The sequence below is a fragment of the Idiotropiscis lumnitzeri genome, chromosome 10 (assembly GCF_059441095.1).
Source record: "Idiotropiscis lumnitzeri isolate Australia: NSW breed Sydney's pygmy pipehorse chromosome 10, RoL_Ilum_1.0, whole genome shotgun sequence".
Classification (NCBI taxonomy): domain Eukaryota; kingdom Metazoa; phylum Chordata; class Actinopteri; order Syngnathiformes; family Syngnathidae; genus Idiotropiscis; species Idiotropiscis lumnitzeri.
Genome location: NC_142400.1, coordinates 10,385,118 through 10,516,663, shown reverse-complemented (window position 1 = coordinate 10,516,663; position 131,546 = coordinate 10,385,118). Strand labels below are relative to the sequence as shown.

Here is a 131,546-nt window from a genome sequence, read left to right as displayed (position 1 = left end):
GGCCCTAATGCTCATCTCTTACTGATGTTACAGCCTTTAATGAAAATCCATTATAATATAACATGTAAATATGCTGACTATAGCGTAACAGTACAACAGCTTGATAGCACATTGCAACCAAATAAATTCCAGCGTCACTTAATGCGCTAACAGAAGTATACGTTATTGTATTTACATAGTCGCCACCATTGGCATCAGTTCCAAGTTCGAACATAAAACGTGCATAAAAACACACACACAAAAAAAAAATCTGGTTTAAAGGTCCAGTCATCCTTAATGGATAATTCCCCCATCAGATGTAATGTGAATCGGAAGCCTCTCCTTGATTTGCAAATGACTTTCCTTTCAGCCCGTTTGAGGTCGTTGGGCTTGCTGCGCCGCCTTCGCCTTCAAAGCATCCTGCTTTAGTGTTGGCTGAATGGAGAGAAAAACATGCAGCCCAACCACTAGAGAGTTGAGCTGGATTGAGTCAATGGTAGCTGGAGCAGCCATTGTTTCTACAAGTGTTTAACGCTGTCTTTTACTAGCACAGCCTTTGACTGGAGAGGCACAGAATTGAAAGTGTTTTGTTTGACACAAACTATGAGTGCGCCCCTCATGTAATTACGTCCCCTTTTACCATCACAGGAATAGATTTACAGCCAATTGAATGCCATTTCCTGAAACACATTAACGCATTTATGTTACTGGATTCTCTCTTTAAGCAGCAAAGACTCATTGTCTCTGCAAGGCACGCTCAATATGCATTACTTGGACAAAATGTCCATCCGACCATTTATCTGTAGCGCTTATGCTAATGGGTCACTGGTGAGCTCAAGTTTATCCCAGCTGACTTTGGGTGAGAAGCAAGATACACACAAGGGTCTACAACGTACGGCTCCAGAGCCTCATGTGGCTCTCTCATCTTTCTGTTGTGGCTCTCTGTGGCATTGGATAATAATGAGTATTTCCTTGAAATTTAAATGACAGTAGTTTGTTAGTTAAATGCATTTCTAAATATGAAGATTATGGTGCTGAAACCGTTTTCGATATTTTTTGTTGATGAAAATATTTATCTCAAGCGTCAAGGTTTCAGCTGCTTTTGGTTGATAAATCATCAATCCAAGAAAAGACTGAAGAAAACACAATGCTTAATGCTTATGCTCCATGAACGACATTTAAAAAAAAAAACATCGCTGCTGGCACCATAGGCTGAGGTTCAGGCGCAAATATCACATTAACCAAAATAGTCTTTAATTCAATTGGACAGCTGATAGCACAATCCACCTTTAATAAAATGATGACAAATGAGATAGAAATTTGGGTTTTCATTTTTGGGTGGGTGTGGGTGAATTATGTAATCTAATTTCATGAATAAATGGATTATTTAAATCGACAGTTTTGCTCATTTATTTTTAATTTGCAGTGTGATCGTCACTTAAAAAACAATTACATTGTCTTTTTTTTATTTGTTTATTTTTTTTGGGAAAGCCTCTTTTAGTATTAAAGATTGCCGATCCCTGCTCAAGGCAATCTCCATAAAAGGCGTGTTTGGATGAGTTTGGTATCTCCAGAACATCTTCACAGAAGAGTAGAAGCTGTTTGTTCCGATGTCCAGCTGCTTGTTCCAGTGCCCAGGTGCTCATCATTAGTAGTGAACAGGGGTGTTTCGCCCCAGTTCATCCCTCCTAGCATTTTAATTGATATTCTAAAAATTCTACTTCTTATTTTCTCAGCTTCCTTTTGTATCAGTCAAGACCCCCTTTAGCCTCAGGAGAGAAAAAGAAATCCTGGATCTGCTCTTAAAGCCACGAGACAGCATCAAAAAAGCACCCCGTGCAAAATCTTTGCAACATGTTGTTACAGTGCATTGTTTTATCACTGATATGGATGCCTCTCGGGGGCTCCTTGAGCTATGGGGAAATTGCATGAAATTGTCTACAAAGTCGCGGAGTCTCTAGCAGCGAGGGAAGCTGTCATCTAAGATACTTACACTTTAGTATGTACTACGCAGAAGGGGTTTTTAAATGTAGTGTCATAAAACATCTAAATCATCCGGTGATGATTGGTCAAGGCTGCGCTGTTGTCATTTGCACTTCTGGTCTCCATCATTGAAACATTTAACAAGTTGTCCGTGACTAAATTGGATGAGCAGAGCTCTGCGTCTTTTGGATCAATGTACTGTACTGCGAAACGAGCCCATCACCGCAGAGTGTTTACACTGAGTTCTGCTTCTCTCCCAATAAGGCACGGACGTCTCCAAACACACTTTAAAGCTGACACTCAACAATGTAGCATGTAATACTGTGCTGAAGTGGAGAGAAACTTGGAAAAGTTACAAAAACCTTTTGCTGTCCGGCCTGTAGTGCATTTTGAATGTGTCTGAACACGGCAACTTTGTACAGCTAGGTGGAAAATAAAAAGCAACAGGGACACTCATCTCACAAGTGGAGAGAGAGATGTTCTAATGCTGACATGGTGGCCACATTTAGATGCAATTGAGCACCTGACATCATTTCAGATTTGGGAGGTTTCCAAATCTAACCGATATTAAGCAGATGGTGCTGTGGGGAAAAGAAAAGCTTGTGCCAAAAAAAAAATCAAGATTTTTTTTTTTTAAATTGGTCTAAATGGCACAAATCACTGCAATTGATGAGCTCACCCACAATCCCAGTGAGGATAAGCATTACAGAAAATGAGTGGATGGATGACAACTATTATTAATATTGTTTCACCCAACAGATATTGCCTAGCAACCAGTGACAGCTCAGACCGAAGCGTTTTTTTTCCCGCTACTAAGTTTTTAATCACCGACACCATTTGTTTTTCTGCCAGAGTTAATCCATTTTCATTGGAATTGCTAAAAATAATTAACAGATGAGAGCTTTTCAAGTGTCAAATCTTTTTTCTTTTTTCTTGGGTGAAAGTAAATTTGTTTGAGTTGAAACAATGTTCACAAAATAAAGTTGTCAGGATGATTCAGCAATAACCCCCATTTGTAAAGTAACGTTTTTTTTTTTACTGCTTTATAAGTGATCCCATTGAGGTGATGTAGAATTTGGTGTATTTTTTACTGACTAAGAAGACACACTTGGTTTGTTCTCATAAAGCTATATTGGACTAAAATTAAATTGTATCGTTATTTATTTTTTTGTAGGTACATATTTAATTTTTTTAAGTTTCTGTGTTCAGGTTTCAGGCATTCTTAAACACCTGCTGAAACTGGGAATGTCGCCCCGGCCACTCCCCTTGAATTTGTCACTCATCTTCATGTACATTTGTATCCACCAGTTTAGAATCTACAGGCACACATTGGCATTTTTTTCAGCATCCTGAAAGAAAAGCATTGAGTCCCTTCACGAGGTATCCTTCACGTAAAGCCTTCGGCACCAGCTTGAAATGCAACTGCCAGTGGTGGAACAAATGCCAACATTCACATTCCTGTGGTGGAGAACTGTGTGACTTCGGTCTGGAGGTCATCCTGGATCGCCGTACTGTCCACGCCTAGTCACGCGGGCGGTCGGCCTCTGGTGGCGGGGGCACAAACGGACACGGGCTCCCTGGTGCTGTTGCGGCCTTGGGAGAAGCTGTGCTGCTCAGTACGTGTGCGATAGGGCAAGCAGAAATCTCTGAAGCACCTCTTGAAGTTCTCATCCAGGAAGGCGTAAAGGACCGGGTTGAGGCTGCTGTTGGTGTAACCCAGGGCGATGCACAGATGCCAGCTCGCCATCACCAGCAGGTTCTTGTGGTCGATTTTCACCATGGTTTTGATGATGATGAAGATGTGTATGGGTGTCCAGCAAATGATGAATGCTGCCACCACCACCAGGACCATCCGGGTGATCCGCCTCAGGTTCCTGTCCTTCTCTTTGGATCCGGAGAGGAGACGGACACTCTTTAGCCGCAGGATCATCAGACCGTAGCAGACAGTGATGACGAGCACAGGCACCAGGAAGGCGAAGATGAACACACAGATTTTTGTCACCGTGTCCCAATACCACTCTGGTTTGGGAAATATGATTCTGCAATCGACGCTGCCTGGGGAGAAAAATGACGGCAGTTCAATGGAGGCTCATGTGGATAGGCTAATTTAAGTTTAATAACCCAGCTCAAATGTGTTTTCTTCTACAGCCTCATTACTCCCTCGATTCAACACAATCACCCGCCACTGAAACTGCTGTAAAAAGAAGCCATTTTGTCCAGCTAAGCGGACTATACCTCAAGGTGGTAAAAGATCCTGATCACGTGATCGCAAATCGGACCTGATCACTATTGTAATCGGATGGAAAAGATATGTTTTTATCATATCAAAATTTTTTTTCCCATTTTTTATTAATATGGGCTATGAGGTATACTTATTTCCAAAAGAACAATCATATTTACTTATATATATATATATATATATATATATAGATGTGTATATATATATATATATTTAGTGCTGTCAAGTGATTCATTTATTTTAACTGATTAATCACAAAAAAATTTCATGATTAATCACATTTTTCAACTACTATTTGTAGAAGATATTTACTTGAATAATATCTTGGAATTGATGCAAAATCCCCAAATATGAAGTATATTTAATTCAAAGACTGTTCTAATAGCTTTAATTTCTCCTAATAATATCTTTTTCATCATATGCACCAATTGTCCGGAGCAAAGTTAAAGGCACCTGGAATCATTCCCACCACTCAGTATTTTTAAATATATTTCAAAATCAGCTATGGTGGAATAACAAAACCGTTTTTAATCTGATGCCTTTTTTAAAAATGTTTTGCCAGTTGCGTTCATGCCACTCCCACTGCGTTGAGCTTTTGCTGTGCTGCACACTCACGGTACATTTAAAAAAAAAAAATCAAATCACCAGTAAGCAATTTATTTTCAAGGGAAATTTTGCGAGAGGCATTTGAAATGATATATTTTGGGATTGCAGCTTGTGATATATTTAATCTTTAACTACTGTACTAAAAAGGCACTTTTTATGTGTTAAGTTTCAAACCGCCTTGGTTCAGTTACTAGCAGTCTAACTATTTGCGCAATTGGAACAAAAAATGCATTGTTAAAGATGCCTGGCAGGATACATTGTTTCATCTACAACAAGGCATCTGCAGCTCCTCACCTTTGTCTGTCACCTTGGTAACGGCCATGATCATTACAGGTACTGCAATAGCTGAAGAGAGAATCCAGATGCAGATGTTGATAATCTTGGCCTTGGCTGGCGTGCGGAAATCCAAGGCCTTCACAGGATGACAGACGGCCACGTAGCGGTCCACGCTCATCATGGTGAGTGTGAAGATGCTCGTGAACATGTTGTAGTAGTCGATGGCGACGACCAATTTGCACAGCAGCTGCCCGAACGGCCACGTGCTCATGAGGTAATTGGCGCTCTGGAAGGGCAAGGTACTGGTGGCCAGGGCGTCCGCCAGGGCCAGGTTGAAGATGTAGATGTTGGTGGCCGTCTTCATCTTGGTGTACCTGGTGAGGAGTAAAGAAGCACCGTGAGCCCGCTGAGTCGCGAAATCGACATGGTTTGTCTGCTGTGGTCGACTCCTGACTGCCATTAAAACGTAACGAGGTTAGAAACCAAACTACTGTATAGATTTTAGCCTCATTTCCTCCCTCAACCCAATGATACACAGTTTTCCCTGGGATAATAAAAGCTTTTTAGCTGCACAAAGCTGTGATGGTGTTACGGCTGCATGAGAGCCTCTGTTCTGCCACAATGACTCCAACCTCCATTAAACAGCACTTGTATAAAACGACTTCTGCACAGAAACACTTCAATTCACCTCTCTCATGAGCCGTTTGGAGCGTGATTGCGTCTGCCTCTTTGTGGCATGTATTACTGGTATCCTTTCTTCATGACATGTTTAATCAAATTGCTTCATGCATATGCGCAGCAAAGATTGACCAAATCAAATTGCTTCATGCATATGCGCAGCAAAGATTGACCAAACAAATCAATACTATCCACAGCCTTCGGAATGATTGATCACGCTGTGTTAGACGTACAAATAAACACATTGATTTGACAAAAACATTCCTTATGAGGAAAAAAATTAAGTGCCAAGAAAAGGAGGTTTTAGTGCAAGGCTCAGCTCCCTCCCTGCCCTCTGGTGAATATTAACGGTATGTGGTTGTGTTAGTGTGACACTAATTCCACATAAGCATGAACAAAAGAAAGAAAAAACATAGTAGTTCTGTTATTATCAGTTTGTTTTGTCTGCAAATGGTCTTTGAGTGTTGAGAAAAAGGCTTTATAAATGATGAAATAATAATCTAATTCATAAACTAGGACTGGTAATATTTTCTATATGAATTAGTATTTGCAGTAGTTCTTTGCCATATGATTAGTACAGGTGACTATAGCATTGCAAAAACAATAATAAAATTAAATTGAAAAATATTTTTTAAAAAAATCAAAATTAGCATCACTATACGATTTGAATAAATTGAAAGTCCCAGCCACAGCATCATAATGACAACAGCAGTGATATTAATAAGAATGAAAAAATGTTAACACCCAAATGGTAAAAAAAAAAATGGTATATACATATATATATATATATATATATATATATATATATATTACTAATAAATAATACAATATTATTTTGGATGCCCTTTAGCTGTCATAACTTGACAGCTATACTCCTTATATCCTTTCTGTAATTCACTTTCGTAACACAATATTACATCATATTATTCCCACAACACGAACTTCCACATTGTGGTACAAATTGTTCCCTTTCCACCACTTCTTACCTGACCACGCCGTACATGACGAGGACGTTGCCCAACAGTCCCACCACGCAGATAAGCGAGTAGAGAGCGGTTATGCACACGGCGATGACGACCCTCGCCGTGTCGCGACCCACGGACACGCTGGTACTGTTGGTCCCATAGGTCCCATAGGTCCCATTGGTCCCATTGGTCCAGTTGGTCCCGACGCTTCTCGGCGGTCCGAGCAGGAGCGTGTCGGGGAGGGTGGCGTTGAAGGGAGTTAACGACACATGCATGTCACCCGGAGAGAAAGTGGGAAACTCCATCACAAAAAAAACCCAACAACAACAAAAAAACAATTATATTCTTATTGTCGTTGTTATTTTAAGGAAAGTGGAGATTAGAGTTTTTTTTTTTTTTGTGCACGATGCGTGAATGGTAGGCTACTGAGACTGCGAATGATTTTGTCACAGCTCTTGGTTTTCGCTCTCTCTCTCTCTCTCTCTCTCTCTCTCTCTCTCTCTCTCTATTTCTCTCTCTCTCTCTTTCTCTCGCCCCTATCTCTTCCTTCACTCCCTCACGATACTGTCTAGAGTCTAGAGCAGAGGTATTCAATTAAAAGTCACAGAGGTCCACGACGAAAATTTCTTCCAATTAAAAGGTCCGAACCAAAGTCCAACCTCCCGAAATGTCTAGCCTATGTTCACATTTTTATATAGTTTCAATATTTAGTCATTTTCAACAGAGCGCACTTATATACTAAATATTTAGCAATGTTTCCATTAAACACCTTTGCCAGTCAAACAAATATAAGGCGTTTATTTCACATTCAAGAAAATGTGGCTCCAGGAATTTAAGGGTGCCACTTCCAGAAAAAAAAACTGTAAAATATCTCCTGCAGAAATATATCAAGTGCTAAGCATTGAGTTAACATCTTTTACCTTTTTTTAAATCAAAGAGTTATCAGCCTAAAAAAAACGGAAAGCCTAATTATCCAAGTAAACCAGATCAACATGTTCAGTACACAATCAATAAAAATGGCTGTCCTCATGAAAAACTAATTCAAAATGAGCGTTGACACCACTTTTTCTTTTGAATATTTTTTTAACTTCTCTTAATGAGAAAAATGAATTTGTGTCTGCCCTGTCAGTGACTTAAATCTGGGTTGGAACGGAGTCAGGGCCATTGGGATTTGGTAAATTATTTCACACATCTGGTCTTTGTGTTTTCCTTTAAATAATGTTTGTGCAACCACATTTAAGCACTCCTTCACAACTTCCCCATCACTTGAACGTTTTTTTTATGTTTCCCCAAAATCCATGATACTTTTACTGAATATTCGTTTGCTGATTATAATGTAGAGTGTGTGTCTTAAGAATTTATTTACACAGCTATTCATATTTTTTGTGTGTAAATGTTTCTAAGCGATTTCAAGTCCTATTAGCTCGTTGTCTTGGTAATCGAGGAATTTACGGTGATTTTTTTTTGTTGACGGCGCGTGAACGGTAGACGACTGAAACTGCGAGTGAAATTGTCACAACGCTTGGTTTTCTCTCTCTCGCTCTCTCTCTCTGTCTCTGTCTTCCTTCACTCCCCCAGGATTCTGTCTTGACTATAAAGTATACAGTATCATTTACACTGTTTTAATGCAGAGTTTGTCTTAAAAATTCAGTGATTTTATATAATTTATAGTCGTGCTTTCTCTTGGCAATCTAGGAATTTGCAGTGCTTTGCTTTTTCTACGTTTTGCTAGGTTATTTGAAAATTAATTATATTTTCTTCCTCAAAATGTTACACACAACACCATATAAAACTACTGCAAAAAATGGATAAAAGATCTCGCTTTAGTCTCTGCCCCCTCACCAACCTTGTTCCGGCTTTTGTACTGTGTGTACATGGAAATAAAGATTCATCTCCTTCATGTCAAAGCACAGATCTCTGAAAGGATACAGTAAAATTTTCCAGTGAGCACAGTGGGCCTCTGTTATCTGCGAATTTAGAACCACCAGGACTCTTCCTAAATCTGGACACCTGTCTAAACTGGATAACGGAACAAAAAGGCCTGAGTTAGGGCAATAACAAAAAAACTTGATGATCCTCTGTGGAAAGAGAAGAATCTTCCAGGAAGGAAAATCATCTCTGCAGCAATTCGCCAATCAAGCCTGTATTGTAGAATGTTCAGGCGGAGAGGCACGTGGCCCACCTGGTGTTTGAGTGACACTTCTCTGGTCTGATGAGACAAAGATTGACCTCATTAGCATGAATACCAGATGTCATCCTAAAGTGGCAGCATCGTGCTGTGGGGAGGTTTGTCAGTGGCAGGAAAACATTTGAAGGAAAGATGACTGCCACAATCTACAGAGACAGTGTACAGTCTTGACCTCAGACTGTTCAACTTTCAACTGGGCACTCAGCCCAGCTATCGATTAAGGCGGGGCGTCAGGAGCAGCCAGATCCCAGATGTGAACATCTCTGGAGAGATCTGAAAAAGGTTGCGCGTCGACACTTTCAAAATGATGGTGCTCGAGAAATGTTGCAAAGAGGGCAAAAAGACCTGAGAGTGGAATTGCTGCCAAAGGTGTAATAACAAAGTATTGTGCAAAGGCTTTGAATACTGATGTGCAAGGTGACATCTTTGTTTTGACGAAGAAATAAATCCTAAAAGTAATTTATTCTATTTTGGAATAAGCCTGGAAATACCAATGTGGAAAATATGAAGCACTGCGAATACACTTTGTATTCGCGCAATGTTTTTTGATAGCTTGTTATTATTGTTGCTTCTGCTTGATTGTATAACTTTTTAACAAAGACACATTTGCTTGGAATGAAAATCATTTTAATCTATTAGTCTATTGTTATTCAGCCTTTGAATATTCTTTTGATTTAAATATCAAAAGAATAGCCTAAAACAGAGACTTGCTGCTCATCCAACACGTTTTATCCTTCACCATTTGCAATTTTATCAGACTAAGTTGCCGTGACTGGCAGATTTCGGGAAATAACCATAACAACATGAAATACAATTTAGTTTTATTTTGTTTCTCCATGTATTTATCTATTTCAATTAGAGTTACTAAATACTTTGACGTGACGTCTTTTTAGCGATGACATCACGAAAATCGACCAAACACGTGTGGATGTAAACACAAATCAATAAGCTATAAATCAGATAACGACAATCACGCAATCTGTGCCTCGATCACGCCAACGTCAAATCTTGAAAACCATCAAAACGTGAAATTTGAATAAATAAATCAACTTCAAACCCACTCGATGATGAGTTATCTTCTTTAGTTTGGCTTCCAGTTGTTGCACTCGGCCGACATGACTGTGCTGGGAGTTAAGTGGCAGTTATCGGGATTGCAATGCTCACTTTCTTGGTTTGAAGGCCACTCACTGATATTGAGTCGAAGCTCACGCTCAGGATTTTTTTTCTTTTGTTATAAAGTCATCAGTGCTTGTGCTTTACTTTGTGACTGAATGTCTTCATTGACGTGCAGCCAACGCACTGCTGGTAAAAGCTCAAAGGTCTCTGTGTCCATATCATTTGTAATATCGTTTGTCAAACTTATACGTAAATGCAGCGCTAACATTTACGTTTCATGCCCGTTTGTTTCTGCACTTTTCTATCGAGGCGTTCCTCGCTGGCTGTGCGTGGCGTTGGTGCACACAGAGTCACTTGGCAGTCACCTCCATGAAATTACCTGACTAACCCAGAGGAGTAATGAAATTACCTGCCACAGGCCGGGCTGATGAAATATTTAACAAGGTTTTCAAAGCCAATAATAGAGCAGCAATGATCATGGTGGATTCTGATTTGAAGCCTGTGAAACATTGTGTTGTTGTTTTTTTTTTTTCCTGAGCGCTACCTTGCGCATGCATGTGAGTTATTAGCTTGGCATCAAATACATTTGTGTGCGTGCACAAAGACCACAGAGGCTCCTAATGGCCCATATTAGTCAATATTTAATCAATGCTGCAATTGTTCAGCCACAATAAACACTGGCTCATAATTGATCAACTAATTCGACAGCGGCATTTACAATCTCTCGGCAATTACCTTTTTTTAAGTTCAAGATTACACTAGTTGTGTCTTAAGATGAGAGGTAATACTTTGCAGAGTACCACAGTTGCAGTGTTTTTTAAAAAAAAATTTTTATTTGAGCAGAAAGAAAATGAATCCCCAAATGTTCAGTAGGTGTGCATCTCCATGTGACGTGACCATAAAAATCCACAGTGAGGTGATCACTGGCAGAAGAATGGTCCCAACTAAGAGAACAGAAAGCCCAATATGTCTTTTTGCGATTGTTCCAGTTAAAGAGAGATCCTTTGTGTTTTCGTACAATGAAGAGCCACAATTGGGCCACATTTGGCATCTTGGGAGAAAGTATAAATTATTGCTGCTACGCTGTACAAAAATGTAAACACAGCACTTTGTTTCTTTTGCTCCCATTTTGTATGAGCTGAACTTAAAGATTTAGTACTTTCTTTGTACACAAAAGGCCTACTTCTCTCAACTATTACTGGTCAACAGAAACATTAATCAGAGATGGCTTTATGTGTGAATAAACATGTTTTGGACACTGATTTAACTAATATCTTTATTATTTTTTTCTTTTCAAGCACATCAGGTTTCTGAGACATTTTCATTTTTTCATTTTCTAGTTTGACCAATAGAAGCTTGCGCAGCACCAATTTTACCATCTTGCAATTTATAGCTATGACTTTTCAGGGACACCTAACCCTTAATTCATAAATATTACTAAACATATTATTATCATTATTATAATTATTATTATAATAATAATAAATAAATATAATAATAATCATTATTATTATATTTTATAATTATTATATCAATTATTATAGCGATTATTGTAATAATAATAATAATACTTATTATTATTATTATTATTATTATTATGAAAACCTGATGTGCTAGAGAAAAAACTAGGGCAGATTATGAATTAGTGCAAATAAAGTAATTAAGAAACTTGCATCTTGGTCCTTACCACGATAACCCATCTCACAGGTGTGGCATATTAAGATCATATATATTATCCATGCATTCTCTACATGTGTCATTAACATTCAGAACACTATCATGTTGTAACATGTTACCAAACATGCAAAGAAAGTACAGTATGTGCACAATGATTCTGGTTAAGGTGTGCATCTGTTCTGCAGAAAAACGGATGAATTGTCTACAGACAGAGTTGACAGTATTTAGGATTTCGGTTAGCCTCCCAGTTTATTTTGTAGTTGTATCTGGCCCCCTCCCTGCCGTGTTCACACAGCTTGCTGTCGTATAGCCGCAATTGGCTCCCCACCCGCTATCATATCCTCACACCTTTGTTGTGTCCTTCGGTTAGTTTCTTTCTCTTACTATGCCACTCGCTGCTCTGTTCAAGTTTTGTTTAGTCATTCTGGCTTTATCATGCAAGCTTTTCAATTGTAATTATTAGCTTGTCAGCTTTTCTAGAATGAGAATAATGGCTTACATTTGATCACTCTTGCAGGAAAGAACCAAAATCGGTCAATTGGAGATGTGAACATTGCGACTGAGGATCAAGAAGCAAGAGTCCCCGCGGTTTTTAATCGGATGCTCGACAAGGACGAAGGTAACTCGTGCAGGCGGCTGGGTCAGCGGGGTTATCAAACAGCCATGTCTCTTGAATTGAGCCTCTAACATCTCCGGCGTGCTTGGCGCTACATTATGGGCCTGACAGTTAAACCCACACGCTGGCACAGGACTGATCAAAACACTCAATCTCAGCAACAATAGTCCAAATGGGACAGCTCACATGAAACGAGCTGCGCTGCAGCACAGAAATGAGCTAACGTTAATTTCCGATACCAGGTGGGGAGTTCTCGCTTCTTACTGGGGTTATATTTCTCGTTAGTCCTCAAATGAAACACTGGAGAGGATAAGCCGCCCTGATAAAAGCTTGTGAACCACTTCCCTCTCTGTTTATACCTTTTAAACACACTCACTGCCTTTTTCAAAATGGAAAAATAGGAGTAGATTACAGTAGGCTACACAAGCAAATTGTTGTTAGTTGTGTTATGACTACTTTCTGCGCTCGGTCTCCCCTTTGGGGAAAATCACTCTTGATTAGTTCTTATAGGCAGTAAGATTACACACATCACTCCTCAGCCCAAAGGAAACCTTGTGAATCATTTTCAATGCCTCGCTGAAAGGGAGGAAAATTTAAAAAAGACGTGAGATATTTTTCAACATTAAAACCAGTTCTCAAGTGTCTTATTAGAAGGTATAGAACATTGGTGACATCAATCAAAATACACAAAGGAGAAAAACTTACTGAAGACAACGCACAACTTGAGTTCAGCAGTAAAATCCACCCATTTGTAGCCATCTCAGGGGGCGGCCATTTTGTCACTTCTGTCGACTGAAAATGACATCACCTGCTCAGGGCTTGGGTAACGACCAATTGCAGCTCAGCTGTGCTTGAGTCATCATTGGTCATTATCTGAGCTGAGCTTATCTGAATGAAAGCACATAGAACATATTATTGTTCCATTCGGTGGACTTCCCCTTTAAGAAGATGTTTGTCAGCGTCGGCTTCACCAGTTCATGCACCAAGACTAAAGCGGCTCGAGCCTGAGTGTTGGTAAAGTGGGGTTCCGCCTCAACCACAAATGGTATCCATCTTTTGAGGCAAAATGATATTTTTATCAGCGTCAGTTCAATTGACTTGTTCTCCAGCATCAGATATTATCCATACGATTTTTTTTCTTACATTAAGACGTCCTTAAGGAATGCGCGCTCATGAAGCAACGAAGATGTGATGTTATGCTGCCATCAGTTCACAACCATCACACTTTCAGAATCAGAAATCCCTTTATTGTCATTGTACTCAAGTGTGCAACGAGATTAGAGAGCGCCCCTCTCCAGTGCAATACAACAATAATTCAGATAAATATATAAATTAGATAAAAAAGAGAATAGTTAGTGCAATGGAAAATAATACTGAATAGGATATATAAAACCACATCACGTTGCTGTTCTGCAAGGTAAGGGTGGTCGTGTGTGTGTGTGAGAGTTTAGAATGGAGATGGCTCTTGGAAAGAAACTGTTTCTCAGTCTATTGGTCCTTGATTTGATGCACCTGTAGCGCCTGCCAGAGGGCAACAGGTCGAACAGGTGTGAGTTTGGGTGGGTATTGTCTTTGACGATGTTGAGAGCCCTTCTGAGGCACCGGGCGGTGTAGATGTCCGACAGTGAGGGGAGAGGGCAGCCAATAATCCTTTGTCCGCTGTTTTGACTGTCCTCTGGAGCCTCACTCTGTCCGCCTCAGTGCAGCCGCTGTACCAGGTGGAGACACAGTACGTCAGCAGGCTCTCGATGGACGAGTGGTAGAAGGCCAGCAGCAGCTTCCTGTCCAGGTTGAATTTCCTGAGGACTCTCAGGAAGTGCAGACGCTGGTGGACCTTCTTTACCACTGCTGTGGTGTTGTGTGTCCAAGAAAGGTCATCGGAGATCTGTACTCCCAGGAACTTGAACGTGTGGACCCTCTCCACACACACGCCTTCGATGCAGAGGGGGGGCGGCACCGTCTTGTTCCTCCTGAAGTCGATGACGATCTCCTTTGTTTTTGCAATGTTGAGTTGCAGTCTGTTGTCCTCGCACCAAGCCGTCAACCTCTTTACCTCCTCTCTGTAGGCTGTCTCGTCACCTTCCGAGATCAGACCGACCACTGTCGTGTCGTCAGCAAACTTGACGATGGTGTTGTTGCCGTGGGCCGGGCTGCAGTCGTAGGTGTAGAGGGCGTATAGGAGAGGGCTCAGCACGCATCCTTGAGGGGAACCGGTGCTCAGCGTACGGGTGGAGGACGTGTGGGGGCCGAGCAACACAGTCTGGGGTCTGTTGGTCAGAAAGTCCTTAATCCAGATGCGTGTGAGGGCAGGGAGGCCGAGAATGTCCAGTTTGGCGACGAGGATGTCCGGATGATCGTGTTGAATGCCGAGCTGTAGTCCACAAAGAGCATCCTTGCATAGCTCTGCTGTTGTTCCAGGTGGCCCAGCACAACATGCAGAGCAGTGTCGATGGCGTCCTCAGTGGATCTGTTAGCCCGGTATGCAAACTTCCCGCAATTTCCCGCTACTACTTGATTTTAGTTTCACTTCAAAGTAGTTTCCTACGAGGTATGACAGTATAAAAATATTAAACAATAATATTTCGTGTAAAGTTAATGAAGATTTTATCGTGGCAACAAATTAATTTTCATAAATCTGAACCACTTGGAAGTCAACCAGCATCGCAGACTGTTTGTGTTGGACTAGACGCTCCATTTTTCCCTTTGCGTTCAGTCTTAATTGATCTTGAATAATGCAATAGCCTACTTTCCCCGGGCTCGAATGCTTGTCATATTTCATTTGATGGTTTCTGCTATTACTGTTAAAGCGATGTGTTTTTTTTTCTATCTGCGATGAGCAGCCGGTGTCTGCCTTGATCTTTTAAACGCTTCGAATATGAAAAAGGTCAAAGAGAGGCCGCGCATATCTTGACATTTTCTTTTCTATGTTGTCAGTATCTGAACCCTGCAAGAGGGAGCTTTTTCTTACATTTCCCACGTATTTTTCTGGTGGGGCAGTCACGCGGGACAAATGGTCTGTTCAACCTTTAGGTGTGATGTGTGTCATCATTCTTTACCTCATAGACGGGCTATTAATTACAATTGACCACGACTGTGACAGCACGGTCGTATTTAACCCGAGTGAAATATTGTGTCGTGAGTGTGATTCTTCACTAATTCTCCCCTGGTTGACACTAAAGGTACTAAACAGGCCAGCTCACCCTAGTGGGGTCTTTCTGGGATGCTCTTTAAAAGTTTATTCTTAATTCCCGCGAAGGGCCAGCTTGGTTTATTCCATATGGACGGATCATAAGGCACTAATGGCCACATACGGAGCCCATATGGGAATTTATCACTCATTTGTAGTGTCTGGATGTCTTATTCGGGTTACAAGTTATGTTTAGATGACACAAACGCAGATGAAGACCGCCTCTAAATTCAGGGTGCTAAAAGAGATCAAAACTCCGTTGCTAATTTATTGAAACTTAAGCCGTGCACCGATCTCCTTTCGCTCAACTACTCGTATCATTTATTCATGTCCCTCGTGAATGCAAGATGCGTGGTTATGCCTGATCGATATTTGCCACTGGTAGACTAAATGGAAAGAAGAAAAAAAAGTCGTCACTCGTAGACAAAAAATACAGACTCCTTCCTGTTTCCTGGGAGAGATTGCACGGCTCAAAACGTGATTCATTTTGGAAGTCAGGCATGTGTCGAGCTGAACGGGCTTTGCTGTGTGTGGGTGGACGTGTGTGTGGGAGTGGACAGTGTCAACAAGGCAGAGCCATTAACTGCAATTGTGGTGTCAGGAACTCACTGAGATAAACACCAGCATAGGCTTTCAAATACTCTGTTGCTCACTTTACCCTTTTTTATGAAAACACTTGCGAGGTTTTTTTCCCCTTGCAATCCACAAAATAATATGGAGACACAGTATGACTGAAATATCTGAGGCTCCTGCTGTTTAGTGTGGTTGAGCGCACAACAAAGTGGAACATGCTGTGTCCTGCTCACACGATATCGGCGGGCAAAGAAAGCGGGGAAAAGAACTTTAAAGAACAGGACTCGCGTTAAAGATATTTAACTGGGTCATGTGCCAGAGGTTTTTAGGTGGCATGGTTATGTACACATTTGCATTTTAAGGATGCACAGCACACCCACAGGGATAACTCATACACTCCGTGGTGCTGTATTTACAATATGAAGAATATTTTATATTGAATACAGAGTAGGGACTCGGTTGCAGACTGTATACAAATTTCTCTTCGAGAAGTTTCTTTAGCGCGTGTTTAATTTCTATTAGCTCAGTTTACGTGAGAATACAGTTTGCACAAGTTTTGAAACTTGAAAAAATGTCATGAATAGTCTGAGTCTGAGTCTGATGTGTGCTGACTTGGAGGTGCACTCAAAGACAGATATTTTGTTGTAATGCTTCTGTTGATTTTCACGTTTTTTACTATATATGTATTTTTTTCTTCAATGAGGTGAGGTTACCAAAACACCCCATCCATCAGCTCCTTGTCCGGCCCCTCAATCAAATTTTAGAACCCATTGTGGCTCCCCAATCAAAAAATATGTGCCCACCCTAGTATACAGGCGGGGCGTTTTCCATGGCCTCACCGAACTCAGAGGCACACAGACATAATAATCTTGACAAGACTCCGACAGTTTGATGGATTATAGAATTGGAGTGTAATATACTGAGTGGTGTTTCTAATGTTTTAAAGCTTTAATTGGGCTAAACGAAGCAACCCAAATCATATAAACAACTCTCAACACCGTAATTTTCATTGTAAGTGTTTAATGAGTGTTCCAAGCCATTGATCAATAGTGATCAGGCGTGCTGACAACCCCGAAGCACTGGGCAATCACTTAGAGGAAATTAGAACCTTGTAATTTGTGTGACCATGCTGCAGCATTTCTGTTTCAGTCTTTTATTTGGCCATAAACAGCAGATGAATGGACTTGATAGATCTCCACACACACACACACACTCAAATGAAAATACCTCATGAAATCAAAAAATGTCATCACTTTAATTAGAGCATTCTTTAGTGACAGTTGGTTTATGCAAAAAAAAAAAATCAATTAGTCACACGCATAGTTCATCACCCAAACAACATGGCAGCACCTCTGATTGCAAAGTCACTGACGCTTGCCAAGGTAAAACCAAAAAACATTGCAGTGCTCATCATTTTCAAACAGGCGACATCCCGCAGGTATCAACGTTGTGACTGACAGATTTTTATTTACTGTAGCGAACAAATGGCAGACTCACATGTCGCTTTCAAGATGTTGTTTTCATCCGCGAGTCGCTTTTTTTTTGTTTCTTTCTCAGCAGTGTTCAGCATTATCGGGCACAGGTTCAGCATCCTCAATGGACAATTAGTCACGCAAGAGTTATTTGTCTGGGCCCGGGACTTGATTAGCTACTGTGATTTTACGGCTGGCTGGAGGAAGCCAGCAAAAATGTCACCAGAGACGCCGTTACCACATAAAAAGGAAATATGAGTGGAGATCAAAGTCAGTCACCGAAAAGAATTTTTAAACGCGACGTGTTTGTTATTCAAGGTGAGTAAAAGAAGTTTCTCAAGGATTTTCACTCACATCCAATTCTGTGACTTAAAAACAGTCGGGAGTTGTCTTATGATGGAGATTGAGTTTGACAAAAACATTGAATATCTCTTCAGTGTGTTTACCGTAGTTGTGCTGATGCGACAACTCAAACATCCGTTCTCTCAAAGTGATTCTGAGGCTTTAATTACATTTGGCGGAATTGGGCAAAAATGCCCCAAAATAAACAACATGCTTTTGCACCAGATGACACACGCTACAACAAACCCACGCATCCACCAATTGCCGTGGCTATTCATTAATTCACGCAAACGAAAAAGAACTTTGAGTTCACACAATCAGTACAGTACATTTGTGAGTTAGTTCAATGAGATGACACTGTTATTATTTCAGTATAGAGGTGTTCGACCTTTGTGCTAAAAATAGTAACATATCCCACAATATGACGTGTTCGACCGTGTGTACGGTATATACAAGTCTGTTCACAATATTCTTCGGGAGAAGTGGTCCCAAGTCAGTTTTCGAGTGTTACTGCTCTGTAGGAGGCAAATGAACGCCACGTGCATCCATCCATATTCTGTACCGCTTCTCCTCACTCGGGTTGTGGGGGGTGCTGGAGCCTCTCCCAACTGTCTTCAAGGCAATCGGCGGGGGACACCCTGAACTGGTTGTCAGCCAATCGCAGGACACATTTAGACGAACAACCATCCGCGCTCACACTCACACCAAGGGGCTTTTTAGAGTGTCCAATCAACCTGCCGTGCATGTTTTTGGAATGTGGGAAGAAACCGGAGTACCCGGAGGAAACCCACGCAGGCACGGGGAGAACATGCAAACTCCACAAAGGAAGGCCGGAACCGGAATGGATCCCACGACGAATGCACTGTGAGGCCATCCCACCGTGCTAACCAGTCTTTCACCGTGCCGCCTGAACGTCACGTGTTCTCATCTAAAGTACATTCAAGACTGTCTGTTTCGGTAGGGAACTTCACTACCACTTCCACAAAAGTAATTCCTTCAAGTTGTTTTTTTGTCACTGCAAGTTGTTGTTCCATACAAAACTGGCATGTAAAACAATTGATTACACAACAAGCATCCTGCTCTCATAAAGTAGAAAGCAGCTAATCGAAATTAGCACCGGTGTTACGGTAAATTATAAACCTTCAAACAAGACACAGGGAGCAGTCCAGAGTGTTGAATACTTATCTTCTTGTCTCATAACTATTAACAAAGACACTTGTAACAACAGCATGCCCGCATTGATGTGAAGCTCTCTTCAAATTGCTCACCGACAGCGATGTTTGTGGCCCGTAACCATAGCAACAACATAGCTCCCGGTGATTGATCGCTTTTCTTTCAGGTGGGCGACTTACGGGAGTCCAAAAAAAACCCTTTTCACCTCTTTCGCTCCCGACAATGACAGCCAACAATGACACATTTACAATGCGTGATGAATGGTAAATGACGCTTTGCTCATGGGGCTAGTCTTTCAATATGTCCGCTGGCAATGCATTATGGGAGATGCAGAAAAGGCCGAACCTGTCTAAATGTTGGTGGTTCTGAGTTAACACCAACCTGCCAAATGCGCGTTAAAATTCATTTTGGCAGGTGCTGTTTGAAAACCGTTGGCCGGTGACGCATGAGGCAATCGTGTCAGAGAGATATGAGGTGTCTGCAATGCTTTTGTCTGTCTCCACAGCTGGTTAGCCCATGAGCGGGAGTTCAGAGGATCATTTACGTGTGTGTGTGAATTTATTTTCATGAGTTTTTCAAAAACAAAGCTTTAGTGAAAATGGAAAATGAATACCTGATAAATTCAAGCTCACAGAATTGATATTAATACTGGAAGAAACGCTTTTGAAACAAATAAATCACATTTAGGTCAATTAAATGTGAAAAAATAATGGAAATAAAATAACAGGTCAACATATACATACAGCATATTTAAGTTTCCAAACTTACTTATTTTAAATACTTTTAAATACTTATTTTGTGTATATATATATATATCACTAGGTGAGGGGAAAAATCACCGGTACTAAAGCAAAACAATGATTTTCAATATTTCAGTATGGTGTTTCGTTGAAAACCAGAAGGTAAGAGTTGGGAATAAATTTCTTCTGTTCTCCTGCTTTGCTACTCTGTCTAGAAGGTAATTTCATGTTGTGGTAAAAATAATAGATTTATTCAGTCTCCCCAAGGTCAGAATAAAACAACAACAAAAAACACAGGGGGAAAATATGCCTCCACAGAGCAAGTGTATTATAATTCTGAGAATGTGGGAAGAAAAAAAGGAATACTCCTTGAAAATGTCATAAATAAAACAAACCTGCATTCAAAGCCTTTGTTTTTCATAGTGACTGGTTAATCTTTATGTTTTTATGAGAGTTAATGTTACGTTGCTTGCATGATATTGTATGATTGCTAGAGGACAACAACAAGATCATTTAGATTTTTTTTACATTGTCTCAGGTTTACTTTCCTTTCATCGAGCCAGTCATTAATGTTGCTCGTTGTTTGTTTTTCAGGTTCTCTGGACATTGTGCACTAAAATCGTATTGACATGCTCGCCGTCACGACGGATGTGAAATGAGTTGGAAGTTACAAAGGAGTGTAAAAGAGAGATATTACCTGAACAAACTCAAATGTTTCTCACATGAGGGGGCAAGGCTGCGCACGGGAAAATATCACATAAATTATGCACACACTGTCGGATAAAAACAAATGTAATTGTGAAAATAGCTTTGATGGGGAGGAAAAAGAAATATCACCCTGGTGCAAGTGGCTTTAATGTTGAGAAGCTTTTTATTTTTCTTTAACTTGTTGACTAACTTTAAGGTAAATGCATGCAAAAAAAAAAAGTCCTTGCATGGCAATAGGCTAGCAGCAGAGGTTTCATAATTCATAAAGATTATTTTAAGATCATTAGCTGGTTAATTTTCTATTCATATCCACTTGCCGTAATTTGTGAACTACAACACACCCTGATTAAAAGCCACAAGCTAAATTTTGCCATAAAAATAGTCACACTCTCAGTATTTAATGTGTTTTGAGTGCCATTTGTAAAACTTAATGATGTCACGTTTGTAAGTCAAGCACGTCTGCCGAGGAGCTTTGACTCGTTTCACCTTGATCATTTTCCGCTCTTTATTTACTTTCTTAACGTCTTAACGAGCCTCACTCATGGTGCTGGAAACTTTTTGATTTTGATCTCTCCGGATGGCATCACACCTCCCTCTTTCAAATCACATGCATATGAAGAAAAAAAAAAAGAAATGGAGCTACCACTGCTGAGATTGACTGGAAGCAAGATAATGAGCTGAAGTTATCCAACGGGTCTTCATCAGTCAAGAAGGTGAGCGATGCGGAGAAATCGACAGAAAACGAAAGTCAAATGCTAATGAAGAAGGAAGAGGGCGGCTGCGAAAGTCAGTTTGGTGAGAATAAAATGTCTTTCCTACCAAATCCCATCCAGGTGTTCGAGCAGCTGAATAATGAAGTTCTCCCAATTAAGATTAAGCAGAGGTCACACATGGCGTGCTCAACGTGAAACCACGAAAGAGTAAATGTTGTCAGGTATTGCGGCATATGTTTAATTTCGTTGGAGTTCAGCACTTGGAGGTAATGGTGATGAACTGTGAAGAGCAGCCCTGGTCACGTGACTCTCAGTTCAAGGATTATGAAGCTCTGTGAAGGTTGATATGTCATGGAACATTTACTCAGGAGACATGAGGGGATTATCTGATAACCGTAACACCCATCCTCTATGCTCCCTTTCGGGCTTGAAATGATATCTTCCAGGATGTGCTCAACTATCGTATAGGGCATGCAAAAAAAAATACATAAATAAAATTATGAAAGAAAAATGCTCGGCTACTTCCGTAGATTGACAGTGGACTCATTTTTATACGAGCGTAAGGTTTGTTTGCCTATTTGGGAGACTAGTCTCTGAACTGCAAAAAGCCCACTAGAAATTTTAAGAAAAAAGAAAAATAATACTTAAGCTAAATTATTTGCCAACAGAAAAATACATTTTTATTAGACCAGCTTTTTCAAAATAAGAAAATAATACCAGACCCATATCAACCGCAGCAGTCTTGAAATTAGTATTTTTTTTAACAAAAAAACTTTCAAGCTGTAATATTTAGAACTATTTTTTTAAATAAATGTTATTTTTTTATATATTTTTAACAAAAAAAATTAATCCATTTTTTAAAATATTCATTATATTTGGTTAACTTTGTGACTGTAAATTGTAAAAATGAGCTTTGTAAACAGTAAAACAAAATATGACATCTAAATAAAGAGCTAAACCTTTCATACTTGTATTTTTCCTTTATCTTATTACAAGATTATGCAATGCACTAAAATAAGAAATTTGACTTATGAAGCCCCATTTCCGGTCCTTTGATTGTTGGTCAGTCATCTTAAAATCTTGAAAGTCTTTGTTTTAAGCCTCACAATATTTAAAATTAGCTTTTAATACTTAATGCTAAGAATGTTAATTCAAATAAGACAATTAAGTGTCTTTTAAAAAGCAGAATAAACTTGTTTGACCGTTTTAGGTTAAGCAAAAATAACAAAATAAGCACATTTGGGTTACATTTATATTTACATTTTTCCTTAAGATTTCAGTTTTTGCATTGCGCCACGGATGGCCGTGGTGGCACAAGAGTGTCAGTGGAGATGCGCCTGGAAGAGAGACAACTTGGTGTCTTGTGACATATTAAATTATTTGAATGTATTTGCGGTAGTACTAACTTATCTATTTTATATACGACATGTTTATTTTTGTGAAAGCAGAAAGGAATTTCTTAGGAATTTGAGTTATGGTATATTTTTTATTGCATTGATTTTTCAGTGCAGCCATTTTTCATTGAAATATTTTCACTATCCGGAGCAAACAAAGTCGATGCCTGCCTGTGAAGAAAAACACCACCCCATAAATCATGCATGGGTAAAATAAAATCAACTTAGAAGGTCGTCAAACATGTGCATGTTATATTCCACGGCCAGAATACTCGCCGTGGTGAAGGGCAATCGGAGCTTTGTGTGCGTGCTAAAACTCAACTAGATTGTCAATTACATTGTTTGCACCAAAAAGGACATAACAATAAGGTCAAAGCGGCCCAGCGTGGTCACCTATTCCTGCGCGCTGCCAGACTTGGTTATTTATTCACATGCCACAAGGCTCGCAATGTCCTCCGAATGGATAAAAGCTTCCTTGGATCGATACAGGCGGCCTGCTCATCTGATTCCGCGGATGGCATTGTAAAAGAGAAAACGGCTCCTGAAAAAGTGCCGACTTCAACATTATCGGTCATCTCAATCAGTGTTGTAAAGCGACGACTATTGTTCAAATGGTGTGATATAAGCATTCGCTCAAACTTGCGCTGACAGAAACTTTCTCATCATCTCAACACATACCTGACATGATGTTTTCAACAGTCGTCATTTTTTAAAATTCAGTAGCGTTACGATAGTGTAATAATTCAAACGAATACAAAATGACGCACTAACAGCGATTAAAATTAGTCCTTGTATGTTGACTACCTTTTTGAAGGACACAAATAAGCCTCCGAGTGCCCACATCTTTTTCCAGGTATGACCAAGGCTGCCTCGCAAGCCTGCAAAGGCTCACTGAGTCATTTCATTGGAAAAAAAAGAAAAAAAAACATTATGGAGATTACCATAACAATGGCGAAAGGCGCTGATGAGGACTATTTGAAATGAGCGTGACATTTTAAGTACCATTGCGGAGCACTTACATATTCATGGGAAGTTTGTTTCAATAACATTTGAAAATCAAACGGTTGAACCTGAGAACGATGCTTTCATAGCTCCTACTTTTAAAGTAGGAATGTAACAATAAAAAAGTGGTCACAACTGGGTGCTATTCGGAAAATTACAGGAACGCTGCTGCCAACAAATCGCTTAGGCGGCGAGGAGCAATGTGATTTAATCGACCATCGTCCCAACGTTCAAATTGTCTTGTCACCCAAAAGATATTTAGCGCAGATATTCCTTTTCATTCTCTCAGCTCTGAAATCAATTCCAGCCAAGTTGAACTAAATTTTCTCAAAAGGAGTCCCACAGTTTGTCTTTTATGCCCTTCCAATATGTCGACCACTGTGCCGCTGTCTAGTCCAAGTCATCCAACCCAGGAATACTCAACCATGCATATTATATCTGCTGGTATCCGAGTCCAGCTGCCCTGAATCTTAACAAAAACATTCACTCCAAACATACAAGCATGCCAAAAATGCTTGATTCGGACTGGGGGGGGGGGCAACTCTGGCAGCAGACTTTTGAGAGTGATGAATCTGAACGGATCAAACTATCAGGCGAACTCGCCTACTCAAAGACAATTCCGCTAGCTTTTGTTGCAGATTGAACCGTGCGGGCATCTGTTAATAGACAGCTGCGATAGCCAATCAGATCACGAGTTGGTCACAGTAAGTTTTCTCTTGTGAGAGGTCAGCGCTAGTTGGAAATCGACACTCGACAGTCTCTCCCAGCGACTGTTCGAAAACGTTAAGTATATTCTTGCTTTTTTAACCCACAATGGATGAAAGAGAGAAAAATGTGGATTTAATTGCACATACACTTGCAAGGCCATTTTCAAGACGGACCTTTCAAGAGTAGCTCGCTCTTGTGAGGCAAACTGGTCCAACACTCAATAGTGCATAAGTGTGTGTCTGTGTATTATTTCTCCAGCTGCGGTGTCATAAATGTTTTTATCAGTGGATTTAATCAAGTAAGTCGGACTTCACTGAAGGCCTACGTGTGAAATGCACGGCCTGCCAATGATTCCTTTTAATTCCCATAACATCCTGTTACTTTGCAGCCTTACATGAAGATATTCTCCGTGACACTTGAGTGAGTCCCTGGAAATGATTGTGAGGTCATCGGTCTTTTCTAGTTCATTAGCTCCAGGTGTCAAGTTCTGCTGCATCAAACTAATCCTGCATCTTGCTTTGTGCAGTGGAAAATAAAAAGGATCTTACTCAAGCGTGCAATGGTCCAAAAATGTTTTCATAAATTTAAGATTCAGCGAGCCCTGATGGGGTATAGACCAACCCGATATTGAGGCGTGATAATAAGACGCCGAAATCTGAACGCAAATAAGAATTTAAAGTTCCAGAACATCCATTTTACACTTTGTCCTCACTCAAAGTTTTCAGCCGCTGTGCTATTAGCTATCATGTGATTCGATACAATTTAGTTGTGGGGTATTGCACATGATTTCAGCAGACTATCATATTACAGAAAAGAGAGGATAATAATTTTGTAGTGGTAATATAACTCCAGGCAGGATGCAAATGCTGCACAAATTTTGATTGGGAAAGTCTCGTAGAGTGAAGACGCTCCTACATGCAAGTTTGGTTTCATCCAAATAACAGTGGAAGAAGACCATGAGCACATCCATCCAAAAATACCTTCATGAAGCATAAGTTGTATTATATTATTTTATCTTTTGATTTTGGCTAGCTGCTTTTACGATCATAATTCTCAAAAGCACTCTGAACTGTTTGTGGTCTACAAAAGAATCCTTTGACATGAGCAGTAATTTCCCACGCATGAGTGACTCCACCTTACCCGTTTGGCTTGCCACAGCTTAACATGCCATTGAGAAAAGATGACCAACTTGCTAGCTATTTTTTTTTTTATACCTGGTCAGCGGGGAGAACAAATAGTGCTAGAGCCATAAAATGTGACGTAATCCAATGTTGGCACCTTATTGGTCAAACTGCTTCATGAACTTTAAGGGGACATGTCTAAAATTGACACGAATAAACAAGCGCATGCTAATGTTAGCATACATTTTTGCTGCGCTTTTGCTTTGGAAACCGCAGTAAGCAATTAATTATAGCTTTCACTTTGTTGCATCGGTCCATTTTCTTGCTTCCTTTAGTCTTCTTACCACTACATGTTAAATATTAAATACAGGATAGTCTTGTTCTCCAATTTTGTCGTTTGTTAGCATGTTTTGTTCTGACCACTAGCTTGAACGTAATATACTTTAGGCAGTTTCCTGCAACTATACATCACAAGTAACATTTTGAAGTGGAAAATCTTCCGCCCCAAACTGAGGTAGTAGAACAGTTGAGGTGCGGTCTATGTGAGTTGGGGTCACAGGTCAGAATATAATACAAGCACTACTGATTAGTAGCCGTATCTGTTCCATGATCCTGCAGCTTGTGTCCAAGAAAAAAAATCCTCCTCTCAGTGTTCACAGGAACAAAACACGAGATGTTTTGAAAGCTGTCATGTTATTGATGGTTTTTGTGATCTTAATTAGGCTTCTATTTTTGACGGCCTTTTGGCATTTGCAGAATAATATAATGAGGGCCCAAATGATACCCAGAACCTCCCAGTCATTTTGCAACCCGCAGAGCTGTCAGGAGTGTGATATTATGGTGTTCAGAGCTGTTTGGTGACAGCTGCAGCACTCAACTGATGTTAAGATGACAGTTATCCAGTTTTATGGGAGATAATAAGCAAGAAATGCTGATTTACACCTGGTCCAAAAAGCCCTTTCTTTTGTTCACTAGCACATTGGGGTCATCGCTACAAAAGAGACTATAATAATAATAAATCAGCTTGTGTGCTTGAGGTCCATTTGAAGAGAAAGGAGCAGTGTGACGCAACAACAGGAGGGCTGTGGGGTTGGAAGCGAGTAAACAGTGGCGAGTGATGGAGGCTGCACTATGGCAACAAGCTTTTAGTAAGATAAACAGACACACGATCAAAGCTGGAAGAAGCACCACATTGCTATCAAATCATTTCGACATAAAAGCGACTCGGTTTATGTCATAGAATTTTTATTATTTTTTTTAAATAATATTCGAAGGATTATTAGCATATGGCTGAATGGCGGATTATTAGTTAGCACATCCGCTTCAGTTTTGAGCTTGAATCTCTGTTCTGACCTTCCTTTTGCACGTTCTTCCCAATCTCACAAGTTCCAAATTAATGCGTGTTGAAGACTAAATTGTTACCAATGGTGCAAATGACATACTGTCCCTTAACACATAATAACGCATGGTGGATTTATTGAAGATTCGTAAATGTCTATATTTTAATATAAGTGCCAAAGGTTGTCGTCTTTATGCATCCTGTAACCTCCACGTCACCTCTTGCACAAGGTCAGCTGGAATACGCTCCAGCTCACCTGCATCCCTAATGAGGAATAGAAAATAGATGTATGGATTTTACAGGGGAGGCTAAGTTTGCTGACATCAGAACCGCAATTCGAGTTCTACTACATTTAATGACATAAGACGTGAATCCAAAGTGAATTAAGTGGCTGTTAGAAAACCGGAAGAAGCTTTGTTGACTCATCAGTGGACAATGCAGATAGTGAGGAAAAGAGTTTTGCAGAGTTCCAGTATTGGAGTTCTGGTTGAAGTGATGGGTATCTGCAGAGTCTCTTAAGGATACCCGATTCCCCCAACACACACGCACGTGTGTTCACGTGTGGATTTACACATTGCTCAATAGGTTGCATAAAAAAAGCAAAGACCAAATGAAATCTGTAGATATAGGTTGTGCAAAGATGCAGAGATTTCCCGGAAGCACCATTGTTAAAAGTGATTAAAGGATAGCGTCTGCGTCATTTTGTATTTGCCAGCAGTCACAGTGGCGCCTGCGTTTTCTTTTTAAAACTCAAGGGCCAGTTGAAGAGCACAGACGTCTTCCAAGACTGGTGTTCAAAGTATGTTGAAAAAAATATGTGCTGTCCTGTCCGGTATTCCTGGCTTCTCTCAAAGGAGCTGTTCTGCATCATCATGAGTGTCGTCATTTAGCGAAATAAAGTCAAACATGAAAAGAACTGGAGGGTGGAGAAGTGGTTTGCACATCAGCCTCACTGTTTTGAGGTTTGGGGTTCAGGGATTTGTGTAATTTACTCGCCGCTTTCACTCCCATTCCCAAAACATGCATGTGAGGTTCATTGAAGATTTTAAATCAGTGGCCCCCAAACTCTTACGTGCTTTTCCCATATCAGGCGAGATTGGTAATAAGTAATAACTCCGTAAAAAAATATTCACATGTTTCAGTGGGGTCAGCCTGATGCCACAACTTGTCTCCATGACAACGATATCCAGACATACAGGATCAGTGAGTTCACTGCTGTGAGTGCAGTTTTTAACTTTTGCTGACACTTTGAAAGCAATTTTGTGTATCGTACAAAAAACGGGATTTCAAGTTGGATGCGGAACGAAAAGTGCAGTTTGAAGGCGAATGGACTGCCAACATTTGCATTCATTCTCTCCCAACAATTCCTCTGACCCTTTTGGATTGAGTATTGGCTATTCCTCCCAATTTGGGTTGCTTTTGACCGTTTGAAACGGCATTATGACAATCTTGACAAAGAACAAAATTTTGACAAAAGAACAACTTAGAAGTCCTTTTTTTGGAGGGGGGGGACTCGGCATTAGTTGGTTAATTTTGTTTTGGGTCTCTTACATTTACTATAACCTCCCAGCAGGTCGACATTATTAAGTAAGGTTGTAGACTTCTTGGAAGACGACCGTGACACATCATGTGTGATTCACAAACACATTAGTGTGCCGAAAGAGGTCATTTGATGTGCAGCGGAAAATTATCCAATTTCCCTTAATCGGTCCGAATATTATTATTAAAGCCTTTCTTCAGTTCCAGAAGATATATCGGCTTAAAATGAGCCCAGATTTCACACTTCTAAGAGAATATGTAAGACGCCATCATTTTTTTGTTTTAGTGCACAGTAAATAATTTTTGTGACATTTTTGTTCGGTGGAGTGCCGTGGGATTTTCTGATGTAAAATATGTGCCTTAGCTCAATACATAATTGGAAACACAGACATACAGCATTTCTCAAGTCTGATCATAAATTGCCTTGCTTAGCATCGCGTGTGTGTGAGTGTGCGTGAAGGCCACAGTGTAGCAGCAATGTGATAGAGTGCCAACGATGACAAAAAACAGATTATACCACATCGTAAAGCTGTCTTATAGTTTTAAATTTTGACCAGGGAGTTTATTAACGTGGGACAAGACAGAACATGAGGGTGGAATTAAATTACAGAAGCCAGAACTGTACTAGATGACAGAGTCGAATCATTTGAGTGATTCTGAAAGAATCCCAACTTGATAGAAAACCTTTGGAAGGTAGCTTTGCTGAGTTCACTGCTGAATGTCTTCGGGTGGCATTGTTGACTATTGGGGAAAGATAAAAAAGGTTCTTGCAGGCTAAGGCCTTTGTTGGATAGGTGCCATTGAATCGGTACATGCTGATATGACTGTAAAGCAGGAAGAAGTGGGAGCGTCGTGTACACTTGACTAACAATTTGCTGACGGTGCCTTATCCGTTTTCACCGTGGCATTTAAAGAGTTAAAATGGGACAATATGGAGCATTCTGCAGGCAATGTAGAGCAAAAAACAAACAAGTAAGCCATTTTCAACACTTAGGATTGGTACAAAATTTATATTAAAAAAAAAATAATAAATTAGTAGTGATTTATGGAAAAATATGAAATTTCCCAAACCTCCTTCATGGGAGGTTTTGGGCCGATGGGAGCAATAAACAGGCTATATGAACTGCAAAATAAGTGAGTATGAAAATAATATATGATGCATTCTTAAAGTCTGGCAGGACTATTAACCTTCGCATTACATTCCATTAACTCAACTCAACTTTATTTATTGAGCGCTTTAAAAACAACCACAGGCAAAGACAAAGTGCTGTACATAAAGTCAAAACAGTTAAGTTAAGACAAAAGTGTGCTTGGTTTCACGTCTAAGACATTCTGTGAAACAGTTTTTATGTTTTAAATAAAGATTCAACAATCATTTCATTTTTAATTTCATAGGTGAACTTTGTCAATTGACTCATTTTATCATGTGGGGATTATTTTTAATACCACTCCCTCATATTATTTTTTTTAAATAATTAAAAATACAAATTATTTGAAGTTACATTTGCCACTTATCATTCCAATGTTTTTACTGATGTTTTAGTTTTTTACCAAGGCATCATTTAAGTGTTGGTTTCAGGGTACTTTTTAAAAGTCAGACTTGAAGTAGTATGACAACAATACAAGCACTCCATTTTTAAGAAAGATTGTGAATATAGTAGGAACAATTAAGTAAATTTGAATACTTTCTTTCTCAGTCAATGAGAAAGCGTGTATTGGTTGAGAATCACAGCAACACACGGTGCTCTTAAAACATGGCTATTATCTTTTGACAGTGCATTTCATACCATTTTAAAGGAATCCCAGTTTTTAAAGGGGAAGTCAAACACCAACAAAATATTTGAAATAAAATGTCACTCTAAACATGGCAATCTGATCAACATTGCTTTGTGGAATATGAGTTCAGCAGCAAAATCCCCCCAATTTGATCCATCTCAGGGGGCGGCCATTTTGTCACGTCTGTCAACTGAAAATCACAGGGGAAATTCTGTGAGGTTATTTATTTTTTTGCAGTAAAATATAATTTTGCATTTTTTTAATTAAATTCTATACGTTTAAAATTTTATAGAATTTTATTTCTTACATTTTTTTTATTAAATTTTGCAAAATGTATTTCTTTTTTTATTTATTGATTGTAGAATATCTAGCTTGCAGCATTTTCCAAATAGCTTGCCCAACACGATACACACTCATGCTCACACACTCTCACATCATTAGCATGGAAGACGTTTGGCTAGGTTTAAAAAGCTGCCGTGGCATCACATATTTTTCCTTTGTTTTTAATTCCTTTTTATCTCACTGTTGTTTACACAACCTTACAAAAAATATGTAAGGTTACCCAGCAGAGTGCGGTGGCAGGGGGCCACAGTAACTCACTTGGGGGTGGTTCCATGCCCACGAATGCTCACACTTCAACCAAAGTGGCTGTTCTGGCCACTCCAGCATGAACAGCACGAACGCGCTGGTCCCACAAGTGTTTATTCGGGTTTAGGTCAGCACTGTTGACACGCTACTCCATTAATTCTATTCCCAATCTGTGGAGTTGGTCTCTGATGAAAACCACTCGGTGGGCGTTACTGCTGTCATCACAGAGGATTGAGTTTGGAATTGAGTCCCAGACTGTGGAGATATGGGCCGGCCACTTGTTGGAGAATGTCATCATGATTTTTCGTCTCCTTTTTCCATCACATTCCGATCGGCAGCTGACTGTCAGCGCCTGGGATAAGGGATCAAAAGCAAGGGTTGAAAGCAACGATGGGAAAGGTTGAGTGACATTGGCGGACATTTTTTATCAGTTGTGTTATGTGTTATTTCCTGTTAAATGGCGTCGTATTTTGTGTATTGACTTTCTAAAGGAGCAACTCACATCCCTTTTGTATCAAAAACTGGTTTTATGGAAGTCAATATTTTTGAAGGGCTTGCGTAGATTTTTTGGTAATTATTAAAATGAAAGCTCACCATTAAACTTAATGCAGTTGTAATTTAGTGAGAGCTCTTGCTTGTTTCAGTTCAAAGGTGGCCCCATGTTGCTGGTTAATGTTGTCAACATGATTTGAGTGTCCCAGAGGGCATCTGATGTCAACTCATAGTCAATATGACATGAAAATCATTCAATTGATGTCATACTGACGTTGAATTGACATCAGATGCCCGCTGGGATTTATGCCTAGTCCTCTATGTAATTTCTTTTGGGGGTTGTTATTGTAGAAAATCCCGCTTTCATAAAACAGGACGGATGCAAGCGAAAGTAATTCAGTGCTTTTCTTTTTCTTTTTTTGTCCATCTCTGAATAGTCTGATTTGAATCGAGCAAGCTTGGTTCATGAGAATCATCGGTCGTGAATAAGACTGGCATTTTAATTAGCAGCACGGACTGTCTTTTAAATGCAGCTTTCTTTTTCTTGGAAATTGAAGGCTCTCCTGTCCCTACTGAACTTCCCGAATAAGCTTTCCACTGAACATGTTCTTCCTCTTTCCCGGCGACCATAAAGCTTAAACATGGACATAAGCCAAGTTTATCTCACCTCGTATAAACATGGAGGAAAAGTTTTTTTTTTTTTTATTACCCGAGCCACTTTGACTTCTACTCCCAGAGTGCAAAGCAGCGAATGACATCAGCAGCAGCTCAGAGCGGAGGCGGTGAAACAAATTGTGGACATTGGAGGGGTGTCACTTCCAACATAGTTATTACTATGTAATTATGCAACAGGTAATCAACATAAGCTCACACAGGCAACATCCAATGCAATCGAAATGGATGTGAAACCATACATGATAAAAGCGCAAAGGACACGTCAAAGGTAGATCAAAAAAATGTGAACGTGCCCCCTCCAGTCCCACTCCTGCGTGAAAAATTGAGAAACCAGAGTCGTGCTTGCACATCCAGGAGAGCACACCGTAGGTCATTTTACGTCAGTCGGCATGTTACTTGCTAACGATCGAACACCTAATCAGGCCTACATTGATCCGGCTCCACACAAGTGTTTGTCCTTTTATTCACCAAGTTCCTTGATGCAGCAAGCAATAAATTAACTTTGCAAATGTACAATCTTCCCCGGACCCACCAGCAAGCTTCATTAGGATGAACGAGAAGCGCAAACCAGGTGAAATCACTCCAGCATAAAATTCAACTGAATGCGCTGGTGCTGGTAGAGTGCTACTAAAAGGAATGGAGGAGAAAAGTAGAAGAAATGACTCATAAAATCCACTGCTTGCAGCACATGAGGTGCTCAAACTATATATAAGGATCATAAATGTATACAGTATATGTGAAAGAAGCTGAGGTAATCACCTTAATGGCTCCAAGCATACAAGTGGTGTATAGACGATATTGAACGACAGACGCCAGAGAGTGCCTCTGCAACACTTTCATGATATAACACTCAAGAATATAAAGAAAGTGCATTCTCTAATTATAAACATGCGAGGGCACGGAGAACATACAACCCGTACGATGACACGGTTTCGCTTCTGAATGTTCCATCGATTAGACACACTGCGCTTGCACTTTAAAAGAAAACCCGCCTTACTAAAAGAGAATGAAATAGCCTCTTAAAAGGAGGGAAGATAATTGACTCACTGGACTGGATATGCTAATAATCCTTCCCTGGTCTTTAATCAAAAGACACACAGGGTCACATGCTGCATGTTCTCCTCCGTTTTTATCATCATTTCATAGTCTTGTTGTTGCAGTAGTCCAAGATCATTTTATGGGTTTTAGTTGCATGTATATTTTTCTTGTGAGAAAGCATTTGTCTTAAACTATGAATAAATTATGCCAACATAGACAGGATTACAATCGGATCTGCTTGCTTGTGTAAGAATTCTCTATTATTTCATGGTCAGAGTCCAAAATGAAAATCAAATGCGTACTATCTGCCTGTGCATACGGAGATGATGTTTAAGGGTAATGAAGCAAAACAAGTAGTGAAATGGAGCTTCCACTCGCATTCAAACAGATCATAGATGGCATATTTTTAAAAAATACGGTTGGATGAATATGCCCCAAAATGTATCAGTGTTATATTTGGGCTCTCATCGTATTCTTCGGGTTTATAATGTTGCGTCCATCTAGTTTATGCATGAAAATGAAATGGGTTTTCACTTTACATTTCATCTTCAGCAGCATTTAGGCTCAGGATTAACAAGGCAGCCCATAATATGCAGTTGCTACCCAAAGGAGAAATCCAAAGCGGGAACTGTTGCTGCTCTAATGTTGAAAAATCGCGATGCTTTGTTGCCATCTGCTGTAAGCAAGCGGTTCCATTCATTACACACATTACCTAAGGACGGTGATGATGACAAAAGTATTAGATTTAATAAATGTGACATCGTGAAGAAGCATGTCGGTTACTGAAAGAGTTTATTGAAATTATATACAAAGTTAACAGTTTTAATGGGAACAATGGTGAATGATTATGTATAATTTCATCCTGACAGCCATCCTTTATCTAATTTAATACAAATTCTAATTACAGAGCCCTTTTATTCACAATGTGTGCGCTCATAACATTTAATGACGATAGTCATCTTTATTCATGCTCAGTCTTCAATTTCGGCGAAAGCAAACCTTCATTATTAGCATGCTTAAAACAAAATTTCAAGTGAAAATCGTAGAAATACAAAATGTTTAAAATCACCAATTATAATCATCAACTTCCCATCATTAAAAAAAAAAAATAATTGTTTCACCAGGAAGGCATCAGCAGAACTGAAAGTTGGAAAAACATCAATTATTTGAAAGCATTTTTACACCATACTGAACGTATACAGCTGAAGAGGAAGAAGAGGCTGACCTTCCAGCGGTTCCCACACTCGTTGCACAGGACAAATGTGGTCATGGGCTCGTCAGCACTGCGCGTCTGCACCTGTCAAGCACATGCACAATACACGCAAGTGAAAAGCTGTGCAAATTTGTCTAATTATCACCGTGTGTACAGTGGATCATTACATTGTTTATAAAGTCGTGCAATTCAGTTCTGCAGGACTGAGGATCCACGTCGAAACTCTGGCACACAATTAGTGTGCCATTTTTAAAGGGAACGTGATGAGCTACTTTGATTGGCCAAGTCAGCTGTGACCACGTTCACAGCAGCACAGCCCTCCCTCTCTCAGATCCGCCAGCCTATGCTGTTCTGCAAAATTACCAACAAAAGATTCCACGGAACGCGTTCATCCTCATTCGCACGGAGTTGCGCTGCGCACCATGCAGGAGCGATACGGTTCACAAAATTAGAGCCCGGTAAAATGTCCACGGTCAGTCGGCTGGTGCAGGCTCCAGCTCACAGGCGAGCGTAATAAGGATAAGCCGGATGGAAAATGATGGATGGATGGGTGGATTTGTTTGTGGACAGGGAATTGCATCCTCTTCTAAGCACAAGTGTCACCTTTTTGTTTGTGACTTACTTGATTGTATGTGCAGTTCTTCTTTTTGCACTTGCCGCACTGCAGCAGGTCGGTGGTGGTGCCTCCCGTTTTGGCCATTTGGTGCTCTCTGATGGCCTCCTGGGTGAGGACGTTCCGCAGTTGTTTCAGCTCGTCACTTGCCATTTCCTTTGTGGGGGTGTAGAGACAGACACCAATGTGTGGTGGACACATGAAGACGATAAATCGTGTGCAGAGATGCAATCCTAATGAGTACTACTGAGAAATCGAGCATGGTTGTGGTAGTTCAATTGATGTTTCGAACTTCATGATTTTTGGGCGATCGTGCGTAATTTGCATAATCTGACATTCATTCTATAAATACTTGGCGACACGTGGCACATCGGGCAATTCATTTCAGCCTAGTGGTTTGTATCCAAATGAGGCAATGGAAGATATCTAAACAGAAAGTAACTTGGAAGAAGGCGATAGACGAAGTTCATTGTAAATGTTTGACAAACGTTCACTGTCTATTTATTGCAAAATGGTAGCGAGTGAACGGAGCGGAATGAGTGTGTTTGCATTCTTGCAACTTTGGTATCTACAAAATCCTCGAGTGAGTGTCGCCACACTTCTGTCGTCACGCTGAGGCTTCGTTTACTTTGTGACATTTGGCACGTGCATTTCAACATGATGGGGGTTACCTCTGAGCCTCGTGAACTGTTACTATTTACTTTACACCATGTTTAATCTTTAGAAGAATGGTTTGCATAACCCACGGGTGGGCAACGGCGCTCCTCGGTGGCTGCTATCCTGCATGTTTTAAATGTTTGATTCAAATGATCAGATCATCAACAAGCTCTGTAGGAACCAGATTAGTGATCAATTGAATAATTTATGTTGGAGGAGGGAAACATTAAAAAAAAAAAAAAAAAAGCAAGATAGTGGCCCTCAAGGACCGCAGTTGCTTACCTCTGTTATAAAGCCATTGGAATTCATATTAATTAGGGATATCATATTTTTCATCTAAAATTTCTATTCATTGTTTCATCCATATTACCTCAGCACTCATATTGGCAATGCGTTTTAAATCAATGCTTCCTGCGAGAACGTTCCGGCGCAAACCAGGGTTCTTTGGGTCCTTTAAGTTACTGATGCGGCTTCTCACTCTGTTCTTATATTTCATGTCAGTGGCCCTGATCTCCTGGTAGATATGTGCAGCAATAAGTCAAGGAAGTGTTGCGCATGTTAAAGACAAGGTTTCAGCTTAGTTCTTGCACACATTTGACTGAAATGAAGGATATGGTCTTCAATTTCTGCTGCCATGTTGTCGCAGTTCGTTCCAAAGTCTTTGTAGTCGTCTGTGAGCAAAACAGAATATATACAGTCATCTTAAATGAGCATTTTTTTTCTTTTTACATGGAACAGAGTTGCGTTCCTAAGCGATGATAAAAACGTGCTCACTGTCCGATCGCAAGGCAGCAGCCAGCATCTCGATGCACTTGTCACGCACAGAATCTCCGGTCGTCAGGTGAGGTGGTAAAGGACCCCCAGCGGTGGCGAAGCCAGGTGACATGGGGCTGGTGGGCGTGGTCGGAGTTTTAGGGGTTTCGGCTTTGCTCTTTCTGAACAAAACAGCAGGGTTGTCATTCATTTGATCTTTTACAGATACAAATTGCAATCAATTTAGAAAGGTTTATATGTGATATCAATGTAACCCTGCATAAGTAAAACACGATAGATGCATGCATTCTGTTGAATAATTTTTGAAGTTCGGATATTCTTAAATTGAAAAAAAAAACATCAGTAAGAGAATGTCAAGCCACATGGCTTTGTAGTAAAATAGTTTGAGCAGTGGACTTGCCTGCCAGCAGTCCAGACCTGTCTCCCATTGCAAGCACAAAATACAAAAACGGAGTCTCTGGACAGTTGAGCAACTGAAGTTGTACGTCAAACAAGATTGGTAAATAATTCCACTTTCAAAGCTTAAACAGTGTCTCTGATTTCCAAATGTTTATTGTATGTTGTAGAAAAGGAAATTTGATCTAACGCTGTGATAAACAGGCACCCGTCACAACTTTTTAGACATAAAATCTATCATTTTCAACATTCAATTATCTTGGTTGTTTATTTTCCCTCTCAAAATGTATGATCGATATCATTTTATTTGATTTCAATTAAGTTGTGCGGGTTATACTTCGGTCACAATACCTTTCATTGTGGTCAGAGGATGGCTTCCTTTGCGGAGGTCCAGGCTGAGAGGCCTTTGATCCATGAGACTCTCGCCTGTCACATCAAGTCAACCTCATCACCTCTTTGCTTTTAACGCACAATAACCGATTTCTATTTAAGCGCAACAAATGCGGCATATACGTACCTTTCGGATGTTAACTTCTTTGCAGGAGGCGAAAGGCTGCTCGGCTTTGCGTCAAATTCCCGCCTAAGTGACGATGCACTTGAATGAACATGTTTCCAGGAGAAATAAATGCAAATTATTACACTGTACCGACCTGTCAGGTTGAGTCGGAGTTGTATGGTGTTTCACTGGTTGGCTTAATTTAGAGTCAAGGGAGTTCTTCCTGAAAGACAGAAAAAAAAAACAAATGTAAAAAAAAAAAGGAAGCACTTGAAAAACTTCAGTCATGCTACAAGCTTTGTGTTTTGTTGGATGGATTCCACTTCAAAAAATATCTCATGTGTAAATAAAGAGAAAAAATATTTTGCAGCATAAACATTTTGATTTCCATGTTTTCTCCCATTTTTAATTCTGGACTACTATTGTCCAGATACATTGTCCTATCAATTACATATTTTCTAGATCATAAGGCGCATCTGTATATAAGCCACATCCAATCTTGAAAAAAAAAAGATTATATACAATCCGCACCAGTTGAAAAGATTTGTTGTTTACTGTATATACAGAAAGATTTTGTACTGTGAATGCACATAAAGGTACATAAATAGATTGTTAAAACAGTTCCTTTTAACACGGCAACAACTTTGCTAATTAAAACACAACACACCCAAGAGAATTTTTATTTTATTTATTTAGCGTATTTTCTGAACTATAGAGCGCCCCTAGTGGTGAAAGAAAAATCCACAGAAAAGCTGCACCGTTGTATTAGCTACATGGTTCAAAATCTAGGAAAAAAGTAGCGGCTTAGAGTCCAGAAAATACTGTATCCATCAACGTAAAGTCAAGCCTTGTATCTGCCCTAACATTTCCACACTCCTCATGCATGTCCAACCTTTCTTTTTTAGCCTCCATTGACTTTTTTTTAGCCACTTTGCTATCCAAACTGTCTTTCCTGCAAGAAAAGAACAAAGAAAAGCTTGACGCTTGACCCTTTTTACACATTTTTGTAAAGTAAATAAATAATATAAACCCATTAAATAAATACATGTAAAATACACAACATTTAAAATGAGTCAATAATATAAAACTCTTCTGCTGCCATCCCAAATATGTCCTTTATCGGTCTTTATTTGAAGTCAAATATATCCGTCCCAGAAACTGCACATTTAGTGTCCCAGTTTCCCGACCTGTCTCTCTTCACATAATCTGACGTCTTCAGGGAAGCCATTTTAGAGTCTGAGGAGTCCTTCCTGTGGTGAAAAACATATCAAAAACTTCAAAGTATTCCATCTCCGGAGCTGTGTTCTATTACGGTCCAAATCCCACCTCTCCTTTTTCCCATCCAGCGAGGGGCGCTTTGGTGCAGGTGGGGGGTGAAGATGAAGAGGCAATGGAGGCAGAGGAGCATTTGGATCAGGGGGCTCTTTTCTAAAAGGACAAGACAGCTTGAGCAGGAGGTCAGGCGCGTCGCAGCGGGAGCTGACATCTTCAATGCACGCTGACCTTGGTGGTGGAGGATGGAGGTTAAAAGAAAGCGGAGTCCACGGAGTGCTTGGGTCTTTTGGAACTTTCCTAATGTGAACAGAACATGAGCTTCCCAAAAGGAAATTCATTCACGAAACACTCACGCGTGTGAGCACACGATGCATCCCGCCTGACCTCTGCTTCTTCGAGTCCAGTGAAGGGCGTTTAGCCTTGGGGGAGGTGAGCCCGGAAGCTTGAGATCGCCCAAGCGAGGAGTCTTTACCATCCTTCCTGAACAAATTTCACACGTGAGGAGGCCGCAACGTCAACACTTTTGCACGTGGCGACGTGCGCTTGGAGCAAACATGCTCTCGATAAAGACGCGCCTAAAGAAGCCGTGGCAGCATGCAGCATGCGCGGCATGCACATGTCCATCGTGCACTTCAGCTCAGGATGCTGACCTCTCTCTCTTGCCATCCACAGAGGGGCGCTTGATCGGGAGAGGAGGCCGAGTGGGTCGTGGAGGTGAGGGGAAGCGAGTGGGATAGAGAATGCTGCTGTCTAGAACTCCTCTCCTGAAATGAAGAGGCTCCGACTGAAATATCCACGGCCTGATGACATTTCACCTTTTCACACATCCTTTCAGCTGGCAAAAGCGGACGCATCCCCTGATGGCATCACTCCTACACAAACCCTTCCATGTTATTTAACCAAGGAAGCGTTATTGACAAAAGAATGATTACAACAAAAAAAAATCGACCTTTTATAGTGTGAAGAATAGAAAAGAATATCATTGCTTGTATGGACAATTATAGATGATTTTTTTTTTTTTTGTTACAAATTGATACTAATGGACCGACACTATGTCATCTGTAATTTTTACGCAATTTTAATCCATTTAAAGAGGTGAAAATAGCAAATACACAAATGCAAATAGAATGCAAGTGTTGCAAAGTGGCAAAAGTGTGGTTCCTCATTCTGTGGAAGCTGTGCAGTGGAATTGGCGCCTCAATTGAACATCTGGGAGGTTTTTTTATTTATTCATTTATTTATTTATTTTTTTTAGAAATCAAATGTTTTTTAAATTGATCCCTGTGTTGCTTTTGTTGCAGAACGAACATCATGTGGCACGGAGGTAAGTCTGATTTTCATCTACTTAATTGGCAATTTTTTTTTTTTGCATCACTGATGGCTTTAGACCATTAAGAAGACATTTGTGAAGATATACTAAGGCTAAGATACGCCTGGTAACTCAAACAAGTTGGCATTTGTATTTTATTTGTATTTTTTAATTTTAACTTTGATGATTTGCAAACGTAAGGTAAACTGCAAACACAATTTTTGGTATCGTTTCAACTGAGGTCAGTTCACTGGTGTTCTGCCACCCGGAAGCAATTACAGCATTTTGTTGACGGACATTTGCAATTGGCCTGTTCTCACCTTTCAAAAAACGGCTTCTGAACGCCTGCAGACTTGTCCCTGTAGATGTCGCTCTCAGATTTGTCTGAAAATGCGGCCGTTAGCCTGTCAGCTCTCCTCTCCTCTTTGGCTTTTAAGTCGTTAAACTTTTTGGGCTCCTCGCGCACTCTTATCTCTTTCAGGTGGTCTGGCTCATGCTTCTGTTTCTTCTCAAGATGGTTGTTTTCGGCTTCTCTTGGCTTTTTTTTAACTACGTCTTTTAGTCGCTTCTCATGCAGGTGCTTTTCATCACCACGCTCATCTCCGTGGCCCTTTTTACTCTTGGACTCATCGGTATGTTTTCCTTTCCTGTCGTTAATGGACTGAGTTGCATCAGGTACTGAATCATGCCTCTGTTTGACGTCCAATCCCCTGCAACCAACAACAACAACAACGAAAAGCAAAAAAAAAGTTGCATTTTTCTCAAGAGGCATTGTGTCTTGGATCCATTGACACGAGAAGATGTGGTTTGTTCACAATAAAATGGAGCTGCAAGAGAATATTATTCAGTATGAGAAAAGTAGAGGCAAAAGAATAAAAATTGTTTGTTTCGCCTTGTAAAGTCCAAGTGAAAAGTGTCCACGAATTCCACTTTGCTTTTTCTTGAAGCTACTGACTGACCTGGGTGAGCAGTTTGGCGACGCCGCTGCTTTGCTGGAGTCCAAACCGTTCTTCTCATCTGCCGCTTTCTCCGTTTGAGGATGGCTGGGGTCTGTGTGTGTGTCATCAAGCGAAATAACGTGTGTACATGATCCGCTCAACTGCTCAGTGAATACGACAGCTACAGACCACATACCCACAAGTCTTTTCCATTCCTTAATGAGGACTTTGGCCAAAGCGATGACCTCTTCGTCTTTGCAGTGCTTTCGGATGCTATTCACAGACATGCCGATCCTCGTCTCCTAAGATAAAAAGAACGAAACATTTTGAGCCTTTATTACTCACTCGCCAGATGCGAGAAAGTATTAGGACACACCTCTGTTAATTATTCCATGAGGGATTTGGTGGGTTTTAATTCATCCTTTTAGAGAGATGAATCTTGGATTATTCTATACTTCAGTTTGGGGCAGGTCTTTGCGAGTTTGGTAGGGAAAAACTTGAAAAAATTTGGGGATGAACTAGAGCAAAGATTATAATCCAAGCCCCTGCCTGAATCTTGTAATCTTCTTTTGGATAAAGAGACAATTCCCATTGACACGATCCAAAATATTTTGTTTAAAAAAAGTTGTCTCCAAAGTGTGGAAGCTGTTAGAGCCGCATGGGAGAATCAAATACATATTTTCTTCTATTTCCAATATGTCCCAATGATTTTGGTCTGTAAATTTGTCACTCTACTGCAGGACTTGCTCAAGTGTGTTACAGGAGGGGTGATGAGTGTGCATGTACGTGCGCGTTCGTGTGTTACCTGGAGGAGTTTAAGTGTCATATTGAAACTTTTGAGCTCTTTCAGCAGGTCCATGGCACCTTCCTGCAGAGGCAAAGTTGCATTTACTTCATATTCATACATGATTCCATCAAATGAAAATAAAACAGAAAGTATATTTTAAAAATGATGAAATTATTTATTCAATTTTTTTAAATTAATAAAAGGTTGGTTACCATCACGTAACACCGGTTAAGGTCTCATTTATGCTAACCTTGTCGTGAGCACGCTTTGCCTTGTCCATTTTTTGGACATATAAAAAGATCCTGCTGCCAATTTAAAATCATCCATAATTCAATTTCCTCAGTCGGCACACCTTGAGCTCTTGCCTTGGTTTCAGATTAAGTTTCAACTTCACGCGTGGTCTGAATGTACTGGGAGGTCGACTTTTGAGTCCTTGTTAATGCATCATTGAACAGAACAGACGCTGATGTTATTCAATCTGTGTGAATCTTAATAGTGTAATTTTTTTATTTATTTATTTATTGCGGGCGGTGCAGGCATAGTCAAATTGTTTTTCCAAAACCTCTTATGGAAGGAGGGCGGCACAGTGGTTGACTGGTTAGCACGATGGCCTCACAGTTCAGAGATGCAGGGTTCGATTCTGGCTCCGGCCTTCATGTGTGGAGTTTGCATGTTCTCCCCCGTGCCTGTGTGGGTTTTCTTCGGGTACTCCGGTTTCCTCCCACATTCCAAACACATGCATGGTGGGTTGATTGACATTCTGAATTGTCCCTTGGTGTGATTGTGAGTGTGAAAGGTTGTTTGTCTATGTGTGCCCTGCGATTGGCTGGCAACCAGTTCAAGGTGTACCCGGCTGGGATAGGCTCCAGCACTCTCGTGCCCCTTGTGAGGCGATTCAGTTAATAATGAATGGGTGGATCTTCTGGAAGGTCTTTCCAAAGCATAGAGGAGGATTGTCACGTTTTTTTTTTTTTTTTTAGCAATTGACTGAAATTTGTTTGAGTGGGGGAAGACTATCAAATTTAGCATAGTCCGATTAGGATTAGTGTAATCTGTTCCCTTGGTGTTGTTGTCTTGTTAAAAATTAACAGTAAAATGGCCCAATTTGACCCTGTTCTTGGAAGTAATGTAGAAGTAGTATAACATCCAAAATATTGTAATATAATTACTTTCAAATGACAGTAACTAGTAATGTATCATGTAGAACTTGATATTTTGGTCGGAATTTGCCAAACATTAAATTGCAAAGGAGGTCATCAAAATAAACATAAACATGTTCCCTAATAATAATATTAATAGTTTGGTGCATATCTATCTTTGTTTTGTTTTTTTAGTTCAGTATTTATTAAATTTTTTTGGCCATATATTAATTTACTTTGCTCGTGCAGCTATATAAGTATGAGGTTAGTTTTTAAATCACTAAAAACCCTAAAAGCCTTGGAAACACAATGTACAAGTTACAGCCGCCCAGTTGTGCACTTGCACGTGTGCTCAGCACTTGGCAAACTATAACTACTGTACTTGTTTACGTTCTGTTCAACATATGCACCACGCACGCGCACACGCAAACTCAGAAAACCAGCGGCAGCACTTGACCCACTTCAATCTGCACACCACAGCTGCTCCCAGATCAGTGTTTTGCAAACACCTGTTAATCGTATGTTACAGGCTCCCTTGACAAGTGCGCGAAACACACGCGCGCAAACACGCGCACACACAATCGACGTGCACCCCCGAGTATAGAGCTGTTACTGTAGTTTGTGAACGCTTAGTTGCAGAAACGTAACAAGGCCTGTTTGCTCAGCAGAGGAGACGCTGCCCTCCAACCGCAAACAGCACAACGCAGCGCGCCACCTGTGGGTGTCCAGCTCCACTTACCGTGTTATTTCGAGACACCATTTTTTCCAGTTTCTTGGCAATCCGGATTAGGTCTTCCTCCCGCGTCATGACTGCATCTAAATCACGCGCGAATACAAACGCTGAAATGTGTGAAAGAGAAGCCGATTAAAGTTGCACTCGACTGCAGGTCGGACTTTACGCACCGCGCGCTCCATTCAATCAGAGGGCGTGTCGGCTTCCTCCCTCCAGTTGCCCACCTCAACACATGACCGCTAAAAATAGACGTGTAGTGAACACATGGGTCAGGGCAGGCAGCAGATCAATTCACTCTTGAAATACTATTAAAACGTACTCTACAAATAATGAAAATGTGACCAGAAAGTACTTTAAAAAAAAAAAACGTGACATTTTCTTGGCACAACCCGTGTGTGAGATAATGAGTATAGTAATCCAACCATCCATGATCAAAGCCGCTCAATAAATCAAATTTTTACGACCTGTCGCAATTGAAAATAGCACAAGCACAAGTGAAGAGAAGAATAAACTGAGTTGAAATGCATACAATCGTATAAACGCTTGTTAACCCTAATTAATAATAATTAATAAACATACAATTCGTTTTTTTCTGACATAACTTAAGTATTGCCATTGTCACCTCACCTCTAGCAAAATACTGTGGTGCCTTGAGATATAAATTTAATTTGTTCCTTGACCACGCTCATAACTCGAGTACCGTAATTAGTATCGCAAATCAGCTTTCACCGTTGAAATGAAAGGAAAAGGAAACCAAAATGTAAAAAATAATTTCGTTTCAAACAAAAAAATATAATAAACTCCAATGTTGTACGTTATCAAAACGTAGAGTAATGGCATAATTAAATGAAATTAAGCAGGAATTAACAAGTTTCGGTCACACTTTGCATCTTCTGTTTTACCTGACTTGGCCACTAGAGGGCACTATATTACAGTATATACACAGTACACATTGTATTTTATAGGTATTTTAGTTTACGAGCGTTTTCTAGTTTATGATTCACAATATATCAATCAATTATTGTACGAATAAATGAATACAATTTAATTTACCAATTTCTAAGGGAAACAATTCTAAACTGCAAGAAATATGCTCAACTGGTAATGCAAATGCTTGAGTTAAAAGATGGAGGGTTCCATTCCTGTTGTTTTTTCCCGCAAATGAATAAAGTGGAATCATCAGAAAGTAATTGAGAAGCACTGGTGAACATGTATGTGTGCCCTGTGATTGACTGGCAACCACTTCAGAGTGTACCTGGTCTTTTGCCCAAAGTCAACCGGGAAATTATTATTATTATTATTAAGATAAATTATATATATATATATATATATATATATATATATATATATTTTTTTTATATATATATAAGTCTTATATAATTTAGGACGTTGCAATCTTGGCTAATAGATAATTGGTTAATTAATAGAAACATTCTAGTGTGTGCTTAAGATGTGTTTTCCACACAAAGGAGGTCAGTGTCTAATGATTAATCTTTCCACACTGAAGGCAGCCACAGGGCACAGTGCACTACTCCACACACTATCTAAACAACAGCACTAAAGTTGTTGCGTGACATACTCACTTGTCACTGTTTACTACATGTTTACCAGTCACAACCTCAAAAAGATGAGAGAGAGAAAGAGAGAAATATTTGCATAAACTTTTCCCCAAACACCAAATTATGTACTGTACATTTTTCAAATGTGTTTGAGTCACCACCACTAGACGGCGCTGTTGTGTAACAATAACACACAGCAACCTGCTCAAACCCCCTGCATAAGTGTCATGTAATGAGCTACATTTAATTTCTGCACATTGCATGGAGCAGGGATGAACTGTCATCACCATCAGAAGCGATGGACCACATTTAAAACATAAATTGTAAGATTTTTTTCCATTAAATTGTATTCATTTCATATATTTTCTATTCACGGCACCGCTTCCAGTGAGAGTGTATGTTAATGTATGTGTATGTGCTACCATAACTATAACACACTCAGAGTAAGTCGTGTTGGCCAATGTAAATCAATCTTCAACCAATCACATTTCAAATAACAGTAGCATGTTTTCATCTTCTGATTGGTTGGTCAGAGCAAAATTATTTATTTTTTTTCAAGATTGCAAAACACATGATAAAACATGTTCTGATAATTGTAAAAGTTCAGCTTTTGAGAGCATCACAGTTTTTTTTATAATGATAAAAACTCAAAATAATTGCGCCTTCTTAACACAGGGCATTGACAAAACAATGATGGAATGAAGCAATGGTAACTGTGTTAATAGCAGCCGCAGGTGAAAGTGCAGACTAAGTGCCTGTCTTGAGTAAAGAGTATTATCTCTTTGCAGCGCTCTTACGCAACCAGCCGAGCGTACGAGCTGACCCAACCTCGGCCACAAGGACGGGCCGCCTTGTCTGACAGGTAGCAGCATTGTGGGCCAAGTGGAGAAGTGGGACACTTGGCTGTGACATAAGAGAGGAAGCGGGCCGAGAGGAAGAGCCGGTGACCGAGATCAATCCCGAACATCCTTTAGCTCTGTGTATTAAAGCCTTTGGCGCAGGAACAGAGGGGAACAACCGACCTATCTGTGAACTTTGACCTATACTTCAAAACGTAACTCAGTTCACACTTTGTTTCTTCATGAATCCATACAACATTGGAAAGGAAATATTTGAAACATGTACCCTATCAAAAGTAAAAATTCAATGCTAGATAGCTCGCTAGATAGCTAAAGCTAGCAAATTAGCTAGCGAGATAGATAGCAAAATAGCTCGATATTAAAATAGCTAGCTAGCGAGCTAGCTAGATTGCAAAATAGCTAGCTCGCGAGCTAGCTAGCGCGCTAGCTAGCTAGCTAGATAGATTGATAGATAGTTCCACAGAGCCACCGCCCACGCCCCACCCCACAGTCGACATAAATGTATTACGTGCAGGTTGATCAGGGGAACAGTAATAGCTTCACGTGCATATTGAAGGGGCATCCTGCCGAAATACAGGGGAGATATACTTCGAGAGAGGTCCGTTGGTGGTTCGATCTCCAATTTGGGTGGTCACCGCCAGTGTCAAAATCGCCATCGGTTGCACATGCCCACTGCCGATAGTGAAATGAAATGCGAATGAAGCTGATGCTTAAGTTTGAAAAGCAATATTTATACTGGCAACGCATGTTAACCCCCACCACCACCCTGCCGTTAACCAAAAAAATCAATAAATAAATTAGGGGAAATAGAAACTGACATTTGCTGTGCTTCGCATGCCCTTGGCAGGCACCCAGGCAACGTGTCTGTTGGTTGCTTTGTGTTCGTACAGTGAGGTTGGGAAAAAATACTGCTAGTTAATTGGTGTCATTATTCCTTTTGTGAATATCACTAAACACTTGCATGTGTCGCTGAGGAACAATTGCTGTGTCATTGACACTGTCATTGAGTGCACAAAGAAACAAAAGTGACATCACATAAACAGGGCCTGCTTAAACATTCACACAGAAATTATACGATCAGAAATCATGTTTATTGAATTAATTATCTATGTTTACAAAAGAATTTGGTCTGGTCTGGCGCTATACAACAGAGGGTACGTCAAGGTAGGCTCGGAGATATAAACGTACAGTTGTAGATGTTATTGCTCCTGAAAGCTGCAGTGTACTTTGCAAAAGAGAAGCAGATCCCTGTTAGGCTTGTTTTTTTTCCTCGGAGAGAATAACTCCTCCGTGCAGTTGTGGTGGTTCTTGGGCTCGATGCAGTTGCATAAGTACATGTGCGTGCGTCCCCACACAAGGCAGCGAAGCACACTGAGCTTCTGCTGTTGCCTTTGAAAGTCTGTCATTACTGTCGTGAGTGCCACCACATCAAGATCAGTGTTGTCTTCGCTTGGACTGCGGTTGAAAACTGTGTGCTGATTCCAAGAGGATGAAAAAATTGGTCCAATACTCCTCATCGTGGACCCCGTCGCACATTTTGGAGATGCTAGCAGTTTGCTCGACGCTCACCTCGCTCAGTGCCGGAGTCTCTGACAGTCACAGACCAGAGACGCCAGGCCTGCGCAATTATGGCAATTTTTGGATGACATCAGACCAGAAAATGAATGATTTCATTTAGCTGCGCATTTTTTTTCTCGTTCTGGTGTGGGACGCACAACCTGTAATAGAGGCCGTCTAAACAGAGAGGGAGAATTGTTCGGTCGGTTACATCTGCACTTGGATGGAAGGTGAATCTCGTGCGGGTGAGGTTGCTTTCTCCGCTGATAATAACCACAGTTTGCCGTTGGCATGGGTAAAAAGAAAGCGAAAAGGACCACCCACAGACTTAAAGAGCTGCCTTCAGCTACAACTCAGGATACGACTCTTAACACATACACACACGCACCATGCATGCTTGGCTATCCAACACTTCTTCATATTGGGACGCACCCCGTAATTCATGGACTAATGACTCCACGGGAAATTGGTTTAGACCTTAATTCTAGACATATCGGACAAGTTGGTTCTAGAGACAGTTTGGGGAGAAAAGTCTCTTCTTGCATTGCCCGAAGGTCCATCAAGGCATGCTCTGATGAGTTTGGTGTGAAAGAACTTGGAAAGAACTTTCGCCCAAGCACATCAATATGTTTGTCCAGTGGATGAAAGATTGGATTTGTCCATTTTGGCACCACTTCTGTCGAGAATGCGCAAGTTTTTCAAAATCACTGTAATACTGTTTGTCCCGAAAATAACAAAATGATCACCCAAAGTAAATCTAAACGATGCACTGGGAAATCTGAGCCGAAGCAGGCCCCTGAACTAGCTTAGCATTATTATATGTCACTCGAATGGTGGTGGGAATGATTGAGCCTATAGCTGAACTGTGACTACTGCATAGACGCCATTAAAGGGCGCAAAAGGCTGGAAAGGGATCCGTGAAATATGTACTAGAACTTATGTGAAACCATCAATTACTCACAGACACAGAGGACAGACATTGAATCATTTGTATAGTGTGTCTGCAAAAAGATCCTGTGGTTCTTCCCAAGGCTGCGATTTCAACTTGAGGCTCTTTTCAATGGCGCTTTTACACACAAATGAGCGCAAAAGCCTTTTGGCTGGAACATCCTTTTCAAAATAAACAGCTTGCTGTGAACACAAAGAGAAATTGCCATTTCACACTCTTCCTTCATGCCCGGGATGGACTAATTGACAAAGTGGGGTTGCTCCTCTGAACAGGTGAAATTGTGTTAGTGTGCAAATCCCCGCTTACTCCCGTTTCCTTTTCAACTAATCCAATTACGGAGTTGAGGCCCCAAACGCTGAACATATTGGCTTCCTCCCTGCTTCAGTAGCTCTGGCTTGTCCCTTCAGGTGAGACCGCAGGCTCTATGAGAAACAGACTCAATGTTGAAATGATGCTACTCAGTGAAAACGTGGAAACAACACATCCATCCACACTGCTGTTTTGAGCAACAACACAGCCAAAAGGAATCACGTGCACAAGCCCAAATTGAAACCAGACTACAAACTTGGAGGCACATGTACAAAATACGAACATGCATGAAGAATTTTGTTCATTTTGTGCAAAAATGCTCCAGTCAAATAAAATGTATGTAAGTGTTGACGTGTATGCCAAGTCTCTCTCAAGACCTGTTGGGGCTCTCCTGTCTCGTCATTTTTTTTCATGGAACACCTATGAAGCTTGGAAAAATGTACCGTCTATCGTATCAAAAACCATAAGTCTAGTCCATCACTGACTTAACATGAACCCAGAACTCTGATCCAAACCCAGTCCAACCCTTAACTCAAACCCGAACACCACCATGATCCTTAACCCAAATATAACCCATTCATAACCCAAACGCCTTTTATGGTATTACCAAAACTATTCACTTGTACATCCCGAGACCTATCACGACATTAAAAGATCAATTATGAACATGTGCGCTCACAGTGTCTATAAAGGAAAACATACAAGTGTCACTCGCGAAAACTTTACAACAGAAAACCTTGGCCTTAAAATAGGACACGAACATTTCATTAGTCCATTTGAACCACAAAGAAGACCCATAAGAGAAGAGAGCATCATACGCGATGAGGGAAAGTCAGCATGTGGCTTTGTCCAAACACCTTTCAGCTGTGCCGGGTTCAACAATTGTGCCGCATTTATTACTACCACATGAGACACGAGCAGCCCAAAGGAAACGGGAATCCTGTCCAAGCACTCCCATCCCTCAGAGGTCATTCCAAGGTTGACAAAAGCAGACCTGTCAATGGCGTGGGTGATGTCACGACCTTCAGGCCTCCTGTGATGATGTTCGGCTTGTGAGAGAGTGATTGGGGAGGTCAACGAGGATTTGTGTGTGTTTCAGTTCTTTGACGACACACAGACACGCTTTGTCTTAGTCTAGGTGGGGTCCAGGAGGTAAATTAGGTCCCCAAGCAAAGCAAAGAGGAGAGGATGGGTTCCTCCTTCCGCATTTACATCCCACACAACAATTTAGTTTGATTTTTTTTTTACACGTCAAAGCACACTTATGTCATTGTGCGACACTTGTCTTATTTTATTCGCCAGTGCTAATGGTAAAACTTTGTGGTAACACGACACTGAGTGAGTCAATAAGCGACTGCACTAATTCCGTTCACTTTTCAGATTGCAAACTCATGACAAACTAATGTAAGGGGAAAATAGAAAGAAGGAATTTAATATCGGCGAGTGCAAATATATAAAACAGATTAAAATTTTAGACACACCTCATTCAACAGCGAACACCACTCCTGATATGTGAGCTTCATTGACGAATATACTTTATAGAGGTTATATTAAACAAGTCCAGGGCGTAATAAAAATTTGAATTGTTGTATGTTGGACCAAAAACTAGTGAGGAGGGCCAGCTCTGTCCTGGGCTGCTTCCTGGACTCTGTGGACTCATCAATGCTGGACAACCCAGCCCACCCACTCAATGACACTCTGAGAACACTCCACAGCTCCTTCAGCGATAGACTGTTACACCCTCGCTGTACCAAAGAGAGATTTCGCCGCTCCTTCCTGCCGACTGCTGTCAGACCTTTTTAACAAGAACATTGGGTTAGGCCTACAAACGGGAGGGCATTAGTGCAATTGTGCAGTCCTAGGATGCAATATACACGACTACTGTACTTTCAGCCAATGGTGTACTTAAATATTGACCAATGATGTATTTTGTTTACCATTACAGTATTCTTATAACAGTAATTTAATCATTGCAGTATTTCCCATCATTGCGGTACTTTTACTATTACAGTACTTTTACCATTGCAGTATATTTTATCATTGCAGTACTTTTTACCATTACAGTACTTTTATCATTGCAGTATTTTCTATCATTGCAGTACTTTTTCCATCATTTCAGTACTCTTACCATTACAGTACTTTTATCATTGCAATATTTTTATCATTGCAGTATTTTCAATCATTCAGTAGTTTTTATCATTACAGCGTTTCCCCCTCTGTATAATGGACAGGCATTAGGAGTGTTTCCTTCCACTTAGATACGTATATACTGTGTATATTTGCATGCTTTTTATGAATGTCTGAGGCTAATGTTATACATTAACGGCTACATTACGCCGCCGACTCTGTGTGATCTATATCTTTGCTGCTGTAACACCTCAAATTTCCCCATTGTGGGACTAATAAAGGACATCTTTATCTTTATCTTTATTTGATCAAAATTGTCCTCAGTGTAGGCAAGAGATTTATCACTAAAAGACACGCCTGCAGCAATGGTGGAAAATAGAGCATACACAGGGAATGGAGAAACTGACATATAAAATCAAACTAACAGAGGGGCGCTTTGAAGGGGAGTGGCCTAAGTGGTTTGCGCGCCCGTCACAACATTGACGAGAAGGCCAGTAATATTTCGACTTGAATCTCTCCTGCAGGGTTCCTGTTGTGTTGTGTTTTGGATTTTGTTTTTGCTTTGTTCTAAAATTCTTAAAAAAAAAAAAAACACAATTCATAAATCCTTTAAAAGATAATTGTATGACAAAATGGAACGACTGCTCATGAAGGATGAGGAAAATATGTTCTAAGATTGTCTTGTATTTTGTACAGAATGCAAAATAAAAGTGTTTACAAAAATGTCACATGGTTAGCAAGGGCTTACCCCAGGTACGTAAGCTCTGAATGACCAAAGTACCTCCCTCCAGTCAAAATAAAAATATCCTAATCGAAGGTGTCAAAACATATCCGTTCCTGGTTTATGTATTATTACAGGATTTTTTTTCTCTCCGGGCGCTAAAAGAGGTTTTGACCAATAAATGGTGGGGCTGAGAAAATAATCTATAAATATAATTTAGAATATCAAATAAATGATTGTTGTGCTGTGGTTTGGATTGGAAAATATTTACTAGACAAATAGGGATTATGGAAAAAGATATTCCTTCCAAACAAACAGCCACCGTACGTAACTGCAATTTCCTTTTTACACTTTATTTGTCTTTCATAATGCTGAGCTAAAGCAAATATTTCCTTTCATTTATTTGGACTCACAGCAAAGAAATTATAGAAAATGAACAGCATTAATATACAAAGTAAGTTGACTGTGACTTGACATGATGAGGCTCGCGCGTGCGTGCGTGCGTGCGTGTGTGTCTGTAAAATAGCCACATTTTCCAGATGTCCTCCTTTTTTTGATCCTAAGGAAAAATAGAGGCTTGCATCTGATGTGAGTTGACACAAGAAGGATGAGCTTTTTGCGTTACGCTCCCACACTTCCCACTGGTCAGGATAATAACAGTGGCTGGAAAATCCACTGGCCAAAGCATACAGTCAACCAACCAAAGCTAATACACCAAACTACAGAACTAAACTGTGTCACATTTTATTTGAAAAGTCCGCCTGGGTGTTAGAGGACGTTAAAGTCGTTCATACATTTTAAAAACCTTTGACAGGTCAATCAAAATTATTTTTCAGATATTACAGTAATGACTCTGGTATGACACAAAGTACATTTGTTTTCTTTTGAACAGAGCAAACCAGAACATTTTTTGAATACAATTTGTATTCAAAAAAGAACATTTTAATTTTGTCTATTTTGTTAGTGAAATATAACAAGAATTAGATTAACTGAATAATATTTAACAAACAAAACAGACTTAACCAAAAGTCATGGACATATGAAAATCATCAGCATTTTGTGCTGTTGAGTCCTACTTTCAGGGTTTTGAGTTGCACAACCATCACAATTGTGTCGTGCTTCTTCTTTTCTCAGTTTTCAGTTCTGTTTACATGTATTTGTCACATGCTCAATTAAACAGGTATATAAGCGGGAGTGAAATGATTAAGTGTGTAAAATAATACCAATGTTTCCAAGATGAAACAATATCCACAACATTGCATTACTTTAGTGAGTCGAGTTTGTCTAAAAATAACCAAGATTTTAATAACACGGCTTAAAGTTCAGACCTCTAATAGAGGAATAGTGACAGAGCACTTTAGTGAAGGCAACTTTGATGCTTTTTGATGGTTGACTTTGACACACGCAGCAGCGGGACAAGGTTTGGAGCAAAACTTGCAAAACGAACGGCTGATTTATGTGTTATGATGAGACCTCATTTTCCATCCGATGGCGGTTCCAGGGCTTGGAGAAAGGCACTTTGACAGAGATGTTGGTTTTGAGTGGGAAAGTGCCATGTTTAATAGCTCTCAAATGACCCTGGAGTAGCATGAAGACGTAGAGCATTTAATGGTTTCACTCACACTGACTGATACGACCCAAAACTGCTGGTTTGTTCTAACCACAGCGAGCTGCTCGCCAATAAGCTCAGTTCCTCACAGCAGGAGGCAGCTTGTGGCCAGACTGACGCAGAGGTGAAGAGCAGACGTGGCAAAAACGTGGGCCACCAGTAAACAAACTTTCAGCAAAGACCCGAAGCATGAAGCTTTCATTCACACACCTACTTTCCCAATTTACCCAAATGAAAGGGTGATTTGAAAAAAGAAGAAAAGTAACCAATGATAACGGTTGATGCAGCTCACTGGTCCACGGTCCATTTTTAAGAATAGCAATTACTATTGAAATAGTTTGGGAATTTTCATTTTAATTACCGTATTTTCCGTTTTTTTCCTAGATTTTGAACCATGCGACTAATACAACGGTGCGGCTTTTCTGCGGATTTTTCTTTCAACGATAAGGGGCGCTCTATAGTTCAGAAAATACGCTAAATAAATCTCAATTTTTTTTCTCTTGGGTCTGTTCTGTTTTAATTAGGAAAGTTGTTGCCGTGTTAAAAGGCACTGTTTTATCTGTTTATGTACCTTTATGTGCATTCACACGACAAAATTGTTCTGTACATGCAGTAAACAACAATTTTTTTTCAACATACAAAATTGCGGCTTACCTGGTGCGGCTTGTGTATGTTTTTTTTTTTTTTTTGTGCGAGTTGTAGCAGCTTATATGAAGGTGCGTCTTATGTTCAATTATAATTATATGAATTATATTTTTACAAAACTATTTGTTTTAGATTAGTTTTTGATTTAGTATTAAATTGAGTATTTTTTTATTAATTAATTCTTAAAATAATTTCTGTGTTTGTAAACCTCAAAGAAGTTACACTTTAGTACTATTGTGTGATAAAGGAATGTAAACTACAATTGTTTGAAGCTTATTACCAAAACAAATACATTTGGAGGGGGGAAGAAACAGAAAGCTCATGAATCCATGAAATTAATTGGCAAAGACAAAATAGAAATATAGTTAGCTTTAGTTTGGGAATTCATTCATAGTTTCATTTCGTTTCCGCACACTCACTTTTATTTTATTTTGTCAATGAAAATGTTTCTTCCAAATGTATTTCATTTTCATTGAACTTGATAGCAGCACAAAAACATTTCACTGGGTAGCTATTTTTATAACAGGCCAGCAGACACCCTGCGAGTGACCTCTGATCTATATCATGTGCACTGGGAAGGATACGTTACAATCTGGCACAAATAAGAGAGGATGAAACAGGACCAAATTAAATTTATTCGCACCAGTGTGAGACTAAGAGAGACCAATCTTCTCTCCACATTACGGTTCCTGGTTCCTGGAGTTCAGGAATGGGAATTTGGTGTAAGGCCTCATGATGGTCCCCACAAGGTGTCTAAGAGAAGGAGGTTTCCATTTCTGGAGACCATCTTATCATGCTCTTTACACTTTTGCAGATTTGATATCTAGATAAACGTTTGGACGGAGTTGGAGTGTGTGCTGTGTACTGTACATACTATATGCAGCGTGAGGACAAAATGTCACCAGAGTTCCTCCCTGCTTACACAACAACACGTTTTTTTCAGGAGAAAACGTGCACCCACAAACCCTGGAAAATGAGCACTGTGCGCTAGAAAAACAAACATCATGGACGTCATGATTTAGTCTTGGCTCTTGCCAAGTGGTTAAAGAGTCCAAAAGGCCTTGGGTTCGACCCAAATTTGGCATGATGGAAGGTGGGTAATACTGCCGATGAAGACTTTGAAATTCATCTTCTTTAATTCCGTTTTATTTATAGCGCACCAAAATGTCAATTGAAGTGATGTGAAGGAACTTCTCATAGGGAGCAGATTGAGTACCAGACCTTCACATTGCCTAAAGCCCATAAGACAGAGATCAATGTTCATAACAAAAGATCTACAAGTAAAACTAATGGCAGATTATATTGAAGCATAATAATGGAATTAGGAACAAGTCGATTGCTAGTTTTATCTCTTTTGCAAAGAGGCAGAACATTTGTAGATACTTGCAAAACAAATGAGAACCAATCGAAATAAATGACAATTTGATAGACAGCTGCAGTGGTGCCACACCTTTCGAGTCACTCATTAGCAGACGAGTGAAAAACACTTGAGAAGGGTGTTGTTCGATGAAAACAATGCTGGCTTGGAACACACAAATACAACAGCGAAGGACAACTTCTAGTTCTTTTTTTGCACTTGTGCAAATAGAAATACATCTGCACAGAGTAGAATATATATTCCCTAACTCGTCTCAATCCAGTTGAGAATTTTGTGGTTTATTTTTAATTTTAGCATAAATAGCATACTTTTTATGTTTTTCATTGAACATCAAAAATGAGCTTTTGGTTTGTTTGTTTTGTTTAATCTAATACAGAAAAGCGCATATATTCCTGCAAATTTCCATCTTGGAAATTAGTTGCTTTTGTTTGCACCTGTTTTGGATGATGTCATTTGAACTGGAAGGGTGCTAATTATTATTTTTTATATATATATATATGAATACGACAAACATGGAGTTTCCCCTTTTTTATATACAGAAGCCAACCACAGATAACGATCTAATCTATAAATAGTTTCCTTGAATGAATGAGCGCGCTATCATGATTGGCAGAGCGCTTTGCGTGTGTCGCATCATCCACCAGGCCCTCAGTTTTATTGGCCTCGTCAAAACACATAAAGAGAAACGTTAAAGAGCAACAATCTCGCTCTGCCTTCAGAGCTTCACAAGCACCATCGCTCCTTTTTTTTCATTCTCAGCTATGGCTGTCTTTCCGTGTAATGCTGTGTTTTTGACAAATATCAGAAATGACTCAGAAGAACAGTTTACGTTGAGAAAGGTAGACAACTGTTATTTTGTGCGCTTCATTTTTTTTTTATTTTTATCCGGGCTATTTCGCATTTGTGGCTTAAGTCACCTAAATTAAGAATAATATAAATATAAATGTGGCATGTTATACAATAATGACAGGTACACCTCAGACATTATAATGTTTGGACGGCGGGGCTGATCTCTGCCCCCCCCCCCCTCAGCAGCTAAACTGCACACAGTGCCGCCATTGAGTGGACTTGGCGCTCGGGATGAAGTTGGGATTGTTTGCCAGTCGGCTGTAATGCCAGGAATGCTCCGTGTTGCTCCCACCTGCGTGAGTGAGCATCTTTCACACTCTATTTTGCATCTTGAGCTGTACCCGTACGTGCCCCTTGACCTCACTAGTGAAACAGTTTATTTTGGTCCCACGTGGTATGGAATCACACCGCATGACACAAAACCAAATTCCTTGCTTCCAAGTGGCCAATTGGGCTATGGCGGTGGTCCCCAACCATTGGGACGTGGTCCGCTGGCCACTTTGGACCGGGCACAGATGAAGGGGGGAAAAAAATGCACTTACTTATTCTATGATAATATATTTTATATTATATATTATATTTTATTAATATTATATTTATTTCATTTTGAAACGGACGCCTGGTTAGCACGATGGCCTCACAGTGCAGAGGTGTAAGGTTCTATTCCGGCTCCGGCTTTCCTGTGTGGAATTAGCACGTTCTGCCTGTGCCTGCGTGGGTTTCCTCCGGTTACTCCGGTTTGTAGGTTATGTAGCTAGAATGGAAGAAAAAAAATCCCACTGGTTAATGCATGCTAATAATGTTGCAAGCAGCTAATTAGCTTCAGCCTAATCACCAGTGGAGGGTGGTGGAAGTTCCAAAGAACGCTACTGTGTTTCTTGTTTGTTGATGCGCATCTATGTAACGCAGAAACAGGTTAAGCTTGTGGATGAATGACAACCATTTTGAGTAGTCATTGAACATTGTCATGAAGTCTGTTTGTTCAAAGTGTAATTCAATAACATGATTGCACAAAATACAGAAATAAAATTTCATTTACACTTTATCATGGACTTTTTACTAAAATCTTCCAAATATGTTCCGAGTGGGAAGTTTGTAATGCGCAGAGGTGTACCAAATAAGAATACATCGATTCTTCTTCTTGTTCTGACGTCTGCCTGACAAACTAATGGGCTTTCAAAGAAATAAAATAAAAAATGTCTCATCTGGGGTGGACAACTGGTTGGCACGATGGCCTCACAGTGTAGAGGTCGTGGGTTCGGTTCCGGATTTGGCCTTCCTGTGTGGAGTTTTCATGTTCTCCCTGTGCCTGTGTGGGTTTTCTCCGGGTACTCTGGTTTCCTCCCACATTTCGAAACACAAGTATGGTAGGTTGTTAGTCTTTGTGTGCCCAGCAATTGGCTGGCAACCATTTCAGGGTGTACCCTGCCGACTGACCGAAGACAACTGGGATAGGCTCGAGCACCCCCTGCGACCGGATAATAGAACAGATAATGGATGGATGTCTAATCTGGGATGCACATTAAAAATTTCACCCTCTGACTTATAACCCGTGGTGGCGGTTAAGGCAAATATTCACATGTCATATTATGTTGTATTTTTAGCTGAGTTTTTATCCAATCGGAATTCAGCTAGCTCGTGTTGCCAGGCAGATTTCATAATACCTGAGCCTTCAAATTCTTCCCTGCGGGCGTCTGTGCTGTGTGAGTCAACGACTCTCAAAGTTGATAGTTGCGATAGCCAATCAGATCCCGAGTTAGTTACAATGAGCCATCTCACAGGCCTCGCGTTGGAGGCGCGAACCTCTCCTGTGATTCGATAATCAATTGTGAGAGGGGAGGGCCAGGGTGACCGTTTAAGGAGGAGAAGCACATTTATCTATCAAGTATATTTTCTCATTTTCTACCTGTTTGTGCAATGTCACCAGTAGAATATATATATATATCCATCATGTCAACTGTAAATGGGGCATGGATAAGTTGTATTTGTCTGCCAACCTAGAGGTTGCTGGTCCGTGCCCCATGCCGAAATAACCTAGAGACCAAATATGTAACACATTTGCATCCACCATAGTGACACTCTTTATGTGTAGGCATTGCTATTAACAGCATACACACACCCACACACACACACACACACAAACACACTCCCAGCAGCATCCTGCAGCTGAAGTTGCAGGGTCAGCTTGGTCTAATCATGAGACATGTGTTTCCCTTTTGCACCCATGAGATGATGTCACGCTCATGTGCTCCCCAAGTATAGCTTCACTTCCAAACACCCTAACTCAGCTCTGTGTGATCTGGACTGTCACTATTTAGCTGGCATTAGAAGAAACTATACAAGCGTAAAAGCGAACCATCTGTCCACAGAGGCACGCCTTGTAATGTATGAATGATGATGAGTCTTATTATTAAATGTTTGGCTTTTCTTCATTTGTAACATGGGGGGGAAATGCTATCAAACGAATGGCATGAGATAATGATTAAAATATGTGTTTTTATTTTAGATAATGAATATATATATATATATATTGTCTATGTGTGCCCTGTGATTGGCTGGCAACCAGTTCAGGGTGTATCCTGCCTACTGCCCAAAGACAGCTCGGATAGGCTCCAGCACCCTCGCGACCCTAATGAGGAGAAGCAGTTCAAATAATGGATGTAATATATATATATATATATTATGCGCATGTATCAATATTTGGTTTACTTACCCCAATGTGATTATTATTGTTTTTATTGCACATTGTGCACATTGTGAAAGGGATTGATTGGATGACCACTGACGTTCACTTGAAAACATCTCAAACTTCTGGCTTCCTTCTCGAAACACATCCAAAAATATCACGTCATGAAAACGTCAACAATTTTGCAAAACACCTGTAAGCAAAGATGAATGACAATAATTGTGACTAATTACTAGTTGTTTTTCTGATTGATTTGTTGTTCCAGAAATGAGTCTGGCTGAACATTACTAAAAAAAATCTAATATTATTTAATTCATTGTATTCCTGCACTCTAATTAAACTCTGCTGCATTATAGATTGTGCAACAAATGACAGTGAAGTTATTAAGTTACAATGAACATCAATAGTGTGTATTTATTTTCATTTTCATTTAATGCATTAGTTGAAGATTCAGTAAAATTATTATTAGCATTAGTAGTATTAGATAATTATTGTTATGATTAATATCATTATTTCCGTTTTGTGTAAAAAAATGCAGTTGTGATGATAATTGTTTTACTTCATAATTAGCTTTATAATATTGTTATTGTATTTGTAAGAGATAGAGAATTTCAATTTTATTCAACTGAGAAAAAGGAAATCTATAATATTTATCATTAAATATGATAGGGCGAGGGGCGGGAAGTGCAAGGTTCAAAAATGAAATGAGAGGTTCTGCTCTGCGGCATGGGTGGGAATACTGCCGTCCCAAGGGAAGAATGATGAAATTAGAGCTCCCGTGCCAATCCCATGTTGCTTTTGACCACACAAAATCAAAATCAGGAAAGCACACAATAAAAACTTAAGAGCGCAGTTTAATTACTGGATTCAAGCTTGTTAATTGTACTTAAGTATTCTCAGAGATATGTTCAAGGACAGTCCACATTTCAGAATCATCACATGCCGATCTGTGTTTGTAAAAAAAAAAAAAAAATGGGAAAGCAACTTCCACAATGGGCCTCTGTGCGAGCAAAGACGGGTCATCAATCAGGCCAAGAAGCTTTGGGGTGCCAAAAGCACCCACCACTCTTACTTACACTTAGAAAATCTAAACTTCTTTTTCTATAAATTCTATCGTATCAACTTTCAGTTTAAGGCGTGAGCATTCCAAGGCAATTACCCAAATGAGTAAACAAAGTAGCATCGAGACATTTCCATCGCATGGAAGTGCAAGTTGTGCAGACTTGAAAGGAATGTGGAGGTGAAATGGTTGATACTTGCCCCACAGAAATCGAGCAGGTGGGGGTCGGGGGGTGGTCTTAGTCGTCTAAGAAAATTTTGGAACATGCCTCTAGGATAGTTAATCCCAGCATGTGTGGAAGCACGTAAACTCACATTGGAAACATTAATTAATGCTTGCCCCATGCAAGGATGTGATAAAAGATTAAAGAGCTCATTTCCTACTTAACAGTATTTTCTGTTATGTTCTGGGGGCATGTGGTGCAGGGAATGACACCCTGCCGTCATATCTCCGATTAGCAAATGTAAACCAAATTTAAAGTATGTAAGCATCTCACCGCAAATATTTTTGCCCCCTTGAGGAGGTTTGTAGGTTTAGTTTGTAGATGATGTTAAATAGTTTACTGCTGAGCCCATGTTGAGCTCTGTTGCTAACCAAAACAGGAGTCAGATGTTTTAAGGTGATTATGATGTCTGCCTCGTGTTTCAGAAGTATGGGGTTTGACTCCTGTGAGGAATTACCAAGTTCTTCCGAAGCTACCAAATTCTTTTTGTCTGGCTACTCCATCTTGCATTCCAATCTCAAAAAACACAGATTAGGATCATTGACTATAAAGTAGACTCTAAAATGCCCATCGTGTAAATGTAATTAAGACGTGCCCAGTGATTCGCTGTAAGGCAGATGTACTCAACCTTTAAGCCAGGGGTAGGCAAACTGTTTGATTGGCGGGCCACAATGGGTTCTAAAATTTGACAGATGGATGGAGTGTTTTGGTAACCTCACCTCATCGGAGAGAAAAAAAAAAAAACATTTAATTTTCAATGAAAGTGAACAAAAGCATTACAACAATATATGTCTGAAAAATCACATTATTTAGAAAATAAAACATTAACAAGGTTTATTCATTTGATTTTTTTCAAGCTTGGTGGGCCGGATTAAAACGTTTAACGGGCCGCATGTGGCCCCCGGGCCGGAGTTTGCCCACGCCTGCTTTAAGCCAAAGTAAGACGTCATGATGACAAGCATGGATGGATAAAAATGACAAATATTGTTTAATTAATATCTTGAAGACCACATCTTGTAGGTCTTCACCACTTTGTTGCGTTATTGTCATCTTAATCGTACCATTTGAATGAACATTCAACATCGAGCATTCCTTTATCGCAAAATCAGGCCTGGGTGTAAATCATTTTGGATTTCAAGCTTCGTACTGTGTGGACAGTTTGTTTCAAAGATGTCAACAAAAGTCAAGAACGTCAGTCTCTCGCCATAGTATTTAATCGGGCATCTGCAGATGGACTCACTCAGCAAACAGCGAAGACGCAGCACCAACCTTATATTCATGTTACCGTCATCTTCTGGGTCCAAATAGCCTCCTGGAATCCTCGAATGCAAGCAATCCGGAGATAATACACTTAAGATAAATACTGCAAGGGGGACAGGCAATAAAAAGAGAAGAAAAAACACAGCTGTAAATCCAGCTGGTTATATAATGTGAGATTCTTCCACCACGGTACATAAATATAAGGCTCCCTCTAATCACCGGCGTACCACAATCAAATCCTCATCTTTTTTTTTTTTTCTTTTTTTTTTACAGTTAAGCAAAGACTACTGTATGAGGAAACAAAGTTGAAAAGCTCATTCCATTTGTCATCATGAGACTTTCCGTAAATGTTCTCAACCGCCTGCCAGTCCTCGTATAAAGCGAAGCATAAATGTGAGGTCAGAACCAGTTGGGTTGCAGGGTCTCCAACTCTCCACGTGATCGCTGTACTACCGTCGAGATTTCCGAGCACGACTCGGATATGGTGTCAGTCAAGCAAACAGGGTTAGCTTTCCATTAGTATCATGGGTGGGAGAACAGGCGGCCTTTGTGGAAAAAATAAATAAATAAAAAAAAGCTTTAGTATCAGAGTAGAGAGAAGCCATTGTGCTTGAGAAAAGCCTCCTTATGGTTCATGTCCTCGGATCGTAACGGATCCTCAGCCTCCCGTTGAACAAATGCAGCCGCAAGTATACATGCCGTGCACGGGAGCTGCTGACTGGAAAAGCAGTCGCCTTGATCAGATCGAGTAGACGACAAACAAGCACTCATGGTATGCTTCCGTTTAAAAAAAAAGCATCTGTTAGTTACGATATTCCGCGTGATGCTTCGCAATGTGACTCATTGATGATTTCAAAATATTAATCACTTAAATTGCATCGTGCAAAACTCAACATTGAAGAACATCCCGTTAGCATTGCAGTCCACCGTAGGGCGCAAATAACCACAACACCAAAAATGACTTTTCCTTTTTTTTTTTAATCTCACAAAAAAATGAATGCTTCTGCTTCCTTAAAGACAGAATATTCTAGAGGAGGGAAAAAAACCTGAATGCACAGTTCTCACGTTACAGACATCTCGAGAATATTTCACAGGTCATTTTAGGCACTTGGAATCATAAAACAAAGAAAAAAAAATACTTCCCTTTCTGAGCAAAAATACATCTTTGGTCCAGTATTTTACAAAAATTAAAAGCCAGAGTATGAAAATAACATCAGCTTTCACGTTTGTCTCCTAAAGATTGTATTTCTATAAAAAGCTTCACAAAGATTTTTTTTTTTTAACTTTAAATAAAACATTATCGCTACATCTTAAAAAAAATGACCAGCAATCTCATGGACGTTGCGTGTCGGCTCAATCGTACTTACAGCAGAACAGGATTTTTTTTAGGTTTGTTTCAATCGAGTCGCATTTGGCAAACTTGTACTTTTTTTGTCTGTGTGTTCAGTCCTCTTTCTGCAAGAAGATTCAAAAGCAATCCATCTTTGGGAACATCAGCCTCAGCTACAGGGAAGCCACGTCTGATAGGAAGCGGAGCACGGCGACATGTGCGGCGCCTGCACGTGTGCGATGTAGTAATTGCTGAAGTTAATGTCCTGGACGTAAGGCGCCGGCTGGTAGTAACACGTGACGTTGGTCACGGTGGGGATGGCGTTCTGCTCAGCCAGCACCTTCAGCGCCAGCATGGAGATGAGGCTGAGCGTCTGGCGCCGCTCGTGACCCATCAGACACACGGTGCTCTCGTTCACCACCTGGTGCAGCGTCATCAGGCACTCGTAGCGTTTGTGCTCCATGCCGGCAAAGTGGTTTTGGAGGTAAGCCTCCAGTTTTCTCTGCTGCTCGCCAATGTCGGAGAAGTCAATGAAGAAGCGCGAGCACATGTAGCGCTGCATCTGCTTCATGTCCGACTCGGAAGCCGCTCGGAAGCCCCGTACGAGCAGGTGGCAGTACTTCAATAAGCCGCCCCCTCGGATCTCTTCGGGGCTTCTCGTGGCTATGGTCCTCTGACACAAATGATCCATGGCCTCCTGGAAGTCGCCGTAGACGCTCTCGCCGACCACCGTGGGATGAAAGCTCTCCGACATCGGCGTCTCTGAGCAGCGGTCAAACAAGAGCAGCGAGTCGAGGCAAATCTGGAAGGAGTCCACGCTGAACTCAAACTGCCGCCTTAAAGTGTCCACAAATTTTAGCTCCACATTCTTGCCCGTGTTGTTGGACAGCGAGATGAGGCTCCAGCGGTCCGCGTCGTTACAGACTTTCACCAGTTTCTGCACGTAGGCCTCCTTGAGGGTCAGCGCTGTGATGCGCTCCCTGGACACTCCAGGGGGGAGGAAATCAAAGAGGCAGTCCAACACCACATCTTTCACCAATCGGAAGGCCTGGTCGTCCTTCAGCGACACACCGAAGATCAGGTCCAGGTCCTTATAGCCCAGCCCGGTGTCCTGGTGGAGCACGTGGCTGGCGGCCGAGCCATTCAGCCGCACGTCTTTAACGCACACTCCCTTGTCCTCCAGCCGCGCCCGCACCACCTGGAGGAGGCACACACATGCAGCAGGGCTTTAGATACGTGCATGGAAATAATCTACATGAAAATGGGCTGCCTTGTGAAGGCCGGATCAATACTCTTCTCTCAAAGTCCATTTCATCAGCATCGACGTCAGTCCGAATGAATGCAGAGGAAGCCAATCGCAGAGCAACAGACTCAAACTGTCAAATCTTATCACCCGCACAGACTGTGACACGTATATATTTGTGAGCGCCCTGCGCACTGGTGGGTAGTTGATGAGAAAAGCTTTGCTTTGTGGCTTGACTTCTCAGCTTGTGGGTCATTAAGGGTCAGCTGCGTTTGCTTTCCTCTCCGAGTGACCTGGATAATGGTTCAATGAAAGCGTTTTGCCACATACGAAGAGGATTCGCAACCTAATCCATCTATCTATTAAAAGGAGAAGCGTATGATTGAAAGACGCCCTCATCATGCGGACCTATTTATAAACTGTATACTCAACTATCTACAGCAAGGAAGAACTCATGATCCAAATCAAACCACATCGTGTGTCATCTCTCTGTGGAAAGGAACAGATTGTGATCCAATCATAATCCATCTCTCTGTAAAACTTACACGAGATTCTTCACGAGTGTTCAGTGCAGACGTACACAATTCTAATTCTCCCCCCATGGCACTGACCCATCAGATTACAGTCCGTTAACTCTCTCTTATGCTGAGCACATAAGACCTATTTAAATATCCTGGGTCATGCTACAGACAGAAAAAAAAATGAACATGTTTTTTCTAAAGTCAAGGCAACCCCTCACATAGTTCTTAACAGATCACGATGACTCAGCCCGGGAGAACGTGAACTCTGCCTGCACTGTCACATCCAGGAATGTGGACGCTCAGATTTACATTAGGCAGTGAGAGCTCCTGCAGGAGCCACATGTGTGGCTCGCAGGCAGGCAGTGGAGGTGAAATCCTAGCAGGGACGAGACGCATGTCTTTCCTTATATAGTAAGAGACCATTGATAAAAGTGACAGACGGGGCTTGCGTAACAAAAGCTGGCTCGCAATAAACTAAATAAATATTGATAAACATGTCAATATTATAAAACAATCATTCATTTCCAATCCTCTAACACTGCATAGACCTCTATAATGGAATTTCCACTCTTTTTATTGTTCTAACTTGTCATGACACGAATTGTGCTTGTAAATATTCTATGTTATTCCAAAAACATGATTAATTTAACTTTGGGGACTGCACTGAAAACGTCTCCACTTCAGGGGGCTCCAACCTACATTTAAACTTCAGGCAACACTCAATGGAGCATTTGTCTTTCCATAACCACAAGCATGAGCTCAGGGCTTCATATGCTCGCTGAGCTCATCATCAACGTGGGAATGAAGTAAGTGCAGCGTGACTATGAGGCTTGAGATGGACCATAAGTGGAATTTTGACTCATGAGAAGACACGTTGCAGATAGCCAACTGTCTGGACGCCACAAGGGGAGGAAAAATTGAATAAGTCAGCCACTGGAAATGTGGGGAGGTGGGGTGTTTAAATTGCAATTAAAGACATCTCTGTGGTTCATGTGGGAATGATATGCTCTCAAACAGACTGAGAAGAAAATTTAAACAACAGAAAGAGAAGGGAATAAGCGTGTCAGCCTTCATGGAAATATTATTCAAAAGGAGGAGGACAGGATTGGTTAGAATGTTCGGTGCAGAAAGTGAAAAACTTTGCCACTCAAATGACACCTAAAAATAGATTTTAATTTCTTTACCTGAACAATCTGTCGGGGGCTCATGGACAGCGTGGGGAAGTTTCCCCGGCCGTGGATGGGCACAGCCTCCCCCAGGATGGCATCCAAACGCTGCACCTGATCCCAGGACAAAACGCAGAAACGCCGACTCTGCTTTGAGGCATCCCCGCACTCCATGCCGATTAACAGGGCCGAGAGATACACAAAAAAATGAAGAAAAACAAATTCCTGTGGGATATTCCACCGAGTGCGTCCTGTTACTGCCGGATGGAGTTCGGGGGAGGAAGTGTTGGGTCAGCTGGTAGCCGAGAAGTCCGTCCTACGTGCTCAAGCGCCGATTCATAAGGAAGGTCTCATGTGTTTCAAAGCTCCGCCCTCATTAGCATACGGTGCCCTGATTGGTTGCCATGTTTGGTCATTGCTCAAAGGCCGAGTGGAAACACCCTCCCTGTGACGTCATTGCTCTACCGCCCCTCCCCCCCTCCCCCCTTATTCTGAAAGTCATTTCAACCCAAACCACTGTTTGTGGATGATTAAGGCGATCTGTGTCAGCTTGCTGACATTCCCGCATTGCCATGCCGAAAATTACGTATCTGAAATGACCCGTTTCACCAATCAAAGGGGCGCAGTGTGGCCCATGGTCTCCAGTTTGTAAAAAACAAGCTTCATAGTTCACACTTCACACAGTGAGATTACTTGCGTCTGACAGAAGAGGATGAACGTTGTAGGATAAGTGACTCGAGTTACCAAGTCCAAGATAGAAGATCTGCGTCCCTGACCTCTCGGAGAGTGAGCAGGAGACTATCCAAGCTATCTTTGGGCAAAATGCAGGATACACCCTGGACTGGTCATCAATCAACTGTAGACTAATCGAAATCAGAACAATCAAAAATATGTATAGTTTGCAAACATGTTATCCACATAATTAGGAAATGACATCATCACACAATGGCAGGGTCATTTATCAACCCATGCACCCGCCAGTGGCAACATCTCCGGAAAATTGTTCCGTGCCCCAATATTTTGAAGCTATTTAGTGGTCTTGCACTGCTAAATGGTGTTACAAAAAAAGCTTGCTTAGAAGTTGTTACAAAAGTACGTGAAACTTAAGTAAACTCCACGCTCAAACTTTATTGACTCAAGGGATATTTGCAGAGCATGCCGGATGTTTTTTTTTTTTTTTTAAAGTCTGCAACGCCTTGCCCCATGACCATATCTGCAGGCCTCTGGCACCACATGTAAGAGAAGGGTGTTAAAAGTGTTGCTCTGCATGGCAAACATCTTCATTCCTCCACCCTTTTTATGTAAAATCACTTCTCCACAACCAGTTGTACAAGCCCAGGATTGGATTCATAAATGTATTTATTCATGATTTTTTAGTTATCCATTTATTTATTTAATAATTTACATACCGTCCTGTGTAAATACAACGTAATAAATAATTCCATCCATTTTCTATACTGCTTATAATGGAGCCTATCCCAACTGACTTCGGGCAAGAGGCGGGGTCCACACTCCACTAACACATGGACGCACGATCAGGCGTGAAAGGCTGTCTCCAAGTATTTACTTCACAGCAGCCAACTTTACATCATGCGCAGGTGGAGATCTTGCAGTTTCTTAATTAACCTTACTTTGTGTGCGGCAATCTCCTGTATAGACTCCAGCGAGTCTGTTATGCTACCGCCATGCAGACCATGTGGCGCTCCTGCGAAAAACCTAAAGGGAATGAGGAGAGACACGTTTATTGTTTGTGAAACAAGCAGGCTGTGTTCACTCCCATTACGGCGCAAATGCCCATTTCTACCTGCATGTGTCTATGAAAACCTCACCCATGTGCACAGTTAAACTACTTTGCACTACACTTGAGCAGGGTATGAAAATAAAGCCCTCATACTTACATTCACATCTAAGGACAATTTAGAGTCTTCATTGAATTTAACATGCGTGTATTTGGAATGTGGGAGAAAACCAAGAGCACAAAGGGAGGCTGTAGCCTCGACACAAACACACAAACTCTGAAAAGTGGTGGTATTAATGTGCTTAAAGATTTGAGAAAATAAGTTTTATTATTTAATATATGTTATATATGATATTAAATAGTGAATGGATTTAAATGCGGAACCGTCTTAAAGGGGCATACAACCCCAATTTTTCTTTACAAAAACATGTTCATTAGTGGAAACACACACCCTTTGTGAAGTTTGGTTTAGTTGAAGCCAAATATGCATTTTGTCTTAAGGAGTGTCTTATTTAGTTATGTGTGCCAAACACAATGACAGCGTTTAAATGAACCAGTGAATGACCTGAAAGCATAACCAGCAACAATCAAGTTGGATAGTGACTCCAAAGTATCCATTATGAACATCAAGCGGCGATCTACCTCTTACTTTATTGCTAAGAACTTTTCTTTATTTTGACCATGTAAAACAGTAAATAGTAAGACACAGACAGCAGCAGTATAAAAAATATGGTGGCCCGACTGGTTAGCACGGTAGCCTCACAGCGCACAGGTCATGGGTTCGATTCCGGCTCCGGCTTTCCTGTGTGAAGTTCGCATGTTCTCGCCGTGCCTGCGTGGGTTTTCTCCGGGTACTCCGGTTTCCTCCCACATTCCAAAAACATGCACGGCCGGTTGATTGGACACTCTAAATAGCGCCTCGGTGTGAGTGTGAGCGCGGATGGTTGTTCATTTTTGTGAACCCTACGATTGGCTGGCAGCCAGTTCAGGGTGTACCCTGCTTACTGCCCAAAGACTGCCGGGATAGGCTTCAGCCCCCCCGCAACGAGATAATGGAAGGATGGATGCAACGTAGTTTGGCGAGGATCTGGATAAAGGTGCAGATATAAAAATTTCATGTTTTGAGCGTTGATGACGGAACCGTCAACTCCCCAGAATCATAACGGCACAAACGTTCGGTTTTGGTAGAGTCTGACTTTAGACTTGTTCACTGTACTTTACACCAAATGGCAGCACAAAAAAATCTTTCAATGAAAACAATAATTGGAAAAGTCTTAATTTGTAAGAAATGGAACAAATGATTCAGAATCTTTCCCTAAAGCTAATCTAATATGTTGCTCATTTCTTTATTCCTTTCCCTTGGCATCTTTAAGTTCCTCTCATTAGTGTTCGGTTCATCTTATTCCAACAGACAGGCACAAATTTAGGGTACATGTGAATTTGTTGCTTCTCGGTGACTAAAGCAAGATTCCGAAAACAAAATGGATGCCCGAGCAAGACGTGTACGATTATTGCTATGAGCAGATGTGGGAAGAAGTCTGAACGCAGGACAATAAAACTTGTGAAAGGTGATAGTGTGTTATTCATTGAAATCCAGAAGCTGTCTTTGTTTGCACTATGATAGGTAGCAAATCAAACTATAAAAAAATTGCTTGGCAATAATCCTCCTTTATTGGTCATAATTGCATACAGCAAGCTAACAAAAACTATCATTCCTTCGCTCATAATTGTGTAAGGGTTTATGACAAAAAGGCTCCACTGTATTGACCTTTAAGCTTCTCTTTTTCCAGATCCCCCTGTCTCACATAACACATACCTGTCCTCTTACAAGTCCAGTACTTTAAATGACATTGATTCTTGCTGGCAAGAAGCCAAGATAAAATCCAGTAATTGAAGGCAAAAGACCGCTCATGATAATTCCAACACAAAGGCAGACATTACTCACAACAGCAGACATTACTCGTTGACTGTTTTGTTTGCCAATGAGCAACGCAAGGGGTACGAGTAATTTCCTCTTTGAAAATGTCCCACATATTGAATTTGACAAAAAAACAAACACAAAAAAAATAGACATTCCTATCAGTCCACACGGTACATAAGTGCACCTGTAAAATGTTTACGAGGGGGTGAAGTTCATTTTTGGATTGACCGGTGTTAGCTTTTAGTGACGCGGCAATAAAGCAGATACACAGAAACACATGCTCTTAAGCACTTGAGCACACACGTCATAATATTTTCCTCAAACGTGCGCACATCCAGGACGACGGGACTTTTTGGTCCCCATGGAAGATTTTGCTCCTAATCCTGACAACATCATCAAATCACCATGGCAACAGCATCCGTCTGTGTCATTTGGACGGATCAGTTGCCGGTCTGACGGTCGCGGCAGGTGCCGGCGCAAGACAGCCACTGCGTCATGAGACTATAAATAACACACCATGTGGCAGCTGTGCGTCCTGGGAAGCAAAACGCACATTTCACCTGAATGTGTAACACTAGGTGAGAGCACAAAGACGCTAGATAAATATTAAGCCACTTGACATTATCAGGTTTCTTCATTGTCCCAGGGCAGTGATTCAGGCCATGTACACACCATCATGAGCGGTTTTACATTTACATTTTTTAAAGGCTATTATACAGTATATTTATTGTCCCTGTTAAAAAAAACAATAAAATTTTAATTTAAAAATGTCATTAAAATGTAAATAAACAGACACATTAAGCAGGCAGGGTTAGAACGTCCGCCTCACAGTGCAGAGGTTGTGGGTTTGATTCCGGCCCTGGACTTCGTGTATGGAGTGTGCATGTTCTTCCCGTGCCTGCACGTTTTTTTCCAGGTAGTCCGCTTTCCTCCCACATTAAAAAAATATGCATGGTAGGTTGATTGGACTGCAAATTGTGCCCAAGTATGTAAAAACTAATGTTAGCTAGAAGCTGCACGTCTGTAGCTATAAAATTATCGGTGGATAACATGTACCCACCTCCGAAGTAAAGGTCTTCGTCGTGATGATGAAAAATTGTGTTCTTCAGTCATGTTTTGGAAAATACTGCTTTTCTGTTTCAAAAAGAAATTGAAACTGGATATGGACTTGGTTAATGTCGGTGGTTTGGTTTGTACCTGTTGCAGTTCTGGCGATACGACATGCCAAATGAACTTTGCTTGAGTCGGAGAATTTCACAAATGCAATATGATAGACGATCCTATTCATAGATGAGACCCATGAAACAGTTATAGTTAAACGCTAACGCTACCTTCTTATGGTGTTATTTTTGGAGGGACTGAACTGTTCTATAACTGCTTCGTACCCACCATTGAGACATAGATCGTCGTCACATTAAGTATTTAAAATTCTCTGACTTGAAAAAAAAAAAAAAAGTGAACGCCAGAACTGTGCAGATTGTCTCTCTTCTCTCGCCTCAACTACTTAACAGCCTGGCTTGACTAGACAGGAATTGAGGGAGATATTAATATTTATAAAGTTAGTGGTAAATTAAAAACTTCATTTAAAATTAAATTTAACATAAAAAAAAAAATGAACTACCAATCCAAATCATTGAAACACTAGCATGGGGTTTACCTCATTCAGTTTGGTTCATTCATGGTCTATTGAGCTCTATTTGTTTTTTTAAAGTTAAGCCATTGCATACCGTCTGTCGGTCCCAAGGTTGGATAAATGCAGAGGGTCACATCAGGAAGGGCATCCGGTTTAAAACTTCCCCTAACAATTATGAGCGTGCAGCCAAAGAACTTCATACCAGATCGGTCACAACCCAGGTTACAATTACACAATTACACTACGAGGAGGCGGTGGAAATTCGTCTACTGTGGGTTGAAGATGAAAAAAAAAGGAGGGAAGCTGGTTCATAGGCAGAAATAGAAGAAGAAAGTACGAGGCCAAAAGTGAAAGTAAGGACTTAGAATGTTGGGACTACGACAGGAAAAGTCATGGACTTGGTTGACATGATGATTAAGAGAAGGGTTCAGTACATTGTGTCCGCAGGAGAGCAGGTGGAAAAGCAGTAACGCTTGAGAGAATCTTAGGAGCGGGGATCAAATTATTTTAACGTGGTGTGGATGAGAAGAGAAATGGAGTCAGGATTATCTTAAAGTTAGAATTAGTTTAAAATCCCTGTCAAGTCATTATCAGGATTTGTTTCTAAAGACATGAATTATGTTTGACGGCAAATACTGCAAACTCTTGCCAAGACTGAGAACAATTTAATATTGAATTGTTTAGAAATAGCGTTAAACTCTTTCTCCTTCTCAGTTGTCTGTATTATTTTATTTTTGCTGTGACTAAAATTGGGCCACTGAGTCGCCCTCTCCCACTATACTCTGTGCTGTCATTTCAAAAGTGGCCATTAGGCTTGCACGATATGCGGTTTGAACATCGCGATTGCGATGTCCACGGAAACTTTTGGCTTGTTTCATAAAAGCAGCACTCTACACTATGCTCTACATTGTTGAGACTACACAGACCATCTTGCTCACGCCCCCTGCTACACCTCATGATAAGAAGTCCAAACAGCATCGACAAATCACGAATGCAATAACTTTTCACGGGCGAAAGTGAAAGCAATTCAACGCCGTCACGAAAGAGAGGTTTAAAAAAATGATCCGCACGCTCGACAAAAGGTATAAAATGTCGTGGCGCACGTATTTCTATCAAGTGGCTGTCCCAGAGCTGTATAATAAACAGAGCAACGTCTTCCCAAACAGAGCTATTTGAGTCACCTGGTGAAAATTTTTCTAGTTTCAATATCGCAATGTACATCGCAGCCTCCCCAAAAATTGCAATGTCATTTTTTTCCAATATCGTGCAGCCCTAGTGGCTATCAATTACGAGTTACTTTATAATAGGAATTTGACCCATTTCTACCACATTACCCATAGCCCAAGATGTTCAGAGATGACATTGTGATCTGCAGTGAAAGCAGGGCGCAGGTGGAGGAACATTTAAAAAGGTGGAGGCATGCGCTGGAAAAAAAATGAATGGACATTTGCAGAAGTAAGATGAAATACACGTAAATGAGAGGGGGGTGGCATCGTAAGAGTGAGGCAACGGGGAGAAGCGATAGCGAGGTTGGTGGACTTGAAATAAATGAGGTGAGAAAATAAATGATGAGTGTGGGGAGGGGATGAAGAAACTGCTCCATTCAGGTTGGAAGTGGTGGACGAAAGTGACAGGCGAATTAAGTGACAAAGAAGTCTCCGTTAGGATGATAGAGAAGATTTATAAAATGTGGTGAGGCCAGCTATCTATGGCTCAGAGACAGATGCAATGAAGAGACAACAGAAAGCAGAGCAAATTAGGCAAGAAACAATACTCCATCACGTCCAAGTCCTTGAAGTATTCATTTGTGACAAACTTCCTACTGACGGGTGTACAACATGTTCCCACTCACTGTGATTCTTAGTTTGAACTCTCTTGCTTCACCCTACTGAAGCCCAACTGTCATGACTGGGAGGCAGCAGTAACCCTTCCGGCAAACACACATTTGTGGGCATTTTTAATGTCTTGGCACGCAACATTTCCGTTCGCCCTTTCTTTCATTTTTGTTTCTCCACGGTGCCACTCCTTCAAACACATAAACCTTTTAGACACTGAAATGAAACGCGCAGCGGGAGTGACATGTGCAAGGAAGGGGTGAGGCTGCTACTTTACTGTACTTTGTGCAGATTTGTTCATGCCATCGTCTACATTGACAAAACATCAATGGGCCTCCCCCTTTAAGTTGTAGGTCGGTCTCTTTTTAAAAAATGAAAATAAAAGGAAAGAATAACATCAAAGAGCATCACAAGGCATCCGGACGCAGAAGACTGGCAGCCTACCAGGAAAATAGAAGTCTAGCCCTGGTGCTGGTGGACCTGCAAGATCAAGATCTTCTCTGCTGCCGATCAGAAGCAATGACCTACAATTCACAAAAGACAGATTTTAATATTTTGTTTATCCTTTACACACTGTTCTCTAAATTTTGTAACATTTTTCTTGGCCGCAATGACTCAGAATATGAATGAGGATGATGGATTTTTGGATGGATGATGGTAGCCAAGTTTGACGAGCAAAACATCCATCCATCCATCAATCATCTGTACCGCTTCGCCTCACAAGGGTCGCGGGGGGTGCTGGAGCCTATCCCAGCTATCTTCGGGCAGTAGGCGGGGGACACCCTGAACTGGTTGCCAGCCAATCGCAGGGCATACATAGACAAACAACCATCCGCGCTCACACTCACACCCAGGGACAATTTAGAGTGCCCAATCAACCTGCCATGCATGTTTTTTTGGAATGTGGGAGGAAACCGGAGTACCCAGAGGAAACCCACGCAGGCACAGGGAGAACATGCAAACTCGACCCCCACGACCCACGACCTCTGCGCTGTGAGGCCATCGTGCTAACCAGTCGGTCCACTAGCAAAACATATCTGTAGCAATTTTCACATGTTAATACATTTAATAATCACTATCTGTGATGAAAGTTTGTTACTTTGTAATATGTCATGTATATTTTTGTCATTTTCTGAACTCCTACAGATTACATACATGACACAGTTGCAATCATGTTTACATAGCATTGATGGTGGTTTCGATAATAGTGTCATGATAGTATGGCATTAATAGGTGGATTAAGTGCCCAATGAAGGCCCAGGAAACAAAAGAACAGTCGCTGGCTCACTCGACAGTTTCATCAAACATCCAAAGGGTGACACAAGAATAAGAAATTACGTTCAAGTGGAAATGACAAAAAAGGAAACAGACAAGAACCATGCGTGCAGATGCAAAACTATGAAGTGCACGTGATATTATGTCGAAAGGTTTTCTTGGTCTCAAACTTGCTTTCATCATGAGCCACATTGTAGTTATGGTTGCCCTTCAGCTGATAATGATGGTACCACATAAATGTATAATTGCTGTGGGTGTGACCAAACAGGATGTCCAAAATCATGGTTGTACCTGAGTTTAAAGTCATTGTTCCCTTCCATTTCACTACGGTAAGAGAACAAAATGAAAAGCACACTGGTTATCTTTTGCATAAAGAGAAACATGTTTAATAGCATTTCCCCCCTAATTTTCTCTGGAATCTGTGAGGTGAAAAGTTTGTCTTCTATTTTGGAAATGAAGGACAGGGACAAGTGCAGCTGCAGTTTGAACTGTGTGAATTATAATTTTTTTTGTTGTTGTTTTTTATTGCTCTGCTCCATTTGAAGAGCATGGGAGAGTGAGGTTGTTTCAACTCACCTCGGCTCTTTACATTCATGTCATACCGTTTCATACGCGTTAACAAGTTTGACATTCGGGCTAATGCATGTCACAAGCTGTGACGTCCGCGATTCATGACCTCTGACAGAAACCGGGCAGTGCTGTCTTTTTTTTTTTTTATATAATTTACAAATTAAAATTTTTTGAAAAACAGACCACTCGTTTTATTATTCTATTTTGTTAAAAAAAATGGGGGGTACATAATTTCAATCGTCCAGCTCAACTATCAATGGTACACTATTTATGAGAATAAAATCTTGCTGAGTAAATCATTTCAAATTAAATAAAGGGAGTTACATTTAATTTAAGACTAATTTCACAGAGTTGGAAATGAATGCCAATGTTAGAGTTTATGCTGAACAATACATGCAAGCGGTGTAAGCTGCATGTGAAATGGATAAGATCAAATATTGTAATATAACAATGGAAAAACTTTATTTCCGTGCCTTTTTATGTTAACAGTAAAAGGGTTGAGTCAGTTTGAGTGACTCACTCAATTACGGTGGAAAACAATGAAAAACTATCAAAAAGAAGAGTGGACTTACCTTACCCATTGTTAGATCAATTAGCATGATAATTTCATTTCTATGAGTCATGTCACTCACTTTTTTTCCACTTCCTCAAGAAGGCTAAAAAAGTTTTATTGACGAGGCTGCACTTATGTTGGGAGACAGAACCTCAGAGCACAATTTACTACCATATAGAACAGGAGTGGGCAAACGTTTTGATTGGTGGGCCACAATGGGTTCTGAAAATTTGACAGAGGGGCCGGACCAGGAGCAGATGGATGGAGTGTTTTGGTAACCTCACCTCAATGGAGAAAAAAATACATTTAATTTTAAATGAACGTGAACAAAAGCATTACAACAAAATATATGTCTTTGACACATCACATTATTTAGAAAATAAAACATTAACAGGGGTTATTCATTTAATTTTTTTCAAGTTTCGTGGGCCGAATTAAAACGTTTAATGGGCCGCATGTGGCCCCCGGGCCGTAGTTTGCCCACGCCTGATATAGAACATATGTAAAAAAATAAAACACAATATTTTAACAAACACAAGGAAGATATTCTGAAGTAAAATCTGATTTCTAATGTTACATTTTTTATGTAAGTTGGTCATCAGGTGGCAAGGACAGAAGAACATTTTAAGGGTGCCCAATTTTCAATATTTTGTTATCACTTTTTCGACAGCTACAAATCATTTTAGTCTTAGTACAGAACAACCACCATTGACATAAGTGCATTTTTTTTGTATTTAGTGCATTGATTTGTAAATTTCATGGGTTGGACGGAGAACGTCCTCCAATTCTGAACTGACCATAGGGGCATTTTATGATTGATAACTAGTAAAAAAAAAATGTAGTAAGCTATTGCATGCCACATAAAATAATGTGAAAGGGTCAGATCTGGCCCACACAGAAACCATACCACACACACACACGCACTGAGTCATAGTCATAGCTACAATAATAAAGTTCAGAGAAAAAATTAAATAAAATAAGCATATTATAATTTCATGAGAAACAAGTCAATGTTGGTCGAATAAAGTTCTTCAATGAAGGCGATATAGTATAACGTGACAAAGCCATCATACCACGACAATAAAGTTGTGATATCCATGTGACGCAAAACCAGTAGGCCATGTTGTTGCCCTTAAGGACCAAATCAGAAGCCCGCGGCACCAGCCTGTTCTAAAAATAACTCACCGATTGGACTTTGCGATTTCCGAGGAATGTTTTAGAATTATATTGTCATCAATCATGGACAGGCCCAGTGTCTTCACCACAAATTAAAATAATTAGCAACATACAATATTTTTAAAGGTTACACAGACCAACAACTTTCGTTTTTGTTTAATTAGAGAGGCAAGTTAACGTTAATATGGGTGGCCATCGGTCGCAGTTTTAGGCAACGGAACTGACAATTCGAGCAATATTGACCATGCATGCCTCTCTGCTGTGACGGAGTATAAGAAGCCGAGCTCCAAAAGGGGGCGTGTCAATTTGCCGTAAATCACATCACAAAAAAAAATAAAAATAAATTGAAATCACCACACAGCGCCAATGTCAACCGCAATGAAGCGGCCCTTTAATTAAGGGTTGGGTTCAGCAACAGGTGGAGTATTTTTCTGAAACATCAGAGCACAGCGACTTGTAAAATCCATATTTCGCAATCTTTATAGACCAAACATAAAAGCGAAAAATAAAAGCATCTCAAAATTCTGACTAATCCTGATGTGTTTCAAGACATTTTTCAAATAAGATAAGATAAGATAAGATGTCCTTTATTAGTCCCACAATGGGGAAATTTGAGAATAGGCGTCACAGGGACACATCACGCCATATTTGAGTGCCAATTTGATCCAACCGTTGCCCTCAGTCTCAAAAAGGTCTTTGACCCTTGCATTAAACTAATGACACGAGAGTCACTGGATCCTCTGCTTATCCCCGAGCCGATATCCTGCCTGATCCGTGACAAGTGACACTGTGGGTCTAGTAGGCGCGGTGAGGTTGCTCCTATTTAAACACACCCTAAGCAAATTGGCTACATAACCATTCCAGTCTCAAGGAATGGGGAAATATTTGCAAATTCTCAAGCACAAAGTGATGAAGAGCCAAATTTTGCTTCTTTCAATTATCCTGAGCATGTCATGGAGGAAATAAAAGATTTGTTTCTTCACAACGTGTTGTTAAACAATTTTCACCAACGTCAGTGGCAGAAGAATTCCATGTCTCTCGACACAGAACATACATGTTATACACGAAGAACGAGTCTTGGCTATAATTGGCATTGCAGTGACCTGGAAATAGCCACGCTTTGAGGCAGCTCCTCTAATTACACCACCTCGGCTATGACATTGCGTAATTGTGACGCTCCTTCCACTGTGGACGTTGTTTGGAGAGATACTGATATATTTAGTTTATTTAGTAGTCCCTTCAGCCATGGCACCTGTGCTCCAAAATCAGGTTGAGTTGACCACTCCGCCGGGGACATCCGGACCTACGCCTGCTGTCTTATCACACGCAGAGAAGGTGTGATAAGAGCTCCGTTTACTTTTACGGGTTGCCCCAGAAGACAAATCTATGGGAGAGTGGAGAGAGTTTGCGCAAGCAGGCTGCGCTGCTGACGTCAAGAGTGGCTGCTTGATTAATTACAGAAGTGCTCAGTGGCGTGTTCGCAACAAAGCATGGAACTCGCCGTGGCTTTTGTCTGAACCAGTGCAGTAAGATTAAAACATGTCATTAAAAAAAGCCAACACACATGACTTGCGTTTTTGTGGGCCACATTTTCTCAGACATCATTTTATGTATAGTTAACCCTATTTCTCGTTAGATTTTTATATATATAAAAAAAAATCACATCATCATTTCAATCTAATAACATAGCCAATGCTCACTGAAAAATATTAATGAGAGGTCTAAAAAAAGCAAGTGAGTTTAACTTCCGAGATTTGTTGGTCGACTTTTTTTTTCCCACGGGGCGAAGAATGGCATTCACAAGTAATAAAAGGAATTGTGTGCGTTAGAATACACTTACACACAGTCAAAAACAATGTGTGCATCGTGCATTTCTGAAGAAATTCCATACAAATATGGCAACTGGAAAGCTGGCAACTGGATATGGCATCAAAATTCAAAAAGGAAAGCAATAAAGGAAAACGTGCGTCGTGTCTCACAGATATAATATTAAATTAAAGATTAAAGATTTATGAAATCAGTTATAAAATTCCTTGATGAATTTTTGATTTTTTTATTTATTTATTTTTTTAAATCTGCCCAAATTAAATTGGGCGTATTCTATACGAATACACACAAAATTACAAAAAATGTCACATTGTATAGGCAAGGCAAAATTATTTATTTATTTATTTGCTTGTTCATTTATTTATTTATATATATAACATTTCATACACACATAACTAAATGTGCTTTACATGATTAAACTGCATTTACTAAAAGAATGTACAGTGCAAGAAAAATATTATTTTTAATTATTAGTCGTAAAAGGCTTTAAAAGAGGACATTCATAAGCACAAAAAAAAAAAAAGGATCGTTTTCATTGTGGACTTAAAAACATTGACTCCTGTAACTGATTTCACTTCTGTTGGCAGTTTATTCCATTTGTGTGCAGCATAAGAGCTAAACGCTGCTACACCTGCTTTGACCTCTGGCCTCCACTAATAAACCTGAGTAAGCAGACGTCAGAGTCCGACTGGCATTATCACCTTTAGCATTTCTTGAATGTGTTCAGGACCTAAACCCTTCAGTGATTTAAAGAGCAGTAGCTGAACGTTGATGCTTATTCTATAGCTGACTGAAGGCCGGTGAAAAGATCATCATAAAGACATTGTGAAGAAGGTGTGCTTTCATTCCAACATGATACGTCATTTCTAATTTTACAAATAATTTTAATTAATCAAGTTGGCCTTGCCAGGGGATTTATGTTGAAACGGATCAGGGCGTGGAACAAGGAAACAGCCGTAAATAAAAACAAACATGCCTTTCCCAATATCGTGTTATTTATAAAAGTAAGCATTTCCCGAAGCAAGTTTTTTTTTTTGTCACATCCCCACTTTACTGCGCTTTCGCCACTCAGTAAACATCTGCTGTGATCACACAAGAGGGCTTCATTTCACACCAAGAAGCACAGCTCCGACCGACAGAGCTTTTAGTGTTGACAGCCAATACTATTATCAAGAAAAAAAGGACGACTCTTTACATAAAATGATATATCTGAAGACAATGAATCCCAATCTATCAAATTACTATGTGATTAATGCTTTTCATTTTTGAGCATGGATACCAGCAACTCGGCAGGGCAGAATACATCAAGAAAAATCCGATTTTCTTTTTCCTCTGGAGAAATTACAGCATATGTTTTCGTATCTGGGTGAATGACTTTGAAAACTAAACTAATTGCGATCCCCCCCAACCTCTCCTCAGTATCGCAATTGCCATTTTATTTTAGTCTTGTTGGTCAGGCTTATGCTAATATAAAGACTGAATGAATTGTGAATTAATAAAGAAAATAAAAGCCTTGCAACCAACCAAAAAGAAGCCGAGTTCCCACCAGCAAACTCCCAAATTGCAAACTTTACATTGTGATTTTGGTCAGCTGAATAGTTTGAATATGTGGGCATTTTTAATTTCATTTGCTTTGGACTCTCAAATATTCATTTCGCAACACCCTGTATATAATCATGACTCGAGAGAAGTTATTGCATTGTTGAAATGCACCGAAGCTCAACGGTCAAATATAGTGTTGGACTATTATGTAACACTGGTTCATTTTACTCGTGGAAAAAAAAAACAACCCTTAGGATATAAGCAGTGGGGACTGGTGAGGCCATTATAAAAAAAAAAAAAATGTAAAGCAAATAAGAAATTCCTTCAGCAGTTGCGATCAAATTCACAATAAATCACCTTTACAGCTTTCATTCGGCACATCAGAGAAGTGAAGAGAGACTGGCTGAGTGTCAGGCGCACAATTTATTCATCTGAAATGTCTCTTTAGTCCCCCCCCCCTGAAAGCGAAAAGCACACATGTGGACGCCTGAGTTATAGAGAAGGCTGTGTCAAAGAGAGGAATGTATAGCCTTGCTCATAAAACTCGCTGAGCTCGCTCTTTTTGGCAGGGGTCTTCTTACTTGGACAGATTCCTTAACGGGAGCTCAAATCATACAATACGTCTCATAATGAGCCTTAATGTAGCGGTATAAGTGTTTATACTCTCAAATGTGGCACAGGAGAACACCAACCCCATGTTGCTTTACTTTTCACTCAACGTGACTCCGTCTATGACCCCTCCAGACAGTCATCCACAAAGCGGAGACACCAGGCCAAGAATATCATTAAAATGTAAAAATAAAATATACAAGTTCTGCCATTTTTCCAACGCGTGACCTGAGTGTGGGACGTTGCATATGAAAAACTTCCACAAATGGAGCACTAGGTCCTTTCAACTTCTGCAGAGTTTACCAGAAGTGAGAGGGGAACCCCTATTTAGCAGGGAGCTCAGGTTTCATTCCCAGAAATCCCGCACCCCGCTGCACTCCTGACGCCGGGTGCATAATTCCCGGCCCGAGCACCGTACGGGAGCCACTCAAATCAGTGGGATGTTTCCAGATAAATTCCCTCAGAAGACGTATCTGTTAAGATCATCCCAGCGCAGGTTGACGAAATGATTTTAAGAGCAGAAGCATATTTTTTTCCAACCTTGCGGTTTAAACAGCATCCAAGTGAGCAGGCAATAATAAAAAAGAATATATGGCAGCACATTTCTCAGCTCATTATCCACATTTCGTAAGCCCTCCTGGAGGGCCCCCTGTGAATGCGTCAGCTACATCATACGGAGCCACCTGGATGCCATTATGGGCTTCAAGCTGGGTTTCCATAACTTCAGCCCTAAACACAAATTATACATTGCCATCGTCAACATAAATTGTACGTGCTAAAAACAAATAACACAACAGACATTAATTCATTACAACACACATGAATCAACTCATTCACTGCCATTGACGGCTAAAGATGTCAAAGAAGATTTTGTATAATATAATATAATAGCCTTTTACTCACAATTGATCCGAAATAATTTCCTTTGGACCCAACGGGGAGAAACTGGTTTAAAGAAGAAAAAGGGACCAATGAAGTCCAACACAATCTGTCACCGAGTCAAAGAGGCTCCATAATAAAAACTAAAAGTAACGTTAAGTACTTTGTAACATTTTCCCAACCGTATATATATTGCACAGTACACCTAAAAAAAGAGAAGAATACATTGCACATTTTTCACACTGATGCTTTCGGCTGATTTCAGGACAGAGGTGTTTGCCTCCTGAATATGTCACAATAAGTCACTTCTGGCTTGAGTTACGATCACACTTTTCCAACCCTCCATGGTAGCGTGACAAAATATATATAGAAAAAAGCCATAGAATTAGATAAAGACACATGGAGGGCTCTATTTTCGTAGACAGCGCATGTGCACTCAAGTGGCACGTCTAGATTTTTGTTCCAGTCTAGTTGACTAGAAACAAACGGCATGTGCCAGTCGGCCTATTTAAAGGGTGGCAACTAGTCAGTGTGCTTTTATTGACATTGTGTGTACCACATGAAACCTGGATTAGAGGAAGAGAAGGAGAGAATTAAAAATATATATAAATTATAGTCGCTGTTTGAGTTCAAATACAAAATCTGTTCCAGGGCTACAAAAGTAAAAGGCACACAAAGCACGCATGGCCAAAAGCTGCTGAGAATTACAAGCAGCGAAGCTTTCAATAGCAGCTGGAGCTCAGACGCCCGACGTCATGTTTCAGAGTTTTTTCTGCAACACAAGCCTTTTGGAACATTATCCCTTTCCTGGCAACCAATATAGTGTACTATAAGTCAAAGAAGTGTTACGTCTGGTCATGCCCTTAGAGTGACTCAGCATCCATCCGCTATCTGTCGGTCACCTCGTCCCATCACTTTTTCCCCTCCTGCTCTCATTTTATTGTCATTGCTACATAAACCTGAGCCACATCCAAATGTCTGAAGTTCGACGACGTTTATTGGCCATTGCATAACCACAATCCTTACCAAATCAGGTGTTTACCATTTATGGTTTCCCTGCACCATGGCAGCGCTAACACAAGTCAACTCCAGCGCAAATGTAAAGGTATGCACAAACAAAATGCACTCTTGTATTAGCATTAAAAAACACACTACAACTGGACTAAGAATATTTTGATGGTTTGAGATGCATTTAAGAGCTCATTAGAGGGTTAAATACAATACAACTGCTAATAAATGGGGGAAGGCAAAAGTGCAGACTGTGGAAAAATGATGCCACTTTATACCCTAAGCATCTATTACTAGTTATGTATTAGAGCGAATTCTTTACGGGTACAAACATTTTACACCTAAACTTTTTTACCTATATTGCTTGTCCTCATCACGGTCGCAGGTAAGCTGCAGCCTCTCCCAGCAGACTTTGGGCGAGAGGCGGGGCACATGCTAAAGTGGTCGTAAGGCAAACACAGTGCACATAAAAACAAACACTCAGTTTCACACAAATGGGAACTATTGACCTAATATACATGCAACGGAAATGTGTAAGGCAAGATTCAAACCCAGAACATTTCTACCGTGAGGCAGACACTAACCGCTATAAACACCATGCTGCATGCGACAAATGCGTTTTGCGCAAAATTGAATGATGCATAATAACAAATACAGTATTACATTATAAGTTAATACAAAATAAAAGAAAAATGCTGAGAAAAAAATCTAATACTCTAACGCAGGGGTGGGCAAAATGTTTGATCGGGGGGCCACAATGGGTTCTAAAATTTGACAGAGGGGCCGGACCAGGAGCAGATGGATTATTCATTGAATTTTTTTTTCATGTTCGGCGGGCCGGATTAAAACGTTTAACGGGCCGCATGAGGCTACCGGGCCGTAGTTTGCCCACGCCTGCAAAGAATGCAAAGGGACATATTGTGTCAGATTGATTTTTTTTGTCTGCATGTTTATGTGTTTATATATTTAAGAGAACTACAACATTGATTTTTGCCATGCTTTTCTTTTCTTTTTTTTTTTTGTCTATGCGAGTTAATGTGGTGACCTCGCCCTGCCCTCCCTGAAGCTAAAAAAACAAACAAAGAGAACATTGACATTTTCATTGTTTGTACACCAATAGTTAGGTCTCTGGAGTGTTATTCCCCATCAAGTGTCAAGTTACACAACAGAGTAAATCTTTTCATAGCTGCCTTTCCCTTGAGAATGTAGACGTGAGTGAGCCATTTTGAATGTTGCCAAATTGTCATAAAACTGTGGCTCATTAGCATGACACTTTCAAACAGCCTAATTTCACTGATGCAATAATTGGGGTGAAAAGTAATTCCTGATCCTTGCTGTATTTTTGGAAGGCATGTCACACAAACAAATGTATTTGTTTTGGGTCACGAATAAGTATACCATCAAAAAAGGTTTTCCCGAAGAAATAAAATAAAAAATAATCCGAGCTGCGTCGATGTTCTACTCGTAAGACGCCATCCACTGCACTCCCAGCCCCGGCCCATGTGTTCGAATCGTAAAAAGAAGTAAACCAGGGACAAGCTGGCCTTCCAGTCCATATCTACAGCATTTTTCATGATGAAGTTCGGATTATTTAAGGCATAAGAAACAAACGCGCACCGGATAAGGGAGCACACACGTGTCCTGGCACACAACGTGCAGGCCAGACTGCAAGAAGGCACCTGCCCAGCAAGTGGGCCAGACTCTTTTTATACACAGCGTTGGATACAAAACTGTGGAGTGGGCACATATTTGCGAGGAATTCATGAAATTATCACCATTAGACTTTATCTGAGCGTCCTCAGTAGGTGCTGCTGTTTTCACTAACAACTGAGCTCAAATGGCTCGAACAGTTTAGTCCATAATGACTGCGTGATATATAACCTAGAAAACCAGGTTGTATACGCAAATATTGTCGACGCAAATATTTGATGAAATATAGCACTTTCCACGACAATACGCAGCAACAAAATCAAGATGTGATTGTGGTATGAGCAAATGGATTTTTTTCAGCTATTGCATCAACTTTAAAGTTATTTAAAAAAATGCACCCTTCTCATTGACCGCTCAAATAGCGGAATGTTATCAGCTCTCAGGAACTATGTAAAGATTCTTGCAACGTCATCATGTTGAAACTAATTTGTTTGCTGTCCATAGTTTCGCTCCCCCCATACCATCATCCCACCACCACAAGACGCTTCTATCCCTCAAGACCAACCGGTCATCATACCCACTTCCTGCCATTTACAATTCATCAATGGGTTATCATTTTGTCAGTAGTGTCAGATGTCCTAAACATCAGTTTAATATTGTGGCAAAATTAATATTCAGCTGCAACAGTTCTGTTGCAAATGCCAACATTTTGCACGCAAATGACTCGCTTCCTCAAATTTGTGGCAATGTGTTGGGCAAAAAGAACTCCATGTTTCAGAAGGCCCACACGCATATAATCACATATGTGCAGAACATATAGACATGTGTTGTTCGTTTTAAGTCACACTACAACAAGTAGATGGTTATAGAGTATTTTCCCTTCGCAACAACAACAAAAATAAAGACTATTTTGGAAAATCTTCAGTCAAGACATGCCTTCATGGATGGTGATCAAGATTATTTTTAAGATTATGACTGGCAAAAGTGAAAATGGCAAGCTCCCATTCCATCCATAAACCATTGTCCTGCAAAAAACAATACTTTGACTTTTTGGAAGTAAAGAAATGGAATATGCTTCCATGGCCAACTCAGTGTCCTGAACTCAAGCCAGTCGAGCATGTGTTTTGCTTTTTGAAGAAAAAAAAAAGGAAAGCAAGAAAATGTCACAAAGAAGCAGCGAGAGAAGGCCTGGCAAAACATTTCCAGGGGGGAAATGACACAATTTGGTGATGTCTATGCACTCCTAACTTCAAACACATTGAATGGATGTTTTTTTTTGTTTTGTTTTGTTTTTTTTAACACATCAAAGACATATAAACTGTTTTTATCTAATGTAAAATAATGAAAAAAATATTTCCGGCTAAATATTTATAAGCATGTTTGGATTTGACGTACCATACTCAGATACTTTCAGTAGTGATAAAAAGGTGAGAGGGGGATCTGAACCTCAGTGAACCAATCCAGCTCGACCTGTGGACCTGAGGGATCGAGTAGTTTCTGTGAAACATCCTAACCAAACACATAGATAATTATACCCACCCACGTGGATCATTTGCATTCCCTTGCTGCCGCGACACAAAAACCGACACACATACCTTATTATTGCGCAAGCAAATCAGGAACGTGTTCTCACTGAAAAACACGTGGCAAAACATGAATTTAGTTGGATTGCCGTCAAAACATAGAATGGAGGCCAAAAAAAACTCATCTTTGGTCGCAGACATTTTGTTGCCTGCATGCTAATTGGGTGTACTGCAATTCAGCATTTAGAAATATTATCCATCAGGGGAAAATTAGCCACCGAATTCCGCAGCTTCCCGTTTCAGTGGCAGGGGCGCACACATGGCTGCCTACCGCCAATTCCTTCCACTCAGGCTCAACGACCTGCTGCCTCGCTGCACAGCACAGAGACACTTGACACTGTTGATGTTAAGCAGCAAAAAGTCATGCAGACTAACTTTGGGTGTGAGTCACGTTTTTTTTTTTTTTTTTTGTGTGACTGCATACACGGCACCAAGCCAAACGCGTCTCACTGCATTGGAGTGAGCATATTTTTTTTTTTGGAAGCGATGGTGAAATGAATTGAGTTCCGGAAAAACACTTTTACATAGTACAGCGCTAAAGGCAAACTAATAATTGAGCTATATTTGACCATTTTCCCTTTCTTCCAATTTAAGTAAGCAGAGGCTTGTTTGATTCTTCATGCGGGGAGGAGGAGGGGGGAAAAAAATCACACCTTTAACGCACTCCACAGTGATAAACGGGATTGTTTTTTTTCCCCCTAGCTCGGATCATAAATGTTAAACATGTTCAATATTTATTATCCTTTTGTGTGCGGCCAACACCGAGTTCCGCCGAGCCATCAGACTCTGTAGCGGTGATGTGGAAATAGAGCCAATAAAGAAGCAACCTAAGGCTCATCCTGCTGTCAGACACAAATAGAGAAGCAGCTGATTGTGTTTGTGAATGTTTTTATATTGTGTCTCATAAATTGTTCACCACAAGGACGTGAGAGGGAGAAGGGTTTGTAAGCACGTTGCAGTTAGCCGATACACTAAACACTAGCCGAGCTTCCTTTATAAATCTTTCTTTTGTGTATTTTCTGCCAGTTTGGATGGTCTGTGTCACGATGCTGCCCCTCACAGGTCATTCTTTGTACTACAACAGACATCTGGTTTGGGTGAAGAGAGTCTTGATTTTTGGTGGAGTTATCTTTGTGTGGTGTGTCATGTTGGTCAGCTCGAGTACACCGTGGGCTTTAAGTTAAGCACACACACGCACTTCTTTTACAAACTGAATTAAGGAGGTGTTTTATTTCGTTACCTCAAGCTTCAATATTTATAACAAAGATGTTTTCTTAGAGTCGAGGAGACGTTGGCAGGCTGTCCATGTACAACTCATAATTATCCATCCATCCATTATCTGTACCGCTTCTCCTCACTCCTCTGTACCTGTCACAGCTATTAATTATAAATTATTTATATAATTATGAATTAAATTCATTGTTTACTGCATGTACAGAACGATTTTTTACTGTGAATGCACATAAAGGTACATAAACAGCTTCGTAAAACAGTTCCTTTTGACATGGCAACAACTTTGCTAATTTAAACAGAACAGACCCAAGAGAAGAAAAAAAAAAAACGAGATTTATTTTGTGTATTTTTTTAACTATAGAGCGCCCCTACCGGTGGAAAAAAAAATCGACAGAAAAGCCGCACCGTTGTATTAGCCACATGGTTAAAATATGTAGAGGCTTGTAGTCCGGAAAATACGATAATTAGCTTTGATTCAAAAGCTGTATCAAACAATCTGCTTTCGCTAAACTGATAACGCTCCGTTTTGATGACATGACACTTCTGTATATCTCATGAGACTTTAACTCAGTGAAGACCTCGAAAAGATTTACTCCATAAATATGTTTTGAATCATCATTTTTGATGTGGCCATTACAGAAGGTTACACGTGATGGAGAACTGTGACAACAATAAGTTGACGGTAGTAATGAAAGACAGAAGACAAGTTAAAAATGATAACTTGATGAGAATAGTGAGCTGCTTTGAATCTTCATGGGCACTTTTTGCTTTGACAACTTAATTAACAAAGCAATTTGCACACATTATTAAATTTAATAACTAGCATCACTGAAGTTATTTATTCACATTTTTTTAAATGTTTTTTTTTATTAGATAAATATTGATTCTGATGTACCGGCCAGAATAATATTTCGGCGTATTATGTTTTTGTATTTTTGTTTTTGTGATGATGAATCCTATATTTGTGTCGTATCATAAGGCCGATTAGAAAAATGGAGTCTTATTATATTCCGTCCCAAAAGGCAGAACTTGCTTTGCATTTAATTACAGTGCGCAGCTTTAACCACTGTTTAGAGTTTAGTCACGAAAACGTGTGAGAGACGAAAATTGCGTCTGCAATGACAATCATCGAACGTCCCTTAGAATTTTGGAACCAAAGCAGCCAAGCTCAGCACCACCCGCCAAGCCAAAAAAGTCTGCTTGATCTAAGCTCTTCTCTTATAAAAAGTCATCCTATTTTAAATTTTAGCGCACCCTCTTATTCTGCAAGCTGGCCACCGGTCCGGCTAACTGGGTGGCCTTTACTGGCTCTCCTACTCCAGTTGAGGTTAAAGAGCATGACACAGCATCAGCAAGCAAATCACCTGTGGCCCCGCCAAGTCACCGATGACCACTTTCTACTTGTGCTGTCATGTTAAATCAACTTATTGTCAATCCTCTTGCAAACTATTTGTATTCGTCTTGGCAACCGAGGGCCCTGCTTGAGAATACAACGCAGCTGCTGACTGAGTCTGTGAAGCCTTGGCATTTTTCCGCTGCAAGGGACCAAGCCAAAGTCTATCCATCTGTTTTATGTTTGGCTGTGATATACCGCTTGCCAAATGGGCAAGACTTACCGTGGAGTCTTTTGAAGTGCAACGGTCGTATGACAGCAAAGTTTTTTTAGAGAAATCCATGAAAGTTATCAAATTTCAGGACCGTGTACTCAAAGTCCAGTAAGAACCTGATATGAAATGTGCTTTAAATGCTGTAACATGTAAATTGTTTTGACGTTGACTCTATGCATTCTAATGCTTTACTTGTGGAGCGGTTTATCCAGTTAAGGCCAAAATTAAAGCGTCAAGTGAGAATTTTCATTTGTTGAAATGCGAATACACATCAATTTGGTTAGGAGAAAGCCCGTGATTTGTCCTACTTGCCACAACCTCATCAAACCCTAACAGCATGCACCAAACACCTACCGGTATTCACATTATAAAATAATAACACTATTGGATAAAGTGGCTTGCAAAAGTATTCAGCCCACTTGAACTTTTGGACCTTTTGCCACATTTCGGGCTTCAAACATAAAGTTATAAAATACGATTTTTTTTCCCCGAAGAATCAACACAAAGTGGGATACAATCATTTAGTGGAGCGGAATAAAAAAAAAACACTGTCGGGTGTGCAAAATGATTCAGCCGCTGTGAGTTAAATACTCTGTAAAAGCAACTTTTGCTGCGATTACAAATGCAAGTCTTTTGGTCTCTATCATCTTGCACGTTGAGAGACTGAAATTTTTGCGCCTTGAAAAAGAGCTCCAGCTCAGGTAGATTTAATGGAGTTTGTGACCAGTAGTTTTTCGATCTTTCCACAGATTCTCAATTGGATACAGGTCTGAACTTTAACTTGGCCGTGCTAACACTTGGATATGTTTAGTTTTGGAAGGGAAACCTCCATCCCAGTCTCAGGTCTTTTGCTGACTCCAAAAGGCTTTCTTCCAAAATGGCGCTGTATTTGGCTCCACCCATCTTCCCATCAACTCTATCTTAGCTGTCCCTGCTGAAGAAAAGCAGTCCCAGATGATGATGTAGCCACCGCCATGTCTGACAGTGGGGATGCTGTTTTTCAGGGTGACTTGCAGTTTAACTTTTACGGCAAACATGTTTTGCATTTTTAGTCTCATCTTCCACATGTTTGTTGTGTCCTCCAGGTGGCTTGGCAAACTTCAACCGGAATTGTTTTGGGGTTGTCTTTGACAAATGCCTTTGTGCAGTGTGTGACTAATAGTTGCCCTTATGGACAGAATCAACAAGTTTAGCTGTGGATCTCTGCAGTTCATCCAGAGTGATCATGAGCATCTTGGTTGCATCTCTGGTCAGTGCTCCGTCCGGGTCTTGCTAAGTTTGCAGTGGTCTGAGCATTTAAGCATGATTGATCAAACAGTGAGATCTTGTGAAATCTTTTCATATTTTAATCCTGCTTTAAATTTCTCTACAAATGAATTCTGCTGTGTCCTTGGGTCTTTGTGATGCTGTTTGCTCCCCAGTATTCTTTTAATAGAGCTGTGAGACCATCACAGATCAGGTATATTCATACGGAGACGACACTACACACAGGTGGACGCCACTTATCATCATTGGTCATTTAGGTTAACATTGGCTCATTCCAAAATCATCAGGGAAGCCCTGGAGTGAGTAAAGGGGGGGGGGGGGGGGGGGGTAATATCCCGTGACCCACTTTTTAGTTTTTTATTTCTTGAAAAAAGTATTAACTATCGTATGAATTTCATTCCACTTCATGATCGCGTCTCACGTGTTGATTCTTCATTGGAAAAAAAATAATAATTTTGTTTCAAGCCTGAAATATGGCAAAAGGTCTAAAACTTTAAGGGTGCCCGAATACTTTCGCAAGCCACTGTATGACCTGATATTTTGGTGCAGTCAAACCTTGACCTCGAGCTCCCAGACAACTTTTTTCCTCTTGCTTCTCAAGTTGGGTAATTACAGGCTGAATCGGCTCTTAAAAGCATAACTGGGCACAGAATAAACATTGGGACATGAGCAGTGCCAAGCAAAAACAGTTGTGCCACTGAAACATGATGTTCACTTTTGTACGGCAATTCCTAAAAATAATTTGTTGCGATCTTGAGCGGAGGGTGACCATGAAATGTTGCACGTTGCATGCACTGTATCTCAGCAACACTCTCACACGTACACACAAACATTCCTCACCTGGCTTCCAGTCGAGCTTTAGGAGGCCTGTTGTCCACATTGTATGATCACACTTCACACGGGCTCGGAACACGTGTGCTCAACATGCGCCTTCTCATTGTTTCCAAGAAGCCAAGTATCGCTGATTTATTGTCACTGCAATTTGGAAAATCACTCTGGGGAAGGGAGAGGAACAAAGAGGAGCAACACAAGTCAACAAAGTGATTGTTTTATTTGCAACTTATACAGCTCCACTGTCACATCTTCAGTCAGACTTGATTTAAAATCTATGTGCAGCTTTAATGCCCATTTAATGTGCATAAAAAATAGAACATCAAAAGGCCTTTTGGTCTACATGTACTATTATTACTAAAAAACTGCTGTCTAAGCAGACGCCACCATCCTTGTGCACATCCTGGCCCCTAGTGGCAAAAACTAAAGTTTACCATCACATGTGAGAGGTCACATTTTTTAATGCAAAAAACAAGTACATCCGCCTATCCAGGCATCTAGGATTGCAGGTGAATTTGAGCTTCATTGGGCAAGAGGCGGAGTACGCCCTAGACTGGTCGCTAATTAATTGCAGAGCACATTTTGACAAACAACCCACCGCACTCACATATAAAACTATGGACCGTTTCGGGTCTTCAGTGAACCTTACATGTATGTGCGGGGAATCAGGAGTACCTAGAGAAAAGCCACACAAGCACAGGGAGATTATGCAAACGCCATACCGAAAAGGAGAAGCCAAGGTTCGAACCCTAAACCTCAGAACGGTGACGCAAACATGCTCACCACACAAGTACAAACTACAAAGACATAAAAATGACGTGTGATGCGCCCTCATCCACATTCCAAACATAACTTTAAAACGATCGAAACCTTTAACCACAAACACCCACGACAGTTTTCATGCGGTTAACTAGCCCCGAAGCAAAGGAAACAGAGGCTCATTTTTTTTTTTTAAACCTTTCACGCTCAGGCCCAGTGGTATTGCAGGATGGTTTGTTTTAATTTAAATGGAATACATATTTAATGCAAACAATACATTTTATACTGCCGAAAACAACTTGTTTTTAACTCGGAATTGTTTAAAAAAAAATAAAAACTTTGCAACTTGCCTTCTAATTCAAAAGAAAAGCTATCCTCAAAAAGCAGGGGCTCCCAAACATTGGCTAGCATACGGGACACTTATTGAAATCAGGCCTATGTGTAGGGTTGTGTTATTCTGTCCTTGGTCCATTTCAACCCTGAAATTTATCTATTTTCCAAAAACCTTATTCTCAGAGTTGCAGTTGACCCGGAGCCGATCCCAGCTGACTTCCCAAATTTGAGGTTATTTGCATTAGTGGTCATGAGGATTAATCAATATGTTTGCCATGGTTGGGAACCCCTGATCAAAAAAAATAACAAATGAAAAAAAATACACAAAAACCTGACAAACTCAGAATTACAGGATTTCCCTGAAATGAATCCGCTGACAGGTCCAGTAAGATTTGTTTCCTGCATCCATCATCCAGAAACTCACATTTGTTCACAGGTTTTCAGAGCGGTTTGCATAAGATGTGAGCAGGAAATTAAACACTGCGGTTGACCTGGCTCTATGGCTTGAGCTTCTGTACCGAAAAAGCAGGAGCGGAGAAATGTGCTGGGGTGCCGTAATAATAGCTGTTGAATGTCCACTTATTGTGCTTAAAGTCAACACTGACATACCAAACAGGACCAGGAGCACTTGTGAAAAAGCTCCCATGAAACCTCCAAGTTGGATACCCTCAAGGTAATGGGATAAACCTAACGTCGGGTGCCTTGCCAAGAACCAGCGTGGACCGACCAAGCGAGGGCGAAGGAGACGCCAAACGAAACGCCGGGTTGATGGAGTGCATGGAGTCACTCGTGCTGCTCCTGGAGAACGGAGAACACGGGATGCCCGCGGGCTGAGGCAAGCACCTCCCTGTGGGCGATGTCTCTGGAGTGCGTGCTGGGGCACTGGTAACCTCCAGGCCCTGAGGGGTGGTCTTTGGGGTGCCGGGAAGGCAGAGACCGTGAAAGGCGGAGGAGTGGAGCATCCTCTCGAGCACGTCTTTGGTGCTTTGTGTGCACTATGTGAAGAGGAAAAGAAAGCAAATGTCACGAGCAGACAAAAAGAGTGATGTGCTCAGAGTTATTTAAGTTAGCTTGGCTGGCATCCAGCATTATGAAGGCAGTCTGTTGAGGCGCACGGAGGAAGGTTAAATGCAGAGAGTGCACGCAAAAGGCAACCATACGGAACAAGGTGAGGATGGATGGGAAGCGGCAACTCTTCCTGATTCCTCTGGCAGCGACGGGAATGGGAAACAAGTATGTGTTTGCTCACATGACCATGCACGCACAGTAAGACGTGACGTAGACGTGTATGAACGAGACATCATTTTATCCAAATCCAGAAAGCAGAGGACACAGTTGTGTCAACACATCAAATGTGGCCACCATCCAGCTTCAACATGGGTAAGTGGACACGAATTTGAAGGAGAATAAATGGCAGTGAAGCATGCACACTCACGTTAGTGAACAAATCCCAACGTCAAGACAAAGCAGTCACAAAATCGGACCAAAATTGATTGGCAAAAAACAAAACTCTGCAGCACGTCATGGAGGAAAGAAATGTGATTGACCCTGTGCTTACCATCCACCTTATACACTGCTGCACTGTTTTTCAGGCTGTGCAGGATAAAGAAAAATCCTGACAGGTCTCCTCCTGGCGGGTGGAATGGATATAGCAAAACAGCGAGCATTAAAAAGGGTACATTTGACAGTTTGGGGGGATATCACATGGACATGTAGCAAGATTGGAAAATATGGAGTTGGTATTCCCTTGTGCAGCCAAAACAGTCTTCGCTCTTTTTGGAAGACGTTCAACAAGATATTGGAGTGGGTATGTGTGTTGAGGTTGAGTTCTTAGAAAAATCATCCAACCACACATTCACGTGTCTTGAATTGTGCATACCAAGTGTGTAGAATTGCATAGAAAGTGGTGTCTTGTTAACATGACAAGCCAAATCCCTGTTGATTGGGTAATTCACAAATATGTGGTGACTTTAATCCATACAGTGTACCAGGCTTCGGAAGATTTAAGGGAGTAAAAATACTTTTAAAACAAAGACCAAATTGCCAAAATACAAAAAGAATGTTTATTAAAGAGAACACTTTAAAGCTAGGCTGAAATATTTCCTGTGTAAAAATGCACAAAAGTGAATGACACGTGAGGGGGGGGGAGTGCTGATATATTCTGTACACAGCATGTGAAGTATTTGTGAGGAGGTAGACTCATCAAAATGTAGACTCTCTAAAAATTAAAACCACCACTTGAGTCAAACTGAAACACGTGTTTTGAAACAACATTTTTGGAGTGTGAGGGAGTCTGATAAGCTCAACAACTAGCAACTCAAACACATTTAGACATGACTAGTGAATGCGCTTCTGCTTTCTTTTCAAATGCAAATTCTGCTCGACATCGCAAGCTCAAGACAAGACGAACAACAAAACAAAATGAAAACCATCAATTAACAAGAACAATTATTTTAAGCTCTGAGGAGGCAACTTCAGCATCAAATCTGCTTAGTCACCCCAGTACTGTATTACATGACTGTTTTCTTGACCTAGTGTGACCTAAGTTCAGAAAATAGATATTTTCAAACGTATTGAGGGGATCCAGGTATTTGAAGACTTGGAGGAGGAGGAGCTAGTTGGAATTCTGTTTGTTGGACCATATATGTACGAGCCAGATGCTCAGGAGACCAACAATATTGTGCCTGAACCCGGACGTGGAGTGGAGACGAGACTCAATGAGACTCAAAGAATGGTAAGATCGATTGGCTGGGGTTATTAGCGCTGCGTTATTGTTTTAAATTCGATGATCTGCCTGTGCTGTAAATGACGCACGGTGAGATTAGGTCCATTTATTCTGCTAGTACTGAGACCACCTGTTATAGAGGGTTGGCTTCCTACGTTGTCATTGGTAAGGTATTTAAGGTATATATACACACACTTGTTTGGCAGATGCTTGCCAGAATATGAACAATGCATCGCCACACAGCACTGATGCATTTCACCAAATAACGCAACAAAAATGTCAGTTGAGCAGCTCACCAGACAAAAGGAAATGCAGTATGGCGACTTGTCGTTCTGCGAGTGACGTCATTCGCGATTGCGGAACAAAAACATTTTCGTTGTAAGGGCTTTGCTATGGGTCTAAGTATGAATCTAGGATGTTTGCGTTAAAAAAAAAAAACTAATGTGAGTATTCCTAACATTGATTTATTATACAAAATACGGTGGGTCAAGCTTATCCCACATTTGGTCTTTAAGAATGAGACTTTTTTTTTCTTATTGATTAGCATTAAAATAGGTCTAAATTCTTCTATTATTTTCCAAGTATGTTTCTTACTTGCGTCCAAGCCAGCATTAGTCATTCATTCTGCTTTCACATTTGCATATGTCAAGTTTCGTAGGTCTGCAACTACTAATTACCGACTTGAAGGGACATTCCAGAAACAAAAAAAAACCTAAAGGATGGGAGGATCTAAGTCTAGTTCACCATACCATGTTTGCGTCATTCTTGGCCGCGAAGGAAGGCAGCTCGATCTCTGAAACAGAAGCAGCCCGGACGTACTCCTCAGGTGGCATGAAGCCTCTCCTGTCAATCAGGCTGCAGAACAACAATAGATGACTTCAGTGTTTTGTCATTTGTGGTATCAACAAGTTCAACAAGTCTCCAAAAAAAACACATGTGCAGCCAAAAGTTGTGAGTAAGAATGGGCATAATCATACGTTATTTGAATAAAACGTACTGTTGAGTGATAGCAAATTGCACCGGTAATCCTGAGTTGTGTTGCGTAGGCTGCACCCAAATTGTTTCCTATTTTTTTATTATATTCAAAACACAAATCTGTATCAATCAATTATGTACCAGACAAACAGAGAATCCAAAAATACCTTTCTCCCGGAAATGATGCACAGTGCAGAAAAAAAGGCAAAAGTTAAGCGGATAGAAACAAAATAGTGCATCTTTAAAAGCAATAATATTGTTGTGTGAATTGGATAAAAGTGACTATAAATTAAAGAAAAGGGGAATTGCTCAATTAATAATTTCAGGTACAGTCTGTTTTAGTTAGGTCATGCTTGGTGATCACAGCAAGTACAGGAAAGTGTCTGGTGCCATTGTGAGTTCAGTCTCAATTCGTCTGCAGGTGAACAAGACATCAACAATGGGAAGATGAGCTACATCCACATTCTGGCAACTCCCCAGGTAGCATTAATTTTCATCCACTGCTTTAATTGTTATCTTTTCCCATATTAAATAAAGGAAATGTAGTCTCTTCCATGTCCCAATTTGTGCAGTGGTTCTTTTACACACCTTGGGGGGATGGGCCCACATAACGTCACACAGCAGTTGGCTAGGATGCTGTTGTAAGTGTACGGGTTCCCAGACTCCTCTGCGCCCCTTTTACTTGACCAGGAGCCCTTGATCTAGAAGGTGAATATAGAAAGAAGGCTGCACTTATTGTACTCAGTTACAAAAAAAGGGAAAAGAATGAATGTGCTTCTATGATGTGAAGTTTACTTACATCCTCATTTGTTGTAAGGTTGGAGGCTACTAGGTAGGTATGGAAGCCTGAGAGGCCCAGAATAGACCAGATGGAAAAGAAACAAATGACCAGCTCCACAACAGTAGAAAAGCAAAGTCAAGGAGGAATGTCACTGTTCCAAACACATAATGGCCACTTTGAGAATTATACATGAAGGCAATGTTTCGGACAACGCTTTTTTTTATTGCGTCTCATTGGACTAAGCGAGTATAACTATTTTTGAGTGTGGCAAAAAGTTCTCTTCGTGAGATGCCACAAAGAAATTCATAATAATGTATTGAATAAATATTACACATCGCATGGTTAAGAATGATTTATTTTTGCCAGTCATTATCTTCACTATTATTGCTGTGCTAATGAATTGCATTATGTGGCATCTGTTGCATCAAAGCGTCATGTTACTGCAAAAACTACCAACCTGACTCCAATTACAATGTAGATCTGAATAGTCTTTCTAAGCATGCAAAGCCATCTGCTTTGCTGTGTGCCAACACTGATCCTATTAAGCACTGGCTCAGACTGGAGAACGGCTTGACAGCCTCTGTTATTTCTTGCCACAATTAGACCAAGATTGTATGCATTTCCAAACTAGTTGGATTGGGCCAAAAAGAAAAGTTGGCACGTAAAAAGGATATCTGGCAGGGCTCTCCTGGATGGCTTGGATGATGCTTCTACCCGATTGAGAACCTGGACAAAAAAAAAAACACAGCGCTGTGTAAGGATGATATCAGTTATGTCAATGGAGTTTTAGCGTGCTAGACTTACGCAAAGTAATGTGTGCTATGACGCAGCCAAATATGAAAGATGTCAGAAAAGAGAGTGAGAGGATGAAACTGTAGAAAAAGCGGTAGTTGCGCTTGCCCACGCAGTTCCCCACCCACGGGCAGTGATGATCAAACCGCTCTGAAAACAAAATACACAAAGCGGACATTAGAATATTTTCACTTTACCAACAGGTTGGTTGTATGTTTTGGCATGACTAGGATGCCAAGGGTGGAAAAAAATGTTCTCTACTGTACATAACGAATTTCCAAGGGCAAAGCTCAGAATATGTGCCAAGCATTAATTTACTGAAATTTGAGTTCCTATATTTAAACAAATGTGATGATTTTTTAAATTTAAGCGGACATCTACGCACACTATCATACATTTCTGAATTGATTGATTTCTGATTTATTTTTCAGAAAGGAGTCTGCTTATGGCCTTAATATGCATTCTCGTGATTAAAAGCATCATCACGCTTCTGTTAGATTTGTTACTGGAGATGGTTTATGACACAATGTCAAGTATACAAGGCCTTTCTTCATAATCTGCTTATTTAACAAATGTATTTTTAAGATATACAGTTACTCCACACATGCTCACAATCCCTTTCCCCTTTATATGCCAAATGTTGGAGGTAGGTTGAAAAAAATAATCTGGAGTATTTTTGCACCATTCAACTGGAATAATTGCCTGCAACAAATCCAGGACCTTGAGCCGCTTTACTCATTCCAAGTATTTTATCATGCTTTCTGAATGTACATAACTTTGAAAGTGTTTTTATTATTATATTTATTGTTTAGTTGGTTTTAATGAATTGTGTATAGACAGTTTAGAGTCTTCGATTAACCCAACATGTGCAGTATGATTTTGGAATGTTAAATTCATTGTAAACAGCAGTTTCTTAGTATGTTGTATTCTATTATTTATTTTTTTTGTAATCAGTCTGCTTTGTTCATTTCCCTCAGTTCTTGGCTCTGTGCCAGTAGAGTAATTGTGTCCCAGCCTAGAGGTTGTGGGTTTGATGCCCGGCCATTGTGACCATGTCGAAGTATACTTGAGCAAGCTACTGAAACCGCCAGTGGCTCCTGATGGTATGCCATCAGTAGGTAGATGAGGTCATCATGTGAAGCGCTTTGAGTACCAAAGGTAAAAAACCGCTATACAAGCGACAGCCCATTTATCAGTCTCATTAATTCCCACGTTTTCCAACCGTGTAGACTTAAATACAAGTATTTTCAAATAGTCAATCACCTGTTTTAAAATAGTGTTGAGTAAAGGTGGAATATTGTACATTGCAATTTGTCACTATATCCTTACCCACACAGTTATCACAAAGGCTGCAGTGTGAGGTCCGAGGAGGGCGAAACATTTTACACGTAAAGCAGTACTTGAGCTTGACCACCTGCTGGTTGATGAGGATCTCCTTGGTCCGCGGAGGTGGGCGATACGATGAGGATCCTGAGGTATCTTGAAAGAGAACAACACTCAAATGTTGTGTGTGCAACTATAAAGACACATGCTAATGTGCAGCTGCTGTGCTTTTCCAATAGGGACGCCAGAGTAAGCTGCTTAAGTTTTGTAGTGTAGTCCCTCTCAGATGTCCCCATATGGTAAAGCTTTTCACCCCATCTGTTTGTGTTATGGGTGCACCTTACCTATCTGCTTCTCTATGTCTGCAGCTTCATCTAAGGTGGCCCTGGGTAGGATGCCTGGGTCTGTGAAGCTGGTTCTCAGCAAGGAGAGGACCACAAACACAAAAAGCACCCCACCGATCACCGGGATGAAGACTGTCAGATGCTCCACAAGGAATGGGCAACTAGAAATTGAATGCGTGTGCATGTTTAACTCAATCAAAACGTTTTGATAATGAAATTAAACATTTTGCAGTGGCACGTGCACGTCAAAAAGTTGTGTTCGATGCTGGTCATAAAATAAGCAATGTTTTAGCACTTACTCGAATGCAAAGAAAAGGCCACAGGTGACAACAATAAGCCCGAGCGTGAGAGGGAGGACGCCGCTCTGCCTGGCCACGATAACCCGTCCGTCACAGAAAAATCGGTTCTTCCCCGGGAACACTTCCCATTTTCTCCGCAGCCGCTCCGCTTTCTTGTCGATGTGTTTCTGGACCGAAGCGGGTGTCACCGTCAGTGCCAGCGGGTCGATTTGCTGGTACTCACAGTTTCTCATTTTGCAGGCAGAACCGCCGCCGCTGTTGGAGGTAGATAACTTCTCAGTGGGGCTTTTGGACGAGAACGAGCTCAGTCATTGCAAAAGGGGGGCTGTTGGGGTTAGCATCCCCCGATGATGTTTCGCATCCTCAATGCTAACATTAGCTAGCGGATCTGCAGAGACATTCTCGTTCGTAACTGACTTTTACGACATGAAACCACTTCTCAGTCCACTCAAGGCTCGTTAACATACTCGTAAGTTAAACAATACACGTGCGCTAACACTACTACATTTTCACTAATTTTGACAATTGTCCGAATGTAAGCGCCGTTTTTACGTCCAGCTTGATGCTGCGGTGCAATGTTCCCTTTTCTCTTTCCGTCCACAATGACGTCACGACTCAGCGACATTGCCGCTCTCTCGAAAACAAACATTTTATTTTATTATTACTAATCAGCACTGATAATAAAATTGGTTTGAGATAGCAGTGAGAGCATATTCCTGGTCAGGTTATACTTACATTAAACATTATGTGAAAACCACTTGTAGTTCATGAATACAAAAGAATCAAATGAAAAACATACTTTCTTGTGCCCCATTTGACGACTATTTTCTCCAGATTTTGGCTCAGGCCTCCCCTTTTGGTACCTTCCACAGTCAGTAAACATTCTTGTTAGGTTGGTGCTCAAGATGAACGCATGAATTCATCGAACGCAATTGTTTCAGAGAATGCATGCCATTTAATTCCGTATTTTCCATTCACATTCAAAATGGATACAGTTAACAAATGAATATTAAATAAACGTAGTCAGTGACAAAATGCATTTTCCCCACATTTATACCAGTGGGACTAAAAAGATAAATACAAAGTAAACATTCAAGTTTCATGTCCACGCTGCTCATTTACGTTAACTACAAAGACACATAACTAAGATGAACAAGTAAAAGTCACTAAATGTTTGGGAAGGGCATGATTATTGATCACTGAGAATTCAGTAGAAGTGGAATTGATAGTTGATAAATAGTAATAAGTCTTCATTCAACAGAGGCAATAATGAGTGGACTAATGAAAACAACCAACAAACAAGGTTCAGACCTAAAGAGGTACAGCATGTCATAATCTATATGACATTAATCTCGTCAAAACATCAGCATAGAAACAGGACCTCAGAACATCCACAGATTCTCCCATTCTACTAAAAATATATTTTTTTAAAAAAGAACAATCAATAAACTGATTGTTCATTTTCTCAAGGTGATTTAGTCAATTGCCCGTCGCTAGTAATTGTTACATTAACACATCTACTGACAGTTCTTTGTAGAACCAAAACGAGGCACAGCATTTTTCATGCTGTTTGGTTTTTGTCATTTTCATGACAAAGTCACTTGTAATGTTCTTGTTTTTATTATGCAACAGTGCATTATTAAAAATAGTAGTCTACTGACATGGCATTCTTCAGGCATAGACTCAAGTCCATGGCAGACAATTACAATGCATTGCCAGGCCAAGCAGCCAGTACGAAAGGAAGTAGCCCAGAATGCTTTTGGTGGTGGGAGAGCACAATTTGATGTGCGGTATCAATGCAATGACGGGATTTTGAGGCGTGTGCTTGCATCCGTTTTTGGCAGGGTTCTTCAGCTGAACGTTGGGCGTTGATGTTTTCCTTCGGTGAAGAAGCGGCTCATTGAGGAGAAGCAGGTGAGCGCTGATCCAGAAGGGCACGGGAGACGAGGAGGCCATGAATCGGGTTAGAACCTGGAAACATACAGGACAAGATTTTTTCAGTCATCTTTTTGAGAAAGGGTTTAACTGGGTGTACTGGGACAAAGTTAACGGCAAGAAAAGGAGTCAGAGAAGGACCCCAACTATAAGCAAGACTATTTTTTAAATTCCACAGAGCAGATGACACTCCCTGTGTGGCCCTTTATGGCCTTTGATATTATATATTAGCATTAACTTGGTGGAAATTATATTGTTTGGTTCAACAATTGACTATTGTTTTGTGTCATTTTTACACTTAATTTCAATTGGGTGTGACAAACAGCTTGTAATAAACGCGCATAGCCTCTGCAGCACCAAGACACACATGCAGTCGTCCCCACTTACAGCACACAGACACTGCAATATCTACAGTATTTTCTACGCATTTTATTTATCACTGGTGTCAGCCGGAAACCTCCTACGTCCAAATTTGGTCAGTTCATATTTCACAAATCCTTACTATTGGCGAGTTCCCTCTGGGCTCTGTTATAGTTTACAAATTATTGAATAGGTTTAATTGTTCAGAATATATTGCTCTCTTTAACAATATGTCATTGGGTCAACAAGGATGAATATTTTTGGGGTGTTCTGAATAGTGGTGGTTCAAATAGATTTACAATATCCTTAAAAAGTCCGCTGTATCACGGGTCAGTCTGGAATGCATCCCCCCTGCGATAAACAGGGGTTGAATCTTTTTTATATTCTCACCTGCACATGCATGCACAAGGTTCCAAACACCAGGAGAACCGTGGAATGCACAACATACACAAAAACCCTGGGGTTTAAAAATCCTGGTAGTGGTTTGTCGAGGCCTTTCTTCGAATGTGCCTCCCAAAGTCCAAGTCTGAAACACAGTTCTGGGTTTGCTTGGAAATAAGCATAAGCTGCCATTACACCCAAAGTTGCCATGGGTAAAGCAAGGAGGAAGTTGGGTATTTGTCTCAGTTCAAAGTAACGGAGGAAGCCCACGTTCCAGTACACATCCTGAATATGGGAATAAATTACGGGGAGAGGTCTCATGCACCAAAGAGGTGGAGGACTATTTTCATCTGCAATACGGTAGCCTTTTTGCTCAGCTAAGGAGACCAGAGCTATTGGGATGCGGTCTATGGAGGCTGTCGGTGTACAAAAAGTTCTATAGCCGTAGTACTGAAAAGTGCAGAAGGGGAGGGCAATGACTGCTGTTCCTAGCAGAGAGGTGAGCAGGAGGCGGACGATGACCCAAATGTAGTAGAAGATCTTCCTTTGGCCGGTTGCAATTGAACGGTATAAACGGATCTGGGAGATGGCATATACACATGGAAGATACAAAAGAAAGCCAATATTAACCAGGCCGTTCGATCGCGCCGCTGAGGCTATACTGAAGGCCAGGCAGGCTCGAAGGATGAACCCCTTTTCCAGAAGGAACAGACCCCCAAATGTGAGTGCGGCAAACAGAGTCTCTGCATAGCCAGCGGTCATGAAAACATTGGCAGGCGTCATGCAGTAAAGGAAGGTGGAAAGCAGGGCGAGGCGCCTGTCCTGCATAACCACCCGACTGAGCGCGTGCAAGGCCACCACGCTCAATAGGAAGAATATGCTGTTCCCAAGAGCGACCGCCACCAGCAAACGGCCTCGCACGCTCAAACAGCTGCCCAAGGGCCACAGCAACATGTCGGCCAGACCGCGCAGGATGATGGGGAAAAGAGGGAAAAAAGCAAAGTTGTGCTCGTAGAGGTATCCTCTCTCAGCGATGAAGAGGAAATGCTCGGCATCCCAGTGGCCGAGACCACCAAATAACCACTCCACGGCGGAGTCCAAGTACAGAGGCTCTTCTGTCCGTGGGGGCCTGAACACATCAGCATCGTGGTCAGGGATGGCAGCGTTCAAGAGAGCCTGATGGAAGAAGTTCAAGTGTTATATAAATGAACCATTAACTACACAGTGAAACAAAACATTCACATTTACGGTAACCAACCCCAACAAGGCTAACTCCCTATCACTTGCAAATAGTAAATATATTTGAGGGAAAAAAAAAAGAACGCCTTGTCCTAAAAATGTTTAGAATATCTCAAAGTATCCATGCATCCATAATCCATAATTATCCTCACAAGGGTCGTGGGCGTGCTTGAGCCGATCTATCCCAGTTTTCTATGGGCAGTGGGCAGGGTACACCCTGAACTGGTTGGCACCCAATCGCAGGGTATCGCAAAATATATTAAAACACATCTTAAAGCAGTTTAAAATAAATCCAAACTCATCTGACAACATACCCCTAAAAATGGGCTAGTAGATTATTCTATTTTGAAAAAGAAAAATACATACGTGGCAATGACTTTGCCTAACTTCCACTAACCCAGATGAGCTCAATCACTTCAACATACTTCCTTTAAGTCACACACATAAAATATTTTGTTGTAGAAATGGCAACAGGTGACCACACAGGCTTATTTACTTTCTGATAGAACTATAACGGAAGAGCATTTAATTGTTCTTCCAGTCACTATAAATCTGTGCCATTGGAATTTTATCATTTTTTATTAGCGCAAATATATATTTTCAAAGGAGATTTTAGAGCTGTGATTTCATAGAAACAATTGATTAGTTGCTCGAAGTTTGGTACACAATTACCATTTAAAACTAATTATTAGGAAAATATACAATTTTAAAAACATTTGACCTCATCTGAGAGTGACCTGGGCCAGGCATCTGTACCTAAATTTTGATTTGATACAATACAATACAACTTTATTTATACAGCGCATTTCACTACAGCTGGAGCTAGAACAAAGCGCTTTCCATATAAATTGGCCCGCCCCGGTGAAAACTGCTTTAAGGTATCCCTCTTTATTTCGCTAGCAAAAATAGTAAAATATGTAAGCTTGTGGCTCATTAAAAACATTCATACAATAGCTTGACTACAAAAGACCAATACTAGTACCTGCAAAAACAACGAGGCAGCTCTGGTGAATGTAGCGAACTCCAACACAGGTCGGTAATCCATCATAGTCAGAAAAAGCTTGTTTTGATGGAACGTATCATTGTCAGGGACTACTGGCACCGGATTGTCAGCATTTCATATTAAAAAAAAAATATAAATACACACGCGAAGGAGTCAGCCTTTATGTCTAACGCCACCTTCGACCCTTACTAAATTCACTTCCGGTGCTAAAAAATATGCCATTCAAACTAAAGTGTTCAGCGATCATAGCGATGGAAACATAGACGTGTATAACGGGCGAGTTGGCAGGTTGTTACGTCACGTCAATATCTCCGCCATATTGGACGTGGCAGCTTCCTCGTAAACTTATATAAATCAACGGACTTAACTTTTCTAAAGTGACATCTAACAAAGTGCCCAAAGTTAATGACAAGTACTCGCCCATTTCCACACTTTAAAATGTTGTGTGACGCTGTCGCTGTGGTGACAAATTTTTCGGCCATCTCCACTTTTCCACACCCAAAAAGGCGGCGTTATACATGTATAATGTGTATGTTCTTTAAAAAGTAGAATACCTTAAGAATAATGATTATTAAGATGTGTTCATGTGTGTATGTATGTTTGTTCGACTGACCTCCGACGCGTAAAACTTTAACCGTTGTGATAACGTCACGAGTAATTCTGTTTTCACACAGCATGTGGCGCTGTGTACTACGCTACTAACCCAAAACAGTCATGAAGATGGATAGCGAGATGCTCTGCTTTGGGTGATGAGATGTTCCTTTCCACGAAGATATTTTCTATTTACTTTCCATATAGATGTTGAGTATGCTTTGGATAATGATATTCTTCTCCGTGGTGCTCTGCACTACCTGAAGCATTGCCCTTTTTTATGCCATCACATGTACCAAGACATGTTTGGTTATAGATAGCTAGTAAGATTGGTGTGGTATGCTTTGGATAGTTTATTGTTCTTTTCCATCTAGACAGCATCCCTGGAACATATTCCACAGACATGTCAGAAATGTCTTATTTAGTCACAAAACCTAGAAGTTGTGTCAGAAATTTCAAAAGCTGATGTGGTATGCTTTGGATCGCAAGGGTTAATTTCTATATATAGATTAATAGATGAAATTATTCATTAATCCTGTTAGGGAAAGCATGTCTTGTTTAAAATGTTAGTGTTCACCTTTTATTGGTTTGCACTAAAGGAACATTATTCTAAAATAATATAATCCAAAAATTGACAAGAAATGTTTAACTTGTTTGAATATTTTTTTTTACATTAATTTTGTTTAGGTAGTTTGTGTAAGCACTAATACAAAGACTGCTTCTGCCATTTTTAAACACATTGCTAGCACATTTCACATGTGTAGTGGTTTAAGGCTTTGAGGTTCACAAATGTCTGTGTTAAAACAATGACGTCAAGGATTGCTGTCCAAAGAGGGAATAAAGGGAAGACAAGACATGAAACAGCTTAGGAAGATTTAATGTACATTTATTCTTACCACGTGGAACATATAGTATAAAGATTTCATACTGAATAAATGATATTCATTGAGCCAAAAAAGGGAGAAGGGGGAATTTACATGTCTTAGCTACATAGTCTGAAATACAAATATGAAGAATCCATGATTGAAGAAAAATTGTCAAATGTGTACTTCATCTAGTTTGTGTTGTACCAGGAAACAACAGGTCGGAGCTGTGTCTGTTGCACTACAGAGCTTTGGGGAGACCAGAGGTGCGGGTATAATCAGCAGGAAGTGGAGGTTTCTGTCGGCCTCCATCCCTCACCAATAATACGTGTGAGAATAGTGACACAGACAGACAGACACAGAAAGAAGTGTAATGTACAACATTATATATATATATATATATATATATATATATACACACCACAGCAAAGCTGTATTTGAAGTTGAAAACCAGTCCTAAGAGGTGATTTCTTTTCATAAGGGTATTCATACAATCACGGGATAAGAGGAGGTAAGGGTGTTCTTGATACTTTGGGGAAGAAAGCCATTTTCTGTTTAACACCAAACTATAATGACCTCCAAACTCTAGTCGCGCTGCGTCGTTCGCTTCTGTGTGAAACGGACTGCTGTCACTCAAGAGCAGTACGGTACAGAAAATGTCCTACAATCTACTGCACACTGCACAGGCCTCCCCGGTGAAGGTGTCTATTGACAGCGTTTGGCTGCCCGGTGATAATCCAACTACAGCAACTAGAACCAGTAGGCCACTTTGTCAGTCTGCTTTCACCTCTGAACGTCAACCAGTTACAGACTCATTGTGCCCTCCAGGGGAGAGCTTAGGGCACACTGCGTCTCCCAAACTCACTGTAAACGAGACAGCAACTTTGGTTACAGTTTTTGTTTTTCAGCTATTTATTTATTCATTTATTTATATTTATTAAAAAGTATCCCCGCCCCCCTTTCCCCCAAGTGCAGAACAGTTTTGCAACTATGACGGCGCTCTGCTCTCCAGTTGGCATTTATTTTGCAAGTAGTGTCCCTTGGTGTGGCTTCTCTCTGTTGTGTAATCCAGCACAGCTCTGTGATGACAGTCTAGGAGCAAGGATGCCCTGGGGAGGGCCCAGAGAATGGAATCTGAAGGTTTTCATAAATAAGAGTCACTTTTAAACGTCCCTTGCCCTGTTACACACAAGCCAGGATACAGAGGAAGAAGGGGAGTGGGGAGAACGCCCCCACCGACACCCCCCCACCTCCCAGCAATGAGGAGCCACGGCTCCCTACAGCTGTCAGGACTGGCCGATCAAAAAGAGTACATCACAGATAACGTGAGAAACCAGCGAGTTCATGAGGGGAGACACAGAAAGGTCAAGGAGTCGGGACTCATGTAGTGTGAACTCTGAGTGGTTCTCATCCACCTTGGCTAACGCGTGCAGTGCCCGGGCAGCCCGCCTCATCATGTCCGGGCTGGTGGGCTCGAAGTGCATCCCCTGTAGGTGTACAAAAGAACTCTGGCTCTGCTGGAACTGGGTGGCTGCCAGACTATCCTCCAGAAATCCCAGCAAGTTGCCCACGCTGCCTTTGTGAATGGCGATGGCCCGGGCTGCCATGGTATCACCTTGGGCCAGGTTGGCCAGCAGAACCACAGCCATCTCCCTACAGACGGCCACTTTCCTCTCTCCGACCAGCCGCACCAGATTCCCGTAGAGCTTCTCCAATCGACTGAACGGCGGCGTGGCCAGGATGAGGTCCACGTTGTTGTCTTGGATGCTTAGCTTGCTCAGGGTCTCCAGGACCAGTCTCTGGGGGGACAAAGCGCTGTGTGGACCCAAAGTGGGGAAGGGGTCCTGCGCTTCCGCTGAAGGGCAGACCGCCCAGTGGAGAAGGCCATCCAACAGAGGCAGGCAGATGCTCTCGGGGTAGATGGATAAGTCTAGTTGGCCTGAGATATTTGCCAAAGTGACCAGCGTGTTTTCCCTCAGGAGCTCCAAGCAGTCCCACCACCATTCATCCCTCTGGCCCGTACCCTCTTCTGTATCCTCATCTTTCTCGTAGGTGAGCGGGGCCTGTTTGCGTTCAGGGTGCCGGTGGTGGAGCAGTATGAGGCGTCCCAGTAGCAGCAGCAGCCCTGGATGTTTGGACATCTCATGGTCATTTCCTGGAACAAAGGAGAGGCTGCGGATGATGTTGGAGATGCAAACGCAGCGCCGAGCTAAGGAATCCTGCCAGTTTGCTAGTGAGACGAGTGGCCCTTCATCTTTACTGTGAGGCTCATCCTCCAGGATGGCGTTGACCTGATGTGTTAAAACACTCATAACAGACGGAACGGGTCTGTTATTCTCCTGGTGACTTTGCTCGGCCGTTTTCGACAGCGATTTCTTCTCCTCCTCATGATTGAGGGCGGGGCTGTCCTCTGAGACGGTCGCTTTGCCTGAGGAGGACGTCTCCTTTGACCCATCTTCATTCCCGTTCTTTTTCTCCTCTTCTGTTGGCAAACTATAATCAAGGAAATCTTCACGGATTCGCCTTTTCAGCACACTTTGGGGCACGGGTATTCGTTGTCGGCGTTCCAAGAAGTCTTTACGGGGTTCAAAATGTGTCTGGATGTGCTCCGTTGAATCTCCTCCTCCGGCACTCCAGTGAAGCAATCCACTGTCGAACTCCTGCAGTTTGCCATGATTGTTGGTCTGTGCAGAAACAAATGGATCTCTCTTTCGTACCACCTTCAGAGGGAACTTATCGAATTTGCTGCCCTGTTTGGGTCTGTCCTGTGCCGATGATGTCAGCAATGAGTCGCTTTTGTCAGATGAAGATCCCTTGTCCCGTCGGTCATCGCCGGCCTTCTCATCTCCTTCTCGTGACTCAGAACATTCCTTATGCTCGTCCTCCTGTTTTATATGAGGTGGCCTTTCTGCGTCTCGTTCGTCCTCATCATCTTCATCCTCTAGATCGATATCTTCTTTATGCGGTTCCTCTTCTTCTATGGCATCCACGAGTTCTTTCAAGGCATCGGGGTCAAGTAGCGTCCTCTGGCCAGGGTCCCCCACCTCATATTCCCGCAGAATTCCAAAGATCTCAATGAGGCAACGTCTGAAATACTCAACCACCAACTCTAGTAGGCCAGGCAACTAATGGGAAAGAAATGGGACAAAATATTAGACAATCGCTAAGTGTGGCAAAAGTATGGCAAAGCAGAAAAGGTCTCACCGTATTGAGATCAAAGGTAGAAATGCTGCCATCATCATAGAGAAGAATGTTGATAGTATCTAAAGCCCAGGTACTTTCGGCTAAAAGGCCAGACTTTAATGACATCATGACTCGCCAGGCTTCTGGGGTTCCTAAGTATATAAAAAAAAATACTATTTAGCACATAACACTTTCTGAGATTCATTTTTTATTCTTATGAGTAGGGTCGCAGTGTAACGGACTGGGGGCAGGAGGCAGAGATTCACGGCCAGCAATCATTTACCATTTAATTTTCAAATGTCATTCACTTAACATGCATTTATGAGAAAAAGCCACCGAAGCACAAAGAATGTATGCAAACTGCACACAGAAAATTGAAAAGAAACAATCAGCCGGGGAGGTCTTACCGATATCTTTCATGGTGAGTCTGCGACGTGGTTTCAGAACGGGATGGGAAGCTTCGACAGAGCCCATGGGGAAAGGCATGTCCCGTCTTATTAAAGGTGACTGCGCAGCAGAGGGCACTATATGTGACGCAGGCACAGGAGGGCCGGCCTTTTGCATTTTCATCACTCCGTGCATGTAGGGGGATTTACTTGGTGATGTCCTACTCTCCATAGGGCGCGGCATGGAGGCTGGGCTGGATACTTGTGGAATGTGGTTCTGCACACCCTGAGGGGGTTGGTAGTTGGACTGCACAGAACGAGGCATCGGTTGACCTGGCCCTGCGGGACCATAGGGAGGCTGCCGTGGGCCCATTTGACTACCCCACTGGCCGTCATGATTCATGCGCTGTTCCGTCGACATCATCTCTTCAGAGCGGTTCATGCCAGGGTAAACCGATCCCTGGGGTGGGCCCCCGGGGCCACCCTGCCTGCCATGGTAGTTCTGATAATTCATGTCGCGTGGGCCCTGCCACATGCCCCCTTGAGGGCCTTCTGGGCCTGACTGCATCATCTGAGGGGGCATGGTGGGCTGAGAATTGGGCCCGGCCGCTCCCTGCATCCGTTCACGGCCAAAAGGAAATGGGAACTGATTGCCTGGACCTGGGGGACGGCGTTCAGAGCCCGGGTAAGGTCCGCTGCCGCTGTATTGATTGTACGGCTCCTGTTGTCCCGAAGAAGGTGCTGGGACACCTCCTTGCTGTTGCTGCTGTGGTGGTGGTGGTTGTCCCCCTGGGAAAGGTCCACTGTACTCAGACTCGTGACGTTTTGAAGGAGGGTAGCCTCCTTCCACGGGACGCTTGTAGCCCTACACATAGAATGAGATTCCGTGAAACAATTGACACAATTCTTGGACAAATTGAGCATTTAGAAACAAGAGCACGCAGTCCCAACATGCAACTTATCTCTTATTACAGCGTGAAAAGTGTTACAAATGAGCATTTTTAGGTTTGTTTTCAGTGTACTGAGAGATATCTGTTCGCATAGCGCAGTCAGTTTGTTACCTGCTGTTGATGTGGATACATTCCAGGCTGCTGATTAGGGTAGGAGCCAGTAGGGGGCGTTCCCTGTCCAGGATACTGATTACCATAGGAATCAAGTCTGCAATTACATTTCAACATCAGCATGGCCATGACAATATCCAAGTGTACAATTATGTCAATATCAACCAGACGTGTTTATCTTAAAACAAATCCCATGATAATAATTGTGAACCTTAGTTTGTCTTGGAAAAACGTAATATGCCAAATTAAAGCCACACAGGCAATGTTTACACAATCACTTCAAAGTCCTCCACTCATAAAATTACAACAGTAACGGCAGTCATCCGTTTAGAGATTTGCAAAAAAGCAATGACGAAAGAAAAGACCTGTGTAAATGTACATTAGCAGAGAGGGAAGTAAATAAATATTTGTCAGGGAGATGAATAATGTATGGCACACAAAGCTTTTTTCTCAAAAGTATACATGTGATTTTCTTAAAACTGCCACTTTTACTCTGGTAGTGTAGTTTTTTTTTTATGTGACCATAATACTCCTTTGTATGTATCAGACCAAATTATACCCGTTGATAAAGGATGAAATTGGGGCAAATATGTTATTCAAAATTCCAAAGTAGTGTTTTAGAGCTAAAGATATTTCGTTAACTAACCGTGGTTGCTGTGGTGGGAAGCGATTTGGCGAATACATCCCAGTGTCGGCATTGGCAGGTATCATAGAGTTTGGCTGAGAAGCACCAGATCCCATGTTGCCTTCTGGACCCATTCCTGGCTCAGATCTGGGAAAGAACATAATCACCATAAAACATAAACAGCGGAATTTTTGAGAACATGGTGATGTGTATGAAAATACAATACAGAATGGATGGATGGTTATCAAATCATCTTTTGTGTTTTACTCTTCTTGAATAGTCAACATTGGATTTGTATAGATGATACCAAAAAAAAAATAAAAAATACCACACAGCAATAAATAGGTTCTGATGTAAAACCAAAAACTAAAAAAATCTAAAAAATTTCTAATAAAACAATATTCTTTGACTTTTTGTTCTCTTATAAACTAATATAATCAACGCATCAAGTTAAAAAAAAACGTGATGCACACAATTTTGTAAGGCTTTTTCAAAGCAGTATAATGACTTAAGGGGTAATTAAAACAAATGAGTGGGAAGAGAGCAAATCCCTTTGTCAATTTAAGACGGAGTATTAATTACATATCTTTTCCCGACCCACAAAGGAAATTAGCCTCTGGTTATTATTAAATGGGTTGAGTGACCTTTAAAATTCTAAATACCATTCAGTATTTCTTACCTCCTGTCATAGCCTGGTCCATAAGGATACTGTTGTCTGGGCCCCATTGGCATTGTGCCCATGGCCCCGGGTGGTCCTCGGTTGAATGGTGGCTGCTGCTGCTGTTGTTGTTGTGGCGGTTGCTGCTGCTGGTCGCCCACCCCGCTGTTCGGGCCCTGGTTAGCAGGAAGAAACTGCTCCCCGACTGAAGATGTATTCAGAATTAAATCCCGTTTAGTGCAAATTAACCGAGCAGTTGTAATTAGGGAAGCATTTTATGACCTATTCAATGTACCCACCTTTTCTCATGTTGCTAAATGGGTCCTTGTTGGGTTCGTAGGGGCCCATGCGCCCCTGCATGTCAGGGGTGTTCATGCCAGACGGATAGGCAGAGTTGGGTGTCATGTTCTTACGTGGGTAAGAAGGGTCGCTTCCTTCAGAAAAGGGGTCCTGCAGGTTAACACTGCTTCTAAGTGGGAGCATGGGAAAAGATAGAATACATTTACAACCTATTCAAATGTCAAAATGAAGCTTTCCAATCGTGTTCCGAGAAATCACCTCGAACCGGGTGGCATGGGGGGCATCTGGCTATGAGGAGTGGAGGCTGGGGTTGGAGGTTTTAAGTCTCCACCCTCGGCCATGGAACTGCTGGTCGACTGGGGAGTCTGAGGGCCCTGCAGAGAGCCTGACCCGGCTGTGGAGCAGAGGGACGCTTCAGGTGGAAAGTAGAGAAGCAGACAGATTAATGACATGGAAATAAAGGAGAATTGCGTGTTTTTTTAGAAAGAGAATGTGAGTGTCATGCTAACCTGGCGATGGGGGCTGGACCTTTGCGGTTTGGTTCTTTTTGTTATCCGTAAAAATCTCAGGAGGGGGGTCTTCGCCACGCTCGATTTTCCACTCAAAGGCATACAAACACTGGATGTACTGCTTTTTCAAAGAACTGGCAGCACTGCTAGATGTACCCACATTGAGGGATGTGGCCAAATCTCGCCATTTCTTGTTTTTATTCACCTGGAGACACAGTCAACATTTTATTATAATCAGGTAGAAAATCCATCGGAATTACATTCAAATTGGGAAGATGCACTACCTGTGTCATTCCTCCGATATCTTTTACTGATATATACAGCCGGAAGAGGTCAAGGGGTTTGCGTCCCACGGCAGGGAGGTTGGTCATGCCCATGGCTTTCTCCTCAATGAAAGCCAAATAACGATCCACCCACATCTTTCGTTCAGGTTCTGGTCCTAACTCGTACAGACGCGTTATAGTCTCATTGGTCGTCGTAGAGGAATTTGATTTCTGTTTCGTTGGAGAGAATTGGTAAGCGTGCTTAGTGCATTTGTTTACAAAAACAGTACCAAACCAACCCGATTGTAAGTATACCTTTGATTTGGGCTCCGGCTTGGGTGTTCCACTGCCATCTACTTTGTTGTTCATTTTATTGTTCATCTCAGGACTAGGAGCCATACCTAGACACATTTCAGTTGAAAAAAAAAAACAACATTAATTAACTGGGCGATAAATAAGAAAAGGCTCAAGCAATTAGAGTGCACAAGCAATTTGTAAAATGTACCACTTGAGTTGTTGGCCATGTTTGGCCCCATGGGATAGGGGGATCCACCTTGGGTGTTTATCATTCCAGGCATGTTGTTCATCGGAGGACCATACGGAGGGCCAGAGCCCATCATGCCTGGAGGCATGTTGGGATAACCAGACATCCTGGATATGGAAGAACAATCTGAGCGTCTAATAATGCATTCATTGTTGAAAGTAACATAAGTCATCAAGAGATTCAACCAACCTGTTGTGCAATGAGTTAGAGGAAGGGTGCTGCATGGCTGTAGGATCCTGGGGTTTTCTGTTCATGCCAGGAGGAGGGCACATCGCTGAGCTAACCTGGGACGGCATGTTGCCCATGTTGGGGCCCATGTTGGGGCCCATAGCGGGTCCGTAAGGACGCGGTCCCATTTGATTCGGTGGCATCCTTCCTGGGGGCATGCCAGCATAGGGTTGTCCCCCACCTTGACCTGCCATTGGACCCATGCCCGTCCCAGGGTAGTTGGCATTGGGCATGTTACCATAGCCGGGTTGTCGAGGATAACCTAAGAAATCAGAAATAATTTTGAACAAGACCTTGGACGAAATCTGTGTTTGAAAACTACATGTACAAATATTTTTTTTTTTCTTAGTGAGGCACACTTTTCTCTCTGTGTGCTAGCAGTGAGAGCTACGTTCCCTGAGCAACAAGCCTTCGTCACAGTCTGAGCTCTACTGACAGGAGGCTCTGCTACGTCAGCTGACTTTCTGCTTCACAGCTATTAATAGCACCAACAGAGTTAGAGGGAGGGAGCAGCGATAGCTTGCTATGCTGTGCCTGTGTGCTGGAAGGATGGAGGTTTTTCCAATGAAAAACACAAACTTCTAAATGGTACACCATTATGTCAGGACAAACGTAAGTGGACAAACATTAAAAACATTTTTTTTTTACCGGTAGCCTCTTTTTTTTTAAGGCTTTCTGAGAGATACTCACCCTGGGGCCCATATTGTCCCCCTTGTTGTCCATATCCACCCATTGAGTTATTTTGTTGATATGGACCCATCACAGGATGCATTTGTCCGCCTGAAGACTGGCGTGGTGACAATGCAGAGGCTGACTGTGGGGAACCATAAGTGGGCATCTGAGGGTTTCTCTGCATAAACCCTAAAATAGGGAGAGAAGAGACGTTCAGAATAATCTATGGTAAACACAATTATAGTTCATGATACACAGCGCACCTCGATCCGGAGCCAGAGGAGACTGGCTCATGCTGGGGTGAAGGCTACCATCTGACTGCACACTCGATGGTCTTGGAGGCATCTGGTTGCCTGGAAAACAAAATTGAAGTTAGGTTAGTCTGCGTATCAACAGAATTAAAATCATTACTTGTTTAATTATTAATATGACTGAACATTGAGGTCCAGGAAACACGAAGCATACCTCCTGAAAATTTAAGGGGCAAAGAAAACAAAAAGCCACCTCCAGGTATTCGAAACCATTTCTACATTTTCTGCAATGTCTTTCTAATTTACTAGGAAGGCACAAACGGACACAAAAACAATGGAGAAAAAAGGTTTGATGAAGATGAGATGAATGTACAACAGAATTTCTTGACATAAAGCAAAGTTAGCAGGAAGTAGTGAAGCATAATCAAAGAAATACGAAAAAAATAAGTCAAGATATGGCATTTCTATTCATCATGAATACAGATTTATTGCAGTTTTTTTTTTTTTCAGAGCTGAGGAAAACCACCCACCTGGCATGTTGGCAGGTGACAGCTGTCCAGTGCGAGGTGTACTGGCACTGGCCGGGGAGCCGGCCGGGGAAGGCGATGGTCCTCGGATGCCCGGCAGGTGGGGAGACGTGTGAGGTGAGAAGGGCGATTGAGCCGGGTTGCTTTGCTCGCCCTGGCTGCTCGAAACACCCGGCGTACTCACTCCAGGACTCAGAGCACCGTCTGTACCAGTAGGCAAGTCATCAATGGACCCCGACAGGTCCTAAAAACATGCGAGGGAGAGCAGAGTTATTAGAGTACATTCTGAATGTAAACCTGGCTCTTATTATCAAAGATAGGGGACTTGAGTCATGACTTGACTTCAGTCAGACTCGAGTTGCTAGTTAGAGGACTTGCTTGCCAAAATCTTGTTTAAAGACCTGACTTGACTTGGTATCGAAGTGACTCAACTTGACTTCGACTTCAACTACTTGACATCCTGTTTATAGGTTGAAATCTGCATTTTAACACAGTTTGCCTTTTTAGGAAGGGAAGCAAGAAAGAAAGAAAATAAAGAGGGTTTTTGTTTCATTCATGCACACCTGGCAACCAAGTCAACTTAACTTGTTGGTGTGAATTTGCAAACTAACAGCAGCAGTGATAGAATCCACTCCGAGGATCATTCATTTGAATTAATGGATTATTTTGTCAATAATATTGGCAAAAATAGGATGGGAAAAGACATGGTGACACCGCGCGGAACGAAGATGACAATGACATCCGACTTCATTCGTCATTACAAACGCCACAGAAAGGTAAATCATCTACACTAGTTTGGTACCATTCCAAAAAAAGGTGATCCTGAACATGTAGGAACAGCTAATTAACGTAAATAGGAGTAGGATGGCTTATGAAAACTGTCAGAACCATTTTTGACTGGCTTCTCCGTTCCACCACACTAACGTCCACAATTCAATAACAAAGTCAAGTGATGTGTGTTTCAAAAGTAGCTCCTATGAACCTAAACATAGACGTCAATGGCTGAATGCAAAAGAAGCTAAGTGGTGTGTCGCTAGCAGTCAATTCTGGAGACAAAAAACAGGGGTGGGGAGACATTTTTGGAATGGATGATTGATCTGATGAAACTGAGAAAATGACAACAGTAACATGCAAAGTTTGAAACTCGAATTTGAAACTCAAAAATAAGGGGCAACATCAAAAGTTCCTTTCATCTGTCTGACGCTCTGTGAACCTACGCTAGCTAGGTTAGCTCAACAGTTTAATTCACCAACAGCTGGTCAAATGCATCATGCCGGTTCGGCATTCAATCGAGAAGCCAATAAAGCAACAGATTCGACACCATGGAGACTCATCTTCAAACGATGTCAACAAAACAGCGATTGCTAATCAAGCGTAGACATCAATAAGTCGAATACATGCATACCTGGTCATTTTTTTGCAGACAAATTGGCACCAGAAAAAAACGTCGTTTTTAAAGCTAGTCTCATTTAGTATAATTCAGTATTAACCACATTAACTGTGTGCCACTCATAAATGTTAGTGTGGAAAAAAGATGAATTTTGCTAATTGTTTTTCCATTTCATTTTTTTTTAAGACAAATGTTTATTTAATTTTCATAAATGATGTACTTTTTCTTGTATCACCGATGAAGAAACATTCTTATCACTCTATTTTAACACTTTTCTCACACTATGTAATGCGACTGAGCATGATTTTTTTTTTTTTACTTGACTTACGACTTGCTTAAACCAAGTCGTGGATCGACTTGCGACTCAACTTGCTTGTTTTTTCCTCTCCACAGAGACCTCAAGGTTTCTACATGTGACTTTCTCGTACCTCTGCTTCCTGTACATTTATATACACTCAGCCAAAACTTTCTTAAAACCGCACAAATGAACTCCAATACAAGAGCTGTATCAAAAAAAAAGAAAACTTTCACTTAAAATAAAATTTAGAATGGTTGGTGTAGAATTACACTATTATAATGTGAGGTCTTACTCTTATTTGATTATTTAGTTATGAGAAGAGGGGAGGAAAATATAAAAAATGCTCGTGCATCTTGTGACTGGACAAATGCAAAGGATCTTATTAAGGTTTGAGGGCGAAAATCACCCTGTCATTTATCTCATATAGAACATGCCACAAAGGATTAATATCAGGCTTCTGCTAAGAGTGCTGATGAGCTGATCATTTGAATCAGGTGTGCTGGAGGAAGGAGACATTTAAAACATGTTGGATAGGTGCTATCAAGGACCGGAGTTGGGAACCCTTGCCGTAAACTAATCAATGAGGAGCAGTATCTTGAAAAAGAAATCCCAGAAGCATTTTTTTACACAAGGGAAAAGCAAAAGAAAAATGAGGGGGGAAAGAAATCTAGCATTGATGCATACATGACTGACCGGAAGGCTGGAGGGACGGCCCTGACTGTCATCTGGACCAACTTTTTGCTGCGAAGATGGTGGTGGTGCACTGGACTGAAATGAGTCTTGGGATAGCTCCTAAAACAAGAGAACACATTTTCTGATGTATATGTTTTTGACTCTAGCAAAGCTTTCCACGATGATCCTCATCTGAGGGACGCACCTGTTGTTGCGCAGGAGGAAAGCGTTGATAAGGTGACTGCTGTGCTTGCTGCTGCTGCTGCTGAGGGTTCTGTGGGTACGCTCCAGACTGGCCTGGTGTGTGCTGGGGTGTCTGCGACGGCTGCTGCTGCTGTTGCGAGGGGGGCTGCTGAGGCGGCTGCACCGATGTCGGATAGTTGGTCTGTCCCTGTGATCCTGGGGGAGCCTGGGAACTTGGCTGCTGGGGAGTCTGACCGCCTTGTCCCTGCTGCTGGTACGAAGACTGACCAGGCTGTGGGGCCGACGCTTGGGAATACGGTGGCTGAGGCTGTGCGGGGCCTTGAGGTGGAACCTGGGATTGTGGGGCAATATGAGGCTGCTGATAAGGGGTCCCTCCCTGGGCGTGAGGTGCCGACGGTGGTGGCTGGTGGGGTTGCCCCGGGTAAGGTGCTTGACCTCCTGGTTGTCCAGGTTGGTGCTGAGAATAGGGCGTTTGATGCTGGCTTGGGTGGGGACCCTGACCAGGCTGACCATAATACGGGCCCTGGCCCTGTGAAGCATATCCTCCCTGCCCCTGCTGTCCGTAGGACCCCATCTAGCCCACAAGAAAAATTGTGAGCGCAACTTAAAATATCGACAACAACTCAATTACAGGATAAAAACAGCAGTATACCTGCGGACCATAGGGCATGCCACCAATGCTTCCGGGAGTTCGTCCTTGCATGCCAACTGGATACCGTTGAGGACCTGGTGGGCCATATCCCTGACCAGGATATCCAGGGCCCTGCTGCCCTGCTGGAGGTCCTTGCTGTGACTGCTGACTGTACGGGCTACTGGCACCATATGGTTGCCCTCTCATTTTCACCATCGGGTCCATGGAACCAGGTGGCTAGAAGACCAGAATGGAAAGAAGTCAACAAAAAAAGATTAAATTCAACATAGTTACACTAAGAAAGATACCATGTTGCAGAGTTTTAAATGCTGGTGTTTCCCAGTCTTTATTAAACCAGTTAGGAAATCTCACAACACCTAACAAAGGTGACAGAAAGTATGAATGCTGAAATGATGATTTCATCTCATTTTACTCATAAATTTAGTGAAATCCGGGCGAGCGTAATTAAACATCAAGCCATTATACTAGCAGGAATCTGACTTATTACGTTGTCTGAAAGGCAACAGGTTTATTGAACTTTCTGCCATGTATTGGAAACAACCATTTAACTCTTCTGCTGGTCACTATACGTCATGAGCATTAATGAATAAACAGATATTTATCAGGAATAAATACATTTCTGACAAATTAAGAGGATATCAACACTGTTTGATGGCATGCTGGTTGGGAATCACTGATATATGCTTCTGGACAGAGACAAGAATAAAAAAGTGGAAAAACTATTCTTTTGAAATAATTTCTCATGTTTTTTCCCCTCACTTATTTTATCATAAATTCACAAGTAAACGGTGCTATATATATTTACTTCCAAATAGTGGGCAGTCAGGCCAATTACAAACATTACCCAGCTATGTTCCTGTTTTGAACCTAATCCAAGTATTTTTTTATCCCCGGAGAAGGCAGTTTGGCTCCAGATGAATGACACCAAAAATTAAGGAAGTACTTTCACAACAAGGCAGGAGTGAAAAGGGAACAAGCTCAGACTTACTCAAGATCTGAGAGCAATAATATTTCGATACATATTTGGTTGGTTAGAATGCAACAACTCCCCTCCAGCACGGCCATCGTATGACATTATAGCAAGAGAATTCCCAAATGTACTGGAGGAAATGTCTCATCTTCTTAACAACCTATTTTTTTTGCAAATGTTCTGCCTTACGTGACATTTTGCCGATGCGGCGTGATGAATTGAAATAAATAAAAGCAGCACATGGCTAATCTGCATAAGACAAATTCCCTTGGTGGGTGAGAGATGGTGGACTGCTTTCTGATTGGCTTAAAGGGGGAGGGACAGGGGGGAAATTCTTTGGAGTCAAACTTGTGTGGCATGCCAACCAGACACAGCAGCAACATGCACACATCTTTGCAGGCGGGGATAAAAAGCAGCTTATTTTTTGTTAAGCACACACGATGCGTTTAAAAACAATTATGCAAATATTTAATAGCCCCCATACTTTAGAAAATACGTCTAGAATCTGTGAACCGGGAGGAATACATAAAATGCTAATTAAAGTTACAGCAAGAAGAAAAGAAGATTAGATCAACTGTACTGTTAGGAGTTTTTGCTTAGATGCAAAGAAGACAATAGTCTTGCTAAAAGGCATACACAACACCCAAGAAAAACAATAATGTTCAAATGCTAGGGCTCACTTGAAAACGTCCTCGTCTTGAAAGAATACCGTTTTTTAAATGATGATGCCCTTGAATTAGCCACAAATACAGTCTACACATTGTCAGTGAAGCATTTTCGTTAAAACTAATATTTTAATGACCCACAAACTTTTGATAATTGGTGTACATGTACAACAGTATGTTTTCATGGAAAAGGTGACCCCAAACTTACGAATGCTACCGTAGATAGACTGAACTTAAAAAAATACAAATTCATTTTTGCCTACCAACTACATAAAATGCTTATCTTGATATCTTGCTAATCTGCCTAAAGCTTTTTTTGCTATTAAGACTGTGTTTTATGTACACTGTAGAAATGCTAAATTATCTAATAATAAATGCACAAATACACCTGACTTGTATGTATTTTTTCTTCAGAATAGAAAGATATTTTGAATGTCAGAAATGAGTGTTTTTTAGGCTGGCACAAGACAACACGTTCACTGCACTCCATAATAAAATATCTTCCTGCATATTCCTCCGTAAAATTATTGTACCCGTTTTGTCTGCAGAAGTTCCTCAAAGTTAAATTAAGGATGGTTAACTTTGCCTCTCTCTATTTACATATTTATGTTTGAATGCCATCAGCACAGGTTGAAAACATAAAATGTAAGCAGCTTGTTGCTTCTCACCAGTGTTGTAAGGGTCCAATCACCCATTGTGGCACAAAATATAATTAATGTATAATTATCATTTAAGTAATAATTTAAAACCACATAGCATCAATGATCAGAATCGAAATTTTGGGGTGTATGGGGAGAAAAGCGGTAGCCAAAACGACAGGCAGTAATACCTCTGGTGACCCTGAGATGATTCCATACTCCTCTTATCAGCAACTGTTGCCTTGCATCACATGTAATTATAAATGGCCACATGAGCTGCGGCTGAGGAGCCAATCAGAACGGAGCTAGCATGTCAACCCGAGACCAACTATCTCCAGGCTTTGACAGCACCGTTTTTACCTCCACAATTCAAATCCCTGTTGCACGCTGCAATCTTGCAGCCTTGCAGCAACTCGCTTCATGTGGCCGGAGCTTTCTGACCGTTTACGGGCAACAAATAAGCATGTGGAACTCGGCATCGCAGCCGCACTCAGATAGGCAGTCACGTTGCAAACATTTACGTCATTTTAGTGACATGTTATAACGACGTTTAAGTTGGTTGTCTTTGAAGCTGAAAAAGCAAGAGGCGACTTATCGAACAGCGAGGCTGATTGGGAGTGTAAAAAGCATTCCTTCCGTCATAGCCACCAAATTAATGTGGAAAATTAACAAGTCTAGATTCTACAAACGGCTTTAAGCAACTTAAACAGCGAGTTACAGTATGTATACTGAAATCTTGTGATAAAATTGCACAAACTGTTTTGTTTTTTTACATTTAGCTGGGTGTGCGTGGCAATGCTTAAGGGTGTTGAAACGAACCGTTGCCCCTCGATGTGGATTCGAGTGTTCTCAAAGTCGGGCCTTCGTGGCCTCGCGAAAGTACTCAACGTTGAACACTTTCGACGACTTCCCTCGTCATCGCGCCACGTTCTCGTACCGGTTTATATCGCTCGAACCGAGTGAAAAACGACTATTTTATGGGCTTCTGTGAGGGGCAAACACACGAGAGGCAGCCATTTTAGAGTCTTAGCGAACTAGTGTAGCAGACAATGGCTGGCCTACTACGTTGTGAACTAGTTAGGAGGAGGGAAGGAGACGTGGAAAAAAACAACCATGGCGTTCGTGTTGTAGTGTGATCTTACCTGGCTTCTAGCTAGCGGCTGCCCGGCGCTACCCGGGCTCATAGGCGACGGGTGATGGCTTCTTTGTTGCCAAGCCGGATTGTTGCCTCCATACTGACCGCTAGCGCCCATGTCTGCTGCTCCTTTGCTAGCTCCCTCTTGGCTAGTGTAGTCGCTAGACGGGTAGTTGGAATAAGCCCGTGTGGAGCTCGGGGATGTCAGGAGCTTATTGAGCGTCGGTGTGGATGTAGGCTGCGGGTTTCCGATGTTATATCTCTGGTTATTGTAAGATCCAGCCATGGCCGTGGGTCCTCCCGCTGGTGGTTGCTGCTTAGCTGGCTGCCCCCCAGCTGTCGGCGCCTGGCTACTGCGAGGCGAGTTCATAGCGTACGCCTGGCCCGGATACGGAGTCCTGTTCGGGAACGGGCTGTAATTGTTAAACTGGTGGTTGGAAAAGTCGTGCGAATTGGGTTGGTAAGGTTCCATGATGTTGCCGGGTTGAACGGCCGGACCCGCAGCAGCTGCCATGCCAGGGCTTTGTTGTCCGCCATGTTGATGAAAAGGGGCCCGACTGTAGTGCTGACTGTATCCGTACGACGGTGGAGGGAAAGCGGGGTTGTGGTGGTGCACCATACCCGGGTGATTGTTTCCCTCCGGTCCAACGGTGTCATTCTGGTTATTATTGTTAGCTCTGGGCGGGTTCCCATTCCCGTTCTTCATCTCAGGCTCCCCTCCTCCTCCTGCATTTCCAGCGTCGGCGCCGTCCTGCAGATCCCCCCGGCCCGGCGATTCGCTTTCCAACCCGGGCTGCTTTTTCTCGGACTGCTTCTCCCCCGGTACCGTGTCCTCCTTGGGCTCTCGATCCGGCTTTTTGAGCTCGGAAGGCGGGCTTGTGTTCAGAGTGGCGGCGCTAGCGACCTGAGCGGCCATGATATACCCCCCACCTCTCTCCCTCTCTCGGCGAGTCAGTCACAATCAAATGCTAGCATGGAACATGAATAATTGTTTAGAACCATTTATCCCGGCGCCGATTCATCCCCACCCGCGAACCGGACCGAATCCGGCTGCCACCCCTTGGTTCCGGTTCCGTGAGTGGGTTAGAGAGCTGGCTGGCGCTCCATACAATGCGTAAAAACCGAGAGAAATTGTTGTGGGAGTTATGTTACTGAGCCCGGGTAGAGGCAGGGAGCGAGCCCAACCAACACGAGGCTTCGTTAGATACAGCCATTTTACTGAGCCGAGTGGAGGGCGCAAAACGCGGACCGGATTTTACCCTGCAAGCACGAATGGACCGGAGCCCCGAGCTCCTCATTGTCTTTTCACCACTACTGTGTAGTGCGAATCTTTTACATTACACGAGGAAACTCTTTATATGCATACACATTTCGCACAACTTTAAATTGATCACACATTGTGAACATTGTTGAAACAGTGTAAATAATCTGTAGAGTCTTCTCATAAACACGTTTGAATGTATCCTTACTTTCTCCTCAATCGCCACATATATATGAATGCTTTCATAATATTTTTTAACGCACTGGGTTTTATGTTTCTGCTGTATTAATGCAACCCACACAGTAGAAGGAGGAAGCCTTGCAGCAATAGAGACGAGCAATGCACATTCCCTCTTTTCCCTCCCTCCTCCCCTTTCTGTCTCAGTGCTGTGCAGTGTGGGGGATGGGAGCAGTCAAGGCTGCAGCTCTGCCTCGCTCTCACCCCAATAACATTGAACCAACAGTCAGCCGGACCTTATCTAGCAGCATGGGTGAAAAGGATTGAAGGGAGGCTGTTAGTGCAAACGTGGCCAGTTTCAAAAAGTGCGGAAAAAAAGACAACACTGAGTACGTCTTTGCCTTCTTATCCTCAGTGAAAGCAAAAACTGTGGCATCCATGAAACGCAGAGCAGCAGGGGAGGGGTGTGATGTGAAGAGTGTGCGTGTGCAGGACTGCTCGCTGCTGATAAAATGAACGAACATACAAAACTAATTTGTTGTTTTGTTTAAATCAAATAAGCAACTATAATTCCATTTTTTTAAACTTCTCAACTCTCCCTCTGTCGAATAGACTATTCTTCCCGTGGGGGGCTTAAGGGAGGGGGGAAGCCAGGAGGTACCAATGAGGAGGCATAGTTGATCACATGTGCAAACATCGGAACACAATTTAACGTTCTGCCTGACACACCCCCTCGTTGCATGGGCGACTGCAGGCGAGAACTCCACGTTCACCGCGTTGCAGTGTCATTTTAGGATTTATTGAGCTCCACTTTGATGACGCATGAAAATGTGCATACATGATATTTTTGTGTGAAGTGTGACTATGTGTAATGTCTTAAGCATTTGAAGGATGGGGTGTTCAAATAAGATTACAACAGCAGTGTTGGAAACAGTAAAAGGATAATTTGAGGGTCTTCCATCCCAAAGAGCAGACACAGGGCCAGTTGTGCAGAAACACATTTAATGTGGCTTCCTCTCCCCGCCTGACTTAATTTTTCTGCTCTGGCTGCAGGGAAAAGCTGGAGCAGCTCTTCAGAGAGCAGACTTCACCGTTTTGGAGCACGTCGCCTGCCACCCGCTGGAGGAAAGCGTACATGCAATCCCACAGGACACACATTCGCATGAAGCATCCTAGTGCATTGCATTAACATTTAATTCAACATAATATTGAAATAAAATGTTTATTCAGTGTATCACAATGCATGTCCTTCAAATGTCATTCATGTGTGTTTCTATTGCTTCCATGAAGGGGTTGACAATTGAGTGCAGGCATCATTTTGCATTCTTCCATTTAAAGGTCCATCAATTCTTCCTCCACTGTCTTTCGGCTGGTTTCAAGGTACCGCTCTTGAACTCCGAGAGTGCTGGAGAGTCATCTGTTAAGGCAAACATTAACACTTGGCAGTATTTCTTCAAACATTATCGCTTAGGACCGTCATGAATCTCAAGTTAGAAAGAGAGTCAGTGTTTCAACCAGTCCCGTAAATGGTGGAGGTTCATTCAGCAATATGAGTCAGCGCTGAGTCACCAGAGTTGCTAGAAAAGGATACGAGCTAAACTGAAAGTCAGCCCCCACGGCAGATGACATCATGGCCTGAAGATTCCTCTCCTCCAGGTCTCCAAAGCAGCAGCCGTTGGCTTTGTCCACCGCCCGCAACACCTGCATCATACTCTCTTTGTCCTGCATTCACAGAGCACAATCCTCTCAACTTTTAGCGGCCGATGGGTGAGGACACTACAAACGAACTGACACATGAGTACGAGACGAGCGAGAGCGTTACCCTAGTAACTAGATCTATATCAGACCCAAAGTTAAAGTCATGTTTAATTTTTGTCTTAAAAGTTACAGAGCTGATTAACAGAGGTTACCATGGTAACAATCACTCTTAGGAAAACAGCGTGTAATTTTGGGTTATTCAGACATCTTGAGCACTGCAAACTGAATAATCAACGGCAGTGTTAGTCATTTTCATACTGAAATGTTGGATATATTTTTTAATTAATTCCATTTACATAAGTTGCGTCTTCATTATTTTCTCCTTGCTGTTTTACGGACATGAAAGAAGGCTGTTTCTGCTATAACAAGCTTCTCAGATCAACTATACTTTTTTTAAACAGTGAATTCAAATTTTTTTTTCTCTGTATTTGCTGAAAGAAATGAAGAAAAAAGGAAATGGCAAAAAGACTAAAAGATAGACTTTTTTTTAATTTTCTACTCTGAATTTTAAATAATGAATTGTACATATGGCACCTCTTGTAAAATTCACAACAAATATAAGGCGGAAAAAAAATACCTGCACATTGAGAGACACGAATGACACGAGGCTGTAATCTTGAATGACCTCTGCCAGCTTTTCGTTTAGATGGCGAAATTTTTTGAAGAAGGGATCTGCAGCCAGGTGATCGAGAAGATACGTCAGATCCATAACTTCAGTGTAGAAGTCCAGGTTGAATGCTGGTTGATAAAGACAATGAATGAGAAAATAATACTAAAACAGAATTAATAGCAGAGCGCCCAAAACTTCAGTTTTCTAGACTGCTTCAGTGTGCCTCACAATGTCTCAGGATTACCACTAACTATTTTTTGTAACACTTATTCAAAAAGGTTGACTCCGTTATGTGTGAGACCTCAAAATTAACTGGTTTGCTTTGTATTATATGCAAATGAGCTTTTGTTAGTGTTTTCTTACCATAATACTAATTTGTGAACTTTTCTATTCATATTTCCAACTTCCAAGTGCTTGTCCTTATGAGGGGGACGGGAAAGCTAAGCCTACCCCAGAATGGTTTTGTTCAATAGGAAGAGTATAACCCTGGAGTGGTTGCCAAAAAAAGGAACACCTCTGCTGGTTGCAGTTAAATACTTTTGCCTCAATTGATTTGTGATGCTATTAATCAAAAACAAAGTCAAGATAGTGGAGCTTCACAAATACTATCAAGGACATATGGTGGACTAGTGGTCAGCACATCTGCTTCACAGTTGTGAGCTTTGCGGTTTGAATCTCAGCACTTGCCTATCTGTCTGGACTTTGCATGTTCTTCATGTGCTTGCCTGCTTTTATTCCGACTAGCTCTCACGCTACAAAATCTTGCAAGGGATGTAATTAAAGTTGCGTACATGTCCATTAGGTGTGAATGTGAACCTTAGTTTGTCAATATGCACTCAATGATCGGCTGGCAACCAGTCGTGGGTGCACACAGTCTCTGACTAAATAGTTTGCTTTGTCAGAAGTAACTCTAAAGCAAACTTTGCGTCATACCGAGTTTGCCATATTGCTCAATGAGGTCCATCTTGGACAGGATATTGACATGAGGGAGCTCCACATGTAGCATGGTGGACAGCGAGGTGCACAGGACAGAGATGAATTTGGCGGGGTCCGCACAGTAGTGAGAGTCCACAAGGTGCACACATGTTAGCTGAAGACAAAGGAAAAACAGAACAACGACATTTGTACATCTGATAACTTTAGATTCCACCAACACTTTTCTAATGTTTAATGCAGTTTTTCAAAAGCTTTAATGGGCCAAGAAACATACTTTAAATTTGAACACTTTTGTCACGCCACAAAACAATATTGTCACCAAAATAACAGTATAAATACTGAATTAAAGATGATCTTGACTCAGTTCGTTCACAAATTTACTGTACTCGTCTAAAATCTGCCTGAACACAAAACAATATTATTCTATTGGCTGAATGGCAACAAGTAAACAGGTTACTTTGATTCTCCGCAATCTAGTAAAAGAGCGTTTTATGTTTCTGCCAGTCGCTGTACGTCGCTGACATGATTGGCATCATAAGATGAACATGGAAATCACTATGAATGCACTCACCCTGAAATTCCACTTTCCCAATTGCGAGAAAATATGTTTCACTGAATTCTGGTGTGTGTAGAGCTCCACCTGGCCAGGGCAATCAAACAAGAAGTAACAGTCCGGGTGCTCCTTCAGCTTGTTTTCCAACCAGTCCAGGTTGGCCTCCATATACTCCATGCAATAAAGGAGCCCGCCATTGGGCCCCAGCTTCATGCCATCCATGACGTCATCTAAAGTAACTAGCTCCGAGATGTCCACGGCACAAGAGTATGGAAGGCCATCATTGGCCGGGTCCATGTTTACCACAACTACTTTGCGTCCGAGGTGGGTGAGGAACTCTTGCATGGCCTGGCAGTAAGTGGTTTTACCCGAACCCGGCGGTCCGATCACCACCTGACCGAAACGAAGGGAATGCGTTTCTCCTTTGCGCGCAGACATTCTGTAGTAGAACACAAGTGCCCACCCGATTTGTTTTTAATTCCCTTTTTTTAATACTTCGAATCAGGTCAGAGCCGGTGTTTAGGTTAAAAGTGACATCCTTATAGTTTACTGTTGCAGTACGTATACGAAGGAGCGGACGCAAAACATCAGACGCGGGGTGGTACAGCGAGTCAACAACAACACTAACCGGGTAAATGTACACCGGCAAGAATCAATTAGAAACGTAGGGAACAGTGACAATTGGTAATACAGGCCGGTATCCAAGTTGCGAAGTTAGAATATTGAAAGAGCAGTTTAAGACCAGAGTGGCCACCTGCTGCTTTCTACGTTCGGTATTTGCGTCCCCCAGCGACTCGCCGCCATGCTAACATCCAATACATCCGGGTCACGTAAATGGAGGAGTTTCAAAATCAAAGCTTCAACGTCGTGAAATAGAATACTTGTTTTGCTTTAACCATTATAATTTTAATGGATTGTGAGTCAGATAATGGATCGATGCATTTATTTTATATAAAAGAACTAAACGTAATACAGAATATATTAAAAACATTGAAAGTAAGAGTAGGTTAATTAAAAGTAAAGTGTCAAACTCACTCACGTGACAAAAATGAGTGCGATGCACCTAATAAACGAACACTCAATGGCGCTTAGATTTATTTCCGAAAATCCTAAACACACAAACTGGTGTTTCAAAATAAACATGAGAGGCTCCATTGTTTTTTTTCAGCAGTAGACCTTTGTTTTACTTAATAGATGTGTGATAGTATATATATATATATATATATATATATATATTTATTATATCTCATATAGAACTAATAATAATTAATTATAAAGGCCTGCCAATCTTTCTATTCTACAGAATCATCATTAATAATAATGACGTACAACAAAGGAAAATGGTGAGGATACTCAATTTTAATTAGGTTACGTTGGGAAAATAAGACTTTAATATGAAAATAATGATTTCAGCATTCACACAATCACAAAAACAAAACAAACAAAAAAAACTATTAGTCATCTGCGTGGCCCAACGCTGCCCCCTGGCTGCCAGCCTCTGTACTTCATGCTGGTGTTTGGTTGGCGCCTGAGCAAGGAGTCCCCCAAATCAATGTCCTTGGGTTCATCATAGATTGTAGTTATATGGAAGTTTCTTTTGGCCTTGTTACCAGGATGTAAGAGTAATTTTTCACCATGATAGCTGTAGAATAAACAGTGCAACACAATGAGTACAATGACTAATAAACAAGCAAAACATTAATCTCTTTTTAATTTGAAACTTACCCAAATCCCCGTTTGCAGTGTGGATGTTTGCCTTCATTCTCCAAGGCGTCAGGAATCCCAACTTGACTGCTTCCCAATCCTTCACCGTCCTTCCAGCCTTGCTTCTCCATTACACGGCGGCCAAAGCCCTAAAAAAACAGAAATGAGTAAAACGTAAAATTCTACTACCAACAAGGTGGGATAGAATGTAAATTAATTTCATACCTTAGTGAACCGCTCAAAACTCCCAATGGCCTGATTGTGTGCAGATCCATCTTCAAGACCATCCCTAAGCCTTTTCTCCAGTCGCATCCGCACGTAGTCCCGGGCATCCATGTCACCTCCATCTGGAAAAAAGATGACACCAGTTAAAGAAGTGATGTCTAGAGGTTAAATAAATCTTGTGATTACTTGCATGACAAACAACCCAAAATACCTTTATCATAGTAGACGCTCATGTCAACGTCCCAATCATCTGCAGTTTGCTCGTCAAAATCTAGAAAAAGGTGAACAGGGTGAGACAATTGTGGTTCGACTTTTTTTTTTTAAACTTGTACAAAGAGCTTCATGTCTAGTGGTACCTTGATTTACAAGTTTAATTTGTTCCGTTCATAACGCAAAACACTCACATATCAAATCATCTTTCCCCATTAAAATGAATGGAAATGAATACCAATCTGTTCCAGCACCCCCAAAAACACCCACAAAAATGTAAGCTATTTTTCATAATACAAATGACACTTTACTGTATTGTACTTAATAAAAACATACACAGAATTTAAAGAATTAAACAGTTGGTGCTTCATGATTTAATGCACGAATTTAATGGGCATTGAGTGTTTGGTGTTTGTGTCTTGGCCACCAGATGGCAGTATAATCAAGACATACAACAGGATTGCTGATGAAGAAGACTGTCAGAAGCTGATGTAACATACGTTGTTTTTTGCAGAGGATGATGAAACCATGCCTATTAGTATTGTTTAATTGTCTGCACGTGGTGCTACACAAGTGTAACAAAACAAAAACGATTTGAATCGGAAAATCAGTTTTCTTTTAAAAGATGAAACTGCACTGAATGGGAGCAAATCTAATTCTTCCACTTTAAAATTAACCATCCATTAATCATATTACACCCCATGTATCCTGAGACCAACTGAATCATCTTTTTAGTGGTCTTTCATAAAGCAAAGCTAGGTTAAATACATGTAATTATCTTGGTCACCTTTTGGCTTGCAACAAAGCAACATAATCGGTTTGAGTCAAAAACTTGTAGGTAAGGTTGATCATAAATCAAGATGCCACAATATAATCACTGTTGTGCTTACCTCCTTCTTCTTCCTGCCAGTACTGCGCATCTGTGTAGAACACTAAACCCGAGCCGCCCTTTTCCCACTTCAACTCAATTTCTTCTTCAAATAGCCTTTCTTTGCTTCGCTCTTGGCTTGTAACATCATCATGCAATGCTTCATGACGCTCCCACTCCTCGCAGCAGTCATCATCCTGCAATCAAAAGAGAGATTAGGGATGAACTGGAATGCAATTTGGATCAGCTCACTGGAATACATTTCATGACAGTTTGTTGCCGACACGGAGATAGCCTTTTCGCAGTAGATTTGATAAATCCTGAAATCTTGAGCTTACATCATCTGCATCTGACTGCACCCCCTCCTCCTCTTCTATTTGTGGCTCATCATTCTCGGTTGTCTCGCAGCAGTTATCCAGCTGTCTCCGCGCTGACATTCGAGCAGCCAAAGTACCCGGCCCCGATATCTCATGCCCAGCGGCTGTTAAAACAGTCTCTTCTGTGGCCGGTAGCGTGCAAGTGTCCTGGTACTGGAAAGGCACGTTGCCATAGCGACGGTTGGAACCAGTCTTGGGAAACGTCAGGCCCAATTTACGGATGAGGCGGGGAGGTAGCCGGCACGACTGAATGAGCTGTAGGAAGACTTTGACTGATGTCCCCACATTGCCGTTCTGCATCAGAGCGGGTGGATTGAGTTCCGATAAAGTTTTGAGGTCGGACTGGGTGAAGTGTTCAGTTTGGGACATTCGATGTCGCTGCTCAAACCTTGTCTTATACGGGAACTGATTGTCATCTGGAAAATAAAACAACTTTTCAGTTGATCCCAATAAAGCTGGGCTCAGGACAGTGTTTATATAAAAAATGAATCAGTTTTTCTTTGAATCCCTTTTTAAATTATTTTTAGTACTTTTACACATACCTTTTGAAAATGAGCCATTTTGTTTCACATATTTATTGACGAAATGAACAATTAGGAAGTTGAACAAGTTTGATGTAGTTTGTGAAATAAAAATAATTGGCAAAATGACTAGGGCCCCACACAAATAAAGCGTTATGGTTCAATTAAAGATATGTAGGAGGTAAGGATAAAGAGAGGTACAATTAAATTAAATTAAAAATAAAAACATGAGTTTGAGGTTAGAATTAAGAAAAGTTACTGTAAAAAAAAAAAAAAAATAAATAAATAAATAAATAAAATAAAAATAAATAAAACAGCCAAAAAAGGTTTTGGTAAGATTATGATTTGGAAACAAAGTGACAGGGCTGACAATGCCCTAATCGCAATCAGGAGTAAATTAATATGGAAGCCAGTAGAACCGTAACATGGCATCACATAACGCTAAAATAACCTGGAAAAAAACAATAAAAAAATAACCTGACCCAAAATAACACAGAGCCGTTCACGGCAAAATAACACTAGCTGGGGAGTTGCCAGTCACGCAAAATATCTTTAATTAAGTTGTTTATATTAAATTGTATTGCTTTTTATACACAATAGCAATGTTCTAATAATTAAAAAAACAATATTTCATTGGGTCCATTGAAAGGTGCAAGTAAATACAATTGTTATTATTGTTATTAAAAATTGAATTTCCCCTTAAATTATTATAATAGGTGCAGTAAACGTAAAACAAATTAAAACGCTTTAGAAATCGCTCCCGTGAGAGGAAGTGCAGTTTATCCATGGATATAGTAATTATGTATTTTAAATTATTCAGTTACTTCACACTAAATGCCAACGCGAACCAACTGATTGCTTAGTTTTCAATTCGTTTCTTCTATTTCGAATTTGAGTGCACAGATTATTGCTCTTATATTACAGTGAGGTGGCTTCAATTCAAACAAACGATTTTACTGTTCATTACCTCAAATTGTAATTACACAAACGGGGGAAACAAGACTAACTTACCATTTTGTTGTGAAACCTTCACTCTTTTAATGACACATTTTCTGGACAGCCAGTTGCCCTTAGAGTCGATCCAGTGGTTCCCTGCGTACATCCTGACAAATCTGTCGGCGTGTTCGTTGTGAACGCTGACAACACAACAGCAAGTTTTCGCCGCCAGTTTCGTCTTTTTATTGTTGTTGTCATGAGCCGTGACTGGTGCTAGCTCGCTACCGGACGACTTATCGCCGTCCTCCTCGCTGCCCCCGCACGTTTGAGACGCCCGTTGCACCTCCGGCCGGTGGCGGTAATGAAAACAAACGAAGCCGCCGCTCTCGATGAACTGACTGAAATAATTACGAAGGTCCGCCGAGTGGAAAGCGGCGGGGATGTTGCTGATAACTAAAAAGACGCCTTGAATGTCCGCCATGTTTTCCTTGGTCAATATTTTTTTTTAACCACCATGAAATGACGACACATCCGTGTAGGCGGCAGTAACCGGATATGACGTAAAGGCACGTGTTTGGCCATACTTGGTCAGATTTGTTTTTTGTGTTTCACTGTAGCACCTTTTACAGAAAACATTTGAAAAGTGTGTCACATACGTAAAATATGGGAACATTCAAAAATATGGAAAAAATTTCAAACAAAAGGGGGGACCTCCTCTCATATGTTAATCAGTGGGTGTCAAACTGGTGTCCCTTATTGTTTTTATTTCACCAATAACCACATTTTGTGTCTGTGCGTATGTGTGTGTGAGTCTGTGTGAGTGTGTCTTTATTTGTCTGAGTGGTCTGTGTGAAG

General features: G+C 41.2%; 8 protein-coding genes and 1 long non-coding RNA gene across 12 annotated transcripts in view; 1 reads left to right on the top strand and 8 right to left on the bottom strand.

Annotated features, from left to right (window-relative positions):
* Positions 1-21,248, top strand: part of LOC148329130 (uncharacterized) — a 26,380-nt gene extending 5,132 nt beyond the window's left edge. Inside the window, exons 2-3 of the long non-coding RNA XR_015845643.1 lie at positions 5,141-5,265; positions 20,405-21,248. This is a non-coding gene — a long non-coding RNA (uncharacterized LOC148329130). The remainder of the gene's footprint in view (positions 1-5,140; positions 5,266-20,404) is intronic.
* oprd1b (opioid receptor, delta 1b) lies at positions 10-7,141 on the bottom strand. The gene is made up of 3 exons (XM_088307326.1): positions 6,748-7,141; positions 5,102-5,457; positions 10-4,017 (listed from the first exon to the last, which is right to left on the bottom strand). The coding sequence occupies exons 1-3, from the start codon at positions 7,029-7,031 to the stop codon at positions 3,488-3,490; spliced, it is 1,170 nt and encodes a 389-aa protein (XP_088163452.1). The 5' UTR covers positions 7,032-7,141; the 3' UTR covers positions 10-3,487.
* A 12,430-nt stretch (positions 21,249-33,678) lies between the features above and the next one.
* Positions 33,679-43,345, bottom strand: tcea3 (transcription elongation factor A (SII), 3). 2 transcript variants are annotated; one of them, XM_088307672.1, is made up of 18 exons: positions 43,240-43,345; positions 41,380-41,442; positions 40,771-40,876; positions 40,596-40,686; positions 39,957-40,346; positions 38,978-39,091; positions 38,712-38,807; positions 38,556-38,624; positions 38,379-38,480; positions 38,240-38,302; positions 37,207-37,275; positions 37,074-37,136; positions 36,908-36,982; positions 36,161-36,321; positions 36,002-36,057; positions 35,757-35,912; positions 34,739-34,885; positions 33,679-34,200 (listed from the first exon to the last, which is right to left on the bottom strand). In XM_088307672.1, the coding sequence occupies exons 1-18, from the start codon at positions 43,306-43,308 to the stop codon at positions 34,066-34,068; spliced, it is 2,025 nt and encodes a 674-aa protein (XP_088163798.1). In that variant the 5' UTR covers positions 43,309-43,345; the 3' UTR covers positions 33,679-34,065. The 2 variants fall into 2 exon arrangements, with proteins under 2 accessions (XP_088163798.1, XP_088163797.1); XM_088307671.1 differs by lacking the exons at positions 38,240-38,302; positions 38,379-38,480; positions 38,556-38,624; positions 38,712-38,807; positions 38,978-39,091 and having other exon boundaries at positions 33,679-34,043; positions 34,129-34,200; positions 43,240-43,342.
* An 18,638-nt stretch (positions 43,346-61,983) lies between these two features.
* Positions 61,984-65,650, bottom strand: tent5ba (terminal nucleotidyltransferase 5ba). The gene is made up of 2 exons (XM_088307452.1): positions 65,304-65,650; positions 61,984-63,553 (listed from the first exon to the last, which is right to left on the bottom strand). Exons 1-2 carry the CDS (start codon positions 65,457-65,459, stop codon positions 62,525-62,527), a joined length of 1,185 nt encoding a protein of 394 aa, XP_088163578.1. The 5' UTR covers positions 65,460-65,650; the 3' UTR covers positions 61,984-62,524.
* Positions 65,651-72,238: 6,588 nt separating this feature from the next.
* On the bottom strand, positions 72,239-98,959 carry zdhhc18a (zDHHC palmitoyltransferase 18a). Of its 2 annotated transcripts, XM_088306884.1 has the most exons (10): positions 98,353-98,959; positions 98,054-98,214; positions 97,716-97,865; positions 96,399-96,536; positions 96,269-96,320; positions 95,613-95,715; positions 95,402-95,514; positions 94,588-94,693; positions 90,031-90,185; positions 72,239-72,936 (listed from the first exon to the last, which is right to left on the bottom strand). In XM_088306884.1, the coding sequence occupies exons 1-9, from the start codon at positions 98,583-98,585 to the stop codon at positions 90,078-90,080; spliced, it is 1,164 nt and encodes a 387-aa protein (XP_088163010.1). In that variant the 5' UTR covers positions 98,586-98,959; the 3' UTR covers positions 72,239-72,936; positions 90,031-90,077. The 2 variants fall into 2 exon arrangements, with proteins under 2 accessions (XP_088163010.1, XP_088163009.1); XM_088306883.1 differs by lacking the exons at positions 72,239-72,936; positions 90,031-90,185 and adding an exon at positions 90,223-92,108.
* A 322-nt stretch (positions 98,960-99,281) lies between these two features.
* On the bottom strand, positions 99,282-103,467 carry pigv (phosphatidylinositol glycan anchor biosynthesis, class V). The gene is made up of 3 exons (XM_088306905.1): positions 103,250-103,467; positions 101,038-102,204; positions 99,282-100,323 (listed from the first exon to the last, which is right to left on the bottom strand). The coding sequence occupies exons 1-3, from the start codon at positions 103,313-103,315 to the stop codon at positions 100,036-100,038; spliced, it is 1,521 nt and encodes a 506-aa protein (XP_088163031.1). The 5' UTR covers positions 103,316-103,467; the 3' UTR covers positions 99,282-100,035.
* Positions 103,468-104,721: 1,254 nt separating this feature from the next.
* Positions 104,722-121,781, bottom strand: arid1aa (AT-rich interaction domain 1Aa). 2 transcript variants are annotated; one of them, XM_088306147.1, is made up of 20 exons: positions 120,563-121,781; positions 117,148-117,363; positions 116,497-117,069; positions 116,304-116,411; positions 113,935-114,175; positions 113,417-113,506; positions 113,172-113,342; positions 112,443-112,743; positions 112,215-112,360; positions 112,025-112,110; positions 111,731-111,940; positions 111,447-111,651; positions 111,196-111,349; positions 110,937-111,106; positions 110,659-110,842; positions 110,001-110,126; positions 109,355-109,451; positions 108,315-109,158; positions 107,929-108,059; positions 104,722-107,849 (listed from the first exon to the last, which is right to left on the bottom strand). In XM_088306147.1, the coding sequence occupies exons 1-20, from the start codon at positions 121,469-121,471 to the stop codon at positions 106,011-106,013; spliced, it is 6,801 nt and encodes a 2,266-aa protein (XP_088162273.1). In that variant the 5' UTR covers positions 121,472-121,781; the 3' UTR covers positions 104,722-106,010. The 2 variants fall into 2 exon arrangements, with proteins under 2 accessions (XP_088162273.1, XP_088162274.1); XM_088306148.1 differs by having other exon boundaries at positions 116,313-116,411.
* A 1,388-nt stretch (positions 121,782-123,169) lies between these two features.
* Positions 123,170-126,707, bottom strand: gpn2 (GPN-loop GTPase 2). The gene is made up of 5 exons (XM_088306149.1): positions 125,869-126,707; positions 125,295-125,451; positions 124,329-124,489; positions 123,585-123,715; positions 123,170-123,398 (listed from the first exon to the last, which is right to left on the bottom strand). The coding sequence occupies exons 1-5, from the start codon at positions 126,286-126,288 to the stop codon at positions 123,326-123,328; spliced, it is 942 nt and encodes a 313-aa protein (XP_088162275.1). The 5' UTR covers positions 126,289-126,707; the 3' UTR covers positions 123,170-123,325.
* A 482-nt stretch (positions 126,708-127,189) lies between these two features.
* Positions 127,190-131,212, bottom strand: gpatch3 (G patch domain containing 3). The gene is made up of 7 exons (XM_088306891.1): positions 130,767-131,212; positions 129,196-129,650; positions 128,880-129,054; positions 127,991-128,050; positions 127,780-127,901; positions 127,576-127,703; positions 127,190-127,492 (listed from the first exon to the last, which is right to left on the bottom strand). Exons 1-7 carry the CDS (start codon positions 131,170-131,172, stop codon positions 127,309-127,311), a joined length of 1,530 nt encoding a protein of 509 aa, XP_088163017.1. The 5' UTR covers positions 131,173-131,212; the 3' UTR covers positions 127,190-127,308.
* Between the last annotated feature and the right edge of the window lie 334 nt (positions 131,213-131,546).

Excerpts from the sequence above, each read along its gene's own strand:
- oprd1b (XM_088307326.1), bottom strand. The coding sequence starts at position 7,031 with ATGGAGTTTCCCACTTTCTCTCCGGGTGACATGCATGTGTCGTTAACT. Across the intron at positions 5,458-6,747 it reads GTCATGTACGGCGTGGTCAG|GTACACCAAGATGAAGACGG; the intron begins GTAAGAAGTGGT and ends ACTCCTCACCAG. Across the intron at positions 4,018-5,101 it reads TACCAAGGTGACAGACAAAG|GCAGCGTCGATTGCAGAATC; the intron begins GTGAGGAGCTGC and ends TTTTCTCCCCAG.
- tcea3 (XM_088307672.1), bottom strand. The coding sequence starts at position 43,308 with ATGACGCGGGAGGAAGACCTAATCCGGATTGCCAAGAAACTGGAAAAA. Across the intron at positions 36,983-37,073 it reads AAGAAGTTAACATCCGAAAG|GCGAGAGTCTCATGGATCAA; the intron begins GTACGTATATGC and ends TTGATGTGACAG. Across the intron at positions 34,886-35,756 it reads TTGCCAATATGAGTGCTGAG|GAAATGGCAAGTGACGAGCT; the intron begins GTAATATGGATG and ends ACCCCCACAAAG.
- tent5ba (XM_088307452.1), bottom strand. The coding sequence starts at position 65,459 with ATGGAGTGCGGGGATGCCTCAAAGCAGAGTCGGCGTTTCTGCGTTTTG. Across the intron at positions 63,554-65,303 it reads GCCCCCGACAGATTGTTCAG|GTGGTGCGGGCGCGGCTGGA; the intron begins GTAAAGAAATTA and ends TGCCTCCTCCAG.
- zdhhc18a (XM_088306883.1), bottom strand. The coding sequence starts at position 98,585 with ATGAGAAACTGTGAGTACCAGCAAATCGACCCGCTGGCACTGACGGTG. Across the intron at positions 98,215-98,352 it reads GGCCTTTTCTTTGCATTCGA|TTGCCCATTCCTTGTGGAGC; the intron begins GTAAGTGCTAAA and ends TTCAATTTCTAG. Across the intron at positions 95,716-96,268 it reads ATCCAGGAGAGCCCTGCCAG|TGTTGTGGAGCTGGTCATTT; the intron begins ATATCCTTTTTA and ends TTGCTTTTCTAC.
- pigv (XM_088306905.1), bottom strand. The coding sequence starts at position 103,315 with ATGATGGATTACCGACCTGTGTTGGAGTTCGCTACATTCACCAGAGCT. Across the intron at positions 102,205-103,249 it reads CTGCCTCGTTGTTTTTGCAG|GCTCTCTTGAACGCTGCCAT; the intron begins GTACTAGTATTG and ends TTCTTCCATCAG. Across the intron at positions 100,324-101,037 it reads CCTTGTGCATGCATGTGCAG|GTTCTAACCCGATTCATGGC; the intron begins GTGAGAATATAA and ends GTATGTTTCCAG.
- arid1aa (XM_088306147.1), bottom strand. The coding sequence starts at position 121,471 with ATGGCCGCTCAGGTCGCTAGCGCCGCCACTCTGAACACAAGCCCGCCT. Across the intron at positions 110,127-110,658 it reads GGACCAGGCTATGACAGGAG|ATCTGAGCCAGGAATGGGTC; the intron begins GTAAGAAATACT and ends GTTCTTTCCCAG. Across the intron at positions 109,452-110,000 it reads TTCCCACCACAGCAACCACG|ACTTGATTCCTATGGTAATC; the intron begins GTTAGTTAACGA and ends ATGTAATTGCAG.
- gpn2 (XM_088306149.1), bottom strand. The coding sequence starts at position 126,288 with ATGTCTGCGCGCAAAGGAGAAACGCATTCCCTTCGTTTCGGTCAGGTG. Across the intron at positions 125,452-125,868 it reads TGGGAAAGTGGAATTTCAGG|CTAACATGTGTGCACCTTGT; the intron begins GTGAGTGCATTC and ends CTTTGTCTTCAG. Across the intron at positions 123,399-123,584 it reads GCTGACTTTCAGTTTAGCTC|CACTCTCGGAGTTCAAGAGC; the intron begins GTATCCTTTTCT and ends ATGACTCTCCAG.
- gpatch3 (XM_088306891.1), bottom strand. The coding sequence starts at position 131,172 with ATGGCGGACATTCAAGGCGTCTTTTTAGTTATCAGCAACATCCCCGCC. Across the intron at positions 129,651-130,766 it reads GAAGGTTTCACAACAAAATG|ATGACAATCAGTTCCCGTAT; the intron begins GTAAGTTAGTCT and ends TTTATTTTCCAG. Across the intron at positions 127,902-127,990 it reads GAGCGTCTACTATGATAAAG|ATGGAGGTGACATGGATGCC; the intron begins GTATTTTGGGTT and ends TCTTTTTTCCAG.